This window comes from Tachypleus tridentatus, chromosome 10 (genome assembly GCF_004210375.1).
Source record: "Tachypleus tridentatus isolate NWPU-2018 chromosome 10, ASM421037v1, whole genome shotgun sequence".
Taxonomy (NCBI): Eukaryota; Metazoa; Arthropoda; class Merostomata; order Xiphosura; family Limulidae; genus Tachypleus; species Tachypleus tridentatus.
The window spans coordinates 63,170,641-63,314,819 of record NC_134834.1 but is presented as its reverse complement, the minus strand read 5'-3'; the positions used below and the strand labels follow the sequence as shown (position 1 = coordinate 63,314,819).

General features: G+C 32.4%; 1 protein-coding gene and 1 long non-coding RNA gene across 2 annotated transcripts; one reads left to right on the top strand and one right to left on the bottom strand.

Annotated features, from left to right (window-relative positions):
• The first annotated feature begins 41,525 nt into the window (after positions 1-41,525).
• LOC143228088 (RYamide receptor-like) lies at positions 41,526-101,060 on the top strand. The gene is made up of 4 exons (XM_076459417.1): positions 41,526-41,751; positions 83,327-84,206; positions 88,056-88,494; positions 100,270-101,060. The coding sequence occupies exons 2-3, from the start codon at positions 83,406-83,408 to the stop codon at positions 88,437-88,439; spliced, it is 1,185 nt and encodes a 394-aa protein (XP_076315532.1). The 5' UTR covers positions 41,526-41,751; positions 83,327-83,405; the 3' UTR covers positions 88,440-88,494; positions 100,270-101,060.
• An 18,092-nt stretch (positions 101,061-119,152) lies between these two features.
• LOC143228087 (uncharacterized) lies at positions 119,153-143,376 on the bottom strand. The gene is made up of 3 exons (XR_013015183.1): positions 143,265-143,376; positions 138,665-138,705; positions 119,153-119,553 (listed from the first exon to the last, which is right to left on the bottom strand). It is a non-coding gene; the product is annotated as an uncharacterized LOC143228087 (long non-coding RNA).
• Between the last annotated feature and the right edge of the window lie 803 nt (positions 143,377-144,179).

Below are 144,179 nucleotides of genomic sequence, written 5' to 3'. Positions count from 1 at the left end.
GTACGACTAGTTTATACCCTGTAATATCTCACAGAAATCGTGAAAAACTACAGTACAATAGTATGCATTCACTAGACGATAATAACATAAATCTTATACATTACCCCAGTTTTCCTTTTTTTGAGTATTTTCATTGTAAAAATTTTCTTTTTTATCGAACATTTTATACTATTTTAAGATTATTTCTGATTTTTTTAAGTCCACGGAACTTGTCATGTTATACCCTATATAAATATAGGTGTTTAAATAATACTGGTGTTCCGCCAAATTTATACATTATTATTCAGTAATCAAACTGTTCAGTAATAATATAAAACATTTATCTTCTTTCACTGAGATTAGATTATATACATAATCCTCGAAGTAGACGCTAATGTAGTTTTTGTTTCAGTGTACCCTTTGCTGTGTTTTACAGTTTTATCTATTGAAGGCTCAACAGTGAACCAAAGAACATATGAAACTCTTATGACAAGAATTACAGTTTCATTTTAACTTCAGAGAAAATATAGTAAATATTTAATATCATTACCGATCACTTTGACTACTACATTCATTGATTTGTGACATATAATCACTGATAATTTTAATGAGTTAAAAACTTAATAAATAGTACATACATACCATTATTATCAAAGACCTCGCTGGCTTTCTTTGGTGGTTATTCTTTTGTTGGACTTTAGTGGAAAATATCAAAACTAAATGCAATTATCACGTTGGTGAGGTATCAGATTGTATTTTATAACTTCCCCGGTTTATTTATTATGTCTTCTGATCTACTAACAATTCGAAGTTTTTATCTCTCTTTGCATTAGGTACAATCTTGTTTTCTGCGGCATGGAATAATTGTATTAAACGTTATTCCTAGCCCAGAAATGACTTACAGGAATTAATATCATATAATAATCCTCCTTTATCGACATACCATAATTAGATCATCTTCCTCTTCACTACATGCTACTGTCTCTTCTAAAGTTGCTATGATGCTAACGTTGACATACCATAATTAGATCATCTTTCACTTTACTACATGCTACTGTCTCTTCTAAAGTTGCTATTATGCTAACGTTGACATACCATAATTAGATCATCTTCCTCTTCACTACATGCTACTGTCTCTTCTAAAGTTGCTATTATGCTAACGTTGACATACCATAATTAGATCATCTTTCACTTTACTAAATGCTACTGTCTCTTCTAAAGCTGCTATCATGCCCTTATATGCCGAAGTTACATTTCAAGCAACACGCCATTCCCCCTTCCGATACAACTGTATCTAAAACTTCATATTCCGCTACACAATATTCCATGTCCCCTCCTATTAACCAACTCCTGTCAGTGGTTCCTATAAATATCAATTCTGCTTCACCTTTTTTCTGTATAAGGTGAACTCTGATTTCTGTAAGACACTAAATATTGTTCGAGCTGAGATCGACCAAATTATACGTGTGGCACGCTGCCCCAGTACACATTCTCTTAGAAGATACTCATATTAGATACAATATTAGCCAAAATGTTTGCATACTGCTCCTTATTGATGTTATTGTCTCCATACATGGAATAGTTATTAAGTAACTATCCGAGCAGTAACAGAGAAGGTAAGTTGTGATCGGCCAGACATGTTCGAGTTGTTATTCTGGTCTTTATAAGGTGTTCTAAACATTTGCTCTTCGAAACAGACATACATGTGTTTTGTTTTGTTTTTGTAAAAAAGTGCATGCCTTTAACATAATCTCTTTCGCAGCAGATCATCGCTTTGTTGAGACAGTTTCTCTGTACTTGGTGTAAAATCATGTCTCATCACGTGTCAGAAGTTACAGAGCTTCAAATTGTTTGACCTTCCAGAAATATTATGAAACAAATTCTGAAATATTATCGGACTACAGGAAATGTTGTTCCAGGAAATTGTAATTAGCAGATGCCGAAAACTACGTATATATAAGTGATCATATTTTTACAATTAAAGCATACAAAAGTATGCTTTTAAAGGATTCTGCGAAATATATGAGTGATATTTTATCACTTAACATGAAAATGAAAATGCACAAAGCTGATATAATAGCTAATCCTGAGTTTTAGTTAATATGACCAATCATTAATCATTTCAAACTCTTTAAGCTACTTATGAAGGATAAAGTAGTTCGTCTGCATATTGAAAGCTCACGTGTGTTCACAGAGTGAGCCAATGACAAGGTATATCATAACATGTTGGCAGTTTATTATATGGCTTGAAGGCATGAATATATCGAATAATGGAAAATGCGTATTAGTTGCGAGGATTGGTAGGATATTTATAACTTATAAGGATGTAGGTTGTAACTTTCTCAAATATTATATTATCGGAAATCCATTTCAAGTTAATTAACAGTATGTGTTAGAATAATGTTTACATTGTCAGGCGAGCTATAGTTTGGGAGGAAAATAAATGTTTTTTTTTTCCATAACAGTAAAAAAAGCATTTTATATACATCTCGATGAAGCATGTAAATATTATAGTAAGTAACTAGTACAATAAAGATGGTGTTTCTTTCGTATTACAAAAAAATTCCTTTCTCGTATTCCAACATTTACTTCTGTTTACTTAACTTTTTGGTGTCTAATTTTTACTTGGTTCAATCTATGTCAAATATGCACCGAAAAATTATTTGTTTACTCCAACTTAGCCATTTTGTTCTTTTAGTATTTCTAACATGAAAAAAACTTCACACGGTATGTATATTCAATAAAATTTTCAGAAACTGTGAGATTCAGGCATAGACGTAATTGTTGACCAGCAGTAGGGGAACAATGTTTTGGATTTCGCACAAGGCTAATCGTGAGCTATCTGCGCCAGACGCCCCTAATTTAGCAGTGTAAGACTAGAGGAAAGGCAGTTAGTCATCACCACCCACCGCCAACTCTTGAGCTACTCTTTTACCAACAAGCATGTTTGGTGCGATCGGGATTCGAACCCGTGACCCTCAGATTACGAGTCGAACGCCTTAGCCCACCTGGCCATACCGGGCCCGAAGTAGGGGAGCAAGTCACCAGCACTATCGACGACACACCTGTTTTTAACCGAACTGTTCAAGAGCACCTGAAGGTCTCCATTTTTAGACCTTCCCATATACAGTCAGGCACAACGCTATTTGGCGATAAACAATATTCGTTTATTTACTTTCGCCCCCCGCTAGTACAGCGGTATGCCTCCGGATTTACAACGCTAAAATCAGTGGTTCGATTCCCCTCGGTGGGCTGAGCAGATAGCCCTTTGAGGCTTTGCTATAAGAAAAACACACTTATTTACTTTCTAATAACCAACAATTCTACGTTGAGTTTCTTAAGTTAATTGAATGTTATTTGTTATTCACTTATTTCCGTTTGTAACCTTGTGAATCCTTTATTTTTTCCTCAAACACACATATATATAAATAATTTGTGACATATAAGGCGTGTGTGTCTTCATATGTACACAAGTACAATAAAAAATTAAATTTTATAAAGCCATATGGGGAACAAAATACGCGTAACCTAACTACAGATTAAAGAAAGTATTAATGCTACAGAATGTATTTAAACAAGACATTGAAGCTCCAAAACAATGAATTAAAAAGTCGCTACTTTTTTGGTAAATGTTCTCAAACGAAGTAAATTTAAAACAAGTAAAAGTTTTAAATTATTCAGTTTTGTAGTTTTGACTTTCTAATTTCGATATCTCTTGTAACATTAACACTTTCTATATTACTACAGCTAGCTACTAGGTTACATATGGCCTGGCATGGCCAAACGCGTTAGGCGTGTGACTCGTAATCCGAGGGTCGCGGGTTCGCGCCCGCGTCGCGCTAAACATGCTTGCCCTCCTAGCCGTGGGGGCGTTATAATGTGTGGTAAATCCCACTATTCTTTGGTAAAAGAGTAGCCGAAGTGTTGGCGGTGGGTGGTGATGACTAGCTGCCTTCCCTCTAGTCTTACATTGCTAAATTAGGGACGGCTAGCACAGATAGCCATCGAGGAGCTTTGTGCGAAATTCCGAAAACAAACAGGTTACATATATAGCGATCCTTACTTTTATTTATTCCTTACAACGCTAACAATCGAGTTCTGATACCCCTGGTGGGCAGAATACAAACAAGCTATTGTGTGTAGCTGTGTGCTTAATTACATCTAACCATCTTGTTTCATAAAATTATATATAGAAAAAGAATGTTTTATTATACTTTTTTTCTCTCTTTTTATTTGTTATAATTTTGTACACTAACAATACGAAGGGTGAGGCTCACGTATACCCGATTCGTTTTCTTACTCCTCAGGATATCTACTAACCTACCCTCGAATCTAGTTATATGCCCAAAGTAGTACATCATCCGTTTCATAAAAATATGTATATATATATATATATTCTAGGATACTTTTCAGTACAAGAAAGGAATCACTGAAACCACAGAGGAAATAATTCTATGAAAAAAAATAGAGCTATAAGGGTATACTTGTCTGGAAAAATCACTTACTGACTGAGGTGAAAATTCGTTGAAATTTTGAAATTTTGATTCACTCCATAAATTCGTATGTAGCGTTTAGGTGGATATATAAGTTTAATAAGCTTTCGTTCTGCTCAGCCAATACTGTGAAATAGTCATTGTTAATATTCAGGTAGTTTCAAACAGGAGATTTTATATGAGTGCCATTTTGTTTCATAATAATCCTTACTATTAAATACTACTGTACATAACAATATATAAATTCCACAGTCTGCATATGATTAATGCAATGAATACGTCTTTCTATAAATACTTAATGTTTGTGTTATTAACTTTGAAAGTTGTATTCGTGCTATAATTTTTGATAGGGAAATAAAAGTTCTATGCGGCTCAGATTTGTTCTTTGTTGTGTCTCCTTTATAAAACTAGACACAAAGGAAGTATTGATTATAAAGCACAGAACGTAAAGTGACACTTTTAGCGCGTGCTTCACAAGAATTTCAAACACGGAAGTGTTCAATCACTTTCGGATATCGATTTGTATCACTACACAAACAATAGATCCACTTTAAATACCTGAAATGTTTATTTCATAAATCAACCAAGAAATATTAACTTGAAACTTACAAGCGCTTGCAGGCCTGGCACGGCCAAGCGCGCAAGGCGTGCGACTCGTGATCCGAGGGTCGCGGGTTCGCGCCCGCGTCGCGCTAAACATGCTTGCCCTCCCAGCCGTGGGGGTGTATAATGTGACGGTCAATCCCACTATTCGTTGGTAAAAGAGTAGCCCAAGAGTTGGCGGTGGGTGGTGATGACTAGCTGCCTTCCCTCTAGTCTTACACTGCTAAATTAGGGACGGCTAGCACAGATAGCCCTCGAGTAGCTTTGTGCGAAATTCCAAAACAAACAAACAAAATACAAGCGCTTACAAGTTTATAATAGCGATTATTATGTATCATAAATAGATAAACAATTCTCAACAACACAGGTTCTTTTTTGATAGAGATATTGTCAAAGCAATTTCTTGTTGCTTTACTAAACCTTATATTTAAAAATCCATTATCTTTTATATATATTGCATGATCTGGTAGCTAGACCACTCGACTCGTAGTCGAAAGTGCTGTAAATATGAGCCGTGAGACAATTATAAGTGCAACGGCTAATCTCGTTATCCATTCTTAAAATGTAGCACCAGAGATGGTAGACTGGTAGTTTGCTATTCTTGATTGAGACAATAATGCGTATACAAGTGTGATAGATTTGTTTTATGTGGAAGATATGTAAAGGAATTCTCGTGTAATACACCACTTCTTTACGCACAATGGTTTAACATTACTTCGATCATCATAAGTGGCGTGTGAACATAAACTTGTCAAGTGAATATAAAAAAATGTCATTTCCTATTATTTCACAAGAATCATGAACCGGATTTCTCAAAGACATGAACAGAGTTTTGTTCAATTTATCTTTGGTAACAGTTGCACACGGCTACTGGAAAATTTGTATTTCCTCGGCCCTAGCAGACTCTCATCTTAAGAATAGGAGAGATTAATTATTTAATCCACTCATGAAGAGATCAAGTCACAAGAGAATTAACCTATTGTATAAAATGTATGGATATAATCAGTTGTATAAGCTGAAGTACGTAATTCCCAAACATTACACGCTTAATGATATTACAGATAAATTTGCATCGTTCCGTAAAATTTTGCAGTTCATTGATCTGGAATTGATAGAATATTTATCGTAATTTAAAGTTCAAATCGATTATCTAGATTAAATCCTTAGAATTAAGAGGTTTTATTATACATTCAGGTCCAATAAAATTTAATGGAAAAGTAAAGACTAGGCATTCTTTTTATAGTATACTAATTAAAAAATTATGAAAAGTTGGCTGGAATGAAGCGTTGTCACTTCGTGCACTCAGTTATGACTAAAACTTCTTTTTATTGACGTCTACGCATGTATAGATACGATGTGGCGAAGCAGTAACGTATATTCCTAATATAAATTTCTATATTAATATACTTACAAATCTGTAACAGTAAGATACATTTGCACATTCTTTTTCTAACACATTGCAAAGAATGTGAAGTAAAGTGATATAATAATTCTAACCTCCAAACTGAACGCATCTTATGTGCACGTGAGTGAAATGTGCAGGTTATTTCCGTAAAATACAGGTATAGCCATTCGTAGTTTTGAGCTCATGTCAAGAATAAAGGCAACAAGGCAGCAGCACCGTCTATTATACGAACTTTTTCTGATGTTTAAAACCAAAAAAAACATTGACTGTCACTTTTATAATACTCCCACAGTTGAAAGTGTAGATAGTTTATAATGGCGTTCGTCTCGGGCCGTGGATTCGTCACCGATCTGCAGTTCCAAATGTTGGAAACTAAATCAGCCGGCTAATTAATAGAATACGTAATTTGATATTCTTACAATATGTAATATCGTCTCAATCTGAAAGCAAGATATTATTCCGGTCAAAATTTACAAAAATACCATACTTCATGGCAGATGCATAGATCATTTTCTGCAATTAGTAAAATTTGATCTACCTGAAACTACTGTCTTTCGTACTGGCTTAGTATTAGATGCTTTGCTTGTTTTTGAATTTCACGCAAAGCTACACAAACGTTACCTGCGCTAGTCATCCCTACTGTAGCTTAGCACTTTAAGACTAGAGGGAAGGCTGCTAGTCGTCATCACCCAGGGTCAACTCTTGGGCTACTTTTTTTTAACCAACGAAGAGTGGGAATGACCATTACATTATAACGCTTCCATGGCTTGAAAGGGCACGCAGGTATGGTATGACTGGGATTCGAACCCGCGACCTTTAGATTACGCGTCGAATGCCTTAACCCACTTGGCCATCCTGGCCTGGTGTTGGATGCACATATTAAAGTAATCATAATACACCCAATGCTAATGAATTGGAATTAATAAAAAATAGTATTTTTTTATAGCCAGACAGAAAAGAATACGATCAGGCATTTGTATTGAATAAACGTGAAACTAGGTTTTGATAACGTCGAGAAACAAGGAAAACGTGCTAAGTCTCAGTACAGGAACACACATACATATATATATATACTAATACCAATATATTATTACCATAATTTCTAAAAAGCCAAAACAAAACACATTAAAATTAAAAATTAAATACGCTGGATTTTAAAGAAAAATCATAGGGTACAATTAAATGATACTAAATAAATAAATAAAATCATAAGGAAGGATTGCGTTAGAAACAACAAATCTCTGATTAATTATTTTAAAAATGCAGCATATATTGTTTAATTTCTTTTAAATGCAGTGTATTTTGATTAATGTGTTTTGTTTTGGCTTTTTAAAAATGTGGTTATAATATAATTAATCGGAGGTTGCGATTTGCTATTTTTAACGCAATCCTTCCTTATGATTTTATTTACTTATTTAACTTCATCAAGCCCTGCATGGACAGGTGGTTAAATCACTCGACTCATAATCTGAGGGTCGGGAGTTCGAATTCCCTTCACACCAAACACGGGGGTGTTATAACGTGACGGTCAATCCCACTACTTGTTGGTAAAAGAGTAGCCCAAGAGTTTGCGGTGGATGGTGATAACTAGTTGCCTTCCCTCTAGTCTTATATTGCTAAATTAGGAACAGCTAGCGCAGATAGCCCTTGTGTAGCTTTCAAAACAAATCAATTAAGTGTATTTATTTAAGTTCTTGTACACAGTTAAGTAAGTTTATTGTTGTATAAAGCTTTCGTCTTTGTCTGATATGTTGCATTTTCTTCATTGTTATTGGCTTTTTTTACAGATTTAGATACATATAATTATGGCAAGAAAGATGATAGACTATTGGTCTACAGTTCGGAAACTTAAACTGAAAAACGACATAAGAATGTGTTCAGTTTATGTCTTCAGTTAACAGAAATTGCTCATTTTAGTTTTTTGTGTCTCTGTTTCCTTTGTTTTAACAAAAGTGTCCAACTCTATTCGGAATTTTACTTTCTCTATATATATTTTAAGGATGAAAGCTTTATGTTGTTTTGTTGTTTTTTTTCTAAAGAAAATGTGTATATGGATTATTTTGTCAGTCATATCATATTGAGTTAATGTTTAAATGATTTTTTATTAACCACAGGAAGCAAAGTAATGCCGTTGTTGGAAACAAAAAAATTAAATCAATTTTTTTATCTCAAAACCAAGTATTCTCTTGTAAAAATTTCCCGTGAGTGTCGATGTATATTAATCACTTTAAAGAATGACCAAAGAACTGCGTTGAGAGTTAAACAATCATTTTAAACTCCAAAGGTTCGTGAATGAATATTGTAGCACGTGTAAATTCAAATATATTGTAAATACCAACACTTCTCTGGTAAACGGATTACCATAAGCTAACATACCTTATTTTCGAACGAAAGTAGGCTTAGTTCACGTTACTCTTACCGTACACTCATTTATCTTGTGCTTTGTTTCGGTGACGCGTCAATTCGTTAATCTCTCTTGCTACTGATAACGTCCGATTCAATTCTCTCATGCCATGAAATTATCCTTCATAGGAGATGATGAATAGGTTTTGAGATTTCGTGGGATTTTATACCCCATAGTTAACAAGCTTATTTGACATCCCTGAATAACACTATTTGATGACACGCGTACTATTTGGTATAATGAAATATTTAGTATTTTTATTATAAGACATAAAGTATGTTTTGGAAAGCAGCCTTCGACAGCAACAATAAGGTCTATATAAGTTACTGTAGTCTACGGTACCATTTTTAGTTTATAATACAATAATTGAACACCTTCTTAGATTAAGATATTAAAAAATAAAATGAGCATTTTTCATATTGTAATCCTTAAATAAATTCTCATACTGTTTAATAACTTTGGATGTAACTGATGGAGTTACTTTATTAATAACTTATTGTTTGTTATATGTACAACTGTCTAATTAAGTTTAGATAAATACAGTTTAGGTAGGATAAGAAATAGATTTTTGCATCAATGCATTGATTCTCTAAATGCAGAATACAGAAATATGGTATTCTGACTTACCATTAACAGCTTCTAAACTACATGAAAAAACTATAGATGCATTAAAATTCTATCATATGATACTTATATAAATCCTGGAACCGAAATACTGTAACAGCCTAGAGTTGATATATCATAACATTAAACAAACAAGGAAAACTATAGACGTAGTTAAAAGTAAGCGATATTTTTTAGATTTTACGAAAGGTTGATTTAAATACATTTCTTAGGCAAAAGAATACATTTTCTTACTTAATAACCTGAAACAAACTTTCTTAATGATAAAAGTCATAGTAATTTTGTATGTTTTGTGAATTAGAAATTATTTTACTTAAACTGAGTACTATCTTTCCTGGTTTTATAAGTACTTCATTTATTAATTTCATGTCCCCAAGTCGGACAACGGTAAGTTTATGGATTTACAATGCTAAAATCCGTGGTTGACCTAGCAGAAAGTCCATTGTCGCTTTGCTCTGTAATAAAGAAATAAACAAGCCTAAGTTTAATAATTATCGTACTCTCTACTTTCTTATATACTTTATTCCTTAGTAATTACCTTCGTGGAATCGCATTAGCTTCATACCTTGTTAATTGAACTGAATATACTTTTCTATTTTTGTAAGTACTACATGCTTGGTTAATAAGGCCTGTCTTCTTAGTTATCTGCAAAGATATTACGTATCTTTCTATTACAATTTAGGTGTTATGATTTCTTATAACTGATTACACTCTTTTGTAGTTACCCAGTCCTTGGTTTCCTAGTTTATTATTTTTCTTAACTGCCTGAGTATTAGCAGAATATAATAAATAAAGTTATCCCTATTTAGTTATCTGATTTTAGTAACTTGAATATTGTCTTCTTACCACTTTATTTTATTGTTAACTCATATACTGTTATTTTATAATACTTGCGATGAATATTATGTTTAATAGCCCGAGAGACGTCTCATTAGCTAACTCAGTGTAATATTTTTATCAGATTGGGCGTGGCACAATGATTAGCGTGCTCTCACAGTGACATTTTAGACATAACTCATATCCAACTATTTCTCTAATTTAAATTTTATAGTTAGAAACTTAAATAAAGTCTAAACAATTAGAGGCACAGGAAACCGTGCATACCAAATAAAATATAAACTCAATATTGACTTTAAAGAACTTGGAAACGTCTGTTAATGTTATACATAGGGTACTTTTATCATTTAAGCTGAAGGCTTCTGACACATGGTGTATTATCATCGCTGTACATGTGCTATTACCACAGATGGTTGAATTTCTGTACGTTTCTCAGGATATATGATAACTTGACTGCTTTTGATTTTATCTTGAAATGTCACTGTGTTCGTTCGTAATGAATTATTTATACATATACGTACATTCATATATTAGAAGTTACATTTGGGTTTTGAAATTTGAAACATCTAACATTCAAGCTATAATTTACCGTCTTGATTAGATTGGGAACACTGTTAGTCCTAATAAAATCGAGAAACAATAACAACTGATTAACTATTGTACATAGTGTTGTGCATATAGGATACATAGAAACTAGTAGTTATAGTACGTATTGTAATGAGTGGGGTATATACAAGTATAAAACCGACACAAAAGTAACGGATATACTTCCGTTAAATTAACTGTTTTTTTTAGAAACTCACAATTGTCAGCTTTAAAACTGCAAATTAGCGTTTACCCTCAGAAGCAACTGTGAAAAGGTTATTGCTTCTGTTGAAACACAATGCCATCCACGTGATATGAGTTTATTTAAAACTACCGTACAATAGTGTAGTTAAACTTGCAAAATTTGCATTCCACCCTCATAGTCTTATTATAGATTTATACATGTGTTATTAATATAAAGGAACCAAATATGATACGTTTATCATTTGAAGCATCTGTGGAACTATGTAAAGATTTAGCATTGGAATTTAGCACCTATTACAATAAGATCGTATGTATATGTATACATAAACATACACCTAATTATGTTTCTCATAAGAACGAACGCTTCAAAACAATCTGCTTGTTTGTAATTAATCATAAAACAATAGGACGAACTACCTTCTCTGCTTAAGTCACAGGTATCAAACACTAAATTCAACCTTTTTAAGCTTTGGAGTTTACTTCTGAGCCATTGGGGCATGTTGAAATTCAATAATCTGTATAAATGTGGTGTTCAAAAAGTGTAATAAATAAACTTGAATATTATATTTGAGGCTTATAACTTAAGGGTCCGCACAAAAAAGCTATTATGAATGTTTTACGCTTTCGGTAATATATAATTAGCTGTTATGTTATACCAGACTTATACAAGGATGAATAACTTTTATTAAGAAGCGATAAAAGTCCACAAAGTTATATAGAAAAAAGTTAATGACGTTTGCATTTATATGACCAGTTTTCTCCAGGCATAATCCTAATAATAACCTTGAGTGCAGGATAATGTAATAGTTTCCTTTTCAAATTTCGCAAGGTTTACCTAAGTAGTTTATTAATGAAAACTTATAGTTTAAATTATTTAAATTGGTATATTAAAATAAGTGAACTTGGAATTAAAATATGTTTTCGTTTTATATAATGAACTATAAAATATGGATCCAAGTAAAGAATTTTAGACGAAGTTTGGAAAGTCAACATTAGAACATAGCGTTACTTGGTGTTTTTAAGAACTTTTTTATTTTGTTGATTTTATTTTCCATTAGAAGCGGTTACCTCCATACAAGTAGCAATAGACAGAGTTTGGGTTAACGGGTTATGAATTTGAAAGGTATTATAATGATGGGCCCGGCATGGTCAAGCGTGTTAAGGCGTTCGACTCGTAATTCGAGGGTTGCAGGTTCAAATCCCGGTCGCACCAAACATGTTCGCCCTTTCAGCTGTGGGTGCGTTATAATGTGACGGTCAATCCCACTATTCGTTGGTAAAAGAGTAGCCCAAGAGTTGGTGGTGGGTGGTGATGACTAGCTGCCTTCCCTCTAGTCTTACACTGCTAAATTAGGGATGGCTAGAGCAGATAGTCCTCGAGTAGTTTTGCCCGAAATTCAAAACAAAAAAATATACTACATTTGAGCCCACGAAATGTCGTTGAGTACTTCCAGCGTTAGAAGAATGGCAGTCAGTCCCGCTTTCATTTATGAGTAGATGGGTTAATGATGGTTTCTTCGAGATGTTTATCCATCCTTTAGTCAACAAGTAAAATGTATGAACGACTTTCCCTGAATATTACAGCCTCTGACTGGTCCGACTTAACTATAATTTATAACATTCAAATTGAAAATACCAATGCAACAACAAATTAGTAAAAGAAAATTAATCTAATTTCGTACAACAACAATAATGTAAAAAAAACAACTATTGTTTTATAAGTATACCCAATGCTGTTTCTAAGAAGAACGCTTTAAAAAATACATTACTTATTTGTGATAAGCTAACAGTGAAACAATGAGGTACTGCATTGTGACCACCACGGGTATTGAAAAGTCTCTTGAAAAATACAAACGATATAAGAACCTAGTTAAGCTAGCCTATTTTTTACTTCAGTAATGAAAGTATATTTATAAATAGAAATAAACTGTTCTGATTTTTAAACATATTGAAAACTCCGTTTTGTTTCTACGATTTATTTTCTACATTAGTTTGGTTTAAGACTAATGAGACTCATGTTGTGGTATTCAGGAAAAATTAAGAGAACTAAATAAATCGATTTATTCACAATAATCATGATTAGAGATTAATAAGTATTAAGAACTATGAATATTTAAACACTAATCTAAACTGAGACGTTTTGGATTAAACTTACATTCTAGCTACAATTCATCGTCTCAATTAGATTTGGAAATACTGCTAGTCTTGATGAAATCGAAAAAGAATAATTTTTTGTTGACTAACTTATTTATTTTGTACTTTATTTTATTATATTCATCTCACTTCTTTATCTCAATTAAGAGGTCTCTGTTTATTAAATACATTTTTATATTATATTGAAAAATCTTTCAGTTATGACACTTTGGCTTCATTCAAATAACCAGTAATTCTACATTTATTGCATTGAAAAGAGTCCTTTTTTCCATAATTTCATAACGTTTTGGAACAACATGGTACCTATTGATCCATTTCATATGTTCCATCCTTAAAATTAAATTAACATAATTTTAACAAAATAAATCATCTCAAAGTCAACTCTTGTCATTCATATACATATTAAGCCATTTCATAAACTCACTTAAATTTACTGCCTCTACAACATCTTAAGACAATTCATTCCAAAGACTAACCACCTTGTTAGAAAAATAAAACTGTCTTTGCTGAAGTTGACCACTTGTCAAAATATATATTTGTGTCTCCTATCTCTACTATTCTCACTGTTAAATACGAAAACAAGATCAGACATCAACACTATCAGTTCCGTTTAGAATCTTAAACACCTAAATCAGATCCCCTATAACTGTTTTTTCAATAGAAAACATGTTCAGGGATATTGACCTTTTCTCGTATGGCAACCCCTCCATCTCAGGCACCATTCTAGTAATCCTTCTCTAAACCCTTTCCAACAATTCAATATATTTCCAAAAGTAAGGAGCCCAAGACTAAACATAATATTCCAAATGGGTCCTAACTAACCTAAAATTATAACCTCTTCAGACTTGTTGTTTTCAGGATTTCTGTAGATACAACATAAATTCTTATTTGCCATACCACTAGCAATAGCACACTGCTTGGATGGCGTTAAACTTATTCATTTTGTATAAAGATTCCTTTTCTTCTTAATAGTGTTAAGATTAATTGCATCCAAATTATTCTACAATTCAAATTATAATAACCACATGCGTTATCTTGCACTTATTATAATTAAATCCTATCAGCCATTTATTTGCTCAACTCACTAAATTATCTAAATCCTTTTTTTAATCAGTAGCATCCTTTTCATAGCTAGCAACACCCAAGCAAACTTAAGTAATATATTGACCATTCCTTCATCTATATTAGAGCAAAAACCTGATCTGAGCAAAGACCAAGCCCTGAGGTACTGTCCTTGTGACATTAATTCAATTTGACTGAACTCCATTTGTAACAACTATCTGCCTTCTTTCATTGAGCCACTTTTCTATCTAATTTGCTAACTTATCTTCCCCTCCTATACAGATAATTATTTTACAAGCCTTAAATGTAGCACCTTGTCAAATGCTTTCTGAAAATTCAGACACACCGAATCTTCACCTTTACTTTCATCTACATAAGCAGCAATCTTTTTAAAGCATGTCAAAAGATTTGCAAGACAAAATAGTTTCTTAGTAAAACCATGTTGACTATCCAATAAAATTCTAAACTTTGTTAAATGGCTTTGCAAGGTCATTTTAACAGACGTTCCAAACATTTTCTCACAACTGGTGTAAGATTAATGGATCTATAATTACTAGTACAATGTTTATTACCTCTCTTGAAATTAGAAGTTACATTAGCTAACTTCCAATCTTTTGGTATCTTTCAACTGTCCAAGGACTAAAAAAAATAACACGAAGTGTTTCAAAATCCAGTATTTAGCTTCAAAACTATTAAGGAAATATTGTCTGGGGACATATTGTTTTTCTTTAAATTTCCATTTTTCTTAACAATTTTAAAATTAGTGCTGTTGTTTTGAATTAAGCACAAAGCTGGACAATGGGCTATCTGTGCTCTACCCACCACGGGTTTTGAAACCTGATTTTTAGCGTGGAAAGCCCGCAGACATACCGATGAGCCACTGGGGAGCCAAATTAATGCAGTAATCTTCTTTGAATTCGTTTCCAATTATAGACCGTTCAAAATGTGGAATATTGGTTATATCTTCGTTAAAGTACTATCTTCTCTAGTTTCACAAGTATTATTTTCCTTAGTTTTTGTAAGTACTGTGTGTCAGTCATCTACGTAGTTATTAAGTGAAGGCACTGATAAATGCAAGTTGATCTTAAATTAGGAGCGAGTATGATTTATTAGTTATGGTGCAAACCCACAAATCACAGAATCTACTGTTCGCATCCCGTTGTGGTATAAAAGTGATAAAGGAAGAGACCAAGTCCCACAATCCAGTGAAAACAGCCAGAGAGTTTGCGATACGTTCCGTTAGGGAACTATCTTTCCTCTAAACACTATCAGATGAAAATTAAGAATGGGTAGCGAAGATGGCCGAATAACAAAACAAACACACTAACCTAAAGCTTAGCGCTTTTTATAGCTCTAAACTCAATTAATTACGTTAATATCAAGCAGTTAAATTGTAGTTATTTTTTAAAATAATTTTGTGTTAATGATGTATATCTTAACCATTTTGTAATATTATAGTGATATTTGCTTTATGTATTTGACATCTACATATAACTTAGAAAATATTTTAGAACTTGTGTGAATGTTGATTAGCTTTTATCCTAAACTTATTTTAACTAATTAAGTTCCATATAATTTTTAACCCTTACTAACTTCAGATTACTGATTGTAATCTGATGGTTGCGTATTGATATAGATTGTTTTGCAGATAATGTCTTAACGGTATTTGTTTGTTCTTAGTGTTATTGTATGTAGTAGTACGAAAAATAAATTGTTCACTCACGGTGACGTAACAATCTCTAACTTGCTAAAATTTAGTTGAATGGACAGCAACTTTCTGCTGTATGAATACAATATAGAGAAGGACGGCTCCAAATTCTTCCATTTTTATTCTGGTATTGCTGGCGCACAAAATATAACTAATGAAAAAGGAGAAAAACCTATATCAGAGATTATTTTAATCTAATCCTGCCGAAAATAATTTCTGTTAACACAGATTTTGAGGATTTCCTCTGATTTTAATTCTAGTAACATAATTATGTATCTCTAATTTCCGTTCTAAATAATCCACGACTTAGCTGGATATTTCTGTCAAATTTATGGTTACGTATAAACAACTAGGTGTCTCTAGTTCTAATTCTAAATCATCCAAGACTAGATACAGACAACAATTCAATGTATTTGACCTGTATTGAAACTAATTGTTACCGTTAAATTGATCAATCAGATTATACGTGTTTAGGTTAGGTTGCTTTAACCTGAAAAAATAGTTTCAATGTTGACATTTATCTTTTCAAAAACGAAGTAGATATTTCTCAGCTTATCTTCCACTTTCTTTACCATAGTTTATTTAACTAAGGTGGTATTTGGAAATGTAGATAAAATACTTATTTTATTCAACAATAAAATGTCTTTCCTTATATAGATTTCTAGACTATAAATATGAGTTATTCAGATATTATATTACCACATAGTAATTCTTGTTTTCGAACTTAGGTGTAGAAGTACAATTATGATGATGGTGTTGCATTACACCTACAATATTATAAAGGTAATTTTAATCTGTGAAACAAAACCATACATGCACGTTTGTATGTAACATAAAGCTATACAATGGGTTGTCCGCAAATATACCGTTGTGCCACTAGGGACCACAAGATATAATAAGGAAACATATTCTGTAGTGTTTCTTACAGTGACTTTAAAATTTCACTTAAATCTCACATTTATAACTGAGGTCTAAAACTAGGAAACAGTATCTGAAATCAGCCACGTCAGTTCATGAGAGAATAGAAATGCTATAGCATCAGTTTACCAATCAACTTTGCTTTCGTAAGCCGAACACGATAATAGGATAAGCAGTGCATCTTGAGATAAATGTACGAAGTGAGTTGTTTCTTATTATTGCAAAACATATTTATCTAACTCTTGGCATCCTTTATCCATTCTGCCACTTTTTAAACGTTTACCTTAAAAAAGCACTAAAAACCTAAGTTAACTCTATTTGTAAAGTCCGTGCTGTTATTTTCCTCGCTGTAATCACAACACCGCTAGTACGTGTACAGTATTATCAAAAGATTGGACGATGATCATTTGGTTTTGTAACATTAGCTAAATTGTTGTGTCATCTATCAACGTCATCACTTTTAACAAAAAGGAGTAAAAAACTCTGTCATCGACAGGAAGTACACATTAATAATAGGCTTACTAATAGTTCATAATATTTGTTGGAAACAGGTTAGTGAGTTACATTAAATAGGTATAGAGAAAGGCAGAGAGAAGCAGGCAGATAGCGTGAGATAGATAATTTCATACGAAAAACATGTTCTGAGGAAAATAGACAGAGATAGGGAAGTAGAAAGATATAAAAAGAAAGGTAAGAGATGAAGTGGAAAGAAAATACATTGAGTTGTAGAACATTATAAAGATAGAGACAAACAGCTTGTAGGTAATAATGAAGATAATTCGCTATTTCTTTCAGTAATAACAGTCTGTAGTGTGAAGTTATCTTTGTTTTCCTCATTCTCAAATTTAGGTCCTTAAGGACTATGCCAAGAATTACTTTACATGTAATTTAATTGTCTTTAAGTTGAAAATGGAAGTGGCTTAATGGTTAGCATGGGCATGCTAAGGATCCGACTATTCATGGTTCATGTCTCATTGTTAGTGAGACAAATTTGACATATTAGACTCATTGGTGCCTTATAAAGATGGTGCTTCAACTCCAACTATTCTGTTAGAAAAATGTAATTCAAATTCAAAAGTTACCAGTAGGTGCTGTTCACTAGACGTCTTTCATATATTATATCATTTCCAAAAATTAAATGTTGAACTTTCCTCATAAGAAAGTTCCTAAATAATAGAAAAATCGTTGTAGTTTAACAAACGCAGATATTTATGAACTATGTGGAATATATCTCAATATATTATGATAATAGGTTTCTTGGAGATAAACTATCAGTACATATAATTATGCTCAATTTATTTATATCAAGCGTTCACACAGAGAAAAACGCTTTAAACTTTTTAAAATCTGTTTTAAAGAACTGTTAATACTTTATATTGTATTTTTATAAAGACTGATGTGTGGTAATTTTAATAAAATGTCCGTTTATTAATATATACCATGAGAATAAAAATAATTAGTGTAAACTACGAAAATGCGGTACAGTCTATTAGGCTAAGATAATATCACATTTTTGTGCTTTCTTTCAGAGAAGCATGGTGACATAAATTAATTAATTATTCAGAGTGTTAATTAAACATATAAGTATTAATCCAAGAACAGTTTTATGCTCTTCATTAAGACTGAACACAGCCCTATGTAAATACTTTAATTATTGCGTGATGTGTTTCATACGTTTTAGCAGTGTTAGGGCATGATCACAAAACAGGTTTATCTTATCTTACTAAACACTTATGATGAAACTTGCACTTTTCTATAACTTGATGGCCACGTAAGTTGTTGAAGACATAATGTAGCCATATTATTACGACTTAAAAGGGCGAAACAACGGTATTTAATAGTGAAAAACTGTCTTTACTTACGCTTACAAAACCATATGCTTGTAATTTTGTTTAAAATGTATGATCTGAACCTCCAAAAATATTAAATTTAATGTTTTATGTATTCTCAGATTGCTATCATAACTAACACTGTGTTGAGTAACCCTGTATGGAGAAGGTAATTTAAAGCAAATAGTACACAGATATAATAACATAAATGTTCAGGTTAATAATTTAAGAAAACTATGTTTAAATTGTTAATTATGCTACGTGAAATAAATTTGCATATTAAATACCTTCATTAAAGCTTTTGACTGGCGCTAATGCCCTCATGTTTGTGTTCCGCTATTGTCTATTGGATAAAATACGAGTATACAATGTCTTGTTTAACATGTCGCATAAAGTACCATGTTTTAAACCATACTTTATACATTTTCTTATAAGAGTCGTTTTTCGTTCAAGTTTGTTAATGAAACTATAAAAAACTTTGTTTCTTGCAAATATTATTAAATGTATCATAAGTAACCCTTAACGTACACAGAATTAAAAGTTAATGATGTCTAATTGTTCGTTGTTAATTTTGAAGCGCAAAGCTACACAGTAGACAACTTACGTCGTGTCCACCGATGGTACTGAACATAAAATTTTAGCGTAATAAACTCTCAGGCTTACTGATAAACTATCACGAAAATAATTACTACTATTCAGACAACACAGTCATAGTGTTAATAATTTATGTTATTTGTTCTATAAATTACGTGAACGTTATTAAAGCTTTATCTCATTTCATTTTTTACAGCATTAAGCCTAATTTAATTTTTTTTCATATTGTTACGTATTATAATTTATTTGGGACGAGATTTCAATTTATTATGCTACGAATTACGATTTCAAATAGCCTAAAATTTTAATTTAATTTAAAAGTTAATGTCGATATGTATGAAATTTATGATATTTTCCAAGAAGATTAACACACACAATTTTCTTTCTGAACACAAATATATTCTAATATACAGACAACAATATAATTTATAATAATGGTTATTACAAATAGTTAATACAGATCACATTGAGTCTTCTATCTGGTCTGAAACTGAATATTTTATCGACGGTTCACGATAAGCGAATTAATTTCGAGTTTATATCGGTACAGATCACTTAACTGCTGGCTAGCTAGTTCTTCACCTAGAAACATATCTAATGTCTTTGTAGAAAAACTAAAGATTGAAGTTAACTATCTGAAGCTAAACTGTTTATAATGTTCGAAATTTACAAAGATTTCCGTTCAAATATCTGTAGTTTCTCGATTTATAAGCATTAATCACCATTATAGCTTCCGAGATTTATAGTATACCAGCTGTAGCAAACCAACAATATTAAACTGTCTCTTTGCGATCAGGTTTATACATTTTTATGGTGAGATTTTCGATAGCTCAGTTGAAAACAATATTTGAAGATACGCTAGTGCTTGTATAGATCATATATAGTTTACTCATACACTCGAGAATCTTCTACAAATTTAAAGAATTGGCAGTACTTTCGCAATACACATTTAACAATGCAAGTTACACGCATTTCAAAATATGTGTTAAACTGAAACAGATATAAAAATTAAAGTGAATATATAATAGTAAATCCGTTACATTATTATTCACAGCGCACAAAGTTCGCGATAGCAATTTATATAATTTTAGTAACTATTTTCAAGAGAAAACAAGTTTAATAATATTTACACTAGCTTTCATATAGGTCACCTAATGTCTCCAAAACTGTTTTCATATACAAAGATCAATGAATTTCGTGTCATCACACTACAGTGTGAAATTAAATTCTATCCCAATAAATAACTATCTCTTTGTGTGTCTCTACGTTTGGGTAAAAATAATATGGACAAATTCCTTAATCTTCTGAGAAAAAACAGTAAATAGTTCTACGCTATTTATTCAGATAATAAACAAACCCGGTGTTAATATTTAGCAAACATTTCACATGATCGGCACAGGCATCCATAGAAAATGTGCAAAATTACCACGTCTAACCAAATATTCTAAATAAAGACATCAACTATTTAGGACAAACGTGGTTTAAGATTCTATTTGTTTCTTTTTTCCTTTTGAAATTTGAATAAATCTACTAGTGAGCTATTTACGCAGGCCGCACCTAGGTTAGAACTGATAGACCAGAGTTACAACAGCTAGTCAAACCCACATCCCCTAACTTTTGGGCTACTCATTTACTAATAGAAAATGGGATTGACCATCACTTCAAAATAACTCCACGGGTGAAAGGACAAGCATGTTAGGTGATGGGATTCAAACTCGGGACCCATCGGTTGTTAGTCGAAGAGAACGTACCAACAGAGCGTGCCAGACCTGTTTAAATATTAGCAGTTTACTATTCAAAAAAGTGCTATTGCTAAATGTTCATTTGTGAGGAACATTATTTTTCTCCACTGGAATGAGCTTTATGAATCAAAACTTTTCACAGAACATTTAATTATTTCGATAAGAAATATCCATAACACATCATGCAGGCTATTCCAGTCCAGTCGCGGTAGGTATTCAGGTTTAATAAACCAGGAGTTTATTTCCTCTACCCCTTTATTAACTTGTTGATCTAATTTTAAAGATTGTCGTAGTTAAAGGTTTTGGAATGAAGTATGATTTCCGTGGAATTTTAATTATGATTTGATGACTTCCTGTGGTAAGGGGTGAGGAAAGGCCCGAAAGAAGACAGGAATACAGGCAGAGGCGTCGCTACGTTCTTAAAAAAAACTCGAAGGTAGGCCTAATATATCTTAAAACTATTTTTTTTTATCCAGATCATTAGAGATTTGTCAAAAAAAGTGTATGATAAAGTTTGAACCAATCACGTCTGCTGTATCCAATGACGCGTTTAATTAAATTTGAAGATTATCAGATTGTATAGGACACAGAACTGGTCCGTACACCATTTATTTATTTTCAACAAGGGATATAAGATAGTGTTTTAAAAGAAAACGTTTTAAGTTATTAATTAAAAATAAAGCTTTGAACAATTCAACTTTAGTATAATGTTTATTTCTAATCATAATATGCCAAATTAAAAGAAAATGTCCATGTTTCTTAAACGTATTATTTGTTCTGATCTAAAGTATCACATGCTATATTCAGAATATTTTCACAAAGTAAATTTTAATTAATGGTGATATGAAAATGAAAACTATACCAGCTTGGAATCTTACGTGGTATTGGCATATTGGCTTGATCACATGAAAGTGTGTCTAATAAAATGTGGGCCCGTCATGGTCAGGTGGGTTCAGGCGTTCGACTCGTAATCTGAGGGTCACGCGTTCGAATCCCCGTCGCACCAAACATGCTCACCCTTTCAGCCATGGGGGCGTTATAATTTGACGGTCATTTCTGCTATTCGTTGGTAAAAGAGTGGCCCAAGAGTTGGCAGTAGATGGTGATGACTATCTGCCTTCCCTCTGGTCTTACACTGCTAAATTAGGGACGGCTAGCGCAGATAGCCCTCGTGTAGCTTTGCGCGAAATTCAAAAAACAAACAAACAATAAAATGTGAGAAGTGTCATATGATTGGTGGCTGTGACAGAAAAAAAGTTACGAATGACTAAAGGAGAAAAGAACAAAATCGACCTTCGGAGTAAAGAAACGAATTTCTTTAAAAGTTTCTTAACTAAAATAGATACACGTAATATTCACATGTATGAAGAACATTTTACAAGAAAACGAAATATGACTGATACCAGGTAATTTTAATACAATCTTAAAAATGATTAGTCTGGGACCCTTCAAACACTAATTATATTCTTTTTTTTTAAAGAATTACCAATATATTATTGTCAATCAGTTGGGGTTTCTAATTTATAAACAAATTACTTTTTCTTGGGGTTATCTAAAGAATGAGAGCTTATTAGACAGCTGGGCTTCCACAGAGCTCGAGTATAGATTCATGAAGAATATGTTATGATATTTTGAAGTGCAAACACAACTCGTGAGTATACCATCAGTCATGTCACACAGGATCCTGCTGAAAGACTGTCCTCGTGATAAATTACTTTAGCTACTTATAGATTCACTGTTGGCAGTTAGTGTCACCATAGTGAAATGAGTTTCTGTAATGCAGATATAGCTCAGTTTTCCCGTTTAATAAAATATGATAATTTAGCCAATAAACTTTTGTTACCAACTTTTATTTTGGGAAGTATGTTTAAAATGGGATAAAGACAACCACCTATTTATCTATCAGAAGAAGTGACTAAATATGTAAAATGTTGTATTTTATAAGTGTAGTGGAACAAAGTATGAGGTTTTAAACATCAAAAATTCACATCTATGGTAGTTTTGTATCCTTGTCTTTTAATTCTCGTGTTACGCTGTACATATCCCTTGTTTCTATTAGAAATGAGCTTTACACGTATTACTCTGTTGATGTATAAAATGCCTAATTGTTTGTTTGTTTATTTAATTTGTATTTCGCGCAAAGCCACTCGAGAGCTATCTGCGCTAGCCGTCCCTAAGTTAGCAGTGTAAGACTAGAGGGAAGGCAGCTAGTCATCACCACCCACCGCCCACTCTTGGGCTTCTATTTTACCAACAAATAGTGGGATTGACCGTCACATTATGACACATCCACGGCTGAAAGGGCGAGCATGTTTGGTGTGCCCGGGATTCGAACCAGCGACCCTCAGATTATGAGTCGAGTGCCTTACCCACTTACCATGCCGGGCCACTTATAAAACGGAAAAAGATGAAAAATATAATGTTTAAGTAAAAGAAAAACAAAATATGGCACAAGTGGGAAAGTGGTTGATTTAATGGCTCGTATACTGTTTGTCAGTTCCTGGTTCATGAAGTTTCATGGATTTTCAAATGTTACACTTTGCTCGACATGAAAGAAATATAGTTTTCTCTTTTTCTCTGTTGTAAACTCACAAATTAAAAATGATTTATACAGTTAATATTATCAATCTTACACAACTCAAACATTTTATATAATGAATTGTAACGATCCTGTTCAAAATATTCTCAAAATGAGTTTATTTATTACTTCAGTGATATTAAAAATAAGAACTTAGCAGAACTCTATAATGCTTTACTGTCTTGAAATGACATTAATATTACATTCTCATGCATTTTGCAATATTAACGTGAATAGAGTAACTATTATCATATTTACAAATACCTCTGTGTCTAGGAGTTATCAAATGTATTTATTTTAATGAACTTGAATGGTACCTTATATGACACATGAGCTAATTGGCTATCCCAAGACTCCTAAGATTTAATCATAACCACCTTTAATTTAGAACTGCTGACAAGAGGGAATTAAGATAGCCAGTCTCAATTCTTTGCTCACTTAGCAACTACTTTTATCCGAATTAACAGTATTAAGTGCTACAGTTTTAACAAGCTCGCAGCAACAAGTATAAAGTACACTCAGCTACATATCAAAATTCGAAACTCCAACCATCTGATCTGCAATCTCACATTCTAACCCTCAAGCCACACCCTAGCTAAGGGTAGTGTAAAACTATTATTACACTTTTATGTATATTTATACAAATAAATAAGTATATTATTATATTTTTATTTAATTTAGTATACTTATGTTTACCTCCAAGACTATACAGCTGTCTATCTGGCTGTCGGTTTGTGTACTAAATCCACTTAGCTTTTAGTTTATCGAGTTGCTTAGAGAGTTGTCGGTTTATCCAGTTGTGTAATTAGTTATAAATAATGTTAAGTACATTATATAAAACTATGTTTGATATTTAAATTAGCAACACACATGACAGACATAGCTAATATAAAGTCAATGTAAAATGACATGTGTCAGATTTAAATTTTAACAATGTTTGACGTTATGTAGGTAGTGTGAAGTCATCAAAAATGAATCGCTTTTGGAAAACGTATGTAACGGTCCTTTTCAATGCAGAATGTTTATATACTCATATCGTAAAGATGAGTTGAGGATAGAACAAAGAAATATGGATCAACGTAAGGATTTAAGACCATTCAGAAATAGACCTACAACAGGTCATACCCCAATCGCAGTATGCAGCATTTTTAACATGTGAGAACATTCGAAAATAAGGGGCAGTATATGATGACAAATGTTGTTCACGTTTCTTAGATAACAGGACACAAAAAAGCTAGAAAATGTAAATAGTAATCAGGCTATTCAAAGGAGACAAAACGGGTATTTTGTTGGACGCAGCAGCGTCTGTAGATTTCTGTGCGACTGGACTATTGAACTGGTTTCTGGGAAACCATCATCTCCTTCACTTGATAACTTACGGAAAGAAGTTGTGAAGAGGGCTGTGCTTAGCAGAAGGCCGCTTTTCGATGAAACTCTTTACAATGGAACTAAGCCTGATATCTATTGTCAAGATGCATTGTTGTTAGATAAAGCGTAAAAGGACATGGCGACATAGAATGTAACAACTTAACAAGGTTCTAAGATTATTTTAATGTAACGTTTTCAACCTGTGTACTTGCATATATCCCGGTCTATCCTTTTAGCAAGCTAACAGTTTATCATTTTAACAATATGTCTATGTACAAGGTATGATCAAAAATCACTAAGACTTCATTTTTATTCAGAAGAATAATGTACATACATCAGTATTATATGCTATCCCCTTCAAAGTGATCTCCCACAGCTGATACACACTTGTTCCAACGTTTCTGCTATTTTCGGAAGCAGTTCTGGAAGTCTTCAACGGTTATATGACTAAATTCTGTTTTAACATTATTATGGATGGTTCAAATGTCATAAATCTCTGTCCTTTTAATTTAATTTTGATTTTTGGAAATAGAAATAAACACACATAGAGCAAGATCGGGAGAATACGTGGGATGTTGTATCACAGGAATATTTTTTATCTGTCATAAATTCTTGAACAAACACAGTATTGTGTGTGAAGGAGTGTTGTCATGATGAAGACGTATGCAGTTTTTCAGTTAAAATTGCCTGACACGATTTAAAAAAATGTCCAATTCATCAGCAATTTCACGGATAGTTATTTATCCATCACTTCGAATTTCTTCTTTCACTTTAGCAACCGTTTCAAAACTGGACGATGTCGACAATCGCCCAGAACGTGGGTCACCTTTGACCGATCCCAAGCCACCTTGGAAGCGTTTTATCCACTGATAAACAACAGCCTTACTTGAGCAGCCATTACCAAAGACAGTTCTTAACATTTCGAAGATTTCTGTTCGTTCTTTAACATTTTTCACACATAACTTGATACAAACACGTTGTTCTTCTTTCCTGTTCATTATTATTACGACAGGGACAAGAGATACGTCTGTCTTTGAAGTCGTTTTTCACAACACGGGTATAAGGTCTTGAAAATGGCTTGTTCGTGGGGTAGATCATTATTTGTACGTTGTACACATCTCATTGAAGCTCAGTGCCTCTGTGCTGGCATCTGTAACAGAAGCAATCTTAGAACGCTTCAAGATTTGATAGTCATATCGGTGGATGTTTGTTTTTTTCTGGCACATAGTTCTTTTCATATACTTTAGTACATTGAGAAACAGCTTACTCAACATAAAACTGAATGTCCATGTGTATCTGTATATATATATGAAAACAAAACGGACATGAGAGTAATTCAGAATGAGCTGAATACTTTTATATGAATGTAAAGGCATATAACAACAACAGCAGTACTGAGTTTTAAAGGAGAGGTTGTAACTCTGTAAATGCCGCTCTTACCAGTACCATTTCATTGTAGTTTATGTTCTATTTTTAGTATTGGATCTATTTTTGATACAATTATGTCTGTGTATGTGTTGAGTGTAGTGTTTCATACTTTTACATATTTCATATATAAAACATGGTAGGCTGCTTTTGTCTCTCTTACATTATTATTTTTGCAACACAAGAACAAGCTTTCTTTTATTTCTTCTTCAATGCAATAACTTTCATAATACAGAACATTAACAGCAAGAATAAAAAAAAAATATTTTTTCCTAAGTGAAAAATCTCGATCCTTCCGTCAGCTGAAGATTCTTTTATCTTGAATTTGTGATGAATTGGCCAAAGTTTATATGGGCATTTTCTGTCTCCTATTTATATGCATGTTGCAAAATCTAATCTTAGTGTGGTGTGGACAAGTATATGCATATGCACTTCAAATAACCTGCTAAAAACATCATAATTAAAACGACGCAAATTGTTTCTTGTTATTTGATTGTATTGTGGCGCCACCTATTATATATAATATTTTAAAAGTATTTAGACGAAGAACATTTTGAAATACACTTTTAACATCAGTGTTATTTTGAACTTTCCTTTCATCAGGTGTACAGCGTTACCTAGTAGTTAACGTACCGATTTATAGATTGTGGACTTGATATTCCAGTTAATACACATACAAAAAAGTGTGAAGTTTTGAAATACAATTGTTTTGACATACAAGTTTACGGTTTAAGGCAGTTTTCTAGGGACGACACTGTTAGGGACAAAAGTCTGTTTTGGGAATATTTTCTACTGTTGTAAGGTATGCTGCCCCAATACAATTAGGCAGAGATAAAGTACTGCTGTGTCGGAATTATTAGATTAGTTAATTGTGTCTGTATTCGTAATTTATGAGGTGATGTTCTCAAAACGTACATTGAATGGAAATAAATGAGATGTACTTTTGAGCCATAAGTTCAGTTTCTGCATAGTCTATGAACTAAATTAAAATGAGATATAATCTATCAATGTGCCTCACATGATAAATAGGAGACTATTAAATTAAATTAAATATGTAAAACAGCCGATCAAGTGAGATTTTTAGTCTATTATTCACTTTCAAATATCTCTTTATAGGCCAAGAAGTAGTCCTTTTTGTTCTCTCGAGATGTGAAAGTTTGTGTAAACATTCATTTACTATCTACGTGTCGGGTGTTGACGTGTAACTAAACGCTGTGAAACGGCGTCCTTCCTATGGTCAACAAGAGGACACATTAAAGTACTTTCTACATTAATATGATAGGTCGAAACAGGTTCCTTTTGCGACAGGGTAAATAAATCTGATCACCACTACGGATATTCAAACAAGCTATTCCTTGTCTAAAGTTCGGCACTTGAAGCTATTGAAGGAACACACAAGAAGTGTAATAAGTGTCTGTGAAATAATCATATTTATTTCTTGATTAGCTAATAGTATCTTCATTAAATACTTGGTGGCAGTAGTGGGATGTGAATACATCTATATTAAAGAATAACACGCACAGCAGTTTACAAATTAAGACCAAAACTGCGTTGTCAGACGAAGGGCATAAGGCCTTCTAAGGCAAGAAGCCGCTTGCAATAGAACTCTGCACGAAGATCCACCCAGTCTTCGAATTTCATGTGGTATCTCCCCAATCGACAACGACTACAGCTAAACAAAGGCATCGTCTAGTATTCATTTGTTTTATTATAGTAAGTCTATTAAAGACATTAATCGTTATTTTCAAAAGGTGTTTTAAACATGATTCGATGCGAATTAAGTACACTGTTTTGTAGGGATGTAGAAATAAATGGTTATTGTAATATACAGGTGATCTGAAAGAAAATATTAATAGGGTTACTGCAGAGTGATATGTTTGTTTGCAATTGTTATGCAACAAGTTGTATAGCGTAAAAAATTGCAGTCTGATAAGAAAAAATACCAATAACTGGATTAATGCAAGCTCAACTGATACAATTAGTTGCGAATAAAAAAATATTAAGCAGAGAAACTCAATATCAGTTTCTGTGTAGTTTATGAACTAATTTGAAACGAGTTATCCTTAATCAATGTGCCTGTCATTAAGTGTAATAAGTGTCTGTGAAATAATCATATTAATGTCTTGATTAGCTAATTGTATCTTCATTAAATACTTAGTGGCAGTAGTGGCATGTGAATACATCTATATTAAAGAATAACACGCAGAGAAACTCAATATCAGTTTCTGTATAGTTTATGAACTAATTTGAAATATCTAAAATTAAGCACAGATAGATAGGACAACACAGCAGTGTTGTTGGATGTTAATGTTTGTAATTGAATCACAATAATAGTTAAAATAACTGAATAGCAAAGGAATTAGATTAGAGTTAACTGAAACCTAAACTTCAAAACAAGATAACCCTAGATCATTCATGAAAGCTTTTGAAAATATTTGTCACATGAAATAATGGATAGTTCAATCTTGGCCCTCCAGGTTGATAAAATTTTGTTTAAATACTGCTTAAAAGACCTACATAGATGAAGATATGACTAAACTAAAAATATCGTACTAATAGAATATTTCTTGAAGACGAGAAACCCACTTGTAATAAAAATATATCTCAGAACAGCTGGTATGCGTATTAACACTTTTATTGATAAGCAGAGAATAACCTTTCGACTTTTCTAGGTCATCTTCAAATTAACAAAGAGAGAGTTTGCATCTGACCGTTGCCGGGCACATTTCTTCAGTACAAGAATGAAAACAGGTACCGGACTGTAGGAGACGTTGCAGTTGAATGTTAGATTATTGAATAGTATAGGTATAAAGGTCTTCCTTTATATTGGTTTAAATTTGGTTTTAGTTGCTGTATAAGTAAGGCTTTTTTGATTTTACGTTTGTTTATATTTGTTTCCCTACTCGCTATCTGGGTGTTTTCTATGGTTATGTTGTGTTTATTTGATTTTCAGTGCTCAAAAACGAGTGAAGGTGTTTTTGATCTTTGAATCTAGTTTCTATTTTTCTGCTTGTTTCTCCAATATAGAAGTCGTGGCAATTGTTGTATTGTATTTTATAAATGATGTTGGCGCTGCGTTTGTCAGTGTAGTTTTTACAAAATATGGACTTTAGTTTTGCACTTGAATAAATGTGGTGTTTACTGGACTGTTGTGTTTTAATTTTTTTCCAAATATTTGTTGTGTTTTCGCTGACTTCGGAAACATATGGTATGCAGCAGTGCAAAGTTTTGTAGTTTTTTATTGTCGGTTTAGGTGTGTGCATATAATGTTGTCCATGATTTTTGGAGGAAACGTTTTCACAGGAAAGAAAACTAAAAATAACCTCACACAAAAAGATATTAATTCTATAAACAACTTAAAACAAGACAACAACATTAAAATACTAAGAGCAGATAAAGGCAATGCAATAGTTATAATGAACACAAGTGAATACATTCAAAAAATGAACAAAATCTTATAAGATGCAAGGAAATTTAAACTAATAAACACAAATTCAACAAAAACACATGAAAAATAGTTAACAATATATACTACTACAAATGGAGAAACTAACACAATCTCAGAAAACATTTATTCTTATCTACGAAAGACCGACTCACGCACACCACAACTGTACGACATCCCCAAACTTTACAAATCAAATTGTCAACTACGACCCATAATATCGACCTATGAATCATTTATCTACAACTTAGATAAATATATAGCGTGGGCATTTTCTAAATATGTAACATCAGCCGGATCCTTTTGCAAAGACTCTTTTAACTTTAAATATATTCTTTATCAACTAAACCATAAAGCCTTAATGGCCAGTTTTGATGTAATCTTCCTCTTTACAGAAGTCCCAACAACTGAAGCCTGCAAGATAGCTTTAGAACTTTATATCCAAGACCCCAACCCATTGATACACATCCCCAGCAACCAATTAGCAACTCTTATAGAATTCACTACCACCAAAACTAACTTTATTTTCAATAACCAAAACCACCTACAAATAAATGGCCTAAGTATGGGGAATCCCGTGTCACCAGTTCTAGCCAACATTTTTATGACACAGATTGAATCTCAAGCGATCAATTCAACCTTACACCCACCACTATACTGGTACAGCCATGTTGATGACACAATTGCTGGATTTACGCATACAGAACACATACTTAATTCTTTCAATCACGTCAATTGTATCCGAAATTTTTAAAAAACTAACCAAATAGCATTTCTTAACCTCAAGATCGCTAGAACCGATACAGAATTCGAAACAGAAATCCAAAGAAAAATCACCCATACTGGATTATATATTCCCTGGGACTTAGCATACGAAACAAAACAAAAACTCAACATATTAATAAACCAATTAAACACAGCCACAAAACTATGTTCACCTGATAAAATTAATGATGAAATCAACAAAATAAAACAACACTTCGTTATCATCAACAAATTTCCTCAAAAAATCGTGGAAAAAATTATACGCACACACCTTCACCAACAACAATAAATCCCAAGATTCAACAAACAACAATACCTTACATTGCTGCACACCATATGTTCTTGACTTCAGCAAAATAATAATCAACATTTGGAAAAAACTCATAGCAAAACATAACATTTCAGTAAACACCAAATTTATTCAAAAACCAGGTACAAAACTAAAGTCCATACTATGTAAAAACTACATTGACAAACACAACACCAACGTAATTTATAAAATACAATGCAACAACACCCATGACTTCTATATTGGAGAAACAAACCGAAAATTGGAAACAAGATTCAAGGACACACACACACACACACACATAAAAACGCGTTCACACGTTTTTGAACACTGCAAATCAAATAAACACAACATAACCATAGAAAACACGCAAATAGTAAGTAGGGCAACAAGCATAAACAAAAGCAAAATCAAAGTAGTCCTACTTATACAACAATTAAAACCAAAATTAAGCCAATATAAAGGAACACCTTTATACCTATACTAATTAATAACCTAACATCCAACTGCAACGCCCTCTACATCCCGTACCTGTCAATACTTTCTTCCCTAAGACATGTGCCCAGTAAGGGTAAGTGGCAAACTCTCTCGTTGTTAACCTTAAGATGTCCTAGAAAGGTCGAAACGTTGTTTTCTGCTTATCAATAAAAGTGTTAATACCCATATAAGCCGTTCTGAGACACATTAATAGAATATTTGTTGTAGATAATTCCAAATACATTTAGTGTATGACTTTTTCATAGGTTACCATCTTCAGTAAATGAAACCACTACTTTGGCATATCAGTATTTTTGTACCAATAATTGTTAATTGCAAAGAGAGGAGAAAAATTACCAAAATTAAAATAATATAAAAGTGTTCAAAAAGCTGAAAAAACCGCAGAAATGTACAGAAATATTTTCACGATATCAGAGTTAAACCACAAGTGTAAGATGATAAGGATATCAGGATAAAAGAGCTCTATTTTATTGTTAATACTGTAATGAAGGATGGCGCTTCAAATGCTATTCGATTGTTTTTATAAAAATAAAAATTTGAGTGTACTAAGCGTATAGTGTGGTAAGATAGTGATGGTGCGTGACATTATCAAAAGCTGAGTACGTCCACTCAAGATGATTAATAGGGAAAAATGATAAAATAGTAGGCTCAATTTAGAGATGGAAGTGCCATTAATTAAAGTGTGTCTAGGAGCAGAAACCGCCCAAGACATGTCCAAAGAAAGGGTAGTAAATAGACATGGGTGAAATGTTGCTATACAAAATAATGTTAGCTTTAATGGATAGCAATACACACAAGTAAATCAGGTGAATATTTGCAATGTTGTATTATATGATGTGAATGAACAGACATAACATGAATCTGACTAAGATATATAATTATAAGAAAAAGATTGGTGAGAATAAGTTGATGACTTTTATTAAGTCATATTAGCTTCTTGAAAGGTCGTTTGAATACAATCAACAAGAAATCTACTTGATTAGATAAAGTACAATAAGACAAAAGTGCATTCTTTAAGAATAATGCAGGCTACAGAGCGGGCATTACTCAAAGAAGTGACATCAATTGGAACCGCTGCAACATAATAATGCAACGAATCATTATCTCACGATGAACTACTTTAAGGGTCATATAGTAATTTCAAACATTAGAGAGAAAATATAAGACATTTTTATCAGTCACATGCCTGTATTTGTTTAAAACCTTACCGAACCGGACAGATAACAGATGGAAAAAATGACATACAAATTACAGGTTATAGATTTTAACCATTATCAGTTATACATGAGCCACATAAGTAGCTATCAACTGGTCTAGTAGCTCCATGTTTCCCTACAATTGATGTCTTCCTTACAATCTGACACTGAAGAAAGTGCAGTCGTTGACAAATCCATTGTCATGCTTAAATGACTCGTGTTTCCATAAGAGAGGCAACTCCTCTCTCTTTTAATGACTGGATTATGGAAAATGGCTGATGTGAAGAATTTAAAAACCTCTATCTTTTACCCACAGTACAGTAGTTTAATAGGAAGGTTCAATAAACCTTAACAGTATGTTGGCAGTCCTGAGTCAAGATAACCCTAATGCATGAAATGGATTAATACCCAATGCGTTACTTGCATGTAGGCTGTCCTTGACTTTTAACAAGGCTCGCATCATTTAATACTCCTTGAAATATGTGTAACATGACCCTTAAACTTTATCAGACTTACAGGAATGTCTAGATAAACTGAGCCCACGTGTAATCGAGTGTATGATGGAGACTAAAAATTAGCTCAGAACACGGTAAAACATTGCTAACAAGAACAATCGTGATATTTAGGACAAACTACTTTCTGACAGAAAATAATTAAAACTCATAGCTCCTCACCGATTCTTACTTCTCCTGAATCTGCATGCTGATTATGGTAAAAACCAATTTATCAGATAAGAGCATAGCTGATGATGAGCATCCAGTCATAGCTCCAAATATAAAACTACTTATATAAAAATAACTAACTAATGTCGAGCAAAACTGGATTACCAGTGTGTTGCGACGCTTAAACAATGTTTGTTTGTTTTTATATTTCGCGCAAAGCTACTCGAGAGCTATCGGCGCTAGCCGTGCCTAATTTAGCAGTGTAAAATTAGAAAAAAGGCAGCTAGTCATCACCACTCACCACTAACTCTTGGGCTTCTATTTTACCAACAAATAGTGGAATTGACCGTCACATTATAGGGCCCCCACGGCTGAAAGGGTGAGCATGTTTGGTGCGACTGGGATTCGATCTCATCCGTGATGTCAATGTATTTATTCAATGTGAATCCAAAATCCAAAATGTCTCAATTTTAAGTTTCTATTAATTACTAAAAAAAATTGAGTTTGGTGAATGAATGTTTTCTTTAAATTAAATTATTGTAAAATATACACAATTTTTTATATACAGAAGGTATCCTGTTGGTTCCATATCGTGCTGTTAATACGATATTACGCATTTTGAAATGTATTTTTAATAGAATTCTAGCACCATTTACAAATTGCCTCTGGAGTACAAGTAAACAAATCTCTTAACATAGTTTCTGAAACCCTGCGCAACTCCAGTAATACGTTATGAGTTTAATTTTCCTAGTTCCACATTTTCACAACTTTTTCTATTGTACACTACATTATTTGAAAGTTATTAAGATTTCAGGAACTATGGTTTGGTCCTGACCGTGGCCTGGGGAACGTTGGATCATTTTCTTAATGTTAATATTTTGAATGATGCTAAAAACAACAACTGAGGATTCGAAATAGAAAAGGCTTTACTATATAATAATATTTCTCCACCAAACATTTGTATTCTTCCTCTCTGAAAAATAAAAATAAACCACCATGGATAGGTAGATGGATGATGGATGGGTAGTTAGATAGCTAGATTAATTTATTACATACTATTGTTTCAAGCAATAAAACGACCAAGAAAAAGCAATAATAATTCTAGGGAAATCCTTAGCTTCTTTGTTAACGTACTAAATTTGTTCTCCTATCTTGTCATAAATACCTGTGAAAGCACTATTTGTTTTTGTTTTAATAATAAGGAACATGTATAATCATAGGTGGAGTTCCATTATTTTCGTTAGTGTCAAATAAGAGAAATGTCCCTTCTGGGGCTGAGTTATGAGCAGATGATAAGACCACACCCATAATATTGTTTAAACTTTAATCATTTATAAAAGATATAACGGCAGATTTCATGCCACTTGCTCGTTATTCGGACCAATTAATGTGATTGAACTATTACACACTGTTTACGTTAAATGTTTATTTAATATGTTTTTGGTTTAAAAAATGAATTCTAACCTTCGAAGTGATGATAATCATTTAACCTGCAGATAATTATTCATTAACCAGCATTCTTATGAAACGTGCAGGTTTAATGATATCTTAGTAGGATTTTTAATGACAACGTTTTATAATGAAAGTAAGGATTCTCATGTTCCTTAAAGGTGCTTCGTTAGAAAGCATTTACGAATAAAATAAATTTCACTTTTTACAGCTTTTTAGTTATTCGCAAAGATTTGGAATACTTGTATTAATTTCAGTAATTTTTATAGTGTTATGCACTAAAAAAACCATTAAATCAATTAGCTGAGATATCAATGTCCAGCTTTGAATATGTCGCCGAGTTATCCTGCCGGACTGAGAATCCAAGGATCTGTGGTTAGCGGTTCTCGCCGATTTAGAAACAAAAATAAACACGCATAAAAACACATTATGCATCGCATTTTAGGACCATGGAGTGATAGTCAATACCATATTTGGTCTGACAACAACAGTTACGAGTTGGTGGTGGGTGGCGTACACTATCTACCCCACTCTATTGTGTCACACCAAAGCTGGGGACCGCTAACGCAGATAATCTTCGTATAACTTTGTGAGTAACTAAACAAACAACCAAACCAGTTTGGAGTGTGAAGGTTCGTTCGTCCATAATGTCGCTTATTGTGAATTAAAAAACAAATCATATTGCTTTATTTTTATGTTTTATGAAATTGGGTAGGAAAAAATATGATAAAAGTGTAATCTTTGTGTTATTTCGGATAATAACCAATCTTCATAGAAAGACTAAAATGAAAGATGTCAACAGATAATTCACAAACAGTTAATTCCATTTGTAATCTTTGTTCGTTATCAGCTACACGTTTTCAAAGAATGAGCAACAATACTGTTAGTTATTGATTCTTTCTGATGATGTTTTCTTCCTTCGAGAAAGAGATTAATTTAGCTAGTGAGTCAGATCAAAGGAGAGTAGACACATTTTTATATATTTCACATCATTAGCAACTGGTGAAAAAATATATACAAATCTGATATACACTAATCACGTTTGTCGTTCAAACCCTCGTATCTAGTATTAGAGGAAAAAAGTATTAAACATCGCTTTACGATATTACATTTTATTTTACAAATGCTAATTAATTATTCTTCTTCATGGATGGCAGAAGTTAACGATATTGTCCAGGGATAACAAATAAAGAATGATAATTGCTAAGTATGACAAAATACGGAACAATACTCAAAAGGAACGAAGAGAGACAAAGTTAACTAAAATAAATTCTCACGAACTTTATATTTCAGGACAGTTTAAAATGATGTCTTCAAGCAAACATATTATTGAGTTGGATAAATGTGTATGTGGTTTCAACAATAAATTCTTAGATTAATTATAACAATGAAACATATACGTAATCAATAACCCCTGAAAATAGAAGATCGATAATCAATAACTCTTGAAAATAGATCCTTCAATAAGCAATAACTCTTGAAAGTAGTAGGTGAGTCAGTAATTAATGGACTTGAAAACATGGATTCCTAAATAATGAAGTTTGAAAGCTTAGATTAGGTAATAAATACATCTTAAAAATAGAACCTTTGTTAATCAATGACTCTTGGTAAAAGAGAGGCCAATTATAAATGATCCTTGAAAACAAGAGAATATAAGATCAGTGTTTCTTGAAAGTAGAGGATTATTCTAAAAATCTAAATTTTGTTTGTTCTATATAAGTTATTTTCCTCAGTTTTCTTTGTTTAAATACTAAATAGTCGTTTGTCTTTCAATAGTTATTAATCTTTGATGATTCCCTAACTTAGTACTTTTCAAAAATATAAATTGATAATAAAATTTTACAGTTTTTTTATTAAGTCCTTTCAGTATACATTTGGAATTTCTGTTAAACTTGTAGATTAATATTCTTTTTAGATTTCTTGATACAGATTGCGAAGTACCAATTAAGCGATATGAAGGATATTAAAAGATACTGATTAAAGGTTCAGTGCAAAATCTTTCTTCATTATGCTCATTTTCACCCTGTCAGTTGAATAAGAACTGAGTGCCCTGATCATCAAACCATGTCAGACCTTAAATAGAATGAAAACTCTTAAGCAAAAATTTCAGGCTTTAGAATGTGGGACGGAATTACTGTTATTTATTTATTTTAATAACGATGTTAATGAAACATGTTCTCTCTTTCAGCGGTGGGGGAGTTATAATGTTACGGTGAATCCAACTATTCGTTAGTAAATGAGTACCCCAATAGTTAGCAGTAGGTAGTGATGACTAGCTGCCTTTCCTTTAGTCTTACACTGCCAAATTAGGGACGGCTAGCGCAGATATCCCTCGTGTAGTTTTGTGCGAAATTCAAAACCAGACCTAAATGGACAATCTATATGTTGAAGTCACATATCTTGAATATAAAATAATTTTAACACATTTTTTTTATAATTAGGAATTATGCGCGCATTCGTGAATCATATAAAAACTTACAAAATCGTTTTACTTTTCATTTTCTACGGCGGCGTTTTTGTTTATTATTATTTTCAATTTGCGTGTGATGCTGTGCAGAAAAAGCACACCATAAAAGAAAAATTATGTTTCTAGGCAGTGAATGATTTCTCAAATTGTATATCATAGCTGCAGCCGTAATTGTGTTGATTTAGATTTTGTGACTCAGTTATATGAGCAAATTTATGACACATTCCAACACATTGCTTGCAACAACTGAGATTTAGTTAGAAACGTCAACTAAAATCAGTAACTTATTTGGTTTATCTTTAACCTTTTTTTTTTTATAATTTCGCGCAAAGCCATCCGAGGGCTATCTGCGCAATTCTTAACCTACTCATAGTTATAACTTAAGAAGATTGTTTAGAAAAGTGTTACTCGTTAATGACATACGGATATTACATATACAATAGGTATGAAAATACTCTTAAACACGTGCAATTTGTACGGTAATTATACTTTACATAATAATCTTAGAAACAATATTTAAAAAAAAAAAGACTTTCAGTTGGTTGTCTCTTTGTAAAGTCGCACTTTTAGGACCATATTTACCTACACATACACCCTTGCTTCTGATTACTAGAGATTACTTCCAGAGGCTTAGCAGTAACAATATCCAAACTGTTTACTAGGGTCACAACACTCCTGTTTACCATGAACTGATATTACACTAAAACATACTTTATTTTGTTCCTCATTAAAGAAGTAATAATTTTTTTTCTTTTCAGTTCACTTTCTTTTCTTCTGAGAAACGTTTTCAAAATCTCTTTTTTCAGAAGTAATTTTCCTTTTGTACCAGCTCACGTGCTCTGATACGATGGTGCATTTATCAAATGATCGTAAACTCTCCTTAAGAAACAATAAACTTTAATTACAAAATATGAAGAAAACCTAAACAAATTTCTGGTCACTTTGCTGCAGCTATCATGCTTACATGGGCCCGGCCTGGTCAAGCGTGTTAAGGCGTTCGACTCGTAATCCGAAGGTCGCAGGTTCGAATCCCGGTGGCACAAAACATGCTCGCCCTTTTAGCCGTGGAGGCGTTATAATGTGACGGTCAATCTCACTATTAGTTGGTAAAAGAGCAGCCCAAGAGTTGGTTGTGGGTGGTGATGACTAGCTGCCTTTCCTCTAGTCTTACACTGCTAAATTAGGGACGGCTAGCGCAGATAGCCCTCGAGTAGCTTTGAAATCAATTCAAAACAAAACAATCATGCTTAAGAGACGTTTTTCTTCCTTTTTAATTGTGGGCATTACTGATGTTTAACCACAGTCTTGCTATATTTATTATTATTTTCTAACAAACATCTTACAGTCAGAGCAAATTTTAATCGCTGTGACACTTGAGTTAAATATCATTTAAAAATGCATGCGTTACTCAATTGCTATTACTTCTCGTTCTGTTTGTATTGTTGTGTGCATTAAACTGCCTTGCGTTGAAGAAATCCAACAAGTGTTTTTTAATATTTTTTTACGTAGGTTGAAAGGCTTAGTAAAGTTATAGTTCTTACCAAACTCTTTTCCTCATTTTAAAAATCTACACCTTTATGAACAGCTTTGTTGATAGCTCTACACTTTTATACGAATTATGACAGCATTTAAGTAAAAGGTTTGATATTCAAAAGTAGATATATTAATGTAGAAAGTATATTATTCTTTTTTCTACAGGGAACTGTATTTATTTATACGGAAAAAGTATTTTGTGACCAACTAAAAGTTAGTTCAATGTTATATCCTTTTTTACAAGACGGTTATGACTATATGTTACTTGAATCTGTTGCTTTTTTATGTACACATTTTCTTATTCAAATATATTTATCGTATGTATAATACACACTATATTTTGATGTACCTTCATTTTGAGAAACATCAAAACTACGTGTTTATGACATAGCTGTTAGCTGTTGGAACAGTTTAAACTATTCCTCTCTGACTCTTTTGGTTTTTATTCCTCTTTTTTATTTCAATTTGTTTAGTAACTAAATATGTGGTCATGTCTAAGAAAAAGCTATGAGAAGCTGTTGCTGATTTACTAACAAGATTTGAACAAATAGTCTGTTGATGTAAGAAACAACCCTTTGAAGATATTGAAGTTCTGGAGATAAGAACAAACGGATAGGCTATTTACGTTACTCTTTGTGGGTTGTAACAAACATCTAATAATGAGCATCATAAAAATATTTCTGATCCAATTATTATCAAATCAGATTGAAACTTTCTACAGATCACAGATGAACAGTGGTTATGGTTTTCTAAAAATAAAAAATATATATTAAATTAATTTCTTGTCGAACAGTAACGAAAAAAAGATTGTATGTGCTAGCGATTAAAAATGCCATGGCTCAACTAACATTTTCATACAAAGGAAATATAAAATATAATAATGATTTTTTGTAAAGGTATCGCGCCATTGGATACCGTTGGCGTAAAAGGATAATAGGAAACATAGACTTGACAATAAGATATATTTGTTGTAGTTTCTTCAAACACATAACATGTAGCCATATTGTACTAGTTACGATTCGTTCTCGGTGCAGAAACTAAAGTTTATACTTCTTTCAAAGTTATTTCAGCCTTGAATACATTTTGTTTTGTTTTTTCTTACGATAAACGTCAATTGAATGGTGTAAAACATTTTGATTCATTAACAATTTAAATAACATTTATTTCATCTGTAGTGAAAAGTACTGTAAAAAACTCAAGCAGTGTATATGAATATCTTTTTATGATATTACATATTAATAAAAAGCAAGCGTCTAAATACAAACCACATTCAACTTATGGCCGAAAAACCTAGTCATATCACACTCTTAAGCTCTGTCAATTGTCTTTTTCCAGGACCTGCTGATCCATTAACTTACCTTTAACTCTGACTATGTGGACTTACTAATTCACCTTCAATTTTGATTTTGATCTTCTTTGAAGAAAAAAAATCGAACATTGTTTTTTCTTTCGCGTGCGCGATTAATTATCTAAACGACAGAGACACCAGTAGTGTTTCGTTTAAGTATTAGTCAACACTTAAGTCGAAGGCTACTACTAAACATGCACAAGTTCAAAAAACGTAGTCGGAAGAATTGCTGGTTTCTGTATACAATTTTCACATCTATTATAATCTATATATAATTATATATAAAATTATATAATTTTTTGATGCAATCATTTTGTAATACTGGATTTTTCAATCATTTAATTTTGTAAGTGTGTGATATGGGTCTGTACGTTTTTAGTGTGAGGAATACTAGGGTTATTTTTCATCAAGATCGTTTGTATTCAAACATATGTAAAAGCAGAAATACTTGGGTTATTTTTCATTAAAATCGTTCGTATTCAAACGTACGTACAAGCGGAAACATTGGGGTTATTTCTCATTAAGATCGTTCCTACTTAAACATATGTAGAAGCAGGCGATATAAGCTCTGTCGAATAACCAATTAGCCACCAAGAAGATTCTTCTTCTGTTGACAGTTATCACGAATTATCTGTTTACTGTTTACAGAATATCAGCTTTGAGCTAATGAGAACGTAAATTCCTTTTTCTTACCAGATCAACTATTTCACGCCGAACCTTTGCAAGCTATGACATAGCAACACAAAGACACTACATACACCATATTCCATTTTTTAAACGTTAAGTTTTATTGAAGGCAAAATAGTTATATAAAATATTTAAGTTAATATATTTTCATTAAACTTCGTAACTATAGCGTGCGTTTTAGCTTATTTACTGATCAAAATTGGTCGTATCCTTTTACAAGTAAACAAAACCAAGTCACTATAGTAATGCCTTTTGGTGGAACTATTGAAAATAGGATCTTGGAAATTTATTACGCCAGCAGAAGTAACGCTACGCGGGACAATGATAACGCCTACTAATTAGTTACACTGAGTCATTAAATAAATAAAAACGAGATTAAAATATTAATTACTCCGATATTGGATGTAAATAAAGGTTGTTAAAACGATTTACATTTTGAAATGAAAATCAAATAGCGAAGAATTATCTCATATGCTATTTATTAACCCACGTATTTTCACTTAACTCCATGATTTTATCGTAACGATCATACTTGACATTGGGATAACTTTCTTGCAGTTGTTTTATCTTTCCATCCTTCAGTACAGATAGACATGCGCAGCTGAATCTGCCTTTACATTATAGCTGTTCACAGGTCGGTGGATTTCGTAGACTAACACTACGTGGCTCGAGCGACCGCTGTAAGCCTCCAAACGAGAGAGCGGTTAAAGAAAAGCTCCTAATTTTTATGTGTATATACATATATATATATATGTTATATATTTCAATTTTATGTATTGATTCTTCAAGACTAAATATTTACATATATATAGTTTTAACAAGCTAGTTCGTTTTACATTTTAAGTTATTTGCCAGGTTGTCAAGTTGCGTGGTCTCCAAATCGTCCTTGCAATTCCTTGGGTAAGCAACAAACCATCAAAATTATTTACAAACTTTTCATTTCTCTGTAAAGTTTAGAAGTTGGTGGAATAGTCGGTAGCAATTGTTGTATTCGTTTTACAATGTTATTGTAATCGAAAATGACTGAGTTTCAAATATTTATTCTCTGTTTTGATCTTTCTATATATAATATCAATTAATAATACTGATACGAAACTTCTCCGTAGACTGGTCATAGTTAAAGCTGCAACTTTTATGAGAACAGCATTAGTTATGCAAAATAGAATAAATCCACTTGAAATGCATTACATACAACGTTGTAAATTGCGGGAAATCGGCCATTTGAAGTTTAATGTTATGTTCAACATCAGTTTATCTCTACAATATTTATCTTATATGGAATACGAAAAGTGACTAGCTATAAACACGTCAATATGACGAAACTGCTTTGAAAAAATAAGAAGTAATTGATTTTGATTAATATATTTATTCTATACTAAAATATGAAACGCTTGGGGTTTACGACAGAAACTCGGCTCTCTGTAAGACTATGGCCCGGCATGGCCAGGTGGTTGAAGCACTCGACTCGTAATTCGAGGGTCGCGTGTTTGAATTCCCATCACACCAAACATGCTCGCCCTTTCAGCCGTAGGGGCGTTATGATGGTACGATCAATCCCACTATTCGTTAGTAAAAGGCGGTGGATGGTGCTGACTAGCTGGCTTCCTTCTAGTCTTACACTGCTAATTTAGGGAAGGCTAGCACAAATAGCTCTTGTGTAGTTTCGCGCGAAATTCAAAACAAACCATACCAAACTGTAGGAATATATATTAATTTTACTGATACGTATTTTGTTATGTACATTCTCAAGCTTCTAATTTATATATTTTTGGTTTTTAAATTTATTTACTCAAATTCTGCGCTTTAGTCACAACTGTTTATTGTTCTCAGTCTCCCTAAGAACGCCCCTGGGTCCGGCATGGAAAGGTGGTTATAGCACTCGACTCGTAATTTGATGGTCGCAATTCGAATCCCCATCACACCAAACATGCTTACCATTTCAATCGTATGGGCTTTATAATGAGACGGTCAATCCCACTATTCTTCGGTAAAAGATCGCCCAGGAGTTAGCGGTGGGTGGTGATGACTAGCTGCCTTACTTCTAGCCTTACACTCCAAAATTGGGGTACAGCTAGAGCAGATAGCCCGAAATTCAAAAACCAAAAACGCCCCCAGTGGCACAGTGGTATGCCTGCGGACTTATACTACCAAGAACCGGGTTTCGATACCCGTGATGAGCAGAGCCCAGATAGCTCTTTTTATAGCTTTGTGCTCAATTTCAAATAATCACTCAATCAATTTCGCTAAAAACATACAGTATTTATTTTCTGATACCAGAAATTGTTCTTAATTCTGAACAAAACAATTCTGTTGGAATAGAAACATTATAGTTTGACAACTTTAAGTAGTGAAATTTTCTTTTCTTTATAACGAAAGACACTTTCGATAAAACTACGACAAACAGAGGTCTCCAAGTTCAGAGTCATAGATTTTTCACTAGCATCAACGAGTGGTCTTAATATGACGAAACGATTCAAAGAAAGTGATTTTTATTTATAAACAAGCAAAAAAAACTTTCACATTTACTTGAGCCAGATAGGATCTATTGATTAGCTTACTAGGCTGTGGATCGCATGATTTTCGAGTTATGAAAGTGACACTTAGTCCTGTTTTTCTGTGCAAAGTGTTATTGACTTTGGTCTAATAATAGGAAACGGCTATGACTGAATCTTAAACCTATGTATCATATAGGTCGCTATTTAGCCTGTAAATGGCAATTTCTTATATATTTATAAACAAAACACTAAATAAAGTAAACTGAAATAACGTAATCGACGTTGATATATATGTATACATGTCTGTGTGTCAAGTGAAATAGGCGGAAGAGAAATAGTGGAATTCTATAAAACCGTGAAATAACAAAACATATATTTATACACATACACACAAGAATTGAAGCATCCATCTAGATTACATTCCGACACAAGCACAATACATAATCATACAAATATTGTGTCTCTCTGTGGCACAACAATTTGTCTGAGGAGCTTTGAGGCGAGAATTCGGGTTCCGATACCCGTGATGGGTAGAGTACAGTTAGCCCATTGTGTATTTTTGTGCTAAACTACAAAGAAATAAAACCAATAACATTGAATAATGTACTAAATACTATTGAGCCAAATCAGTGTTATAACAACTGAATTATTTACTTTTCATGCAAATGAATTGTGCACTAATAAGAATTTTAAACCAAATAACTGGTGTATGAAGATAGTTGTAACACAGCTGTTAACTTGTGATTTTATTGTTTTACTGTTTAGTCCTTTTGAGGGTTTTTCATCCTTCATGCGGTCTGACATGGCCAGGTGATTAGGGCACTCGACTCGTAAGTTGAGGGTTGCGAATTCGAATCTCGTGACACCAAACACGCTAACTCTTTCAGCCTTGGGAGCATTGTTATGCTATGGTCACGCCCATTATTAAAGACTAGAGATAAGAGAGCTAGTCATTACCACCCACCGGCAACTTTTAGGATATTCTTTTGCCAGCGAATAATAGGATTGACCGTCACATTATAATGCCACCACGGCTGAAAGGGCGAGCTTGTTTGGTGTGACGGGAATTCGAAACTGCGACCTTCATATTACGAATGGAGCGCTTTAACCACATGATCATACCGGCCTTCTTCTTCTGTTGACAATTTTCAACAATATATTGTTACACGTTACAGGAATCAGGGACAATATACCTAAAATATTCTCATTGTGTTAACGATTGTGAACAATTCGCTATTACACGCCACATGATAAAAGGAATAATACATCTAAAAATTTTTCTTCTGTTTACTATAGTCACGAATTTAGGTTACACGTCACAGGAAACTGGAGATAATAACCTAAAATATTCTTCCGATTGTGATGATGGTGGATATATTTTGCTAGATATTAATTACACTGTACTGGAGATATTCCACCTGAACACTATTTTTCCGATGTTGTTTGTAAAGAATCTCTTGCTATCTGTTATATAGAGTCTGGGATAAAAACCCGACACCATCATTCAGATGATGCTCATCATAAATTCTTTGCTACGTGTTACAAAATGCCTTCAGATGATGATAGCGGATTGTCTTCATGACAAGTCATAAGTCTTGAAATATACTAATGAACACAAAGAGGATTTTTTAAAGGTTCACTCATTTTTTAAAGTATTCAACTGTAGTAAGTAATTCTATTGAATTTCGTTGAATACATCAACACGTATATATATATCTGATGTGCTTATTTCATTTAAGTTTGTCATGCAAAACTACTGAAAGGCTAATTGAGCATAGCTGTCCTTAATTTTAAACTCATAGGCTAGAGAAACGGCAGCTAGTCAATACACCCACCGCCAACTCTTGAGCTGCTCTTATCTGACCGGAAAGTTGGAGTTGAGAGTCACTCTTTCAAAATGCGAAGCGCATTCCTGCGGGAATAGTACACATATCATTTAATCTCAACACCTCTAAACAACATTATTGAAGCTGGTGAGTAACAAAGTGTATTTGTCAGGATTCCATAAAATGAAAGTTTTTCATATCAAATGTTATATGAACAGCCACTTTCACTTATCAGTTTTTGTTGTTATTTTTATGTAATATTTAAGTGTTTCCAAACGATGCAAAATACGTTTCAACACGCTTTTTTTAAAAAATTGAAGTAAAGGGTTTCGATTCTTATGAAACCTTCCACGTGGCTGCAATGCATAAAGATAAAATCTTTACTGCAACTACTTAAAGTTTGTAAACTACGCATGTCTACAGGGTTCACAACTCGAAATATTCAACTGATATTTTTTGCAAAAGACTAAAACTAACTAAAATATTCCAGTTGTCAGTTTGTAAATGTACCTTTGATTTCATGTTAATGAGGTTGTGTTTCTGAAAAAAATTGAATGTTGCAAACTTTGTATTTCTTTGTTTAAACTTAAGAACAAAGCTACATAAGGGGCTATCGAAACCCCATTTTAGCTTTGTGAGTCCGCAGACATACCAGTGTGTCACTGAGGATCGCAATATTTGTATGATTATCTTATAGACGTAAGTATAAATTAAACCATTAAACAACGCTAAAAATACAAGAAATAAAGATGGGGATGAACCGAATATATAGCGACTATTTAATGGCTAAAAGTTATCTTATCACAGGAGAAAAAAACAATTTTTAAGCTCCTTTTACCTCATAAAGTGCTTATGACATATCTTAACGGTCCAGTTAACAAGACGAAATGAGGTAACCTATAGTTAAGACTGCTTTAGTCTTTGTTCTGGTGAACTTAATGTAGTTCAGGGTTTATTTTTCTTCGATTTACTCAGCACAGAACATTTATTATTGGCTGTTTATGTTACAAAGAAAATACGAAAAGACAGCTTTTAATGTAATTAATTACATGGTTAGAAAGTGGAAGATACGACTGGACTCTATAACACAGTGAAAGGATGTATACTTTCTCATCTTTTTTCTCAAAAAGAATAAAAATAGCCCTTTTTAACACAGCTTTTCACCTGGACGGTTTTAAGACTACAATATAGTATTACTAATAAAACCGTCATTTGTTTGATTAGTGTATAGAATTAAAAAGATGATTTTTAGGCAAGAACAGTCAATCGTAACACATTTCTGTTACAAAGACTTCAGTTAGCTTAAAATTAAGTTAAACAATTTATATGTTATGATTGAGTTTAACATAAATGTATATAGACACAAATATTTGTATACAGAAGGTACCTGGCAGTGCTGGGCTTTAAAAGTAATGATATATGTATAAATATATGAGTGTGGGCCTTCTCCTTCCATTATTATGAGTCGCAGCGCACCAATTAAACATCATGTGCAAAGGAACCATTACTAAGTGCGTAAATAAATGTCACAATCATTAGACATCAGGTTTACGTGTTTTATTGGCGACCATGTTGAACTTTCATTCGAAGCATTAAGACGGTAAATGTGTAATGATTGTCAAACTGCAATCTTTTATCCCAGAGTGATTGTCGGATGAACAGCAATAGAAACCAGATGCATCTTAGACATTTAGTTTATCTATCTTGTAGTAAAAAAAAATGCTTGCAATGACAAAATTGTTAGGGCGCTTAACTCGCAACTTCAGGGTCCCGAGCTCGAATTCCCATCACACCAAAATGCTCGCCTTTTCAGCTGTGAAGTAATCATAATAAGACGATCAATCCCACTATACATTAGTAAAAGAGTAGTCTCAGAGTTGGCGGTGGGTGATGATTACTAGCTCTCTTTCCTTTAGTGTTTTACCTCTGAATTAAGAACGGCTAGTGCAAATAGCTCTCGTGTAGTTTTGAGTGAAATTTGACCTCAAGGAAATGTTAACATTTTAATCATTAGAGAGGTCAATTTCAGTACTTACTTCCAGGATACAAACGATATCCTGAGAGAACAAAATATATCATACTTAGTAATAAATAAGGTTAAATATAAGAAGGCAAATATCATCTACAAATCATATAAAACTCACCACCGACCGCTCATAAACAACATACACTGATGCAAAACAAAGATATATAACGTAGAAGAAAATGGTGTGCTATATATTTCGTGGTACTTATTGCTTCATTTATCAATGGTAGGGCTATGTAGCAGCTACAGTGTTTGAATCTCGCCCGAGACGTGTGTTGCCTGTGGCAACGATCACAACATTACAAATTGCTCACGCTCACACGAAAATCTACTTGCTGCAAATGCTAGGAAAATTGATGAATCAATTTCAAAAGCTACAGCAGGTATAAAAAACATTGAAAACAAATTACTTCAGAAAAAAATAATAAAGCTTTACATAAAAATAAAAACATAATACACAATAATAACACACAAATTTCACCTTAAAGCAACACAAAATTTCAACCTTCATTTACTCCAAGTGAATAAAATCACACATGATGTTTCAGTGAATACCAACTTTTGAAACACTATAGAAGAAACTAAGTTTCATGAAACTGTAACAAAAAAGGCCTAAGTAATTAATGTTATCAACTGGATAACAAAGTGAATAATGCATAGCAGGTGAATTTTATATAAGATTTTACTTGCATTTCTCTTATTTGTTTATTCTAAGTATTAATATAAAACGTAAATATATATAAATTCAAAATAAGTATCAAAATGCTTTGGTTGAGATAAGATCTTTTATAGCTCGTGTTCCATTTTATCTAAAAGAGACAAAGTCCTTTTAATAAAATCTATTTATGGACTTTACACAATTGTTATATGATCAAATTATTTTTATTTAACAGTTATACTAATGATATACGCAAAAACTAATAAACATTTTTGTTTATAAAAGAAAGTTTGAACATTACTTCTGGTATTGTTTATTTTCTAATTACCATATTGTGTTACATATTTTTTCTGAATTTTTATTTGTAGAAAATAAAGATAAAAATGTTGTTTCCTTTTTAAATAAATAATTGTAATTATTTTAACAAAATATTCAAGTTCTATGATGTTTTAGCTTCAATTTGTATATACTTAAATGATAAATTATGGAGATATTCTAGTTCATTTTTTTCTCACATATAAAGTTTATAGAACATATTATATATATATATATTTATAATTATTAAGAATGGATTTGGTAAATTTCTAATTAAAATCATTTCAGTAATATTAAACTTTTAAAACAGTAATTTTACTAATTTCCCTAATTTGTATATCTTAATATTTCATTCATTTCACTAAATATAATAATTTATATTATAAGTATAAGTTAAATCTGTTGAATATTTTCTATCTATATATTTAAAAATATGTATTCACTTTATGTCTTTACAACTCTTTAAACCAAACAACATATTTTTATTTAGACCAATTTTGTAATATTTCCTAATTCAATACCTAACCAACTAAAATGTGGTTATTAAAAATATCTCAGTTTCTTCTAAAATAATTATAGTATCATCTAGATTTTGAGAAATAACAATATTAATATTACTTATTTCTAATCCTTGTATTTTCAAATTATTTTTTACAATTATTTCTAGCAGGATCACTTTGTCCACATCGCCTTTTCATTTTGAAAACACCACATAAAAACCGTTTATATAATAGTAGATTCTATAATATTATGAAAAAAACATTTATCGATTACTTAATTAACTTTTTAAAGCCAAATACAAATATGAATTTATTTCTAAAGTTTCAAAATGGCATATGAAAGCCTTTCAAATATGTTATAATAGTAAGAATCATGATATGTATTTTTTCTTTCATTCAGTAAAGTTATAAAAATATAAAGCTTTAACATTTTCTCCAACATACCATTTTTATCTTTATAAACCAATAATGATGCAAGGTTTTATCCTTTTATCTGTACTTCCTGAAATTCACTGCTATGGAATATTTGATCAAGTATTTGGCTCCAGTCCTACAAAATGTTTCTTGATTTAGCTTCTTTTGGAATTATAACACCTCCTTTTGTATTTTAAATAGTTGTCCAAATTCATACGTGCCATTTTGTGTGTTCAATGTATCATTATTCTGCCAAAATAATTTTATAAATTTAAGTGTAAAGTCATCATATGTTGTTAATTTTCCATTTCAAACTTTTAAAACCATACATATCTCCTTCAGTAAAATGTCTTCTTAGTTTTCTACATTTTTACCAAAAGTAACAAAATATTTTATACCTTTATATAATTTTTAAATCAATATTCACTAAATTGTCAAATACAATTTAAATATTTAACTAAACTATTTTGAAAAATATTTTGTAATTTTATTCTATTCAATTTTTTTAATTCTTATTTGTTGTGATATTCATAATTTTATGGTTTATATACACTGCTGGTCAAAATCTTAATTCCAATGGACATAAAGAAAAAATATGCATTTTGCGTTGTTTGATTCAACCACTTATTTGAGTAGAGCTTCGAAAGATGAAAATAAGAAAAGGAAAAATAAAAATAAAAAACGTTTAAACATTTAATAGGGAAAATGTGAACACTATGAAATTAGCGTAAATACTAGATGGTCAAAAGTTTAAGACCACACCAAAAAGAAGTCCTAAACAGGGTAGGAAATGCCCAACAAGAGGTCTCAGTAGTGAGTTGCACGGCCGTCACTGCAAATAACTGCAAACATTCTGTTTGGTATGGTCGATATAAGCGTTTGCAGAAGGCTGGCTGGAATGTTATTCCAAGTGGTGAAGATGACTTCACGAAGATCATGCACCGTTTGGAAATGAAGTCCATTTCTATAGACTTCCCTTGCCATCCACCCTCAAACATTTTCAATGGGGTTCAGTTCAGGCAAACACGCTGGATGGTTCAAAAGAATTACGTTATTCGCCATACAGAGGTCCTTTATCTTGCGGGCGTTGTGGATTGCAGCGTTGTTCAGCTGAAAGATCCAGTCATTTCCACACAAGCGAGGGCCTTCAGTCAATAAGAATACTCTCTCCAACATTCCAATGTAACCAGTTGCTGTTTGACGCCCCTGTATAATCTAAAGCTCCATTCTTCCATGGATCTGGAGAAAGCACTCCAGATCATGGTGGAACCTCCTTCACTGTGTCGTGTATAAACTTTCTCTGGTGGGATATCCTTATCGTGCCAGTAACGTTGAAAGCCATCTGAACCATTCAGGTTAAAATGTTTCTCATCAGAGAACAAAACCTTCTTCCAATTTTCTACGTCCCATGTTTGGTGCTTCTCAGCAAAGTTTAACTGAGCTGTTTCGTGGTGTGTAATGAGGCATGGCCTTTGAAGACGTTTACGGTTTTTAAAGCCTTTCTCTCGTAGATGCCCTCTTAATGTTCTTGAACTGCATTCTGCGTCCGTAATCTGGTTCGACGATCGGCTGGTGTTTTGCCAGACAACCCGTCGAATCCTCCTGTTCATTGCCGGCGAAAATGTCTTGGGCCGACCACTTGAAATTCTCGTTCCGTATCACTCAGGGTTTTAAAAAAATTGTAACAGCAGTTTTACTACGCCCAAACTCACCAGCGATGGCACGTTGAAAGAGACCTTGCTTTTGCAGCTCGACAATTCTGCCACGTTCAAACTCTGTCAACTTTTTAGCCTTTGCTATGTGTTTACCCAATGTAACAGAGGAAAAGTCAGTGGGAGATGTTGACAACGCTAATGCTTGAACACAAATGACTAAATTTCGTTACATGTTTACCGATTAACGCTTCGTTTCAGTATGGTTTTAAATTTTTACCAGCTATTATTTAGGTTAATTTCATTGTGTTCACATTTTCCCCATTGAATGCTAAAAAAGTAATGTAATATAATATACATAATATCGTTATTTATGTAATTTTCTTTTTATGAAGTTAATGTATAAGCAGCAGACTTTTGTCCAACTTCGACCCATTTTGGCATAGAACTAGTCATTGACCAAACTTTCTTTTTCTTATGTTTTTCCTATTGATGCTATTCCTTCATACATTTATAACAATTGTTTGTCTAATAATTGCACTAAAGTCGTTATTTTATTTTCTAAGTGCTGCTTTATTTTTTGCTTTTAACAGCGTTCAAGTAAAATACCATGAACATTAATTTCTCTTAATAATGTATCAAGAAGTAATTGAGAATTGTATAACACTCAGTTATCTCTTTTATTGTATTTCTATATCCCTTTAAAAATTATCATGGTTTAAATAAAAGGTTACTAAATTTCTAAGTTAATATTCTGTGAACAAACGTATTAAACTGAAGTTTCAAAATAACTGAGGAGTTGATCATTGCAGTTACTGGTATCATAATTCAATAAGATTTTATCAATGTAAAATATCACTTCCTTTAAGTTGAACACTCAAAATTGATCATTTCACATAAAACTTCTCTATGAATTATTTGTAATACTTTGTTTATAATAATAAGCCCTTCGCATTCAAATATCTTTCTCTATCTAAATCTTAAACTTTTACAAAGTTCCAATTTACATAAATAAATGTAATAGATTATTAAGTTCTAATATAATTTGATAAACATAATAATAAAACTAGGATCAGTCCTATTTAGTCCATAAATATTTACTAATGAAAAACATTCATTATTTATAAAATAATCCAGTGCAGTAATATTATATTATAAATACCTTGCGAGTTTTGAGTTTTAAATTCAAAGTTTATATTAAGATATGTTGCTGCTCAACTGTTACTAATGCCACTGTTTATAATACATACAAAAAAAATCATTTATTTCTTATTGTGGAATAAAAGTTTCCAGGAAAATTTGCTTTTTGTAGACAATAGATATATTAAGAGTTATTTTAGTCTGTTTATTTCCTCGCACTAAATCTTCCGATTTACAACACTAAAATCAGGGATCCGATTTCTCTCGATGAGCACAGCAGATAACCCGATGTGGCTTTGCTGTAAGAATCACACACACATATACAATAATTACTACAATATACTCACCTCAACCTTTATTTATGTTTCTCTATTTTAAACTTTTCTTATTTTATTCAATTACCGTATTTCATGAAAGAAGTAAAAATGACATAAACAACAATAACAAAAACAAGATAAACACTTACTAAGACCATCTAGTACCCAGTCCTAATAAAACAATGCTTATGAGTTTCATTTCATTTACAAGTTTTAATATGTTATATCAAAAATAAAATACCTTCCCTGATAGCAAAACAGAAATTTAATTACTGACTTTTCTTTCTGAGTTTCAATTTATTTTTATACACAAACTATATTTATATTGTGATTTTTTTCCTAAAATTGCAAAATCAAAAACTTATTAATATTATTATGTCATACACTATCTCTTGTTTTTATGTCGTTTTTTTCACTTCAGTTGTCAACATAACGAGTTTATATAACTCTATTTCATAAGTCAACGATGTTTCTCAATTTCCATAAACATCGTAATATTTATAATAATGATTCTTTTCTTATGCATATCCATTTTTTTTAGTTTGAAGGTTTATTTAGCTGGTCCTGAAGGTTTCGCTATAAATTCCGAGAAGAGATGAATTAGAATACACTTTTTTTTTTTACATTTCAAAATCGCATTAACTTTAATCAAAAAAGTAACTATAGTTTGTGGTTGCTTGTTTTTTAAAACTTGGATAACCTCTTTACCGCATGAAACGTCATAGTATCTACTTTTTTTCATAATCAATATTATGATTTTCTTCAAACAGTTTTCTTACATCCAGTACAATATTATTAGTATTAAGTTTATTCTTATTTGGTAAAGTTCCACTTACAAAACTGTTGTCATTTCTTTTTCATAATTCTTTATTGATATCTTAAATTTCTGATTCATATAAATTTGTTAGGTGTGTAATGTCTGTCTCTTTTTTTTGTACAGCTCTCCAATTTTTTTTAGATTTTTCGAAACAAGAAAAGAATTTCAATTCTTATAGTTCATTATCAATTCTTAGTAATGCTTTCATAATGTCAATTAGGCTCATATTCTCAACTTACTCTGTTTTAGTAGTCAGGACAGATATCACTTACAGTTGTTTCTGGTTTTGTTGAAACCACCACCAAAGTGGATTGAATGTAGACAATTTTTTGAACTGCCGGCTAGTATGTTTAATTTTTTTACGTATAAAAATATTATTATTATCTTCCAATTCTTCTTGTTTTAAGTTAGTTCTGCTTGTAATTTAGTTTTTAATTAATTGTATAATTTTAGATGTTAAAATATATTAGAACTAATTCCTGATCTCTTTAAATGTTCTTTTGGCAGCGTACTTTTTACTTTGATATGAAAATTCAGGTTGGGCTTTCTTTTAAAACACACTGTTATATCAATTCAATAAATATGTCTTCAAGTATAATACCATAAGAGTAAACCGTATACACAAATGTTCTCCGAAAAATATAGAATGACTTTATAAACCTGGTCTTTCAATACGATTTGCTCATAGACTTTCTTAATCTAAATATTATAATTCATGCTGCTCTCACCAAATCTAATATAGTCTCGACAATCGGTATGTAATGCCCTTTACAAATTCATATCGATATAGATTTTTTTAATTAAATACTTACCTACTCTAAGTATTCCATCGTCATAGGTATTAAAAATACAGTCTCTCGGTGTACCAACACTAACAAAAATTGCAAACACCCACTTGATTTCCTAGAAACCTATAGGACACTTCAACTCACGTTTGCTACGCACGTGATTACAGCAATATTCTAGATTTATGATTATGTGTATCCACTGAAGCATCGTATTTTTTTTTCTTTCCTTGGACTTGATGATAAAATTGATCATCTACCAAGTTGGAGGAACTTTAACATATATCTACACTTTCTCAACTTCGACAAGGTTAACTAAACTGATTATGATTCTTTTTCAGAAACTATGTTACAACCAAATATAATCATTAGAGCTGATGATTCTTCACGCATAGACGATAAACGTTACATATTAATTGTGATTATTCTTAAATCGGCGCATACAAGTATCCCATAACACTATTGACATTGAAACTACAGCATTTAATAATTTAATCCAACCATAATAACCACTATCAAAGAATTTAGAAAACTAACCAGCTAAATATATATGTATGAATAAAAAACAGAAATCACAAAATAATTAAACAAGCTAAGAAATAGAAATAATATTATTAAAGTGAAATGACTGGAACGATTTCTATTCATAATTAGATTCAACAGTCACATCTCTGAGAACCACCAACAACGATAGACAAATAGTGACTTAAACAATGCAATGTACCCAACTTTCATTTCTTCGTAAATTCTTCACTTCTTATCAAGTGTATGGCAAAGTATTGCATTAACCTTGAGCTGCATCTTACATCATGATCTAAGAAAGATGTATAAATTGAATGTGACGCTGCTTGGTCAGCTCAACACTAACCTAAACCACGATTATTTAAACAGTTTTATGTATTTGTGTTTTGTTAGATGAGGGGAGATCCATGAGAGTTGATCCATCTAATTTAATGAAAATTAATTAAGCCAGTTCTTCACAACCATTTGTGACACGAGACAGATAGACAGATGAACAGAAAGTTGATTTTTCCAAATCATTATTGACCAAAGTCGATGTTTGGCTTGCTGAGACGGTTTTCACCAAACCTGAAATGTAACCTTAGGGCTCCTTGGGAGTAACAGTGGAGTAGACGTTTAGATATAACACCTTTTGTCTTCACGATGCATAACATCCGTGTGTAACTGGCAAAAACTGAACCAACTGTCACCAAACCTGATTCGTACCCGTAAGGCCTCGGAAAATGATATAGGAGGGATAGTGCTCGCATCGAATCCCTATGTCATCACACCACAAATGTCTCTGTCTGTTACTTGTGTGTTCAACAACAACAACATCTAGTGCTTTGCTTCTCAAATTGAGGCGTTGATCTAAAAGGAGGTTTCGAAGCTATTGTACGACGGGTACAATATCATAAAAATAATGTGATAAAAGTACAGTAGTTTGTTATAGTTTGTGTGGGTGAGTGGGTAGCAGGAAACTAGTTGCAGCCTGATTGTTTAAAGGGGAAGTCCGTCCAGTAAAAATATGTAATACATCCTGATCTCATACGTGTGTGTGTATATATATATGTATTCGGATAGGTATAGACAGTATATTTATTTTATAGCCGATATCAGACAAAACACTGAAGAATAACATATATATTATTATTATTATTCGACCTTTACACATTCTTATCAAAAGTTTACGTCTGAGTACCGAATACATTTAAGTTAGCCTCCAAATTTCTTCTAGCGGCTCAGCGGTAAGTCTGAAAACTTATGACACTAAAATCCATTTTTCGACACCCACGGTGTGCACATCACTGTATAGATAGCTCGTTGTGTAGATTTGTGCTTAACAACAAATAAATAAATAAATCCAGTTTTGTTTTGCTATAAAACAAAGTTGCAAAATAAAGTGATCGACGTTCAAGATTTCTCATTTCGAATTTGCGAATACGATATTTGAGCATTTTTTTTCTATTGGGTGAACTTATGCGTTGTAAATACGATTATTTCCATCAAATATTACGTTTATTTGGCTGTTTTTTCTTTGTTTTTATTTTTGCTTTAAAGTATTCTAGACATTATTTAATCAAATTTAACGTATTTCTTTTCCAGAAACAAAGTGAACGGTGGACTTGAAATTAAAATGATTTTTTTAATGTTCAACTTTCGGCTCTTCCACAAGTTTTAAAAAATGAAATCATGTATGAATATGTTACATAAAAAAATGTTTCGTCCATACACAGAAAAACCACACACTCCTACAGAACTGGTAAAATAAAAGCATAACCATTTTACATTAATCTCGATTCATATAGTAAGAGGAGAATCTGTGATCATTGCATAATGCTAAGCGTCCATAAATTGCTGAAACATTGTTTAATTAAATATAATAGATATTGCACCAGATAAACTGTTGCAGTTTCCGGGCATGTGAAAGACTGACATCTGAAAATTTTCCACGTTCTTATAGACAGAAATATGTGAAAGATGTTGTCTATAAGACTGAGATGTCGATATGGCACCGTTACGTGCCTGAATAAACAATGCAATTGCGACGATAACTTCAGATATACTTACAAGTACGTGGGTGGAGATTGATTACTGCTTGGCCATTTTCCGATCTACAGCATCACTGAGCATGTAGATGGCTGAGATTTCAGCAAAAGCGCAATTTTTCTATTTTATGTAGTGCTCATTCTATTCAATTGATAAGGCTGTTCAATAATTAACGGTCCCCTAGTAAAACTACACTTGATTATTTTAATTTAAACAGTAGATACGATTAATGTCAGCATCATATGCTAAAACGACAACATATTCTGTCACTACCAAGGTAACTAAGACTACAGGTATGTTTATCAGCTCCAACCTATATAATCAACATTATCAGTGTCACTATCATATATTTCTAAAGTACAGAAGCTAAGAAATAAAAAGAGTCTGTAATCTTTATAGAGGAAACGCTGGAATAAATTGTTTGTTTTTTTCTTTACTGAGGTAAGTTATTTATTACTAACAATCGTATTCCACAACTAATTATTTCTATCTACGTCAACCAGGTGGTTGATGTATTCTTATACATTCTTCAAACGTAAATTCTTAAAAAAATGAATAATGTCTAAATATAATAATCCTGTTTCATTCTCAATGTCGTTACTTATTAATAGTTTCTATATATTTTATCTATTTTATCTGAAGGCTAAAAGTACAAAACCCCATGTTCTAAGCCCTTTTGAAAGGTGGGCCTTTTTAATCAGAGAAAAATTTTGATGAAGGAGAACTTATCGAAAGCACTCGGATTATAAAATTTTATATTTTATCTTAAATAGATTTTTTAACCTACGTGTTTTCTTAACATCATGAAATAGTCTAAAATCTAAATATTCAAAAGTTTTAAATATTTAAAACCTACAGTTTTACCTCTGATTAGTCCTGACAGTTTTCTCTGTTTAAAACCTGTAGTTTTATCAGTTGATAGTTATAAAACTTATTAATATTTTTATTCGTAAGTGCTAAAAGTCGTAAAACTATTCTTATATATGTATCACTAAAACAGTTTTTCGTCAGTTATTCTAAAAATTTTCATTTGTTAGTCTTTACGTTAAAGGTCCTAAAAACACTTTTATGTGTTTAATGTAAATAGTTTTATTTATCAATAGAACTAACAATTTTTATCAATTAAATTCCAAAATTTTTTATCAGTTCAGTTCTTGTAATTGTACCTGTTAGCACAAAAACAGTTTTTATTAGTTGATCTTGTCTGTTAAAATTAATTATATAATAGTTCTGGTTTGTTCTGGTATTTTCAGCCAATAATGCTGATGTATTCTACAAGTTCCTACCTAATAATAATATTAATATTTATTTTAGCCCTAATTCATCTTATCTGCTTAGTGTTAATAAAGTTTTTATTTATTTTAAATGGTAATATAAGTTCTTATTTGTACAATCCTATATTTCTTATCTTATAATGTAAGTATTTGCTATCTATTTAATTTCAAAAGTTTTCATTTGCAAGTTAACACTAGAATCTCTATCTGCATAGTGCATAATTGGCAAATAAAAGCAATTCAAGAGTTCACAGTAGTGAATGTTGACTATGTGCCTACATTCCACTTTATCATTCAAAACTAGGGACGGTTAATGTAGATAGCGCTCCAGTAGCTTTGTACGAAATTCAAAATTACCAACATACAAACAGGCAATATTATCGGCTAAGGTTTTCCTTTATTCTAAACTAAAGCTACTTGTACGTATAATTTTAGTTACCACCATGAGATATTTTGAAAATTGTATATAATTTTCTACAATACATTTGATCTTAAAAGAACATATAAACGTGTTTAGGAGTTTCAGTATTTTATGTAAATAACAACACGACATTTATTTGCTCGCAATGATTATTCACCAAACACCTAGAAAAGAGGTTGAACTTATTTGTTTGTTTAAGCGCGAAATGTACATATTGGTTCATCTGCGTTGTTCTAGCTTCGAAATTTAGCCTTATAATAGCTTAATCTATACACACTGAGCCACCTTGGAATTAAAAGAACAACAATAAGTTGCTCGAAAACAATGGAAAGTTATATGTTACATGAACAGCGAGAAAACTCTAATGAAACTCATCTTCACAAAGGTGAAACACATCTTTTAAGATGTAGAAAGTTATATCGTACCATTTTAAGATAAACATTTGTTGAAAGCATACCTCAGATCAAAAGTGTGCAACAAAACTAACCATTCAACGCTAATTCTTTTTTTTAATCCTTGGTATCCTATGCATGTGTTGTTTTGTGAGAAAACAAGAACATGAAACTATGCTCAGTTTAGTGTTCATAAAGATGGAACAGTTCCTTCAAAATGACTTGTTTTAGACATGCCATTCCTAATTTTGACTGATTGCCCAGAGGTAATGCAAAGAGTCAACAACACCCCCAGCCAATTTTTGAGTAACTGTTATCTAATAGTGGGATTTGACCATCATTCTTATAATGCACTCACAATTCCAAGGACTTGAACATGTCTGATCTATCATAAGTTTGAAAAATAAACTTGTTTTAAACATTAAAATGCTCGTATTATTTTATTATCTATTAATAGTCGTTTGAAAAGAAAATGATTTCCTGGAACTTAAATATTAGACACGAGTTCATTTCTTCATCTTCATGTTGCTCATTGGTGAATTGAAATTGACTTTTTAAAATCATAAAATTCTCCTTTAATTGCTGTTTTCGTAATTCCTGAATACATTTGTATATATATCTTACAGTATTGGCTTAATACATAAAGGTACATAGTTTGTTATAACCAACAACAATCCAAAACAAAAATAAATAAAAATAAAAACGCTGCCCCAATTTAAAGGACACGAGTGTACAAGCAGTCACTTCCAAAACCTATAGTACACTTTGTATCTCACATTATAGTTTTTACCTGGAATCCTTTAAATTAGTGATGTGTTTTATTTATTTTTGTTTAAGTTTGTTGTTTCTTTTAACAAAGTAATATAATTAGTCAGAGGTTTGGATTTGCTGTTTTTAACGCAATTTTTTTATTTTATTTCAATTTAATTTACTTAACTCTATCAGTATTAATTATCTCTGAAAAATAAGGTACATACTCGTATATTATTCAGCATTACTTTGAAAAACATATAGAGGTATGTTATATTAGAAAGATTTTGAAGTCACATCCAGTCGTGACAGTCCACTTGTGTTATATCCGACATACCATGTATCTTTACAATAGTTCTGCAGCGTGGTTTCCATTACAAGAGACTCCGTCGTAAAGCTGGCATGTCTGAAGTACAACCCTTCTCTCTGAGTGTTTTCCGTAAGTCATATAGTTTACAAAAACGATAGTTTCCCAGTGCCCTTTTCAATGGTTCGACAGCACAGAAATTCACAGGCGATTTATGAAGTAGCAGCTTAGAGTATACAACAGCTGGTCAGATATGTCTTAGAAACAAATTGTGTACAGGTGACTTGGATCGCTTTTCTAGACGCACTTTGCTTATTATGGCTGGAGTACGACTTATCATAGATTACTTTCTGAATGGTCCCGAGATCCCAAGTTGATCTACATTATTCTGTTTTCCTGTGCCATAACGTACACCTGAAACAACCTTCTTGGAAATACTAATCAACGATTTGAACACATCTTTGTGATCTGACTATGCGAACATTTCGTGTTGGAAAGGGCTGTTACAAACCATTTCCAAACGTAATAATTTTTAGTGATATCCCACTACCTACGTAGCTTCAATAGGTATTATAATGTAATTTTATATATGATGTTTTACTGCAACTCTATTCGGTTATGGTTGTCAATTCAGTTGTTGACTTGCACACCCAAAATTGTTTTAGTATAATTTAATCAACTTTCTACACAATAAACATTCACACTGAAATGGGCAGCAACTGCCTATTGTAGAAAAAATACAATGTTTTTCATCTTCAGAGACCCTAAGACTAAAAACATTTTAATTTTTGTTACATTCAACTTTATAGCATGATTAATAATTCATTATAAAATTAATAATATTTAATACTTTTGTTTGTTTTCTCTTTATGTTTTATTTGTATAAATAATATAATTTATATTTAGAAACTGTCTCATGGCTATTCATCGATATATAGCACCATCTGTTGGGTTGAGTTGGAGTTAAAAAGTATTTAAGTACGTGTATGATGTGTTTACCATTTTAAAACAATCAGTCTGGTAAAGTGGAGAAATTTTGTAACGATTGTTGAAATGATTGTAGTAAATGAAAAGGCTGTTGCGTTAGGAACTGTAGAATTGTCATGTTGGAAATGTTAGCTTGTTATTTGTATATATCCGTATAATGTATTGCATCTAATACTTTAATTAGTCGATTTTTCGTTAGGAATTCGATAAGGTGGTTTGTCGACACGTGAATGATGTGGAATCCTTGTCGACCCTTACTCTTAAGTACTACCATACTTAAAATAGAAAAAGAAAAACTAAATACTCATCTTCTACGTTCCGCTATAAACGTAACAAAAAATGTAGTGTATGTAACCTCTCAATGTTTTTGTTCTTGTATCTATAAAACACCGAAACGGTTTAGGAGTTTTATGAAATCTGCTTTTAAATACCCATAAAAAATGTAATTAATTTCTAACTTTACTTAAATTTGCAACAAGTATTGGAATACAACTTGTATTATCAAACTTTTTTCATCAGTAAACACAAAAGAAGAATTTTTAAGATGGCTTTGAACAGACCTCAAGCATTAATTTTATGACATATTAAGATTTTATTCAGTTGCTCCAACATTACACTTTCCTCCTCCCTAAATGATATTTTAAGTAAAGCTTGTATAACTAAGACACATAAATAGATATATTGTATGCTAATACTGAGTAATAAGTGCTACAAAAACGTATATGTAACTGCAAATTTTCAGAAACCGAGATCTGGTTATTAGTGATATATGAGGCCCAAAAATATCCTCTTTTCTCAAGCACTCTATACAGGTTTGGTTATTACAGGGTTTGTATAGTTGAAATTAAGAATATAATAGGAGCCAGTTTAGTTGATGTTTATTTCAGGGTGTAATCTTAAAAATTAATTGACGTTGAAACTGTAAAAAAAAATGTAAAGTTACTTTTTAACCCACCACGTATATCGCTCGATTTCTTCAAAATACGAATAACTTCACGAATATAAGGCGTTAAGCCAAATCACATAACTCAATCTTGACATAAAATTCACTAATGATAAACATTATAATGTTGTTGTATTTTTTTATCCATCACAAGAGTATTTTTAAGTTAAGAACTCTCACATTCCGAATATCACTACGTCAATCATGTTTTCCTTCTCGATCTATAGGGTTGACGACCATGTTTATTCGTTGCTACCTGCAACACCTCTCCTAGTTGAATCTTTCCATCCGTAATCCATTTTCTACCGTCATCGCTGCAAGAAAGCACTTTGCCTCTCCATCTTTTTTCCTTTGCTTTTACCCATCAGAATCCCCGGCAGCCTTCCCTCAAAACTAAATACATATCCAAAGTAATGTGCCTAAATATGTTCAGCATTTGTCATTCTGGCTTTGCTCGATATATGTATTAAAAACTCATACTTTTAGAAGAAAAGACTGTGTCTGTGGGCTCTACTGTTCGTTGTTTGAGCTCAAGAATCAAATATCATGTGTAAAAATACAGTATGTAATCAGTCAGTCATTCTACGTTATTATTTCTATGACTGTAACATTGATACTACTTCCAATTACGTCAAAGTTTTCAAAAAGTGCTGACAACAAAAATATTCGACACTAAAGAGAGGCTGTGGATGCGCACCGTGCACACTGAATTAATTGTAAAAAGTACGCTAAATTCCTCTGATTCTTCTTCTATGATATTTTACCTTGAATGTTTTCATTTAAAAAGCACTGTCACAATTACAGTAACATCGCATGCTTAACCTTACTTCTAGTACACTGTTGGACGTGGCTCACTAACTGGCTATCGTGATCTGTCTGTAAGTCCGAAGACTACTGTGACCATCCGTTGTTGCAAAAATCACGTTTTACACTTTGAGACGGAGGGCACACCATAACAATGACGGTCAAATCCTATTAGTTGGGTAAAAAGGAGTAACCCAAGTGTTGGCAGTGGGTGTTGTTTAAAAGCTGAGTTTACATACTAGAGAAAACGTAGTGTTCTCGAGCACCTTTGCTCGAAATTTAACAAACGAACAGTTTTATTGATTTGGTACACAAACAATATTGGTAGCTCTATGTGGATTTCACCAGGTATTTGGTCTAACGTGTCGAATTGTTGATTCGACTGTCCAGAGCGCATGTTCTGTTGTTAGAGTAGCTAGTCCTTCTACAGCTTTGCATGAGCATCTAAAACAGAAGAACACTGTTACATTCAATAAATTCCACACTTGTAGGAGAAAATTAGTCTTTGTTGCTTATAACTCTCCTGATAGCGTGATGCATTTTCATACATACATAGATCATATACAAGAGAACAGTTTTAAATTTTGTAGTTTGGTAGCGAACATTTCACGTCTGTATTGACATCTGATTAAAATTTCACATATGCACAGAAATTTTCTACGTATATACGTCCTGCAGAATAACTCCTATGTTTAAAGTTAAAATTATAAAATATTTAAGTAAAGGTTATGCAACGTTTTGAGCAAACATAACCTTTAAAAAATTAATATTTTGTATTTTTTTCTGTGCTACCGACCTCGTTTAAAATAATAATGGTTTTATGACATCCTTTAAAAGAAAAAAATATATTATTTTATTTTGTCTTTTAGTGTATGAATTGACATTATTTTAAAACATATTGTTTGTTTGTCTTGTGTAAGCACAAAGTTACGCAATAGGCTACTTGTACCCTGCTCACAACAGGTATCGAAACCATTCTGTAGAGTTATAAGTCTTCAGAAACACCACCGTATCATTATGGATGGGATATTTTTTATTTCAAAAACGAACATTTTGCTCGCACTTTTCAATGGATTGTTATACAAAATCACCACTTTATGTGCGTGCCATTTTACAGATTTAGAAATATGTGTTCTCGTTAATCACTTAGTGGGCAAAGTGGACTCTACGGAATTTAAACATATTTTAACTGCTCTCTTTAGTGAGAAGTTTTCTTTCTGTAAATAGAAATAGCAGGTTTGGTCTGACGGAGATTCGAACCCGTGACTCTCAGATTATGAGTCCAATGCTTTAACCACATGATCATACCGAGCCTCTATTTCAATCCAGTAAGATGAAATATGAATCAACAAATACGACCTCTTGCTAAGAAGATTAAATATATTGGGTTGAGGAATAATTCGTGAGCGTTTTTTCAAGTTAAAAAAATATATTCATAAATTTAACGCTTTCGCAAAATATTTCATGTCATTTGGTAAATAATTTTTTGCTCTAATAGATGGTGCGTTTGATTTTTATATGTCTTTAAATTTTGCTTTCATTTTCAGCTCATTAAATGGAATGTCAAGTGGACAAAATCGAGCATTTTCGACACCATCTGCTTTCCGCATTTAATTTCTTGCAATTTCGTTTAAAACAATGCATACTATATACCTAGGTATTACATGAAATAAAGTATCATAATAAATGTTTTGGGTGTAATGTGTTCATGCATTGAAGTATTGTATAGTCTTGCATTGAATGCTTGAATGAAATTATTTAAAAACGCTCACGAACTATTCCTCAACCTAATATATTAGTTGAACCACAAGCATGTACTTTTAACAGTTTATCTTATTTACTTAAACTCATTTTTCGCTCTTCTACATCAGTTATTGTTGTTTGAAGTTAAGTACAAAGCTACACAGCGGGCTGTCTGTGTTCTGCCCATTACAGGTATAAAAACTCAGTTTCTAGCGTTGTAAGTCCTCAGACGTATGGCTGTGCTACTGGGGGACCATTCTAGAAATTCACCATAAAAGAAATTACAGACTTCCAATCCCAGACATCCAGTTAATGTACATCACAATGATTGTAAATCACATACTATAAAGGCAATAACTGCTGGGTTAGCCTAACATTCTGTGCAAAACATTCAGTATGTATTCGAATGGAAAAGGTCAAATTTCAAAATATTTTATAAGACAGCGTCATCGTATAACTAAAAGTGAGGAATGATTACATGGTGTCGTCTTCCCGCAAATGAACCTCTGAAACTAGAAACTAGAAATAGTAATTTGTCAGTCAGGAAAGAGTCATTGGAAAGTTATATCTGTCATCATCAAAAGGTAAACCAATAACATTTTGTGATACCACGTGGATAAAACAAATATTTAGGAATATGTTTTGAGGATATTCAGATATCATTTTCAAATCAGCTAATTTTTCATTAAAGATATAATGGTAATTTATTGTATATTAAGGTATTGTGCAGTATATATAAACATGGAATTAGTTTTACACATGATAGACCTCAGATGCTTACGTTAGCTTTCTGTCTGGATAAGTGTAGTTCAATCATAATAAAGTTATTCGATATTAAGCCACTAGTTATATAGATAATATAAATAACGAGCCATTGGAGGTGTGACGACAAAATACTGTGATTTCTGCAGTAGTTTTTGTAACAATATGTTAGAATTCTTAATGATGTGTTTTTTATCGTTTAACAATTCATTTCAATGTTTATTGATAAGTTATTATTATACCTGTTCACTTTTCGCGGAACAGAAACGATATGTTTTAAGAGTTAATTCATTATTTCTATGGCCTAGATTTAAATAATTTCCAAAATGAAATGAATTGTATAGACAACTTGATGTTGTTATAATCCTGCTTTCAGACAAGACCTGGGTACTGGCATAGTGGTATATCTGTGAGCTTGCAACGCTCGTAACGGGGTTTCGATACCAGTAGTTAGCAGAGCACAGATTGCCCATTGTGAAGCCTTGTGCTTAATTACAAATGAACAAATCTTTCAGACAAAAATATTTAAACACCACTCAAAAATAATTATTGTGATATTATCAGTTTTATAAAAACCTTATTTTATTTGATTTATTTCGTTATGTATAACAAAATAAGACGTTTATATGAATACTGACAATATCATGTGTGTAAACACAAACTTGAAACATCTACTTAAAGAAGCTCCACTTCGTACAATAATAGTAGTCTGTTTTCACTTTTTCAGGCATTTATTCTTGATTGTTGTTGCTTTTCTAGTTTGTTTGTCTGGTTTGAACCTCCCGCAAACCTACACAGGGGAAATCCCTAGCCGTCCCTAACTTAGTAGTGTAAGACTGGAGGGAAGGCCGCTAGTCATTACCACCCACCGCCAACTCTTGATATACTCTTTTACCAACGAATAGTGGGATTGACCATCACATTACAACGCTCCACACGGCTGAAATGGCGAGCATGTTTGGTGTGACGGGGTTTCGAAACCGCGACCCTCAGATTACGAATCGAGTATCTTAACCACCTGGCCATGCCGGGCTGTTTTTCTAGAATTTTGGGTTTTCAAATTAATAGTTAGAACTCCAAACCATTCATTATTTTATTACTCAGTTTTGATTCAAAATATTGTTCATTTTTACATTATCATTTTTATTGTGACTCAACTGAGAAGTAAAAATAAAACTTGAAAACAATATACAGATAGCTTCATTCGAGTGACTTATAGACACTCCATTAAAAAATTATGACATCAGGGTCATTTCTATACTCTTTATAATAGCCTTTTAAAATGTAACAAGAATAAAATATTTATGAAACGTATTTTCTTTCAATGATAATCCGTATATAGAAATCATATATCTCTAACGTCTTTACAGCACATTTATACACTAAAAATATAAATACACTTTTCTTAAACCAAATCTCCAAAACGAAAATATTGGCATTTGACGATTATATTTATCTTAAATTAATCAGTTTCCAGAGTGGGTTATTTAATGCGATGATGGCCTCGAATACTTTACCATGAAAGAATGAAAAACGATAATAAATAAAATTATTTCTGACGAGAATAGAAAGCATTATGAGAGAAAGACATGCCTAATTAGATAAGTGTAGACGCTGATGACATGCGGTAAAAGTCTTAACTCTAAATAATAAAATGCGACATTAACTATATATAATTTATCCGATTATCTTTAACTGCTTAAAGAGAACATTTGATATCATATTTATAGAGGAAAACACGCTCATGTTTTTAAAAACTAAAAACACGATCATCTTCTCTTTAAGTGCCTTAAAATAGTTTTTTCACAACCTTGCACGATGAATTCTGTGGTATATTTCTGAGACTTGAAATTAATTAACAAAGGCATTATATTTTCCTTGTAAAAACATTGTACAGTGATAATGAACATACCTCTATATTTATAATGACCATACCATACCTTAACATGAGCTTAGGGAACGACAAACATAAGTTTTGTTCAGGTATGAAACTGCAAACAGTACATTCTGTTTCATAAGTATATCATACTGCTAATATAGATCGTATGTATCACAAGCTAACACTGTTTTTACTTATTTTGTTTCTCTCTCCCGTGTTGGGAGTAGCCCAGTTTTTAATTCAATCGAATGCGAGCATCATTGTCTCAAAATCGCTCTCGGCTCTTTGGGGCCGTGGATACATTATAAAAGTGACAGTGAGGTTTCACTATTTCGATTAGAGTATATATCAGAAAGTTGCCAATAGAAGTTGTTTACTGGCTTTCTTCACTTTGCCTATCACTTGTAGCTTTACATAAATAACTGAAACAAGCAAACAAACTCTATCTTTTATTGAAAAACTGGGCCTGGTTATCTGAATAGGTTTACAATTTTAAAATCGGGGGATTTATTCCTCTCGGCTGACACAGCAACTATCCCAAAATGTTATAAGAAAAGACCCATACGTTTTTGAAAAATCTTATACTATAAGTTTATACTATAAACTCATAAAATTATATCCCTCAGATATAAACTTATCTGTTTGTTATCAGCCCGTGGTTTTGAAACGAAACTGTATTTTCTAAGCTGGCGCACTATTCTAAATTTGAATTATCTGGTTAGTTATATTTCAAATTTAATTCTAAAACACTGTGAAACTCTGCATCAAATACTTACATTTATTAATATGATTTCAATGGTGTTTTCAAAATTTAAAATAACAATATAGGTTTCTGGGGTTTGAAAGAGCGTCTTGTTATATTCTTGTACTTCTCTTATGTTAACAATGTTGCTTGTTATTTACATGGACATAAACTCATAATTTTATATAAACAGCCAAGTGCTATCTGAAGGAAAAGAGGAAAATAGATTGTTATTAAGCTATAGGTTTATCGGTTTTATTATATATTTTTAAGTAAAATTTTGTATATGTATATATACAAATCAATCATGTTTTCCATTTAGATCAACAATATAAAATTAGGCTTCAAATAAAACATACTATCTGCTTTTTCATATTCAATAATCGAATGAAACATGAACTTGCCGCTTGTGTAACCCAAATTAATAATTGATATGAATTTGGCGAGATATATTTCTTTAATATCTAACACGTTAAACTTTAGTAATTCCACAGTATTTCTTGTTTTGCAAATAATAAGTGGTAGTTAAATAAAATTAATGGTTTCCATCATTTTATCACTGAATTATTTCAAGTATTTGATATGATTTAGACCCAAATCGATGCATCTTTCTTCATGATGTTTATGGATAATTCATGGTATCGAACTCCCTGCGTTATACTTTTGAAATATTTCTGGATCTGGTGCATTAAGCTACGACTTTAATCTTGCGAGATGTTTAGGTCAGATGTACCATAATTATCATTATACAGTTTAATTGCACAAGAAGCGTAAAGCTAGCTATCTCACACATATTAGAAATAATAACTTGCTTTCATTTCGCTTATGAACTGTTCTATGAAATTGTGATTCTGAGGCGAAAAAGTACGTGTAGAAAGGCAAAGTAAGTTGTAGTTATAATTCCATAATTGAACTGAGAGCTTTCAAGAAGTTAAACTTTCTTCAACTGGGGAGAAGTAAAGTGATAACCAAATAGCAAAATAGGCACTTATAAAAACGCTCTTAGAATATTATATAAAATACATTCACAGTAGCTGGCGACACAAAGTGTTTCCATGCTAGCAATTGAAAATGAGTTGTATTGGTCAGTATGTTGTAAGCCTGTTAATTTTAATTATCAGTTTCTCATGCTGAGTAAAAGCCTCATGTTTGCTATTGCTGTTTGCTCCGTATAATGAAGCTGCTTTTAAGCGAAACATGATCGTTTAATCTACACAATGAAGAGAAATAATCATCCGAATAGACGAGTTCGTTTACTACAGCCTATTGATCTGCTGTTTCCCTTTTCTCATTTAGCAGGTTCGTGAATTTCTAATCTCAAGCAATTCAAAGTGCTAACAAAACGAACTCGCGGAACCAGTACTCTCTGTCGGAAATAATGTTTCAGACACTATTTGTTCCTGTGCGTACAAAAGACATTTCCTCGTATTCCTTCAAAGTGAAAATAATATGTTACTATGCGATTAACGAAGGAATTCAGAAACTTTAACAGATTATCATGACGTTTCTAATGACAACTCACACATCGCAACAGACGATACGTGTGAAGACTTCTTAAACATTTAATTTTGGATCTCTTGTTAGTCAAGAATTTGTGCATATGACTCAGTTCGAACTGGTAAAGGTTGTTAGAGTAAGACTGTTTTATCGACCTTATTATCAAGGCTTACCATTCCCCTCAACAGTCGGTTAATGTTTATTACTGAAATATCTTGCTGACTGCAGTTAATTATTTAAACTTTCTCGGAAATATGTAAGTTTACGAGTATAAGTAAGGAGCTTAATTTAGATAGTTTATATCTTTAGTCAGTAGTTAATTTTAGCGATAATTATAAAACTTATTTCTTAATGTCTAGAACTATTGCTCGTCATGTGAAAACTCATTGTTATATGTATTAGTTTTTTAATAGTTTTGCGTCAAAATATTATATAATCTTCATCTTATCCTTCGTATATTTGTTAAAAAGCTTTATAAAAATTGAAAGTTCATTAATTTAAACTTCTTAGTTATCTACAAATATATTTTGTCGATACATGTATTAATTTTTCCTTTGAAATATTTGTTTCTGTTGCAAAATATATAGACGCTCAATGATAAAACTTATACTCGTGAATATTACATTTCAATGTATTACAGGTAAAAGAATACAATATTATACGTGAAATCCATATCAATGATCCTCCTCTGATTCAAAGAAATAAATAATACTATAAAGCTCACAATGAAATCGGTCAGGTGTAGCCAAGTGGCTAACGTGTCCAAACTGTGAATTAAAGGGTTCTGAATATGGATGCGCTTTACGATTGTCGGTAAATTCCACTTTCTGATCAGAAAGAGATTTTCTAACTAGTTCACTTCCGTCTCGTTTATTAGTTCAAAATTCACAAAAAGATTAGGAGCATATAACCCTATGTGTGGCTTTGCACGAATTTTCTGAAACAAATAAACATTTTGGAACAATTTACTTTTTACCAGAAAATCACTAAACTAACAATATGTAGATATCATATCAACATTTCATAGCAGTAAGATAAAACATACTAAGTATCCATTACTAAAGCTCAGCCTAATTACCAGGTTTATACGCATAAGTTAATATCATTATTACAACTGATTTTCTAAAATAATAATATATTTTTGTTTCTAAGCTATTTTTTCTCAACTCAAAGTTTGATAAACGCCGATTTTGAAAGTTAGCAAATGAAACTTCATATTTTTAAATAACTAAATATTTTTATCATAAGACAGTTATGGCAAATATTTCAATAACAGAAGTAATTTATAGTCACGCTTCAGTATATAAGATAATTTTTGCATCTATAACAAGACAGACACTCTTCTATTTATCTTAGCGATTTATTAACTTCTCAGTAAGAAACGTAGACATTTATTTCAAGCATTGGTTTGTATCCAACACTAATTATAGCAATTAACATTGTTAATGTTACTCGATAATGTTGGAGCATTGAGTAAGAAACACATGAATTTTAAAGAACTACACGCTTCTAAGAATATATGTGGTGTGTATGACCATAAAGAAGAAAGACAGCTTCACCTCACAGCCTCTCATCACCTTGAAGGATTAAAAAATCAGATAAATAGACCACGCATATAAAAGAGAAATAAATAAATATAATTGATGTTAATATATACAATGTGGAGAAGATATAATATGCTCTAAGAAGAAAGATTCTGAAAATAGGGTCTGTAGATGCACCGTCTTATCAGGTTTAATTTTTATTCCAAGATGGACTTGTTATAACACTGTTACATAAAGCAAAAGCAGTTTCGGTTTTATTTGTTAAAATAAAGTTGTGCACTTCAGTTATTATTAATGTGCTAAAGTCCAGGAATGTTTTTTTTTTAGTTTATCAACAAATTAGTTGAAAAAGTTGTCTACAGAATTACTAACATAAACACATTAAAAATTTAACTATTAACCTGTGTTGTTCATATGAAATTATCAAACTAAATAAAAAACAATTAAATTCAGATTTATTAATAGTTCACTAAACTGTTATAAGATCGTGTTACTAAATACTGTAGTAGGTTACGTTATAATGTTCATGATTTACACTTCAAAAACTTTAAATAATTTCAATAAATGCTATTTTGACACCCACGTTTGATTTTATAATTCTCTATATAAGACTTTATTTCAAGAACATGGTTAGAGTTTTAAATCTATTCGCTAATTCATTTATGATAGAGCCAATTAGAATTCTCAATTTCGAAATCTTATTATTTAAAATGTAAAAAAGGGTTATCGTTTTTCTTTACGTATATTCAATTTACTGTTTTTAAATGTCAGCTTATAAATAGATTGTAACCTTTCCTATGGGTGTATATGTTATGTTAATGTTGTCAAAATTAAATGAAAGTTTGTTTACATCCATATGAAAATACCTATGTGATTTAATTAGCTCAAATACGAGAAGGTTTATGTTAAAATAAAGCCACAATGGACTAATTTTTGAGACTACCGCAGGGAACTGAACACTAGATGATAAAGTTGTAACTCTACAAACTTACCGTTCTCTGACTGAGAGACAAATAATTTAGGAAAGCGATTTAATATTGGATAATAATTTACATTCCATATTTCCGTATGTGTTTAGTGTTTACTAAAATTAGTTTTGTATGTACTGTACATGGATACAAATATATTTTATATATAAACACATTCAAACAGATATAATACACAAGTATTAATGACGTTGTACCCTGCAGGTACTTTTGATTTTGTTTAGTTTTCATAATACTCACTAATTCAGAATTCTGATTATAAGAAAAAGGACTGGTTTCACATTTTGTGTAACGTTCTCACTGTGCAACTGTTCAAGGTATAAGTATCTCTTGATGATACATGCGTTTTCTACAGCAGCTACTTAGCCAAGGGTAATGACAGTATAACTGATATCACCGAGATGATCCAAGCAATTTTAAGAATTTCAATAATGAAATGTTCACATCTGCGTTACCATAACAACTATAGCTGGGTGAATGCAGATAAGTTGAATATACACTAGGTTATTAAATCTCAGAATTTCTAAGTTTTCAACAGGTGGACAATTTATGCTACTTCGTGACAAAGAAGTTATTAGAAAAGTGAACATAGAATAGACAATAACGTTTAGTATGAAATAATAAGAAATTCACGGCTAAACAAAAAAAGAAAGACACGGAATTTAACGTAGATATTTTCATAAGAAGCTTTAATTTGTTAAAATATTTGTTGATTATTTTAAAATAGTAAGTTTTTTTATGAATAACATTAGTATGAAATAGAAATTAATGATACGTGTTATTGTTTTGCTAGACCTTGAGGTTTGTAGCATTAATTTTTTTTTTCTAGGAGAAAGATCCACGCAAAACTTGAAATTAAAAGCCATTCTTCGATTATATAATTTAAGTTTATGAATGTCTATATGTGTCTGAGCGTTCTTCTTTCTTTGCATTACTTTAAAGATACCAGTAGAAATCAATATCTGGAGTTAGAAACAATATTGTGAAAATCTCTTCAGCTTAGCTGAAACCCATTGTTTCAACAACAAGTTCAGTTTCTTAAAGAAACACTTTGGCGGCTCACTAGAAAACATAAATATCTACTACAGAAATATCAAGAAACTGTATAACTTCGCTTGTGATCATAGAAAGGTTGACACGTCTTCGACGTTCACAAGATTTTCTACTGGTTTGTAAGTGCTTTGAAAATTCTGGACTCTCTCCAGAATTTCTTACTTGATCCGTAAGATTTATTACGACGTTCTTTAGGGAAGAAATTTTAGTACAACTAGCTGAAGGAATATAAAGCGATACACAGATATGTAGAGAGAGAAGTGAATTTATAAAAAGATGTGAAAGAATTGTAATCTCCTAGGTTATTGAATGTATTTGTCATTCATCTTTTCTTCTTTCCCTATATATGTACATATATATATCAATTTAGATAGAAATATGCTATATTCATCATTAATACATGTCTGTAGACTCACAACGTTATAAACTGGATTTAGGTTCCCCTGGTGGACAGAACACAGACAGTTCTTTAGGTAGCTTTGTGCTAAATTCTAATCAAATCATTAATATGTGATATAAAATGCAAAATATGTTTTGAAAACATTATGTTTACTTCTAATGCATCATTTGAGATTATTTTTTATTTATAAAATATAAGAAAAAATCAGCTAAAGCTTCATTGTAGAAGCTAGTTTCCTTTTTCTTCCGAATGTGTAATACCAGGAAAATGGAAATCATATGAGAAATAAAATCCTGGTTTATTTTTTTTAACTTTTTACGGACAGACAAGGAAGTCTTTAAAATTATTCATCATATGTTTGGTTGTACTAATTCATTTTGGTAAACTCTATCTGTAAAACGTGGAAATGTTAGTCTTATAGAAGAAAATATGAATGATCTCTGAGTGTGTTGAGTATTTTATATTTGGAGAGACCAGTAAAACATTTACGGCCGAATTAATATTTTTTATTACAACAGTATTTCTCCAAATACAGAATGTTGATGAAAATACAAAAGAATTCTAACTGCAGACACCAAAATCTTTATAAAGTAGCTTGTATTGGGCCTAACATATATTAAGCCTTTATTGCGGCCTATATTCAATAAAGAGATAAATTAACACTATAATTTGTTTACTTCTTGCTTTAGTTTAATTAGAACTTACTGTACTTAATGTTATCAATAAGTTAACTTATAATGTTGTTCTATGACCTAACCTTTTATCTTTTTGAAACGTCAATAAGTTCTTAATGTGTTATTGTACAAATGTCGACTGAAGTATATTTATATCTCTTCATTTACAGCCATTGAAATGAAGTGACTGTAAGGTGATTCAGATTGTAAGGTGTGTATACATTTTCAGGAAAAACAAAAACTAACTGTCATTATAATAAACACATCTTCCTAACTATTATCAGAGCTGTTGCAAATAAATACTTTCATCATGTAAGCAGAATGTTAGTCAAAAGGAACAAAACACTCCCTAGCAGTTTCTTCTGTTAAGATTTAGTGTAATGACGTAAATTAATGTTGCAATCAAAGAAATATATTGTCAGAATATCATTTAGTTAAGAAAAGGTTCAAAGATATAGTAAATATGTGTCATTACAAGGATATTTTCCCCTTTTATTTATGTCAAAATGTGTTTGGTATAATCGTCAGTACACAGGATTGGAGAAAGGTTATACAATTTCTTTACAATATTAATACAAGCTAAACTTACCGACAGCTGCTAAACTCACTTTTATTTTTGTTACATGAAATGAAACTAAGAGCTTATGCCATTTCTATAATTTAAATTACTTTTAATTCTGCAAAAATTTCCTTTTCTACAATAACTTTGAGGAACTAAAGTGTATAAAACATACTTTAATGCGACGCAATAAAGCGTGGAAGGAAATTATAGAACTCACGTTAGTGTCTGAAATATCATCTCAAAAACTAAACGGCAGACAAGCAGTCCAAATAAAACCATTCAATAAAATATAAAGAATGGAATTGAAAATCGTTGCAACAAAAACAGGTTATTTTATTCCACCATTGACTCTTGACGTGTCATAATGGTTAGTATGCCGGTCAGTGGCTACAATGGTCCAAGGTTCGAGGTGTAACATATTTGCTGTTGTACATTTATTGCTGTGCCTATGCTTATTTCTGTATAGTTTGTTGGTTTGTTTTCTTTTGGACAATTACAATCAGTGTGCTGCATGCCTAGGAAACTATAAGTGTGATTTACGCCTATTAATAGGAAAACTACAGAATTTGACGAGGAACGTTTATAGATTTCGAACATTACAAACCGTTCAACTTCAGTGAATTACTTTGGACGTTAATATTTCTAGGAGAATATTAAACATCTTTGCCGGAAGGAGTCGGCTTATATCTGGTGTAAGGCTATCAAAAAAAAGACATCGTTGGCTTCGGCGAAGTGTAACAAAATGGACTTGAAATTAATTTGCTCGTCGTGGACCTGAATCGTCAATAAAAGTTTCAGTTCTAGACCAGATATAAAACTTAGTATTGTGTGCAAGCCATGTAGGACTCTTGTACATAAGCCATCGCTTGTAGTGACTATTAGAAATAACCGTTATTATAAGGGCCCGACATGGCCAGGTGGGTTAAGGCATTCGATTCGTAATCTGGGGGTCGCCGATTCGAATCCCGTCGCACCAAACATGCTTGCTATTTCAGCCGGCGGTCGTTATAATGTGGCGGTCAATCCCACTATTTGTTGGTAAAAGAGTAGCCCAAGAGTTAGCAATGGGTGGTGATGATTAGCTGCCTTCCTCTAGTTTTACACTGCTAAATTAGGGACGGTTAGCGCAGATAGCTCTTGTGTAGCTTTGTGCGAAATTAAAAAAACAAACAAACCGTTATTATAAATATTTTTCATTTGTTCGTATATCAAAATATATTTGCGCGTATCAATCGTATTGGCAAATAACATAAAGTTAACACATATTAACATTTCATTAACTACGAAATTCAAATTGCCGTTTATTTGAAATAGTAATGCATAACGTACGTAACATAAATCGGAGACTGGTCCTAGATACATTATATCCAATGCGTAAAATAATAAATTGGGGGTTTGTGTCAGAGCTCTGAATCAGAGACAAAATTTGAAATAAATTAAAGTTCAAATCATATCACGATTTGTATCTATCAGCGCCAACAAGATTTGATTATGTCTGACTATCTAAGTTTCTTGAATCACCCTATCTTGAACAACTAGAAAAATATAACAAAGTAAAGTGGTTGAAATTGCCAAAATTTTAGAACTAGGTGGTAAAAAAATGAGAAAACTGAGCTGAAACGTTTTTTTTTTAAGTGTTAGTCGATCATGATTTGTTGTCTGAGGAGGCATTAGTTGAATACTTCAATGTTTCCACTAGCCTGTCAGAGCTGATTGATAAGGATATGTTAGAAATTCTGTTAAAGTCAAACAAATCGAGCTTGAAGAAACCCGCACCGAAGCGAAAAAAGAAAATAAACATCTGAAGGCTGAACAAACCAGAATCAAAGCCGAAGAAGAAATTAGGCTGAAAGAAATGGAAATTAGACTCAATTCCGATCGACCAAGACAAAATGAGAACTTTGAACTCAATCGATATATTAATGTATTATTATTTAATAAAAATGAACTTGATAAATATTTACAACATTTTGAGAAAGTTGCCCAAACCATGGAATGGCCCACCGAAAAATAGTCATTGTTATCACAGACTGTTTTGACTGGTATAACAGAAGAAGCGTATGCTGCTTCTCCGTGTAAGATTGCCCCAATAACGATAAGAAGCTATCCTCAAAACATACGAATTAGCAATGGAAGATTATTGCCAACGTTTCGAGATTATTGCAAGCAAGATAGCCAACCTTAAATGGAATTTGCTTATAAAGAGAGGTTTCTTTTATCGATGCTGTAATTCTATGCATACTGAGAACAGTTTTGACAAATTAAAACAACTGTGTTACATTGAGGAATTTAAACGCTGCACAAGTGACGACCTCAAAACTTATTTGGATGAAAAGAAAGTTAAAATGCTACAGGAAGTAGTGGCTCTTTCCGATGATTACATTTTAATTCATAAAACCAATTATCATAAAAAAAACTTCTTGTCATCTCAGCAAAAACCAGTATCTGTTCAATGCACTAAAGTTGAGGATTTTTATGAAAAAAAAATATCCAGCTTTTATGGCTCGAGCTCTTCAGACAATCATGACAAAATTTTATCAAAACCTATTTGTTGTTTTTTTTTAAAGAAAAACTGGTCATGTTATATTTGATTGTTGGAGTTTGAAAAAAGAGGCAATATCCAGCGTGTTTTTGACCACTTATGAACTTAGCTTCACCAGATCATCCAATGTTGTTTATTTGGTTACTGATGAAAAGGCTAATGTAGTTATGGAGGAATTAGGCCTTTTGTATCTGTTGGTTTTTGTGTCTTTGACAAATAACACTGGTAACCCATACCAATACGTATTTTACGTGATACAAAGCGGTACAATCATTGTTGTTAAAATATATATTGCCCTTAAATTCGAATTCTGTTATTGCTCAGAATATTGAGAGTGTCTTTGTTAATGTTGATTTTCATAATATTTAGTTAACATCAGATCTAATTTCAGGACAAGTTGTGGTTGGAGTAAGACTTACTCTGCCAATGAAGGGTATACCATTATTGTTAGTAAACGATTTGGCTGAGGGAAAAGTTGTTGCCGAGTTCAAAATGGTTAGTGATCCGATCACTGTTTCCTCTAAAAATGATGTTCTTAAGGAGAGGCCAGAAGTGTTTCCCTTGTGTGCTCTGACTTGAGTTTAGGCTAAGAAATTAAGCCAAAAAGAAATGATAAACACTTGTTCAAAGGACGATATTATAGATTTGTCACAGACAAACATTTTTAAGGCCCAACATGGATCTTGTGAATAACTGTTCTCTGACAAGTCTTTGATGAGTGGCAATAACAGACATGATAGATCTGAAACACATGAGGAAATTATGTTTGCTGGAAGTAAACTAATCAATGAGGAAGAAAAAGGATCCACAGATCTCTTCACAATCTAAAGATACACTCACAAAAAGTTCCAAAAGGTTACTTTTCAAAAACTGTGTACTGACGAGAAAATGGAGACTACAAAATAAACCAGTTTAGAGGACTGTGCTGTATTTTATCAAATTGTTGTTCCTAAAAGTACATAGTTCTGAAATAGTGAAAGTTGCCCATGAACTTCGAATTGAAGGTCACCTAGGTATCAACAAGACATGTAACAAAACTGAGACATTTATTTTGGCTAAACAATATAGCAAGATGTTTGCTAGTTTTGTAAAACTTGTCATACATGCCAATTACATGGAAAACCTAATGAGGAAATTTCTGTTACTCACTTAAAACCTATACCAACTTTCAAAGAAAACCTCAGTCGTGTGATTATTGACTGTATTAAGCTAAACAGATAAAAATTATGTTTAAACACTTTAATGTGCTAAGTAATTTTATTATCGTAGGGGTATTTATATAAATTGTGTTATATATTCTCATGACTTTTGAAATTGTATAATCCTTTGACAACGTATTGTATTTAATAAATTGTTATTAATGTGTGTGTGTATATATATATATATATATGTTTTTTGTCAGTCAAATTTGTCTAATGCCAATTTTTATACTCTAAGGAGGGAGGTGTAATGGATTTACTATTGTATATTTATTTTAGTGCCTGCGCTTGTCTCTGTACAGATTTTTTTGCATGTGACGTATATTCCTGAATGTGAATTTCGCTAGTCCTGCCTGTTCTAGAAATTTGTATAACCTTCTTGTACATAAGCATCAACAATGCACTAGGTGTGTATGTAATACTAGTAACTGACAGTATTGTTACAAGCGAACTTTAGTGAATATTCTAGAGTCTTGCGTGATTGATATATAAAAACTGATGCGCCGAGAGACAAGATATTACTATTATTGAACAGCTACAGTGAGTGTGCTGTATGCCTAAGAAACTATAACTGTGGTTTACGCCTATTAATAGGAAAACTACAAAATTTGACCAGGAACGTTTATAGATTTCGAACATTACAAACCGTTCAACTTCAGTGAATTACCTTTGATATTAATATTTCTACAAGAACATTAAACATCTTCGCTGGAAAGAATCGGCTTATATCTGGTGAAAGGCTATCCAAAAAAAGACATCGTCAGTTTCAGCGAGTTGTAAAAAAAATCAACTCAGAATTAATTTCCTCATCGTGGACCTGGATCATCGATAAAATTTTCAGTTCTATACCGAATATTAAACTTCGTTTTGTCTCTAAGCTTATAGAACTTTTATATATATAAACCACCACTGGTAATAACTATTAGTAATAACCGTTATTATAAATTATATTTTTGTTTGTTTGTATTCTTAGATATATTTGCGTTAGAAAAGAAATTGTGTGTATCAATCTTTTTAGCAAATAACACAAACGTAATACATATTGGCACTTAATTAACTGCTAAATTCAAATTTCCGGTTGTTTAGTGTTATAAAATCACCATATAAATTATTTATATTGCAAAAACCTGTTTGTATTTTAGAAATAACCTATGAGCCCGAGGATTTCTCAGGGCGGTAAGAAGCGATAAGAGCAGTCAGACCATGGCTGTGTATAGCTACAACTTATGTATTAAATCTTAATTAACAGAACATTTACCAGAACATCAGGTTTAAATTATACACTACTTAGGGTATAATATAAAACACAGCCATTATCTGAGCTAACCATTTTGCATATTATCTTGATTCCATATCTGGAAGAATTATTTTACTGAATTTCAAAGTTTTCTCTATATTTCAAGATATCATCAACCTAAAAGTTTTGTTAAAACCCTACATATTAAAGTATAGTGCGTGAATTTATTTTTATTTCTAAAAAAGAATTAAACTCAGCCCCACATGATATTTATCCATTTTTAAGTATAGCATCGACTCCCACGTTATGATACACGAACATAATTAGTATTTTAACATTTTGAAAGGGAATGTTATTGACAGTTTTCAAAAATGAGTTCATTTTGAATAGCGTTTTGTATACTATACACTGGTGAAACTTTTAAATGATAAAACGACACTTTTATCATCATGTATTTCTGCCGAAGCAGACAGTTGTTTACACCTTAATTGCAAATAAGGTTTTCCTGTTACAAGTTTTTTTTTTAATTTCGTGCAAAGCTTCTCGAGGGCTATCTGCGCTAGCTGTCCCTAATTGTACAGTGTAAGACTAGAGGGAAGGCAGCTAGTCATCACCACCCACCGCTAACTCTTGGGCTACTCTTTTACCAACGAATAGGGGTATTGACCATCACATTATAACGCCCCCACGGCTGAAAGCGCGATCATGTTTGGCACGACGGGGGATGCGAACCCGAGACTCTCAAATTACGAGTCGCACGCCTTAACCCACCTGGCCATGCCGGACTTACAAATTTTTAAAACATGCTACAAAGACCTTGGTTTTCTCTTGCATTAGTTTGTTTTTCGCGACAAACACTTCAAATATTGTTGTTTCTCTGAAGAAAAGAATCAGTTTGCGTGCAACACATTATACAGTGGGATAAAAACACCGTTTCTAAAATGATTTTTAAGTGTTTTTTTTTTAATTTCGCATATACTATAATTTGTAAAAACGTCTATAAGATGGCGTTTGATATTGTTTCCATGATGAAAAATTACGCAGTGAGCGATCTGTATTCTAAACACCACGGGGAAGTTAACCCTAGATTTTACCAGCGGCCTACAGAGGCAATTATCACAGCAAAAGATTATTTGGTTAGTTATTTAGAAAGAGTATTCCAATAGTGTATGTAAATATATATATGTTTTACGAAACTTAACATCAGGAATTTTTGTATATTAATTTAACCTCTGCATTTATACCATTTAAAAGTAATTCGAAAGTACTAAAATATGTTAGTTCAACATTTATAACACAAAACTATATAAGGTCCGGCGGGTTAAGGCGTGCGACTTGTAATCTAAGGGTCGCATGTTCGCATCCCCGTTGCACAAAACATGCTCGCCTTTTCAGCCGTGGGCGTTATAATGTGATGGCCAATCCCATTATTCGTTGGTAAAAGAGTAACCCAAGAGTTGGTGGTGGGTGGTGATGACTAGCTGCTTTCCCTCTAGTCTTACACAGCGCAGATAGCTCTCGTGTAGCTTTGCGCGAAGTTCAAAAACAAACAAAACTATATTGTTTTATTTTCTCAGTCTCAAGCTTGTAACGTGTAAAATTAATTTATAATTTATTTATTGTTATATTCAGAAATATATTTTTACGGTCTAGAAAGCACCTTTATTCCGTCTTGTATGACACCCGTAAGATACTCATGGTAATTCTGTCGTTTAACAGTGTCATCTCACTGGAAACGTTTCGCAGTAGGTGCTTATGCTATGGTTACTAAAACCTTTAAAGCATAAACCCAGTCTGCTTAACACGATATTTTTAAAGTCAGCTTAAAATTGACATGGTCGACACAAAGCATTTTTAGATGTTTGTACCAAATAACGTATAATAAGTGACTTTATCATAGAACTTACAAGAATTCAAGATATAAATAACATAGTAAGGATAGCAAAAACGAGTCAATAAGAAAGGAGATAAAAATTTCCACTGTGCTCACGTTTTAAAATATATGTTTTTGTACAGGATTAATCCATATAGATGCGTATATTTTTTAAGTTTAACATGTGAAAAAGTACCCATAATTTTAGATCTTTATTTTGAATGTTCAAAAATTACATTAGTATTTTATTAAATGTTAATTTTGGAAATATACTGTGCATTACGTTTTGAATATTGTCTAACAACACGTTATAAATATGTTGTAGAAAAACAATTTTGCGTATTGTATGATATTCTGTAAAATGTAGTTTAATACATATTTTGAAATTTATACAATGAAATATGTTGTAGAGTACGTTATGTAGCGTGCTTTTATGTATGTTTTATTGCACACTATTAAGTGTTTGGAAAGTATGTTTAAAGTATATTTTGAACGATACTGTTTAGCTTGTTGTACAGTATACTATGGAAAATCGTTTGAAAAACGGTGAACATTATGGTGAAATCAAAGCAACACTTTCGGTGTTTAGAAAATAAGAACCATAAAGAACACTGTATGTCTCTTCATCCAAATAAGCTTTATGGAACATCATAAAACAGTTATAATAAAATGTAGTTTAGTAGGTTAAAAGAAAGCCAAGAATAACTACTTTAGTTTACACCTTAAAAATATGATCGTCATGGCTCAACAGTCAAGTCCAACTAGCTGTCAGGCTTAAATAAACTTGTATTGGATTTTTACACTGAAATAAGAGTAAGCCACAATAATTAAACAAAGAGGAACATTGTAGTTCATTTAAGTTTTTAAAATGCTTTTAAGGACTTTTATATAAATACCCTAAGATGGAAAGGCATTTAGCCCTAACATTAAACCAGTTTGATGCTATAATGTCTCTAGTCTTTGCGTTTATGTCAAACTTCACTCCCATACAATAAGATAAGGTAGGTTGTAAATAAATGTGAAAAACTGCCTTTGGATGTAAATTGGAGGTGGAAAAATTACATTGGAATCACTGATAGTTGAGAAGATTCGTTTTTAGGGGTAAAATGGCAACAACATATTTCATTACAAACTCAATGTGAAATTCTTGTTTGATTATATGAGACTCGTTTGTTTCAATGAACAATAAAATATATCAGCAAGGATGTTAAATCTTTTATGGAACCAAAAAAAATAATTTATACCTTAATATGTGTGTTTGCTTCGTTAATCACCTATTAAACTGTATTTTCTGAACACAAATACACTTAAAAGTGAACTAAAATAAAAATAAAATACGATTTCTAAGCTTTCACATCAATAATTGTGTTTTTCTTAATGAGGTACAGTTATGTCTAAGATATATAGTTTAAAATATTCACCAACAGAAGTTAAAATGAATATAAAATATGAGTTTAATGCAATATTTAATATTAAACATTAAATATGAGAGGATATTACAATTATACTTCTCATAAAAAGTTTGTGTTAGATTTATTACATTTTAAACATAACACGTTTTAACTTCTCTCGATGCTTTTAAAAATATTGTAGGTCTAATGATAAGTGTAATTATTATTCGCCAGCTTGTTAAAGACGTATACCATACGGAGTTATTAATTTTTCCAGTTTGGTACTTTGATATTTACAATGTTTTTAATAACAATTCTAATACAGCCTCTTGAGGGCCAGCCACCTTAAGAACTTGAATAATTGCAGAACAAGAAAAACAATCATAAATCTTCAAATTATCGAAAACTTTGGTAAATAAAATACCTTTTACTATAAAGGGAAATTGTTTTTACTTTTTAAAAAATTAAAGGATGAAGCTGCAAACATTCTATCCCGAGTACTTTGTTTATCAGAGAAAACCTTTCATTATGAGGAATTGGGTTTCAAATACCGCGTCTCTAAATTTTCACTTCTTCAGATAAGTTGAAACATATTTATTTAATGTCATACTTGGCTGATAAAAGTGTAAAAAGACATTTTTCTTGAAAGTCTTATAAAAATTTAGTGAAAAATATGACGTCATAGCTATACTCCTCTTTCTTATACAAAGTTGAATTATAGTTTGTTATAGTTCAGTCTTACTCTTAAACAGATTCTGCTTATACAAACGCTGGATTAAAGTTCCTTACGTTTAAACCTCAGAACAACACTCGTTCTACTTATACAAAGATTTAATTGTGGTCTTTTTTGTTCTTGATTACCAATAGAGTGTCTCAAAAGTAAGTTTTTGTTTTCGTCATTTTCCTGGTATTTCATTTATTTCTACTTGTCGTTTACAAAACAACCTTAAATGTTTTGTACTGTTAGGTAGACATTGTGTGAAACAGCGTGTATATTAATAATTGTGATATTTTACAGGTGGCGCAAAATGCCCTTTCAATATAAACCTATGAAAAAGAACCTTTGATCAGCTATCCAATATCAAATCACCACCAAAATGGCGGAAATTATTAACGACTCGATATTTGGACAATGGGAAACGACAGTATTCACTGGACTTAACATTTCTGTGGATCTTATACCTGAATCTAAGATGGATAACAATACGAACTCTCCTACTTCTGCATACGGAAGTCTTGTCCCTATAGGTGTTCAGGTTCTCATGTATATTATGTACATAGCGATATCCCTAGCAGCTGTAGGTGGGAACGGGATTGTTTGTTATATTGTGCTCTCTGACCCGCGGATGCGGACTGTGACCAACTTTTTCATTGTTAACCTTGCTGTCGGGGACATTTTAATGGCTGTTCTGTGCATTCCTTTCACCTTTGTGGTCAATCTTATTCTTGGACAGTGGCCATTCGGTGCTGTTTTCTGTGTGATTTTCACTTATGCTCAAGCCGTGTCTGTATTTGTTAGTGCTTACACGTTAATAACAATTAGCATAGATAGATACATTGCTATCATTAAGCCCTTACGGCCAAGAATGACTAAGTTGCAGGCTAAGCTACTGATTCTTGCAGTGTGGCTGGTGGCGCTGCTAACACCCCTACCGACAGCCATTGTTTCCAAGCTAGTTCCACAGAACGACACTGAGGGTTATCGTTGCACTGAAGATTGGAGTACACCCATGCAGAGATATTACTACAGCATGGCCCTTATGCTTCTACAGTATTTCCTTCCTTTGATTGTACTTATATTTACCTACACCAAGATCGCTATAGTCGTGTGGGGAAAACAAACTCCAGGCGAAGCCGAAAACACTCGTGATCAACGATTGGCTGCGTCGAAACGAAAGGTGAGTAACGTATTAGAAATAGATATTAATTAATATCCTCTTTAAATATTTAAGGTGTGGAATCATTTTGTGTACTGTTATATTTCTACTTTAACTCCATATAAAGCTTTGTTTTATTTCGAAAACGAAAAATAAATATAACTAGGGAGTGTATGAAAGACTGTGCTTATTAAAAGTCTCTCTTTTATATAAAAATGGAACACTTCCAGTTGACAATTTATACCAAGTTATATTTAGTATGGTTTATGCTATCTTTGATCTTTATGCATAGTTATAAACTAATATTAATTAATTTTCAACAAGCAGTTTACTGCATTCTACAAAAAGAAAATATAATGAAACTAAAGTTGTTTTTTCAATGGTAGAACCTTTGGTGGTTAATTAATCTACTGTATGACTGATTTTGTTTTTTTTTAGAATTTCATCTACTTTGCTTTGACAGAATTTTAATCAAATTAAAAGTCCATTTTATAAAAACCAAATTATATATTTTTACTTAAATAAATATTGTATTATAGCTTTCGTTTTAAAGCTTTCTTTAGAGTTCAAACGTAGTTAATTAAAGAGAAAAATTATTTAATATAATTACCTTCTCTTGACTGGTTAAAGACTAAATTCAGCTTTATTAAAATATATATTATAATAAGTCATGTTTTATTATTATTATCTGTCTGATTGAAAATAAATTATTTTTGCTAACTGCATTTAGTATTATTTAAACAATTTTCTCTTTACATCATATAATTTTGTTTTTTTACAAATTAGAACTAAATGGGCTAAAATTTGTCAGTGGCTCATGAACAAAATTTTATAATTTTTTTTTGAAAACCGAAAATAAAAATTTCAATTTTCTTATACGATTGAAAATTAAATCAAATCGCGTGTTAAAAATTACAGAATATATTTTCAAGACAACATATTCCATATATGAAAAACTAAATATTAAGTTTACGATAGACCCAGTGACAGGAATTCCGATAAGGTAAAAAATAAGTTTTTATATATAGATGCATAGATAAACATATGAAGATAACGAAACATTTATGTTAAATTTGATATTTAAATGGAAGATTACGTAGCATAACGGAACTAATGTTACTGTGGAGGCGTTTTTTGCTGTTTTTTTCAAAATTTCAAACGAAGCTAGGTCAAAAACCAGTTGTGCTGCACATATAAGACAAACAAATAAAATTGGAAATATAAACTATAATATTGGAATTTTAAAATTTTTCTGCAGAAATAGGGCCCACGTGTCAATAGAAATACATCGTTTATCACATTGTATTTTTAATCGCAAGTCTCAAGTGTAAAATGATTTCGCTAAAACTTAACAATTAAGAACAGATGTTTGTGTTAACTCTGCATCTGTTCCAACTCTTCATGTACAACTCATAATTTGCATCCAGTTGTAAGACGGAATATTCTATTAACGAAACAGAAGTACAATGATAATATTGTGAATTAGAACAGATTATAAGTAGAGAACTAGGAAGAGTAAATGGTCTTATATCATAGAGATAGCTTTTAAATATAATAAACTATCTTTATTTGGTAATAATATCTTTTCAGAAGGATATATTTTGATTTTAAGAAAATCACATGGCAGATCTGTATTGTTAATTTTACAATTCAAATAAGGTTGAACCGACCAATTACATTGAAATCTAAGAACTACACAGTCGAAATACAACTGAATTCAAAGCCCGCGCGACAGAATAAGACCTATAAAACGTATTCTGGTGGAAGACAGACCTTCAGACGTTGGACCACTCCACAATGTACATCTGTGATCAATACTTACAGTTCTCATACGAGCGACACTTTAAACTTAAATTGTGTATGTGTCCTATATCATAACTACTTAAAGTGTCACTCTTCATCATTAGCTACTTATAGGAACCTAGACGATATCATCTCTAAAGGTTCTCAAACTTCCATATCATGTAACATTATTCATGTGTTGTACAACATAACTACTTTTAAAGACTTTAAATGGACTGAAACTTGTTATTTACTTTATGTAACGCTTTCTGAAAAATACGTGGAATTGTGTCTTGATATCAGTAATATTAACTAAATACATTTGAATAACTTGTATCAGATATTTAGTAATAACTACAATTTTTAAATAAAATTCTAAACTCTACACTTATGTTATTAATGTCTTATCTCTCGCTGCTAAAAAATAATACGTTAACAAAAGTTCCCAAACAAAGACATAAAGCGAGACCTTACATAAAAAGGCTAGAAAGATTAGGAAAGTTCGAAATCAGTTTCAATTATAAAGGTACATTAGAATATCTTCATTAGCAAAACACTTCCCATTAGAATATGACTTTTTTAGCTATAAAGACACTACTTTAGCAAGCAGTACAGTTACTGACTCATAGGATGTGGTATTATTACAAAGTTTAAACTACATTGTTATACGAAATGTCAGTCTTTACAAAAGAAATATTGTTCACGTAAACTAATAAAATAAGTTTAACTAATTGAAGTTTTAAGTATTACTGTTTTTATTGTCTTAATCACATAATGGTAAATGTTTCAATATAATGCGCAAAAATATTACATAAGCTCTGACATGACAAGCTGCTTAAGATTTCGTAGCCATAATTTAACGAGGTCTTTAAAGTAATACACTTCTCGCGTAAATATTTTACTTTTCCTATTTACGTAGGAGTTTTAATTTAATATTATCATCCAATAAAATATTAACACGTTTAATTGATTCAAATGTTCTATATTATTCGTAATAATTCAAAGCCTAGAGTAACCTACAATTTGTTTGTATACGTGTTAACCATATGCTCGAGATTTCAGAGCAGAAGAACCAGGTTTGAATCCGTGGAATATCGTAAAATATTCCTCGTACTTTAAGCTTTAGGTATATTATAAGCGTGTTATCAATCCCTTAACTTGAATGATGGATTGGAGGGTATTGCTGACTGGTTTCCTACCCTTTGATCAGTGTTTCAAAACTTGGGACAGTGGCCACTACTAAGAAAATTATCTATAGAAGTAAGACTAGCGTATGAATGGGAATAGATCGTTTGTCACATCGTGCCTTTAACTGCGAGTACCACGTGTAAAGTTATTCAGTTAAAACTTGATATTAAGAAGTTAATACAATTAAACTACAGCTTACAGTGTATAGCCTGTTTTAGGTTGGGATTTTCTATTAACGAAACAGGAATACAATGAAAGAAAATTATGAATTAAATAGATTATAAACAGTAGCTTTGTCATAAGTACAAAATGCAAGTATAGCTATGTAGAATATAGTTTCCTTCATAACTGTTAATAACGGTGTTAAACAAAGGTAATGTGTTAAGAAACTTACATTGTTTTACTTACATATATTAAACGTTGCAAACCTTTTATTTTGTAGCAAGTTTGGATCTAGTCACTGTTTGAAAATGTTCTCATTATTTCTTTTTTATTTCTCTGCTCCTATTCTTCAGTTGCAACACATTTCAGTATCAACATAGTGTCATATTGTTGTTTTTTGGCTGTCTTTTTGTCACTTACTAGTTTTCTAACTGAAGCATTTTGCAAGCGTTGAAGATATTTTAGTTTCAAATATATAATAAATATTTTAATTTCTCACTTTACGAAATTCTGAAATAACAGGGAGTTTCATCTAACTAATGAATTTATATAAAAGTCTAATAGCAATACTATGTTTCTTTTTCTTAGTCATGAGAATTAAATTCCAGTTTTCAACTTAAAACTGCAATTAATGTTTGTTACACGATAGAAAACTTTAGATCCTTGAATCTATAAGGATTAAATTTCAAATCTTTCCAGCGGTTTCTTCTACTTTTTCTTCACACTTTTCTATTCCAGATGATAAAAATGATGATCACGTGTGTCACAGCCTTTACCCTGTGTTGGCTACCCCTAAACACCCTGCTAGTTGCCGGAGACCATAACCCAAGCATCTATTACTTCCCACATATCGAATACATTTGGTTTGCTTGTCATTGGCTAGCAATGAGCCATGCCTGCTGCAACCCTTTCATCTATTGCTGGATGAACTCCAAATACAGGGCAGGTTTTGTTCGTGTTTTCCACTTCATTTGTTGTATGCCCCTGCGACAACATCCTGATAACCCTCTTCACTCCTTCGTTATATCAACTGACTACAGACAGTCGCAAAGCACTAGGCGTGGTCAAGCATTTCCAAATAATGGTCGTTGCAGAGCGCACCCTAGAAAGGTGCATGTCTAAGTGAAGTAACTCTTCAGTGCACCATCTGCAACATCTGTTTACACGACTGGCATGTGTAAGTAAAGTAATTCATTGTGTATGTGTGTGTGTGTGTTTGACTATCCTTTCTTTTCCATTATGTTAAACTGTAAAACCTATGAGAAAACACTATTAATAGTGACAATGTTTAACAGACGAACAATTCCCTGTCTATGACGCAATGAATAAATAAATCTTAATCTAATTAGTTTATGTTTTCCTTCACATCGTCCTGTTATCACTTCTTGAAACTCATAAAACATTGTTTGATCTATAACATTTTTTGCCAGTTCGTACATTTTGAGAGAAATAGAATTTGGCTGTAAAGCAAATTTTGTACAGGTTAAAGTGCTTGAGATTATTTATATCATACGAGAATAATTCGAGCTATTGATATCAATGAATTGAATTAGTGTGGAAAAACAACAACAACATCCCAAAAAACATGATGGTTCTTTTAAAACATCAGGGTTACTTTGTACAGGAAATATACCCAAAAAAGGTATCGTAAATATTTTTAGTCTATTTAACATCAACTTAGCGTATACGATAGTATTCTCTCTTGCCAACTGATATAGAAATGATAGAAAGAATGAAAATAATATAATTATTGTGTACTACTTTAATGTTCTGCAGAATAACGCTTACTACAGATATGCCTCTTTTTCAACCGTACTCCAATTTTTTACATTATTTGAGTGGTAGCGTTTGAGAAGTAAAGTTATCAAAAAAGAAAGAAAAAGTCAGTATTATTTATTTTCTGAAAGCAGAAACTTATCACAGGGTAACACCCACCTACGCACCCACCCACACATATATATATTTATATATATGCGTGGATGTAACGTAAGATGGTATATGTATAGAAGTATAAAAATAATATACTTTACGTATGTATACGCACTTATATATAGTTCTATGGCTTCACGACTTGTAACTAGCTTTTAATCACATGAAATAACGATTAAAATCCTAATACTTTACATAGGTGAGCTGTATTAAAGAGAATTAGATCAATATCTGAGTGTTTATATTCAGTTGAACATAATGTAACCATACATGCATTTCCAACGAGAAGAACCCTAATTACGACTCGCAGTTTATTCAGACCATGTAACCAAATACATAGTATTATACAATCCAGTATTAAATGTTTCTGTAAGTTACTGCAACTGACCACGGACATTCTTTAAACTTACACAATATCATATTTCACTATATTTTACGGTAACTCTCATAATTCGTAACTGCCAGGGCCGCTTTGTGATTGTTAGAAACCGTTTTATGTAACTTCATTGTAAAATTCGAAAAAAGTGTCTAGTTGTGTAAAACTATGAATATTTCAATATTGAATACTTGAAATATCGTAAAAAATGCCTTCATTGTTTATGTGTAAGGTTTATTGAAGTCATGTGACTGGCCAGTTTACCACAGCACTCCATGTATTTACCCTATAAATGCAGAACACCTCTTTGATTTTACTAATAATGGATATCTATCTAGCAGAAACATCATTACAAAATACAGTTTCTTTAACCGTCTTCTCAAAAATGAATTAGTTGGCAAGGCCTGAAAATTATGGCAATTGTAAGAGAATTAATTTTTTACTAGGAAAAAAAACGAAACCTGCCAATCGCTGGAGGCAGTTAAAAAACGATAATTAGTTGAACTTGTAAATGCAACAGTCGTCAGATTGTGGTGTAACTGATTCATTTCTTCAATACGGGTAAAGACAAGTACAGATACAAACAGGATAACACAACATCAGTGATCTTTGGAGAACAAACTGTCAACTATAAATAACCGTAAGCGTGTGCCACAGGGTGGTAAGATTTTCTGAAAATGCAAACAAACATACAAAAGTTTGTTTTTGAATTTCGCACAAAGCTACTCGAGGGCTATCTGTCCCTAATTTTACAGTGTAAGACTAGAGGGAAGGCAACCACTTCATCACCACCCACCGCCAACTCTTGGGCTACTCTTTTACCAGCGAATAGTGGGATTGGCCGTTACATTATAATGCCCCCATAGCTGGGAGGGCTAGCATGTTTGGCGCGACGGGGATGCGAACCGGTGACCCTCAGATTATGAGACGCACGCCTTAACACGCTTGGCCATGCCGGGCCCACACACAAAAGACATTCTGCCCTGCGTTATTTCGACAATAGAGGTGTGAAGAACGTTCTCGTGGCAGGTGTGTGGGACTTTAGTCCTTCAGACAAGCGAATAGAAAATAGTACACTTAAACACAGATGCAAATCATGTCCAACACATAATTCTGCATTTCCGCCATGATGAACAGCAACCTCTACAAGACGATAATAACAAACTTCACCTCGTTAATACTGTTCAAAATGGGTTTGGAGAGCGTAAGATTATGTCATTTTAAATCCAATGCCAAATAATTCATCAGATATTAATTGCATTTAACATATATTATTAAAGAACACCTTATGGCTATTATTTATACACTCTATGCTTGACAACTTGAAACATTTTGTGTACTAACTGCCACAGTATGTCCTGGTTATTATTGCAGTGAAAATAGCACAAATAAAACACTAAGTGAGGACCTTAATAACGCATGGTACAAAGAAGTATAAAAGACAAAATCTCAAGTATTAATAACAAATAAAGCTTAATATTTTGAGAAACAAAACAAAATATGTGTATCTGTTTTGTTGTTGGTAAAAAAACTGAAACATGTATAGAACATTTTTAAATGTTACGCATCAGAGTTACCTATTTAATACAAGTAGTATTATGCATACCCAAACAACAGCTCGTGTATCAGTTTTATTATTAATAGCTGTTATTGAAAAATTATATTCGAAGTACGTTAATAACATGAACCAAAATATATATACACTGCTGGCCAAAATCTTAAGGCCAATGAACATAAAGAAAAATATACATTTTGCGTTGTTAGACTCAACCACTTACTGGAGTAGAGCTTCGAAAGATAAAAATAGAAAAAGGGAAAATAAAAATAAAAAACCTTTTAGCATTTAATAGGGAAAATGTGAACACTATGAAATTAGCTTAACATACTAGCTGGTCAAAAGCTTAAGACCATACCAAAAAGAAGTCCTAAAGAGGGTAGGAAATGCCCAACAAGAGGTCTCAGTAGTGAGTTGCACGCAAAATGCATATTTTTTTTTTTTTATGTTCATTGGCCTTAAGATTTTGGCCAGCAATGTATATCAATAACACCATATGTGGATTTTTATATAGATTCACTGTTTCTATTAAAACTTTGCAAACTTTAATAACTAACTTAGTATGAAGTACACATTAGCACTGATTGAAAATCAATCAAAGGAACTCATACACTGAAAATTAATAAAAAGTTGGAAAAGAACATTAAATGAGGATTAATTTTAACAAAAAACAATTTTTCAAGATTTGTAATTATTAATAATTTTCAAATAAAATAGAAGTTTGTAAATACAGTAACATTTACGTTCCTTTTCTGATAAATTCGTGTGTTTAAAATAAAACAAGCAAATTAATTACGAAACCAAGTTAAGCCCAAGAAGAATGACTCACACATATTTTCAGTAATTAAGTGACATATCTTTAGGCTAAGCTTAATACTACGAACTAAAAATAATATATCGCAAAATGTTTTCACACAGTTGGATTTTATTTCTTTTTCGGTCTGGCATGGCCAAGTGGTTAAGGCACTCGACTCGTAATGTGAGAGTCGCTGATTCGAATCCCCGTCACACCAAACATACTCGCCCTTTCAGCCGTGAAGGCGTTATAATGTGACGGTCAATCACACTATTCGTTGGTAAAAGAGTAGTCCAAGAGCTGGTGGTGGATGGTGATGACTGGCTGCCTTCCCTCTAGTCTTACACTGCTAAATTATGGATGGCTAGTGCAGATAGCCCTCGTGTTGCTTTGCACAAAATTCAAAACAAAACAAACCATTTCTATCTCTTTTCATATTTTTTATGAAGATAGACCATTTACATGAATATCTTAGTGTCTGTTTCGACATAGTTTTAAGAATTGAACAAAATCATAAAGGACAAACATGACCTAATAGCCTTAGTGTGTGTTAGATTGTAAATCAATGACTTCACTGTTCGGTTTCGTTGCCGAAGAAAAAATGAATAAAATAAATCGTTGACTGTACATTGGAGCCGTGGTTGCCGTATAATAATGACTGTCAAATCCCACTATTTAGGTACACAAGAATAGCTCAATAATCGGTAGTAGGTGCTGCTCTCTGACTCTTCTATAGTGTATTAGCACAAAATGTGGACGCACACGAAGATATGAAACTAGTGAACATTTAATACTCTCTGACAAAGAACAAAATTGACATTGCTACACATAACAACACTAAACAGTGGACTTCTTGAACTCCTGTATGATTTTCTTAAATTACTTTCATTTCTTAATAATAATAAACAAGTTTTGTAGCTCATCATTTAGTTGTGTTTGTCTTTCGTTTGCCGATTCTTCCGCTTGTAAAACAGTAAGTCTACGGTGGATTAGCAGATAGCCCAATTTGGCTTTGCTGTAAGAAAAACACACACACTCGTTTGCCGAATTGAATCTTTCATTTTCTACAGATGAAACGTGCAACGTCAAAAATCATGTGTTTTTAAATGTAATATAAGAATATCATTCATTGTACGCGGATCCGAATAAAAACCTAGTTTAGCCTATTTAGAGAAGTAGTAGTTGCCAAGGTTACTATATTAATAGTCAATACTGAATTGGACATTATTATATTTCTGTCAGTAACAACAAATTGTCGTTTGTTTTGTGCACGAAAGAGATGAAAAATTGTAATTTCAGGACACTGAACACACCAATAGAGTAATTCAACAGATATTAGGATGTCATTTAGCACAAAAGTCATATCTGTCTAGTGTAGCCAGGAATCAAACTTGAATTCCTTCTTAAGAAATGAAATACTAGCTTCAAATATTAATTCTCTATGTCTATAACATCACATTACATTTATTTACAGAATATATCTAAGACTTCCAAGTGTTTTGCCTTTCTATAAGTTATCCTCTTATGATTAATTAGAAAATCATTTTTCCAAGCATATATTTTTGCCGTTTTATTATGAATTTTAATAAATTTAAGAAACATTGTAGGAAACATTATGAATATTTATTTATGTAAACAAATTTGATAAATTAATCGGAAAAACTAATAATAAAAAAATTAGATATAATATTTACACAAGATATGCTGTTCTCAAAACAACATTGAATTCAATGATAAGTTAATGACATATGTTTAGTAAGCTAGCTTTATTAATGTATTATAAACATAATCAATGAAATACATTTACATGAACTTACGCGACCATCCTTTGGTAAGTTGTTTTTTTCATTTTTCTGGTATGGTATGGAAGTTCGAGCACTCGACTCATGATCTGAACGTCGCAGGTTCGAATCTCCTTTCTGAACATGCTTGTCATTTCACCTGTGAGGACATTATAATATGACGATCAATCCCATTATTTGATAAAGAAGTAGCCCAAGAGTTGGCGGTGGGTGGTGTTGACTGCTAAAACGAGTGACGGTTAGCGCAGATGGGTCTCGAACGGCTTTGCGCAAAATTCAAACCAAACCATTCATGTTTACCCTCTGAGCTAGTTTTCGCGAGGTTTTAATTTGTATGGGTGCTTTACTATGTATGCTTTAAAGTTTAAAATAGGCGAACAACGTCCAGGTCTTTATGTGCTAACAAAAGTAAAAAAAAAACATTTCGCACGCTTATTTGTTTTTTGTTTGCTAGTTGTCAATAGCTTTCCTTATTTTTCAACAAATAGACTGAAGAGAAGGCAGCCAGTAAACAGCATTTGTCCTTGACTCATGGGGTACTTTCATAAAGATTTGTTTTAGGTCGTAAACCATGAATCCATAGAATCACTATAAAATACAAACCTCACCTTAGTTACAACATAGTAAGGTTTTTGACAAAACAAACTCTGTAACATTTTTTCTGTAATGCTAACTATAGTAGTTTTCAAATTTTGTAAGCAGCTTTTTACAGCCTCAAAAGTTACGTTTTAAAAAACAGTTAGTGAAATCAGTATCTCCTGCAATATGTCATACAAATTTTATAAGATAAAAAATCGTATAGTTGTTAACCCTATAATTAAAACTTAACAAAATTTTTCTAAACTATCTACCGGGTCTCTAACAATAAATAAATTAAACACAAAAGTTAAAGAAGAATCCCACTATTTGAAATCAATTATACATAGAAAATGAGTAGTTTCAGTTGTTTCTTCTTTGAGTGTTTAAATGCACAATAAAATCCAATATATGAACCACATCAGTAGCGACTAGTATTAAAAACCAGTTGTTAATTTTGTTTAAAACACTTGCCTAATCATTTATTACACCATTAGACTTGACCTTAGGCGTGCCTCAGGTGGTAGCTAAACAATAATTATTTCATTGTTAAACAATAGTAAAGGTATTGTAATGCAAGTGTATATATGAGGGTTTTAAGATATATTTTCTCATATGTATTTAGAATATCAGGAGGTACCTTAGCAGACCAGGTATAGCCTAGTACATGGCGTGCCAAACTGTTTACGATTCGAATCGCGATTTACAAAAATTCCAACTCCACACTTTGGAGCTATGTGTACGATATAGGAGCAGTAAGAAAATTTTATTTCTTTATTAGGGTAATCCAAGAGTTGACGATGGGTAGTGTTTACCAGTGATTTCCCCTTTAGGTATTCAGTTCAACATACACCCTTGTCCAAATTAATTGAAACAAATGGTCATTTTACAATATTTTCAGCATGGCGTCCGGTGTAGGCTCGCTGGACCCGCTGATTTTCTTTAATAGTCATTTTGTTTTCACACAGACGGCATCATTAGCTGTGTTTTGCAGTACGGTCGATCTATTTTTGGGATATATGACGAAATTTTGAGGAATATTACGTCATTGGGAATTGCGTTAGAAGGGCAAGGAGACCAGTCAAAGAAAACTTCTTACCAACTCAGTGAAGAGAAAACGGTATCAATGGGGTCTGAAATACAAGAACTAGACGATAGAACAATGGAGGAAAGTGTTATTCAGTGACGAGACTTATTTCTTCGTACAGGGTCAAAGACATTTGCATGCTTGCAGATCTCCATGTGAGAAACTTCGAGAATCTCACATCAATCAGTTCCTAAAACATCCCTTGAAGAAGATGTTTTGGGGTTTTCTCAGCTACTATGGCATCGGAGGCTTACATATTGCAAATGGTATGATGCGAGGACCACAGTACATTGAAGTTTTGCAGAGAAGAGTCGTTTCAGAATTGAAAAGAGATTTCCAGATGGATCTGGCATTTTTCAGCAAGATCTGGCTCCGTGCCACACATCGAAACTTGTAAAGAATTTTATGACTACAACGCGAATAATGGTGCTGGACTGGCCTGGAAACTCTCCGAACTTAAATCCTATTGAAAATATTTGGGCGATTTGTAAAGAAAGACTTCGGAAAAAAGACTGTAATACGAAAAATAAGCTAATTGAGGCCATAATTGAGGTGTGGTACCGCGATCCAAAAATTAGTAAATTTGCAGTCAACTCGTGGACTCGATACCAAAGCGGATTAATGAGCTTCTGAAAAATAAAGGCGGTCATATCATGTATTAATTTGTGAGTAATTTTTGGATTACTCTGCAGAAAATTGAAAAAGTCGTAATTTTCTGTCTTGTTTTAATTAATTTGCACAAGGGTGTAAGTGACTGCTGGTGCAGATGGTCCTTTTGTACATTTGCGTAATTTTCGAGAAACAGGTGGAGATAAGAAGGTGGGATGACTCACGTCAACGAAACGGCCAAATCTGAATATTATTAGCCATGACACTGCCACTTGTTATGAATGATATGTAACTAAAAGTAAAGCATGCAAAAAGTAAATATGATGTAGGAATGACAAGATCAGAAAGTGCAGAAATAAGACAAGGATGAATACACAAAACCATATAATTCCACTATATAAGTAGTCAAGTATATTCAAGAATAACTTTTATCTACAACTAAATGTTGAATTCATGTCACTTGCATGAATTCAGGTTTAATGCCTCTCGCTAGTACATCCCTAAAATCAGGGGTACGATTACCCTCCATGAGCTCAGAAGATAGCCCGATGTGACTTTGCTATAAGAAAACACACAAACACACATTCAGGTTTAATTAAAAACACTTAAACTGAATGTTACTGCTATCTGGCAACCAGGAATGAAAATATTATTTAGTAAACCTGGAAATGATATCTGCTTATAACCTGAACTCACTGTTAAGTTGTACTTTTCCGTTTTTTATTAATTTCCTATAGAAATATATGTGGTAGAATGTCAGGCTAATGTTAATGTTATATGAGCTGCGGAACACTCAATAATGGCAATTATGTTTTCAAATAAGTTGAAAACTTAACTTCAACAGCTATTTGTTAGTATCATAAAATAATAGATTGAATACAGTGACCAGTATTTTCTTGTTTTGGTTTTGTTTGAATTTTGCGCAAAGCTATATGAGGGCTATCTGCGTTAGCCATCCCTAATTTAGCAGTGTAAGACTAGAGGGAAGACGGCTACTCATCACCACCCACCGCCAACTCTTGGGCTACTCTTTTATTAACGAATAGGGAGATTGTCCGTCACATTATAACGCTCCCACGATTGAAAGAGCGAACATGTTTGGTGTGACGAGGAATCGAACCTGCGACCCTCGTAATCACGAGACGAGTGCCTTAATCACCTGGCCATGCCAAGCCCTATTTTATAAGTCTACCTCAGCATACTATGCGTGCTTTGTTTGTTTGTTTTCTTTTTAATTTCGCACAAAGCCACTCGAGGGCTATCTGTGCTAAAAGTCCCTAAGTTAGCAGTGTAAGACTAGAGGGAAGGCAGCTAGTCATCACCACCAACCGCCAACTCTTGGGCTACTCTTTTACCAACGAATAGTGGGATTGACCGTAACTTTATAACGCCCCCATGGCTGAGAGGGCAAGCATGTTTGGCGCAAACGGGATGCGAACCCGCGACCCTCAGCTTACGAGTCGCACGCCTTAATACGCTTGGCCATGCCGGGCCATTACCGTGCTAAGTGATTAGTATAAAATACATAATTCCTTGTAATCTAGCGAAATGAACGAAAAAACACTTTTAAAACAAATTATTATTAGAAAGACCAGTTACAATATTTTGTGGATTCTTTTCACTCCTACAAAGCCTTTGCATTGATAACACTATGTAACAAAATTTTTACTTTTTTTTTGTTCCTGAGCAGAAAGTGTTATTTCCCAATTGCTTATGCCTAAAGTAAATGGAAAAAAAAAACTATTTTTCTCTTCAAACTTTGCTTTTGTGACCTGAGTAATGAAATTTTCAAATTAATCCATTTTCCAGAACATTCCAGGTAGATTCAGTGCTGGGTAGCTGATAGATAATTTTTCTCGAGCTTACAGGAGTTTTCAAGAACTTTTTAGAATATTGTAGAACCTACACGAATTTTAAAGAATTTTCTGGTATGGTGTAGGACTTAGCAGAGTTTTCAAGAATCTTTTAGAATTTTCTAGAACATTCCATAGTAATATATATACAGGGGTTCACCACTCACCACTTTATTTTAGTTCCAGCTGCCTAAGTGAACACATAAACCTATCTGAGTTTATCACATATGGCATCAAGAAGATGCAAGCATTCTCCAGATGCATTCTTCTATGTATGTAGCCAATTTATCGAGACAAGAGCGAAAACGTACTCTGTCACAGCATCTGCTAAAATGTGTAAAGCCAACAAGGCATATTTCGACATGCCTGTCGGGGATCAAGACAAACCCTGGGCACCTCATTTTACCTGTAAGCACTGCAAAAAACTCTAGAAGGTGAGACAGATAATTTTTGCTTGCTTGAATAGTAATATTTTATATTATACAAATTTGAGACCTTTTAAAATTTAAATATATATTTTTAAATTTCCAATAGTATAGAAAAAAATATCACATATAAAATATTTTTCATGAACCTCTTACACATTAGTTGTGGATGAAATAAATTTATTTTTCATAATAACAATTTTTTTTTTGCTCATTTGCAGGATGGTACAGAGGGGAAAAGAGAACCATAAAGTTCGCTATTCCAAGAATTTGGCGTGAACCCACTGACCACTCAAGCAATTGTTACTTTTGCACGGTGGACGCTTCCAAATGTTGTGCTGGTAAGAATGGATCTGCTATCATGTATCCGGACCTTTCATCATCCATCGCCTCAGTGCCATACTGCCCAGAACTCCCTGTTCCCACTCCGCCAGAGAGAAAGCAGCCATCCTCAGAAGAGAGCAACAAATCAGAAGAGGATGTAGACAAATAAATATCCTGGAGTGCACGAATTCCCCAAGAAGCTCAGTAGGAAGGGACAGAAAGCTTGGGGAAGCTCTCTCGCAGTGATTCGGGGCTTCTTGGGCAACCAAAAGCCGAAAATTATTTGGAAATTGTTGAGGCTCTGGCAAAAAACTACGGCAAAATGGGATGCAGAATGTCCCTGAAAGTCCATATTTTTGACATTCATCTTGATAAATTTAAGGAAAACATGGGAGCACACTCAGAGGAGCGCTTCCACCAAGATATACTGGGCTTTGAACACCGCTACCAAGGAGCGTATAACGAAAATAATGATGGGTGACTATATTTAAGAGTTAATACGTGAAAAGGATTTACATTACAGTCGCAAATCTCAAAAAACCACTCACTTCTAAACATTTTTGTTCATTTTTGTATAACTTTAGTATAAATACATGTAAATCTTGATTCACATGTTGGTTTATTCAGAACTTATGTAAATAAAAATGTTCAAATTTGCCCGTTTTTACATAGAAAATAGGTTAATTTCTAAATTTCATTATCCAGGTCACAAAACAATGTTTGAAGGAAATAATAACCATTTTATGTGCTTTTACAACATAAGCAATTAAGAAATAACACATACTATCCATGAAAAAAATTTGTGTTACATAGTGTTATTAATTTTGAAAAAAACAACGTTCTTTTTATAATTTTATATAAGGATTATTTGCATGATCCGGTACATAAACATGTCAGAAGATGAGAACAAACATGTGATTTAATATTTTTATTTTTCAGCAACTTTGATCTAAGGTAATCACATAGAATCTTTAACGGTTACACAAGAGAATCTTATTTTGTTGATCTCAAGAAAAATGGAATTATAGAAAGCTGATTACCTTGTAAAATTTAATGAATGTTCTTGTTAAACCTAATTTGATCATCCTACGTATATAGTTCTTTTTTCATGGATGTCTGAAACGCAGTATTTGATAAGAGTGTTCTCCAACTCAATTAAATATTATATATTGCCTTGGGAACATCGTTACAAGGTTACAATATGTCAGTAAGGTTTAATATGCTATTTATCTTCTGATCAAAAATTAATATGAAAAACAGTAGAGTAGATTATATAGGTGGTGGTGAGAAGTGATGAGAAAGGTGTTTATGATCATATACCTGTAAAAAGTAATGTTTCTTGTCTCCTTTGAAATGGGCTTTTGTAAATAAGTATGAACTCTCTGGTGTCGCGTGCTTAAACAATCGATGACGTATAAATAAGGAAATGCACATATTTATTTTTATGGTGTTGAATGATAAACTCTTAAATTTAATTTAAAATAAAATTAGTTTACATTTTGTTTGCAAGTTGTGATTTTCAAACTTTTATTCTTCAAATTATAGATGTCAATTTTAAAAAAAATGATGATAACTGTGATAACATTCTTCATTTTCTGTTCCTTTTTAACATATTAATAGTGACTGTGAATCATGATCCATCGATCTGGTACCTTGAGTACAGCAATGAGCCACATCTCCTACAATCCTGTCATCTGCTATGAGATGAATTCCAAGTTTCGAACGTGGTTCAGACAAATTTATCTTCACTTACCGTGTATTCAGAGACACGATGATGAAAAAAGCAACTTAAAACAGGGAGCCACGCATCTGTACAGATAGCTTTAGAGAAACAGAATTCGATTTAACATTTTCTTCTACACACCGAATTTTTTGTAATAAAATAAACAAGATTAGAATGGAAAGGACTCCAAAACGTCGCAGTTCCCGTTCTGAAAACCAGCTGAATGAATGCCGTTTGTAATAAAGAGTGTTAAACTATTTCGTAAAAAGTTAGTTATCGATCAACAATACCATAACACACTTTCAAATTACTTGTTTGTTTCATCTCCGTTCCTGATGCCTGCGCAAAATTTCTTTCTAATGGTTGCAGGAACTGTAGTCTGATTTTTATTTAAAATGATATTTATTGGTGGTTCCTCTAATCATAACCGGGACGGAAATGGGAATATAAATTTATGATTTGTCTATTAATAGTTGAAAGTTCACATTCACGATAACATGAATTACGAGATATGAAACTGAAAAATACTTTTCTCCCCTATTGCCATATTGATAACAAACCTCTTCTCTATCAAAATATCCCTTTGTTGTTAAGTTTTAATAAATATCAATATGTCCTTATTCTTTGTTTAGTATCATGCTAAATAACTTGTGTAAACTGTCTTCAATCGATATGATCTTCATTTCAATAGTCCCGCCATGGCCAAATGCCTTAACCATTTGGCCGTTAAAAGGGCGACTATGTTTGGTGAGGGGTTTAAATGTGATTGTCAATCCTGCTATCCTCGTCTATGTTCATAATTTCATTAGTTATAGTAATTTCCTAAACCTAAATGATTTTCTTATTGGTTCCGTTGTTTTGGCTTATAACATACAAATTCATTCTCAACATAGAGAAATCAAGTAAGGTATTATTCAAAATATTTATTTGAAACTACATTATATTAAGACATATCGAATCTGGCATTTGAGGTGAGGGGGACACTGAGAAAAATTTATTATGTTTCACCTATATTCTTATTCTGATGACAAAGATAACTCTAACATTTAATAATATTGAAAACAAAGTTAGTTAAAATGTCATTAATGAAGGAGAGATATGTTAAATTTTGGTGCAATAAAAGAGTAAACAATATATGTAACCCCTCTAGTGATAGCTTAGAAATACTGCAATATTCTTAAAGCATGTTAAAAACTTACCCAAGATCAATTTGTAGCGCAATTAAGTAATGATAAATTAAGTAAAATAATTTATAACATTGCTGAGAGGTAAAGGTTTTCATACGTTAAGTTGCGTTGTGATGATTTTAAAATGTTCAGATAAATTCCACCATTATTTAAGTTACCTTTTAAAAGAGTGTGTTTTCTTATAGCAAAGCTTTACCTGGCTATCTGCTGAGCCCACCGAGGAAAATTGAACCCCTGATTTTACCGTTGTAAGTACGTAGACATACTGCTATACTAACGGGGTCCCTTTTGAAAGAAACAGCATCGTTCATTCCCAACGTGAATCAACCTAGAACGGTCAATATCATGCAATAATATTGCAGCTGTCAACGGCCTGTATCAAAGTAATATAAATGAACCTGTAAAGTTGAAGATATAGAGAATGGTTCTTTTGTAGGCAATGCTATTTTTATGACGAACTCGAGATTGTTAGTTCTTCCAAGGAAACCTTCGCTAACGAAATAGATTTGGTTCTATCATGATGCAACAGATATAATCTTTGATTTTTTATACACAAAACTCCTTCATTGATGAAGTTTTGTGTGTTTTTTTTAGTTTATGAATTTCGCGCAAAGCTACACCCGGGCTATCTGCGCTAGCCGTCCCTAATTTAGCTGAAAGAAGACAGCTAGTCATCACCACCCACCGCCAACTCTTGGGCTACTCTTTTACCAACGAATAGTGGGGTTGACCGCAACATTATGACGCTCCCACGACTGTAAGGGCGAGCTTGTTTGGTGTGACGGGGATTCAAACCTGCGACTCTCAGATTACAAATATAGTGCTTTAATCACCTGTCCATGACGGGCCTCACTGATGAAGGCTCAGATTAAAGTTTTTTTTAGAAACAACTCTATCCCAGTCATTAAGACCTGCTTTTTCTTTGTATAATTATACTTCAATAGTTAGTTAGGACGGGCTTTTAGTTTAAGTAGGTATAATAATTATTTTTTTTAACTATAATCATAATTATTTTCTATATTCATAATTTTTCAGCGATAAGAGAAACAAAGTGCATATTTTAGAAATAATATTTCAACCATGACATGGTCGGTTCTTCTAAGCCTTTTGTTTAAGAAAGGGTTTTAGAGTAATTGATAGTTATAAGTTCAGCGGCTTATATTTTCTGTGAGACTGCTAACAAAGCCGCACATGAAAGAACCACAAGAAAAGCCATGCTGCTGGTTATCTAGTTATTTCATTAACTTGTTTTTTTATCGGAGACTCAACTTACTCAATTATTTTTATTCTGGGTATTAGTTAGATCTCTTCTTAATCCTAGCTGGGAAACATTTTACGATAACAATGAAAAACATAAAAGAAAATCAGCTTTTATTTCCTTTTACTTATTTATTTGTTTACCTTTTCCCTCGCCCGACATGGTCAGGTGGGTTAAAGCGTTCGACTCCTACTCGGAGAGTCGCGGGTTCTAATCCTCGTCGCACCAAACATGCTCACCCTTTCAGCCGTCGGGGCATTATAATGTGATGGTCAATCCCACTATTCGTTGATAAAAGAATAGTCCAAGAGTTGGGGGTAGGTGGTGATGACTAGCTGCCTTCCCTCTAGTCTTACACTGCTAAATTAAGGACGGTTAGCGCAGGTAGTCCGCGTGTAGCTGTGCGCGAAATTCGAAAAACAAAATAAACCTTTTATCTACTGGAGAATAATATGAGATAAGAAAATAACAAGATTAATTCTACTTCATCATTTAACTGTACCACGTGTTGTTGTTTTGTTAAACCAAAAGGTTAACATTATGTGTATGAATTTCATTCAAGTACTCGTACTTTTCTGAATATTTTGTATTAGAAATAAAGCAAACAAATTCTGTTTTTATAATACCAGCATTCAATGTACCAAGAAATGCAAGTTACAAGTTGTTTTACATCTCTGTTACAAAATAGATTACTCTTCAAATAAATTGTAGCTGTCATTGTTCTTCATAGCGGTTCTTTACAATCAAAAGGTGTATTTAAATAATTGATAAATATTGTTGTCAACTAGAGCCATGATTTAGCTTTGAATTTGGAGAACTGAGATATTGGTTAAGATATGGGTGGACTACAGCATACCTCTGCAGTTTAACTTCTAATTACGTTTTAAGAGTTGACAGTTAATCCGTTAGTGTAATTGCTGGGTGTTATAGTACATAATTTGAAAATCAGGTTCCCTTATTTTTCCCATAAATGCACATACGGTTGTGGGTAAGGTTTCTTAAACTTGAGATTTCCTTCAGTCAAGTTCGATTTCAAATACTTGAGTTGAAAACATTTAATACGAAACTTTATAAAACTAATATGTTTTTGCTTAAAACTTGCCAAAAATGGAGATACAGATGTTTTACAATTTTAACATGTGAAATTATACGTAATTTTTTGTATGTTATTCAAGAAGTACCGAAGCAAAATAATATAAAAAAAGAAATTGAAACACAAACTTATCTTTAATAATATCCACCGACCATTTTAACATGACATCGAGAGTGTGAAGTTGTGTAGTTTCATCTCTACCAAAACAAAGTAGCAAAACCAAAGCTTAATGAAAGTGCCAATCGAAAAAAAAAAACAAAAAAAACTCTGAAGCAATATAATATCTAAACGAAAGCCAGATCACAGCTGTGACTGGTTTGCAAGAAAAACTTCAATTGTTTCTTTTATGCCTGGGTACACAGGAAATAATATGACAGCTTCTTTCTTCTTAGCTTATCTTTTTCATTCATAACTCGTAACATTGTTTTTTTTTTAAATGTTCAATTTTCAATAAAATATATTAATATGAGAATTTTGTATTAGCTTATTTTTGTCTCAAGTATTAAGATTTGCAAATATCTATTAGTTTGATATTCCCTGAAAAACACCCACGGCCTCTTTCGGAAAAAAAAAAAAGTGATTATGGTCTCCTTGTGTTTCCAGTTAGCTTTAGAACTCATTTTATATATTTAACTCCGTCTTGTGGTATCACCGTCATTAAACTAGTTGTGCTGCATAGAACAGAAAACGTTGACTTTATTTTTCAAACAGTCATTATATATTTTCGTATTAATTTATGTGAGTTCGAATGTTATCTTCTTATACTTGACACAAGGATCCTGTACTGAATAAATATTCATCCTTAAATTGTAAAAATCGAAAACGTAATCCGGACTGCAAAAATATACACGAAAATATTGATATAACTTATGAATTGATATATTCTTCCTTAGATGTTTAAGCTTGACTCGAATTTCAAAAGTAATATGAAGGTGTATTCAATTGTGATATTTTTATCTGTTACTGAGTGTTGTTATTCTTACAAAATGGTTTCAGAATACCGTCAGATTTTAGTCAGTTACGATTGCTGAAGTGTTCTTTTTTTCATAAATAAGATTTTAACGGAAATAATTATGTACCTGACAAAACTTTATATGTCATGCTTTTAACTCTTGAAATAATTGTATAACTTTCAACTGTTCCGTTGTAGCTACCCTAAAACGTTTTGTTTTTGTTTTTTTAGAAAATAAGGTGACTTCAGCTTTCTCGTGTGTCTTTCTTCATTATCATCTTATTAATTGTGTGCATATAATAAATTTTTTTTCAGACTTTGGCTGTTGACTGTCTAAATTGTTTTAAGGTTTCCAGGGCCACATTCTAAACTTAATAAACATTTGTTTTCGGTTATTTGATCCTAAGTTTTGACTTCTCTGTTGTGTATTACTGTGAAAACATCTGTATGAGAGATAGCTGTATATATAACTGTGTATGAGAGCGATAGACTAAGTGTATATTCTTCTGCATAAGGACAGAGCGTAAAATATGCTTGGGAAGGCTTAGCCCCTTCAAATAAGCAAACATCCACTGAATACTTGTTATGAACAAACAAACCTCCCCAAATAAAACTTCCCATACAGAGCATTATTTTCACCAACTCAAGAATATTATACAGCATATGTGATTGAATAGCCTAACCAAACAAATGACTCACATCTCGTCTATGTTGTGTGTGTGTGTGTGTAGGTGTGCGTTTTTGTTTGTGCTTAATGTATCCTAATTCTATCAAGCTAAAAAAATCTTGAAATTACATTGATACTTATTTATATTGAAATGTGCTTGATATCTAAAAAAGAATGATTATGTATATATATATATATATTTTAAAAAGTTGAAATTGTGAGCAAGTATTTGTCATGTGAAGTAGTAACGTAAACATGGGTCATTGTAGACCATTGTATACTGTATTCACCGTATAGTAATTAACTTTACCTCTGGTTGTGCGTTTTCAATAATTTGTTTTGTTTTCCTTTAGATTGTTACATTAATTTACCAAAGGTAGTATAGTTTAGAAATTCTTACAAAAGTCAATGGGAATTTCAAAATGTTGTTTCTCGCCTATATTACCCACAGTGCTGTAGAAAATTAATTATATTTATTATACATGAAAAATTAAAGCTCATTCTGTTATTTACTTTGAGAATTTTTGGCTTTTGCAGATCCCAGCAGATAACAAGCATTCTTATTTTCGTTGTATAATCTTACACTTATAGTTGTTTTGTACTAAGATGTCATAATTGTTTCAAATACATGTATGTTTATAAATGTCAATAAAGCTAAAGTTCTGAAGCCTGTTTTGGTACTGAATGTTTCAACTGACGAGATTCAATCAAAACAGATTAACAGTTGTAGAACTCTCTCACGTATAAATAATAGAATAAACCTTTAAAATATACGTTGCGTGAAATACTGCTTGATATTTTATCAAATGTATCTACTTATTAATACTGGATTTATTTAAATAACGAGCAATTGTGCAATTGTACAAGTAACTGAAAAATAATAATTAATGTTTACGCCTAACATTTAGATTAAAATCACGTAAGCTAAAAACACTTTCTTTTCTCACATTTCAGATTCGAAACCAGAGATGTAGAAAGATCATTTTATATCTATCTTTCATCTTTTATAAGTTTAATCTCCCAAAAAACTCTCTTTCAGTAACAAACCTCATTAGCTAGGAGGTACATTAGAGAAAAACGTTTTTTTTATTCTATCTTGAAGGCTGACGGACTCCAAGAGACTACACTACGCCTTTTCTCCGGCTAAGAGAAAACATCAGTAAAAAAAAAACAGTTGTATGAAGAATGGTTATATTGAAAAAACAAGTAACGATAGATATTATTTAGTAAGTTCCAGGAGATGTGTAGATAAGACTAACAAATCATAGATGGTCATATAAAGACTTAGTCAGTGCAGAGAACGAATGAAATATCTAAATTTCAGATGATTCTTGAAAACATTAGGGAAGTTAAAGATATTGTATAACTTGTTATTGGAGAGTTGACATTTGGACCTTTCACTTGAAGCTGCTTATTAAAAATGACATCCAACTATTTGACTGTATCAGACAGTTGAATGGTAACTTTAGGTGGAATAATATTAAGCAGAAACCGATTGTGACAACAAAGGTATTTACGACATTTTGGATCAAAGAAGATTGCATTTTTGAAAGCATTAAGGGTAAGCCATCAAACACAGCAGTAGACACAGATGCTGTTAGAGTTAATCTGAAGGACTTGGTTAAGCTATCAAACACAGCAGTAGACAGAGATGCTGTTAGAATTAATCTGAAGGACTTGGTTAAGCCACCAAACACTGCAGTAGACACGGATGCTGTTAGAATTAATCTGAAGGACTTTGTTAAGCCATCAAACACAGCAGTAGACAGAGATGCTGTTAGAATTAATCTGAAGGACTTGGTTAAGCCACCAAACACTGCAGTAGACACGGATGCTGTTAGAATTAATCTGAAGGACTTGGTTAAGCCACCAAACACTGCAGTAGACACGGATGCTGTTAGAATTAATCTGAAGGACTTTGTTAAGCCATCAAACACAGCAGTAGACAGAGATGCTGTTAGAATTAATCTGAAGGACTTGGTTAAGCCACCAAACACTGCAGTAGACACGGATGCTGTTAGAATTAATCTGAAGGACATTGTTAAGCCATCAAACACAGCAGTAGACAGAGATGCTGTTAGAATTAATCTGAAGGACTTGGTTAAGCCACCAAACACTGCAGTAGACACGGATGCTGTTAGAATTAATCTGAAGGACATTGTTAAGCCATCAAACACAGCAGTAGACAGAGATGCTGTTAGAATTAATCTGAAGGACTTGGTTAAGCCACCAAACACTGCAGTAGACACGGATGCTGTTAGAATTAATCTGAAGGACTTGGTTAAGCCACCAAACAGTGCAGTAGACACGGATGTTGTTAGAATTAATCTGTAGAACTTTGTGAAGAGTAACTACCATTCAATCAAGATATCGTTTAAGGTAAAAAAGAAACTCAAGTTCTGTCATATCCTCTAAGAAGAAAATATTAAAAATATGGAAGTACTGAATGACCGGGAACGCTATGCGTGGTGTGAAGTATTGGGAAAAGTATTGTCAATGGATATAGATGCACAACAACTACCATGTGATGATCAGATCAGTAAAGCACATAATAAAGACATATTTTGTAGTTTATACATCAAATTCTGTTCCCAAACTAAGTCTAAAACGTAAAAAAAAAAATCATACAAGTAGGTCTGTCGGTTTAATATTGTCAAAAAAGTGTGTCAGACAATGAAAGAAACTGGTCTAGAGTTCAGAAATCTATATGGAAAATGACCTGAATGCTTGGCAGAAAATTATGGTCAGAGATGAAAACGTAAAGATATCATGTAATTATTTGTTTAAGAGTCTTGCTGAAAGTTTCATAAAAGCTGATTAAATTATATGGAATAATAGCAGTAGATGGCTTGTCAGGCTTCACAAAGAAGAGATTTCTCACAGGAACATTCTTAAGATACATGTAAGTGACATTTTGAAGAATAAAAGTTGTATTATGTGGATTATTATTCAAAACAAGTTGTGTATCATAAACATGACAAGGTCATTTACATGAATCCTCTAAAGAATTTGCTGTCAAGGGAAGAAATCCTGAAATAAAACAAACTGAGAGCGAAAATATTTATCAGTTTGTACAGTTTGGAGGATTACGCTAAGTTGGTTGAAACAGCTGTTTACAGTAGGAGGCAAAAATAAAAAATACAAGCAATCTCTTCTCAACCATGTTGTGGTACTATATTAGAAGTGAGAACAGAAACGATATTTTTGGTACAATGAAAGATAAAATCTTTATTACATATTTCAGACGACTAGTTTCAGTAACACAGTTATCATCATCAGAACTATAGATGTTATGCTGGTAATGCTAGTTTAAGTCAGCATAATTTGAAGGACCTATACAAAAATGCAGCATTCAGGGACTTCTAAGAAATGTGTGCATGATGTATAGAAAGATGCGTCCGTGTTAAAGTGGTGGTAATGAATAAATTAAGAAGAAGAAAACTAATATACATCAGTATTGAAGATGAAGGATGGTCAGTGGTGTAGTCATCAAAAGAAAAGAAAGAAACATTAACTGATGACATAACAATTGATGAAACAGTGGACGAGATGTTACAGTAGCATAGGTTGGTGGAGGACAAATAATAACACAAGAAACTGCAGGTTGAAAAGAATGTAATAAAAAACTCATTAGGAAAAAGGCAAAATAATGTTGATATTTTAGTGTCTGTACTAAGCCTAGAAAAGGGTTTAAAGTTAGGAATACTGAGCAACAAACTCTGTAAATACATAATTTTCTAACGATTTCTCAAGGCCGGCAAGGCAGATTGATTCTAGGTTCATAGGCAGAGTATTTTTAACATCCAAACAGCGCAAGCAAACAACCTAAACCAAATTAATAATCAATATAAGAAAGTAAAAGTAGTAAAATAACCGAAATAGTTTGCTTTGTCAATATAATCCACAAAGTCATTTGTATATAAGTCTACCAAAAGTGCCCCCTATCCAGTGGCACAACAGTATGTCAGCAGACTTACAAAGCCAGTAACCAGGTGGAAAGAGCACAGATAGCTCATTTTGTAGCTTTTGCTAAATTACTAACAAACAATTCTGCCAAAAGTGGGGGGTGATGATTTTAATTCTATTACATTCTACTTGAACAATGAATCAAGTTTATTGCTAAACAAAAAAGAACCACAGGTGATAAGTTTTATCATATTCAGTCTAATTATTATGTAGTATGGATTGTGTAACTTGTATGCACAATTACCAACTATTTCAAAATAAATAACCTTAAAGAAAAGTTATGAATATAGAGATTACCAGATGTGTCTTGGTTGAAGATTAGCTGTAGAAGAAGGAATCACATTATATATGGCAAATGAATAAAATTTGCGCGAATTCGTGTATATTTACAGCTCTTTTTTTAAAAAAAAGTTATAGCGCAAAGGGCTATCTGTGTTAATACTCCACAGCTATCGAAATGCAGTTATTAGTAGTATAAGTCCGCGGACGTACTACTGTGTCACTTGGGGCCAATCATAATAAGCAACGTTATCAAGTCTTCTTCTAAAGCGCTTAAAATATAACACCATGACGAATAAACATTATTATTAACTTCCGGTCAAAGCAAGCTATCTACTTAGATAGAAAAAAAATTATCCAACCTACTTAAATATATTGTCATTGTATTTTTACTTACAAAAATTAGAATACATTATTAAATTAGGTTATCCTTTAATCCATAAGCTAAAATTTCAAAAAACGTTATAGCTATTTATCAACACAGAACCTCTCCTTTAACCAGAGGCGACTTGGTGTCAGGGATAGGACGTAAAAAATCCGAAAACTACCAGATTTTAGTAAAACCTATACAGGACGTAGCATACAATTTTTAAGTGAAACAAACATTGACAAAATATTAGCTGGCCACACCATCAGTAGAAACCCCGTGGCTAATGATATTACTTGTGTAAGCAATGGTCCGCTATGTGAGCCTTTTCTTCTTCACCGGCTTTCAGACTAGAACCCAACAGACCATCAGCAAATAGCTCAAAGCCCCGCAAACTGTGAACAAAACGTTGATGTCATCATCAATCAGTTTCATTCCATCACTTGTCTGCATGTGCAAGATTCCGAAATGTTTGATTTGGAACCTGCGGAGCTGTATGGATACAATCATGACGAATGTTATAACAACCCTTACTGAGGCACATCTATCTATCATGATCAAAGGTGCTGTGATGACACTTACAGATGAGATAAGTGCTGATCAGGACAGTGGTGATAAGAATAGTTGCCTTCCATCAAGTTGAAGATCAAAAATAAGGCCTCCAACCTCAAATAGAAAATGCAAAAAAGTTCATATAATTTAACTTGAATATTTAAAAAAGAGAATAAATTTACACGAGTGATCGCTGCTGCTCACAACTCCCAATTGAGTTTACCATAATATGGATTGAATATTTGGATACAGTTGATTCAGAACTTCCCAAAAGTATATGAGCATTTCGAAAGAAAAATTATCAGGTATTTTTTTTGGCTCTCCACCCAAAAACACTACTTCATCTTTGGTTAAGAGAGAGGCCCTGCATTAAATTATTAGTGGTAGTTTTCGTGCTATTTTAACAGTTACAAATAGTTAAACTGATCTTAACATTTCAGGTGTTAATTCAAATTACCATGCTTATAAATCCACTGACAGTGATCTGGAGCACGAACATCTACTTTGATTTCAAATATCAGAGAAAATAGCGTCGTTAACAGGTAAATTTAAACGTCACATTTTTAACTGGAAAAGAATCGGTTTCGGCAAGAACAAAAATTAGAAGTCAGCTTTTTGTTTAGAAATAGAAAAGTATTCCAGAAATGTAATATTCTGGGATAATTTAATGTTGGTAATAAGATAGCAAATAAATCATAACATGAAGAATGATAACGTAAATAATTAGCACAGAATTCGTAAAACTATTTGATAGCATCTATAAATCACATTAACAAATCAACCCATGCTTAAAAAAACAAAACGATTCACATTTTAACCATAGAAGAAAAAGTTAGAAAGGTTAAAAACATTTTGTCTAAGAAAAATTACACAATTAACAATGAAGTTTTCAATTTCCCAGAGCAAAATGACAGTTAAACGTTTTTGTGGTATGTTTGTAACGCGGAAGATTCTGAAAATTTGTCATGAAACAAGCACAACCTTTGAGCTTCTTTAGGTTATTCTACTGATCAATGTTAATTTTACCAAACGATCTATTTGTTTGTTTGAAGTTGAGCACAAAGCTAAGCAATGAGTTATCTGTGCTCTAACCACCAGTAGGAAGGATAACTTAAGCGATATATTAAATCCATTTAAAACGTTGACTCTGTACTATTGCTATATCACAAATACTAATATCTTTATGTTAAATAAAATCATCTAAATAATTCTCCTTCATTCTGCTTTTGAAAAATCTGTAAAGCAAATGAAATATAAAATACCTGAAGAAATAAATTATTAATGGATTTTCTGAGCGGCCCCTAGTGGCACAGTGGTATGTCTGCGAACTCAAACCGCTAGAAATCGGGTTTCGTATCTATGGTGGACAGAACACAGATAGCCCATTGTGTAACGTAATGGTAAATTTCAACCAATGTAACAAACATTTTCATTCATCCTCCTACAGGCCAACCAAGCATCTTCAATATTAACTCTAATGATGTTGTAATAGCTCTTGCACTGCTTAATCCATTATTTAATGGATACAAATATGTTTAGTTGTTCAAAATCGAATACATGTTCTCTCTTTATATAGGTTGATAATTTTGTTTTTCTGACATTTGGTCTGACTTCGTATTGACTCCTTTCTACGTAGTAACGTACAGAGAGCTGTAACATTTTAAAATCACTGCTCAGTATCTCATTTTCATATATATTGGTTAACATAATTAAAAAACATAGCTAAAAAATAGTCTTGATTTCACTGTTGGGATAAAATGATCATGCAATAAACATTTTTTTAAAAATAAAGTAGACCGTAAATAATCATTTTTATAATGAGCTCACGAGAATCAGGGCTTCAGTGAGCAAAAATTTATCAAAGGAATTGCATATTTTATTCTTATTTTCATGCAAATTGTAGTTAAAACTGCGTATGGCTTCATGAAGTTCAAACATTTTATTACGTTAGTTTTTCCGATACAGCGAAACATTACTTTTTTACCTAATTTTAGCAATATATTTACATTATAACTATCCATACTAATTTTGCATTCTGTAAAAGTAGTAGCAATATATTCTGAGCCTTCATAACAGATAATGTATTTAGTAAAATTACTTCAACATTCGTGACCTCAAATAAGTTATAGAATATAAGAGCAAAATAAACGCTATTCAGGAAGTACCTTTTGGACAAAAATCTCAGATTTATATTACAAAAGCTACGTAGAAATTGATGTCTCTTTTTAGTACGTACTTTAGGTATTTTTTCCGCTCTTTCTCATCCTACATTTTTATTACTTCTCAAAAAACTGTAACAGCATTGAAAGTGAAAGAATATTGGAAAACATAGAACGCGTGACATGCTTTTTTTTCCAACATAAATACAAACAAAAAAAATGGATCGGAATGGATTCCTGACGCACTGTCAACACAAAAACGGAAACACAGTGGCAGCGAAACTTCGGATAAAACTAGTTAGTAATAAGTACAGAGTTAAATATAGAAAATAGTTGTGTATTAATAATTTGATTTAAATTATCGTATAGGCTACAAGTCATGATAACACTGATATCCGATCCCACAACTTTATCCTAAATATTTCACATCCATCATTAACCTCTGTTGTCGACTGTTACCTTATATTTTTGGATGAAAATGAGACTGGAGCTGATTCCAAGTTTATTCGAAATGAATATAAGCCTGTCATCTGGCTATATGGTGAAATGCGACTTATCTCTAAAAATAGCACGTTCCATCATTTAAACATGTCGTGACTCTATTCCAAGTTAACTCTTTTCTGTGTCTTTTTATTAAAGAAGTGCATTTGGAGTTTAACACACCAACCGGCCTCATAAATTCTATTTTTGACTATCTGTGGGACCATTCAGAAGCGGCTGCGATCATTAGATTCAGCACCGCAACAGGAATCCTGCTATTGTAGCGAGAATGATTCAACATACAGTAGTCGTCTACTTACGTTGTGAATTATGGTATGGTTAGTTTAGGTGTCCGAGCAACAGCAACATGCTATAGAAGGGATTATACAACCTGCTAATGATTTTGGAGCGTTTGAATCCAATTGTAAAAAGTCTGCTTTAGGTTCTAACCATAGTTCATAAATAATTTACCTGCAATTAATGAACTTTCAACAAACTTGAGTGAAATCTTACACCCTTGTGCAAATTAATTGAAACAAATGGTCATTTCACAATAGTTTCAGCATGGCGGCCGGTGTAGGCTCGCTGGATCCGCTGATTTCCTTTAATAGTCATTTTTTTCACACAGACGGCGTCATTAGCTGTGTTTTGTAGTACGGTCAATCTATTTTTGGTATATATGATTGATATTTTGAGGAATATTACGTCATTCGAAATTGCTTTAGTTTTTCTCAAAAATGAGGCTATTTGTTTTACTGCTAATCAGTCGTCTTTCAGCCGTCATACACAATGGACGTGACTCCTAGAAAGCGTACAAAGATTGTGACACTGCACGAGCACACCGGCATGACTTACAGGGAAATCGCAGACGTTGTTGGTGTTAGCCTGTCGACCGTCAGCCGAGTGATCAAGGCAAAGGTGAGTATCGGATCTATCAGTCCGAAACCTAAAAAAAGATGTGGCCGAAAAAGGAAAACAACGCCAAGAGACGACGCGTACGTGGCTAGGGAGAGTAAAAAATACATGGAAGACAAGTGACGCCATGAAAAGAGATTTGGGGGTCAAAGAAATAAAAGTCAGCTCTTCAACGGTTCGTCGTAGGCTTATTGATGTCAGTAGAAGGGCAAGGATACCAGTCAAAAACAACTTTTATCAACTCAGTGAAGAAAAAAACGGTATCAATGGTGTCTAAAATACAAGAACTGGACGCAAGAACAGTGGAGAAAGGTGTTTTTCTGTGACGAGACTCATTTCTTCGTACAGGGTCAAAGAGGTCTGCATGCTCGCAGATCTCCAGGTGAGAAACTTCGAGAATATCACATCAGTCAGTTCGTAAAACCTCTCTTGAAGAAGTTGTTTTGGGGCTTTTTCAGCTACTATGGCGTCGGAGGCTTACATATCGTAGAAGGTATGATGCGCGGACCATAGTACATCGAAGTTTTGCAGAGAAGAGTCGTTCCAGAATTGAAAAAGTGATGTCCAGATTGATCTGGCATTTTTCAGTAAGATCTGGCTCCATGACACACATCGAAATTTATGAAGAATTTTATGACTACAACGCAAATAAATGTGCTGGACTGGCCTGGAAACTATCCGGACTTAAATCCTATTGAAAATCTTTGGGCGATTTGTAAAGAAAGACTTCGGAGAAAAGACTTTACTACGAAAGATGAGCTAATTGAGGCCATAATTGAGGTGTGGTACCGCGATCCAAAAATTAGTAAATTTGCAGTCAAGTCGAGGACTCGATGCCAAAGCGGATTAATGATCTTCTGTAAAATTAGGGCGGTCATATGTATTAATTTGTGAGTAATTTTTGGATTCTTAGGAATAAAACGCAAAAATATTGAAAAAATCGTAATTTTCCGTCTTGTTTCAATTAATTTGCACAAGAGAGAGAGGCGGAATAATCAACCAATTATTTGTTTTCCTGATCACGTGATTAGTTATAAAAAGTTTGATTTGATTCTGACTAAACTGGAAAAGAAGATGAATTACTTTACTCTATTGTGCTAGTTTTGTATTTTCATAATTATACTATTATCCTTTCACTGGCAACCCTCTAGTGGCTCAGCTATAAGTCTAATAGCGCCAGAAATCGGATTTCGATAACAGCGGTGGGTAGAAAACTCATTGTATTGTGTTGCACTTGGCAACAAAGTAAACAATCCTCTTATTGTTTAGTAAAGTACATATATGAATTTCTCCTAAAAGTATTTTTTATATTTATTAGTTTCTAGATTCATACGTTTATTACATGTATGAATTCTCGTAAGTGAATTTCTATGTATTATTTAACGATTTTCACACACTTCTATATCGTGCACGTGACCATAGTTACACTATTGTAGTCAAATACGCTACAAACCTTCATTCAGTTGAGCTTGAACAAAATTGAAGCTTGCTTACAAAATAAAAATAAAATAAATGTTTGTTTTTCTCTAATAGTACTAAATAAATCATATAATTTTTCCCACGACCACAAATCGGAATTAATAAACTAGGGAAACTCAGTGATATATATTTATATTTATGCATAGGTGAAAATGCATACAACATAGAGCACAGGCAGACAGCGTCTTGAATTAGTTAAGAAACTTGAACCTGGACTTATTTGATATCTTATTACTGAGAGCACAACCTAATAATAACGATATTTGTTTAACAGCTTTTATGACTTTACTGTATTTCGTAGTTTGATCGGGAATTGAATTGAAAAACTAACTAAAATATAGGTTTGTTTACCAACACTTTGAACTCCATAGTCGTCTGATGGATACCTCACCTCGTTGGTTCTTAACAGGTAAATAAAGTTGGCATCAGGCGATGAGATTGTAGGAAACGATTTGAATGAAATAAAAAAGCGAGTTAAAACAGACGAAATCTGTTGATTGTTTAATAAGCCTGTTACGATGAGTGAATTAGTTTGTTAATTAGTGAGTTTTATTGTCATTTTGTCTCTTACTTCAATTTCGTAAGTGAAGCGTTTGTATTTTGATGATGAAACAAAGACACAATAAGTGCGTGACTGTTTATCGTTATCTGTGAGCTTAGAGCTTCTGCTACTTTATGAAATCGTGCAAATGTAGAAGACGTTATCGAATAAACAAAGCGCTTTCGTTACCATTACTTTGCCTGAACTATGCGTTACTTTTTGACTGAATAGCTTAAAAGAGCTTGCCTTTAATAGAAACCATTACAACAATATACTTCTTGGTATAACATTCTTTGTCCCTTAGAAAGCATACGCCAGTTTGTTGTTTAAACTATCTAGAAGCTATTCAGCTATGGAGCAAAGTAGACATATCAAGTAAAGTGCACAAGTTCCCTCACTCAATGACACAGCGGTATGTCTACGGACTTGCACCGCTAGAAACCGAGTTTTGATACCTGTCGTGAGCAGAGCTTTGTGCACAATTCTAAACAAATAAACAAAAGTGCACAAACTTCCTGATATATCAAGACATTAATGAAGTCATTTTTAACATCAAATGCTTTTCAGAGATTGCGTGTTTTTCAGAGTATGCATACTGAACTTGAAAATAGGCAGGATAAAAATGAAACATTATCCATCATGTTATCATTTTTCCCTCTGAATGTTGCATGGTTACCCATAATACCACTTATGAGTCAGAAAGCTTGATTTATTTCTTGTAAGTAGTATTTATATCGAGATGTATTCATGTATTTTTAAAGATACGATTAAATACATTTCAAAACTAGAATGGCCGTGATCATGTCAAAATGCACAGTGCCATCTTAGATCTATAAAATCGACATTATGTTAAAAACTCAATGCTTTCAAGAATTAAACAGTACGTTTTTCACTGTCTTAGGCTTCAAAGGCATTTACGTTTTCCATATCTTGGAAATTTTTATTTTCTAAGTTGATATTGAAAAATACTTTTTTGTTTGCTCGTTTCTGAATTTTCGCTCTAGACTAAAGTGCTGTTTGCGCTTAGCCATTAGTAATTTTGAACCCATAAGCTAAAGAGAAGGCAACCGATTAACAGTACTCACATCTAATATCTTTTCTGACAGCAAAGTTGGATTCGGACGTAATTTTCAAAATATACTTACGTCCCCAAGGAAACGGGAAGCGATCTATAAACCTTTACATTTTTAGTTTGAAGTTGCTAACCATTAGGCCACGCACTGCATAATTTTAATAAAGCTTAAGGTGCAGTTGATTAATGTTAGCAGTCGTAAAGATTTATCATTCACAGAAAAAAGCGATTGTTATAAACTCCTTTATTGACTAGAGACCTGTTTACAGTTATTTTTTTTCATTTCAAGTTATGACGATTATACTGCGACTCTGAAAATCAAAGATATTCTAATAAGCCAAAACCTATTAAATATTATTGTTGGAGTTTTTAGAACACAAAAGAATTTTACTTTATTGCATAGTTCGTATTACTCAAATATTTGGTACAATTACGTTCCTTGCCATCACAGCAACCACTGTAGAGAAATGACCAAGGAGAAAGCACTCGTTTCTATCCATAATATATGGGAAACTCTAAAAGTAATTAGTGGGGTTAAATATGATATTGATATAATTTTTGTGCATGTGTGTCTCTCGTGTGTTATCAGAAACCTGTAACCAATCATTATGATAAAAAAAAGTTCAGAAAACGATGTCTATAGGATTAATCACAAATGAACGTTTACTGCTTATCAGACATTTTGTAGCTTTCCTAACCAAAGGTGTTAAGAAATATCGATTTTGTTCTATCCAATAAAAAATTAATTATATGATTCCAACCTAATTCTTTAGTTCCACTTAAACGTCTCGAAACGAATATGAAAGCTGAAGAATTATCACTAAGAGGGCAAGTGTCTAAATATCTGAAAATGTTTCATTCGTTAGTCAACCTGCCTAAATTTTAAATACTCCATTAACAAATTTCACAGTTCTTATTTAAGTGTATATCTTTAATTTTTCATTACAAAAACAATGATAAAATCGGGGGTTCGATTCCTCTTGGTGAACTCAACAGATGTGGCTTTGCTCTACGAAAACACACACAAACGTGAAAAAAAATTACTCAAAATATTCGAGGTATCATTTCATAGTCACGTGTTTGCATAAGTGATGGCCAGGTGGTTAGGGCTATTGATTCGTAATCTGAGGGTCGCGAGTTCGAATCCCCGTCACATCAAACCTGCTAGTTCTTTCAGCAGTGAGAGCATTATAAGGTTATGGCCAATCCCAATATTCGTTGATAAAAGAGTATCCCAAGTCTTGGTGGTAGGTGGTGATGACTAACTGCATCCCTCTAGTTTTACATTGCCAAGTTAGGGACGGCTTGTGCAGATAGACCACGTGTAGCTTTGCGCCAAATTCCAAACAAACAAACAAGCATAACTCATACTTTTGGGTTAGATACCAAAAACACCACTAGCAGCGAAGGTACCCAACTGATGACCTGGCGCAACGTTCATAAAATATTTTTATATATTTTCTTTCACCCGTATTAAGTGTATTAATTATTAATTTTATAGCTTAATTAAAAAAAAACATCATATGGTTTGTGTTTTTTAATCAATCTGAATTAAAATGTCTTGCCATTAAATCTCTTTATGAAATTATTTATTAATCATACCCACATGTTCAACTTGGCTCTCCTTGAACTGTCTTGTTTGTTTGTATGACTAAGGACGAACAAACAAGCTAAAATCGTACTTTTTGAATAAATCGTTTTATTGCCAGTTAGGATCATTATATATATATATATATTTTAAATCTATGTAACGTATACCAAGCATAATTCATTGAAGTAAAACAAGACAGTCCAAATCAAAACATATGCTCAAGGTATCGAGTACGAATGAGAAACAATATGAGTATCTTTCTCTAACAATGTCGCAGTAATCAATACAAAAAAAATACTAAATAGAAGCTGTTGATTAACACATAATTCATTATATATTTGAATAGAAATAATTCTCTATTTTACACAATAACAATAACTGAAGATTAAAAGCTCTGCAGTCTTTTCTTCTTCAATCTCATTTAGTTTTGGTGTCGGCCGATCAGTAATTTATGTTAACCAAGACGTTTTACACTCAGGTAGTTGATCCTGACAGAAACTCTAAAGGATAAGCATGTTCAGTGACGGTAATTTGAACCCATGACTCTCAGACGTCGATTCGACCGTCCTGATCATCAGACGAACATCAAAACCAAAGCAATCGGAAGAAGTGAATACGCATTACTGTAAAAGTGTTTTAGTAATTCGTTTACAAATACTGGTACATTCATTATAAAATAAATTAACTCTCAAGTAACCTACTTTTTCTTAGAAACTGCTCACCACAGCTGTGGCTCACATACTGCAAAAATGATCAATTTTTCTCAACTTCCGCAGCTCTTTACACTGATTCTTATAACCAAAAAATAGATAATTTTCTATGGAAATGGACTCAAGAAATTCATCAGTAATTAGTAAAATTAACTGCTATTTTGATGGAATTTTTATTTATAATTTCTTTCCTTGTGAGTAGTGTGATGCTATGAAACACGTAAGTATCAAATAATGGACCAGCAAATAATTTGATGCATAAAATAATTTTAAAAATGTATTTAAAATTCGTTGTGATCTATACCTCATTGGTAATTTTAGAGTTAAGATAATCGATATACCATCTGCCCTACATACGTCTTTAAATACGTGAATTAAAGTTGTTATTAAAAATAAATGAGTAATATTCTTTGAGGCAAAATCCGCGTTACTCTTTGAAGTATATTGTTCCATTTGCCTCATAAATGTTAATAGAATTTAAAGATTAACGCTAAAACTTCATGGAATAGGTAAATATATGCACAAAGTAAAATATTTTCAGTACATAAATCATAATATTGTTTTGAAGACTATTACTAAATGTATGATGAAGATTTGGGTAACACTAATAATTATCACTGAAAAAAAAACTAACAAATCCCACCGCACACTTCTCTACTGTTCTCAGGAGGTTAACTGCTACTTTAATAAGCTTCGACTGCCATATAATAGAACCAAAATCCATATTTAAAATAGTCGTCAAGCCGAGCAGTTATAACCGTTTTTTGTTGTTTTTTCATGAAGTCGAATACAAAAGCAATAACAAAGGTCAAAGAGAAAAGTATATTTTCACATTATTACGTGTTTGAAGTACTGTAAGAGAAGCTACACTCGTAAAGTATGAATAACACTCAAAATCATCACGATAGAACTATGAAATATTAAACTGCAATATTTTTAAGTATAAACACTTAATGTGTGAATTTTCACATATAGTTAATAACAAAATCACCCATTTCCATGTCTCTAAGAAACTATACAGTTCTGTTCTCGTCTGTACAGAACAGTTTTTAAGACTGGTAATACCTTTTGGTTCTTAATTATGTTAGTCAAAGTAACTCCCACTTTTGTTTTCATAATTACATTGCTGTGTTACTATTTTTAACAGTTTTGTTATTGGATTACTAATATAACAGAACATATTAAAACCATACATTTTCACTTAAAACAGAAAAAAATTACAAAACTTTTGACATACCTGTATCTTTATTCACAAGCACATAGACAGATATACTAATCTTTGATTGTTAATAGGGAAGTGATCATTGTAATAATGAAACATATTCAGTCAATGTTTTCTCGTTATTTTCAAACGGCATTTTATGAACTACTTATACGCTGTATTTTTTTAAACAGAAAAACGATTATTGGAAAAGTTGATAAGTGTAAACTGTTTGAATGTTCAATATATAAATGACGTTGTTTAATTTTATGAAGTAAACGTAAGCATGTTTATAATAAACTCTTTTATATATATACAAATCTGATGCATTACTGGTACATAATGAAAACACCGTGGGGTACGTGACTGTCAGCACCACTGAAGTTACAATTATCAGACATATGATAAATGACTATTTCAAATTTTTTTATCGTTCAGAATTTAAGACTTAAAAGTGTGTTAGCAAAATTCGTGCCACATGTTTGAAAAAATGAGTTACATTACAGACAAATACATGTTAGTAATAGTATGTTGAAAAAACAACAACATTTAATAAATCATATTTTAGCATCTTCCGGTAAGTTAGCTATTTTCACTAAAAAATATAAATTTTGTTGCTTACTTTACAGTAGACAGATTTTGTCAGTAATTTAATTGATCGATTTATCATGGTGTTTTATACGGTGCTTTTATTATAGCACAGGGTGTAAGAATGTTTTTTAATCTCAAATACTTTCGTATATTCAAATGTCTACGTTTGCCTATAATACAGTACTATCACAATAATTGTGAGTCACAATTTCTTAAAAGAAAATTAATAAACACATTTTCTCATAGGGCATGTCGAGTAAATGCCCTATGTTTACTTACTTTCATGGCTCTAAAGTTCAGCTCAAAACTGCTGATGATACAATAGCAATTTTAGCATACAGATATAACAAGTGCGTGATAAAGTTGAGGATGGATATCACGACATATTTGATCAGAAAACTTAGAACAGTGTTGGTCAGTCAGAATATAAAAGTTCTAAAAGCTTACCCTCTTTAGACTATTGCAGTTGTTATTGTACTTTGTGTATTTAAAACACATATTTCCTTTCAGTGCATGTTCCCTACCATATACAGAACAGAACTGCTTTTATTCCATTAGATGTCATTTTTATCCCCTTTAAGGGATTTTCTAAACTAACATAATCTAAACTTTAACACTTGCTTGCATAAAATCTCAGCATATACACACACACTAAAAATATCACCCATTCGCGGTTAGTATAGTAATAACCCTAGCAACATTTTCTTAGCCAGCATTTTCATCAATTTTGATCGTTTCAATATATATATAGCTCCTAGGGCTCCTTATAAACGTTACTCGCAAAAAAGATGGAAACATTCTCCTTTCAATGAATAGCTTTTTATTTAAAGTAGTTACTTTTACTTTTATATATCTTATTTGAAAAGGAATGGAGATGCATAAGGGGTTATTGTATTTAATGTTTACGTCCAGTGCGCATCTTTCAACCATTAGGCCTTTTTGAACAATGGAGAACAGAAATCCAAGTAAGTGCACTTCACCTTTAAGGCGATTTATATTTTCTCGGTAAGATAAAACATCTATATATATATATGTGTGTGTTTCTCTATACACGTTTACACTAGATGTACTTGTTTAGAAACACGTTTTAATGTGCAGCTGTATATTTAAAAATTAAAAGTGTTGTGGTTCGGCCTCGCTAACGGGTCATAGATTTAACACAACGATCATAATTATTGCTTAGATAAGAATTACAGACGGGACAACACGGCAACGATCACTCACAAGAGCTGTTAACTGTAAAATATACAACACATTTTGTGTAGAAAACTTAAACATATTAAAACAACGTGGCAAGTTGTTAAATAAACATAGTGATATATCTTTGTAGGCATTCTTACGTTCTTTTTTAAAGTTTCAATGTGTTCGACTATAAATGTGTCCTTCTTTCTAATACACCTCATAGGCTAGTTCTTAGTAAAACCTAAAAATATTAGATTCCCCTTTTTTAGATAACTGTAAAAATTGTTTAATAAGAAACTAGCAGATTACCATACCGAAAAGTAATAAAATAATTAATTACGTGCAGAAGAGTAACTCATGTATACGTAGTAATATTCATTAATTTATTAAGTAATTGGTAATTATGCCATTTCTAAGAATCAAATTTATGCCTGATATATTTCTTTTTATCAATCATTCTCTAATCTTAAGGTTATGTGAAAGTTTGAGTTATTTATTAACTGAAGTCCAATAGACTGATTTAAAAATTAAAAATCAATAAACCACCTGATTTATCTTAATATGGTAATAATCATCTAGTAAACGTGCATATTAACCAAATAAAATTTATTGTAGTGTAACTGATTATTTTAAATTATTAAAATTGTGCTACATCTAAGATTAATACTACGTTGTGTAAAAAATAACATAAAACACATAAGTCAATCATTACTCGGTTTAAGTCACATTTGTATGCAGTTTTATTTTATTTGATATGTATGATATGACTTGAATTATATAGCTAATTACAAAAATATTTTCCAAATTTTAACAAAGTAATGTAGTATATCAATATTAAGTCATACTTATATGTAATGATATCAATTACTCTTACTTCACAACTGCAGCAAATGAAATATTTTTGATACTGATGCAAGTATAATGTGGAAATCTTTTTTTTAGATAAATGGGCACCATGTATCGTGCATGTTAAACCTTATGGAATTTTCATGTACTTTCACCACGTACTCCAACATAATTTAGAGTAATGTTGTTTCACTGCAACTCTAGAATACACAAAAACTCAAGCTGTATGTCTTTTTATGATTAATAAATATTTTTGGACTAAATCGCGAGTTCTTCCCTTACATTAGTGAGAGTACTAGAAAAAGAATATTCAAAATGAAGAACAGAATGGCTTACGGTTCACTAATGTTATAAATTTACGAATATAAATTATTGTAAGACCTGAGAAAGTATGGTTGAACTAAAGATGCGTAACCAATATCTATATTTCAACTATGTTGCTGTTATTGATTTTTAACTCAAAACTACGCAATGGGCTACCTGAGTTTTTGCATTCAATATGTAATCGAACCCTGAATTTTAACGTTAAATCATCTTCAATTGAAATTTCATGAACTGGAAAAAATAAATCGTTTTAAATGTTTTATTTTCATTCTTCATATATAAATATATAGACGTGAAAACATAAGAAACAACCATACTTTATAGGCAAGATATGAGAGCTGGCTCATTGTTTAGCATTTCAAACTTGAGATCAGGAGGCTCAAGGTTCAAGTCGTTAATTGTCGTTTAATTCGTTTCACACTTTTATCCATCGAAGCGTCGTAACTATGACAATCAAAGCAATTAAACAGCTACTGATTTTTCCAACATAATAACTTGATGTATTTAAATGAAAAAATATAAATATAAGAAGCTGGATAATAAATAAAAACGATAAAATTAGCTGTTCTTTCTTTTAGCTCGACGACGACTTAAAAGCAAAAAAAAAGAATAGAACACGTCAAAGCATAAATACAATTAACAAATAAGTAATGTCAAGTAACTAACAGACCCGGATGTGTCATTCAGTCATTTTCCATGATGAACAATACATTCTGAATGAGGAAATTAGCACTGAAAACTAAAATAACGCTCTCTGACGGCAAAAGTTAGTGATTCGTTTTCATCGGCTCATCATGTTTCCAATGTGCTGATAATTATGCTCTTCAAATTTTAACCTCTATAAGTTGTACCATTTCTTAGTTATACCCCTGTAAAGTGCTCAAAAGAATTTTGTACCTACCAAAATTATTTCTCATTCGTCTTGTCTTAACAAATTTATCACTTTGTGAAGTCTCTTGCCAGTATTTCAATATATTTCACATTACTTGATACCAAATTATGTTCGCTTGCATCGTTAAATTTTACAAGAATATCAATATTATATTCTTAATATACCTACACACTAACATATAATGTTATACCATTTAATTTAAGGAACAGAATAACAGCATACTAATTATACACATAACAGTTAATTTTCCCCATTTTTAGCAATACGAGCAATGTTATTAAGTTCTTTTATATTAACACTGTAAAGGATGTCCCAAAATGAACTCATCATAAATGAAATATGTTCAATAAAATATGTATTATTTGAGATAACAATAAAATAAAAAAACAAAGTATCATTCAAAGAATTGTTAGTTATTACAGTTATTTTATTTAATTAATAAACTTCTACGTATGTTCTATTATTAGTTATAATCGGCCTAATTCTGCGTTCCAATTCTCAGAACACATTTTCCACCACATCTGCAAGGATAGATGAGACAGCATCACTAATACGAAGTCTCACTTCCTCAAGGGTCCTTGTTTTTTTTATGGCAGACTTTTGTTTTTAAAAACCCCAAAGTTAAAAAGTTCAAAGGGATGAGTTCTGGAGAACTTTTTGGTAGATTAATCTTACTTAAAAATAGGTTGTTTTTTTCTGAAATCTTCAATAAAATACGTTTGTAAACAATAATAATACAAGTTTTCAGAATATTTCGTTTTGAACTTTATTGTTATCTCAAATAATTAAATTCATTTAACTTTTTTTTGGTATGTTAATTTTGGAACACCTTTTATATTTACCCTTAAGGTTTTAAAGTAACTACGATGTAACATCCACTATATACTTCCAGTGAAATAAATATTTAATCTCAACAAAAATATAAAACTTGTTTCGACTGAAGAGGTGTGTGTTAGAATGACGGCGACCCACTAATAGAAAGGCACCATCCATTTGACTCTAACCGTCTCAAAAATATTACGGATTTATAATATAATATGGAGTCATCGCCATTGATCTTTTGATTTTTCCTAATTTTAAGAATGTTTTAGGCTATCGTTTAATCTGAGAAGAGATGCATCCCGATTATTCATCAGGGCAAATTTTATCGTTTTCACTACAAGCTGTGCTATATTGATATTTGTTTATTCAGGTAAACTTGATGTGTCCAAATGTTTTATGTGCTCGGACTATAAATTTGTTAATTCATGTTTGCGACACGTTGCCGAAAAAGCAGCGTACTGATACCACACTTCTGGAAACATGGGTGCGATACAAGTAGTAAAACAAAGTGGTATGGACATAATTCTACTTAAAATGAATGTATGAGAACATTTTCTCCATGTTAATAATTTAAAGAGACAAGACTAGCCGATGAGTGCTGTTGACTAACTGTCTTCTCTCTAGTTTATCTATTTAAATTTAAGGAGAGTTAGCGCAGGTAATTCACAAGTAGCTTTGCGCGAATATTCCGAAACAAATTAACATCTTAGGGAAGGCTAGGCCTACTGAAGGTTATTATTCATAAAAAGAGTTCAACTCATAAACATTTTCACTGGTGGGGGTGTCCTATAAAATTATACACTTCTAAAGATGTGAATCTTCAGTATTGGGAATGTTTAAACGTACGACTATGCTTATTAGGTAGAGTTCTAATTATTAAACATCACCCAACTTAAACAATAACTGAATTCAAATTGCAAATATAAATATAAATAAATAAACGAATTCCAATTTTTAAAAGACGTCAAATACAAATACATAAAAATCTGTTCTTTAGGGTAACTCACGTTCAAAAACCCCACAAAGAACTCTATACATCCAAGATTCAAGTAACAACCTCAGAGTGATCTTTCTGAGATCAACGAACAAACTTATAATCCTTCAGTTTCTGTAACCCTGGTTGTAAGAAAACGTTACTTCTAATTATATTGCCAAGATAGAACAATTGTAATATATGTTAATATAAACAACAGCTTCAACTCAACTATCTAGTATTGTTATTACGAGTTTGTTTCTCTATTACACAAATCTACGAGAATTAAGCTTTTTCAGCCTGTTTGCCATTTTTACATTCATTTTCTGAGATACGACTAATAAATATTTACGAAAGTATAAACCATACGAAAAGTTCGATGGATATATCAATTTCTATATATTTTTTATCCAGTTTGACTCTAAGAAGAGTTATTATTATACTAGCTGCAGAACCTCTTGTGATTATTTTAACATTATATTTTCATATGAGTACATTGTAATTAATTGTGAATGATTCCATGGTTTGACTCAAATTACTCCATAAAAAGCAATAATAATTACAAAATCACACCCTGCTTTTTAGAAGTCGCAGACATATTATAAGGATGACAGTCAAACGTCTCTATTCGATTAGACTAGCCCAAAAGTTGTATATTTTTTCACTTAAACATTATGTCGTAAACTAATAACATACCAGTTGGATGGAAGTTATGTGAATTCATAATTAATTAAAGGTTATCTCAGGACATAGAAAGCTGCTTACCTTATATGTAATAGTAAAAAAAAGTCCATAAAACTGCAAAACACAAAGTATGAAATCGCAAGTTTGCAAACATCTTCGCATGGACCCAATAACCCTTGAAGCTTTATTTGGTGACATTCTATCCACAAGTGACGGGGTAGTTATAAAAAAAACACTCATGAAAAGGCAAAATAAAAATTTTCTATAAACTGCCTACGGAGATATAATGAGTCTTCATATTAATTTGGGTGAAAATATATCCACACACAGGGAAATAGTTACCTGAACATACAATAGATAATAGACAGTACTATTGTATTTATATAGATATAAAAACGAAACCCGAAAATGTATGTCAGAGAATAAATTTAACTCACTTACTTACTCTGTCAAAGATTCCTGTTGAAAATGGGTTTTCTTTCAATTTCGCGCAAAGATCCACGAGCGCTATCTGCGCTAGCCGTCCCTAATTTAGCAGTCTAAGAATAGAGGGAATGCAGCTTGTCATCACCACCCACTGCCAACTCTTAGGCTATTCTATTAGCAACGAATAGTGGAGTTGACCGTAACATTATAACGCCCCCACGGCTGAAAGGGCGAGCATGTTTGGTGCGACCAGGAGTCGAACGCCTTAACCCTTCTGGCCATGTCGGGCCATATGTTTTAACGAACAAGCAAAGTTATAAACAATCCTATACATGTTTTCAAGGGACATAGTATGTCAACTAAGAACTCTTACATTTATGAACTTGCAATAACTGTTTACTTCCTGTAATTATGTTTAAATTTTACAAGTCTGATGTTTTGTATTTAGACATTTTGTAATTTAATTGTAACTGAATTAATTCTAGGATCGTTTAACGTTATTACACTTATCCATCTCATACAAAAACAAAAGGGCCAAGCATGGTCAAGTGGTTAGGGTGCTCAATTCGTAATCTTAAGGTCGCTGATACGAATTCCCGTCACACGAAACACGTTCGCTCTTTCAGTCGTGGGGGCGTTATAACGTACAATCAATCCCACTATTCGTTCATAAAAAAGTAGCATAAGAGTTGGCTGTGGGTGGTGATGACTAGCAGCCTTCCCTCTAGTCTTATACTGCTAAATTAGAGACGGCTAGTGCAGATATCCCTCCTGTAAATGTGCGCGAAATTCAAAAACGAATAAAAGTAAAATAAATGGGTAAATATACTCTTATTTACACCTCAAATATTGTTAGCGTAAATTACAAGTAAAATCCGTTATTGATTTATAAAATACCTTCAAAATGTTTAGCAACTTTCCAAAGTGAATGCGAGTTTTAAGAAAACAACGATTTGTTTTAACTTTCTGCTAAGTCATAAGTTTCAGTGATAATCTAATATTCCATTGGTCGTTTATCACAGTTTTCACTTCATTTCCTCCAACCTCTAGTGGATAATGAAGATTAATCGTCCAGCTTCGAATGTCTGCCTTTTTTTTATCTGAGAAACCGAATATATGTAAAATGAATGTTCTCAAGTAGAATTCTACTTCCTTACCACCTATATTCTTACAAACTTATGACAAAACCTTAAGAACTTTGAAACGAGACACCCTTTGATCAAGCCGTAACTATATTCGTTTTAAGCGCCAAGCATTTCGTTTACAGTCTGATGTATTATTGAAAAGAACATGTGTATAATTTGAGTGGACGATTGACTATATATGTGAAAACGGCTCGTTTGGGTTGAGAAAATCTTTTACGTAGAGGAGCGAACAACGTTTCGATCTTCTTCGGTCATTGTCAGGTTCACAAAGAAAGGAAGAGGTAAATGATCGAAAGCTGACCACATGTTTGAAACGGGTTGTGTAACTGAGTGTCGGAATGCAGAGGGCGTGGTTAGATGTTTGAATGTATAATTTTATTTTATTTATTTTATTATTGTTATTTATTATATTATTTTTAATATAGGTATAAAGGTGTTCCTTTTTATTGGTTTATTTTGGGCATCCTCAAACCTCATAAACCAGATTGTCCATTACAAACTAATAATGTCCACATATCAATCGTTTAATTACAATCTTAGTAAATACATAGCATGGGCATTCTCCAAATATGTAACATCAGCTTGCTCATTCATCAAAGATTTTTTAATTTCAAGTCTAATCTTAATCAACTTAATCATAAAGCCTTAATAGCCAGTTTCGATGTTATATCCCTCTCTACAGAAGTTCCAACCGTTGAAGCCTGCAAGATAGCCTTAGAACTCTATATCCCAGACCCTAACCCATCTATGAACATTCCCAGCAACCAATTAACAACCCTCATAGAATTCACCATGATGAAGACAAACTTCATGTTCAACAATCACAAATGGCCTTAGCATGGGCAACCCAGTATAACCAGTTCTAGCCAATATTTTTATGACACAGGTTGAAACACAAGCAATTAACACAACATTACATCCACCACTATATTGGTACAGATATGTGATGACACGGTTGCGAGATTCACATCTACAGGACACACACTTAATTTTTTCAATCACGTTAACGCTATACATTCCAACATCATCTTCACATGTGAACAAGAAGTAAGCAATGAAATATCATTTCTTAACCTTAAAATTACAAGAACAGATACACAATTTAAAATAGAAATCCACCAAAAAATCACGGATACTGGACTATACATTACTTGGGACCCAACACATGAAACAAAACAAAAACTCAACATACAAAGAAACCAAATAAACACAGCCATAAAACTATGTTCACCAGATAAAATTAACGACGAATTAGATAAAATAAAACAATACTTCAACAACATCAATAAGTTTCCTCCACAAACCGTAGAAAACATTACACGCACACACCTAGACAAAAAGCAAAATCAATCAACAAAAGTAAGTATACCTCACGATTTAAAAAATCACCAAACCATATACTGCTGCATATTACATATTCTCAACATCAGCAGAAAAATAACCAACATTTGGCAAAAATTGGTAACAAAATATGACATTCCAGTTCATACCGAATTTATTTAAAAACCAGGCGCAAAAATGAAGTCTATACTATGTAAAACCTATTTGTTTGTTTTTTGTTTTTGAAATTTCGCACAAAGCTACTCGAGGGCTATCTGTGCTAGCCGTCCCTAATTTAGCAGTGTAAAACTAGAGGGAAGGGCTACTCTTTTACCAACAAATAGTGGGATTGACCGTAACTTTATAACGCCCCCACGGCTGAGAGGGCAAGCATGTTTGGCGCGACTGGGATGCGAACCCTCGCCCTTCGAGATTACGAGTCGCACGCCTTAACACGCTTGGCCATGCCAGGCCAATGTAAAACCTACACTGAGAAACACCACAGCAACATTATTTATAAAATACAATGTGATAACTTCCACGACTTCTATATTGAAGAAACAAGTAGAAAAATGGAAACCAGATTCAATGAACATAAAAAGTCACCTTCAAACGTTTTCGAACACTGAAAGTCAAATAAACACAACATAACCATAGAAAACACTCGAATACTAATCAGTGATGCCGAGAAACTTTACTTGTAAAAAAATATATGTGTAAAAACGGCTCGTTTGGTAAAACATTTCTCAACCCAAACGAGCTGTTTTTACATATATATTTTTAATCAATTACTAAATAAAGAAACAAACATAAGCAAACGCAAAATTAAAGAAGTCTTACTTATACAACAACTCAAGCCCAAAATAATCCAATACAAAGGAACACCTTTCTACCTATATTAAAAATAAGTGTTCATGGTTGGTTTATCTCCAATCGAGAAGTCATTAAAGGTTCAGTTCAATTGTGATTGAAGAGAACAGGACGTATTCTGGTCGAAGCTGAAGCTTATTTTACTTTAGTTAACACTGATGTATGTATATCAGATAAACTATGTCTTCGAAAATCAGATCTATGAATCTATTAGATTACAACTGAAAACGAAGTCTTGTGCAAAAGGAATTATTTGTGGCTGATTTAAAAGACATTAATGACATGTTTTACTTTGATAAACTTCATTGTGTTCAAACCACGTCCTAAAATGATGTTACGTGATCCCTCACCCATCTATCCTCTGTATGTCGTTTATTAAATCTAAAGAGTACATGTAGCAAAAGAAAATTGTTTGATACTTTATGGTCAAAGGGCATAATAAGTACATGAATAGGGAATTACAACCACGCTGTTACAAGGAAGGATCTATGAAAAAGATGATATTTAAGATGGGTTAACCAGAACCTGAGCAGACAAAGCAGAACATTAGTAGTCTTCAGAATGATCCTGCTAGCGCGTACTTTAGAATTCACGAAATAGTCTTGAGATGTACTTAGAGAAATAATCTTAAAGTTTACATACTGGTAAATCTAAGTAAAAACACAGTACAGGCATTGTTGTTGAATAATCGAACAACAGACTTTGAAAGATTCAATCATGACTATAAGGGAAGCACTCAAGGAATTAGATTTATCAGTTCCGCTTGCGTTGGAAGAGTTCCGAAACGTAAATCGCTTTCACAGCACTTTAAAATATTAAAGAAGTAAGTCACATTTCTAACAACCAGCAAAAAAAAGAAAAAAAAGAATTGTATTCAGGAGCAATATTCAATCAAGTTTTTTCCAATCCATGTGCAGAATGCATTTTTTCATATGCACCAGTATCGAGAGAACGTGCGCATGTGCACTACTATAATTTTATGGAGGGGGTATTTTTAGACCATCGACACTACTGGAGCATTAAGCCATTTTGAAATGCTACCAGTTGATTATTTGGACTTTAAGCCCGTCAACATGTTGTGACTCTTTACCTTTACTTGGGATATGCGTGGCTAGAATAATAAAGTGTGCAGCATTTGATTGGTAAATGAAATAAAGTTCATTTTAGGTATCCACTCGATTAAAATTTAAAATCTAACCTATCTTAGCATTCATAAAATTAAAAAAACCATAAAATACTTCGATCTGATAGGAAAAAACGCACACATTCACCTAAATACTATACCGGTAGAGTTTACAGATGAGTAAGCGGTGTAAGTAATGAAAAGATCCTACATTGTAATTTTTTTAGGTTTTTAATCCCTGATCTTAACATAAATAGTTGGTTTGTAATTAACTATTATTGGAAATTCAAAAAATTTTAAAATTAACTTTCTTTCTTTGTATTTTTCTGAGATAAGAAACTAACAGCATCAGTGATGAAAAATGTTAATCTTAATCAACGTTTAAATAAATTTTGTTCAAGAATATCTTTCCAAATAGAACAACATGCAGAATTTAAAAATTTGAGATGAAGAAGTAATGTCCCAGCTGCTTCTTGCTATAATACATCTGAAAATTGTTAGAAAACATAGGCCGATGTTAACATACGGGAAGGAAGATAACTCTATTATATAGTTTGCAATTCTGGTTTGGTTTGTTTTGAATTTCGCGCAAAGCAACACGAGGACTATCTGCACTAGCTGTCTCTAATTTAGCTTCGCAAGACTGGAGGGAAGGCAACTTGTCATCACCACCCACCGCTAACTCTTAGGCTACCCTTTTACCAACAAATAGTGGGATTTACCGTCACTTTATAACGTCCCCACGGTTGAAAAAGCGAGCATCTTTGGTGTGACGTAGATTCAAATACGCGACTCTCAGATTGTGAGTCAAGTGCCTTAACCACCATGACCATGCTGCCCTGTTGCAATTTTGAATAAGACCATTAGGAAAATACTTCTCGTGCGTGTTAAATCTTAATGTGTATTCAGAAGACTTCTAATATTTAGATACATCATAAAGGCCCAGCATGGCCAGGTGGATTAAAGCGTTCGACTCGTAATCTAAAATTCGCGGGTTTGAATCCCGGTCGCACCAAACATGATCGCCCTTTCAGCCGTGGGAGCGTTATAATGTGCGGTCAACTCCACTATTCGTTGCTAATAGAATAGCCTAAGAGTTGGCAGTGGGTAGTGATGACAAGCTGCATTCCCTCTATTCTTACACTGCTAAATTGGGGACAGCTAGCGCAGATAGTCTTCGTGTAGCTTCGCGCGAAATTAAAATAAAAACAAAATATCATATGTTAAGCACAATTAATAATCTCATTTCAACTTGAAGTAACTTCGAATCATGAACTAGAAGTTTAAGGAACTACTATATTCTTTGTTGCTATAAAGATTATGAAATAATAAAAGTTAAACAAATAGTTGAACAACGGAATAAACTGCGCCTTTAAGTATTTCCTGTCAAAATTATTTGACTTCTCGGATCAGTATTTTAATACAAAAATCTATTAAGTGAATGTGGAACAGGAATTATAATCACACGAGATTTTTTCTTAATCTGCTAATATTATAATTTTGTAGTCTTTCACACACAACAAAAATTGTTAACTGATATGTTCTTACCAATGTAAAAAATAAAAATCGCAGATAATAGTGCTTGGGTATAAAGTCATGAACCTACTTTCATTTAAATAATGGGATGAACTTATTGTTTTCAACTTGCTTATGTCCTAAGGCAGTTTTTCCAAGGTGCTGGTTTTGCTCCCTAGTGGGCATACTTTTGACGGGAAAATTCAAAAATAACGACTAAAGAAACGTAACAATTGGAAACAACAATAACCTAACAAAATAATCACTTTACTTCCAAAACTTTTTTTCTTTGCTCTTGCAAAGCATTTTTCATTTAAAATAAATTACTACTGAAAGGAAAACAAAATTTTGAGTGTGCTGTTATCAGTTGCGAAAATTATTTTAATGTACAAGGGGGATAGGCAGAAGAGACACTTTTCTGAGTTGTTGGAACGTCGCTATTGAAAGGCTTAAGAGAAGCCTGAACTTTTTACAAATACTTATATGAACTTATTGTAAATAGAAAACAGAAAACATGCAACCACACAGCTATCAGTTATTGTTTGTTTCTTTAGAACTAAGCACAATAACTTAATGGACTATCTATGCTTAGTTCACCACGGGTATCGAAGCCCGTTTTTTGTGGTGTGAGTCCGCAGAAATACCGCTGTGCTATTAGGGAGCAGCTATCAATTAATAACACCCACATTAGTTACATTTAGTTTTATGTCGGTATCGCTTACAAAAAATAAGAACTAAAGAAACCTCTTATTACAATCATTATATAACACGAGGACCATTTTAGTATCTTTTCATTAGGAGTACCTAATGTAAATGTATGATCTACAAATTAGAAAAGCGAAACTAAAACCAACTTATTTTACTATTGTTTCATAGACAAACAGTTTGTTGAACCACTTCATTCAACTGAAAAATGGTTCTTAGAAGATATCTAAACTTTTGCTTTTTACTAGAGTCATAGCTTCAGGTTTTTTGTTTTAGTTGTTGTTGCTTGTCAGAAGGATGGTTCATGTAAGCTTGCCATTTAAACCTTATAATCACTAGACCTCTCTCTGGTGGCAGAATTTATTCGTATATCAGATTTCACATTATTATTATTATTTTACTTTCATGTCAATATCGGTACATAATATACAATTAAAATGTACAACTTAACTATTACTTTGTAATGTGACCATCATTATATCCTTAAAAAATTCTCAACTGAAGCAAACACAATTATTGATTGTATTTACACTTTTCTTGGCACTCTAGCGTCTTGAAACTGTAGTTTGTGATATTGTACATTATCTTATAAACTGTTTAATTGAATTATAATGCCCTTCAGAAGTGTTTATTAGTTTTAAGTTGTAGTGCAACAGTTATCACAAACAACTTGTATTCATTATACTATCCTCTGTATTAATATAACGTAAACGAATAAACCAGGCGAAGAATGATTCTACCAGATTCACTTTAAATATCACAAAAGTAATAAAGTATATTTTCGTGAAAATGTACGAGTTTATTGCTACATCTAAACGTTATAAACATTAAGTTTTGATCTGATATTCAGTCTGGTATAAAGCACGAAACTGAACTTAAATATATTGTTTTACATAATACTAAAACTGCAATAAATATTAAATAATACTTAAATGTATTATTTTACATAATACTAAAAGTACGATAAACAGTACTCAAATGTCACAAGATAACATGGCAAGTTACTGTATCATAAAGATATATAATTTATGGTATGGTTTCAGTCTACAAAAAAGTTAACTCATAACAAAGTTAATGCCTCAAAAACAGGATTATTTGTAACAACATTATTGTCACAAGGAAAAAGAAGGTAACTTATCATAATAACTTATATCACATAAAAGGAGAAATATATTATGAAGATTTTTGTCACAAAAAAACAGCGTTACTTATGATAAGTTTTCATGTTACAATAAAACTGAAAAGTTAATAAAAGGTTCTATATCTCTAAAAATAGGATATTTCACAAAACGAAGTTTATGTTACAATAAAGGAAGTATGTTATAATAAGATTTGATGTTTAAGAAAATAAGGCACTTGAAAGTAAATGCTTATGTTACAAGGAAATACGGTAATGTATAGCAGGATTCTACGCTATATGAAAATAAAATAATTAATAACACATTTGTTTTCAAACAAAACACAGTAATTTATAGTAGGAATCATTTCGCACACAAAAGACAGGCAATTTCTAAGAAAATTTTTTATCACAAGAAAACGTAGGATTTTAAGACAGGATTGTATGGCACAAAAATGTATAATTTATTTTTAGGTGCTGTATTACAAAGAAATAGGTTTCAATGCCACAATACGAAAGAACAACTGGTAATAGGTTTCTATGTTACATGCAAAAACACACTACTTCTTAATATGCTTTCTTGTTTAAAAAAAATACGTCCAAATTCAAGATAAATCTTCCCTTGAAAAGAAAACAGGATACTTTATGATAATATTCCTAGTTATTAAAAAATCAGCTTCTTATACGTTCTCGTGTCCCAAGAATCCATGGCAATTTAGAACATATTATTAGAAATGATGTAATCTGTGACAAGGTTTCGAGTTTGGAATGAAACAGATAAGTTCCATGTCACAGGAAAACACATTTCAGCATCACAGCGAAACAAAACTGTCCTTAATAGGTATCCATATTATATCGAAATCGAAATACTTACTTTTCATGCTACAAAGAAACTGTAATAAATGCAACAGGTTTTCTTAATATTGTTAATTTTCTACACTTAAAGTCCTACATTTCTTGAGCCATGAACACATTCAACACTTGCAGGTGTAAGGGCGTTATAACTGGCTTTTGTTTTCTTTGCCGTTTAACCTAAATCTACGAAATAGACTATCTGTGATCTGCCTACTGCGGATATTGAAACACTAGTTGAACGTTTATAAGTTTAAATATTTACCGCTGAGTCACTGGTAAGTATAATTGTGACAGTCAGTCACACTATTTATTTAAGAGTAGCCATAAATAGAAATGGCTGTCTGAATCCTGTATAATTTCTAATCATACCGTTTACTCACCGTATCACATGAGCTGCTGCTAAAGTTAAAAAATTCAAAAATGATATAACATCTACAATAAAACATGTTACTTCCATGCCCACCAGTGAGTTAGCGTTAAGTCCCCAGGTTTAAATAGCTGAACATCAGGTGTCGAGCACCGAGAGTCTATAGTGTAGCTTCGCACAATAACAACCAAATTGCTGAAATATTACAGTCAACAAAAACAGTAGGCCTAATAGTAGATTTATTTGGCATTTGCTCATCAACAATTTAATATTCAATAATCAACTTTCTAAATCCGTTTCTCTCAGGACTTAAAGGTATATTCTCACCATTTTCCTTTAGTATTTCGTCAGTATTAAATTCCTAATAATTATTTTCCTGTTGTATTTTCACAAATAACCATTCTCCTGTTGTATTTTTATTACATAGTAATATTTATTGTGATTTTTTTCAATCTTATAGTTGTTTTAATTTTATTTCCATAATGATATTAATGTTTTAATAACTGAGAATATTTTATTTCCCTCGATTGCGAAGTTTTCTAATGATTTGATAAAACAACAAATATATTAAAAATTAAGCGACTTGATATTTTATTTTTGGCATATTTTTCTTTAAAAAATGTAATAAAAGAGTTTGTATATACCTATATTCTCAGTTTCATTAAATACAGAAACCCATTTGAAATTAAAAATTTTAAATAATTTATGTAGTAATACATTTCTTTCTTTACGTCAAGTATATAAGTCCAGATATTGAATTATAGTTTAAATATATACTTTTAGTATTTTATGTTTATGATCTTAATCAAATTTTTTATTAATACCATAGAAACTTATCGTGATATATTTAAAGACACAAACCTTAAGTTTTATTAAAAAGTAAACTTGACCAACTGACTTCACTTATTTTTAAATTTTCAGAACATGTAGCGAAGACTGCATTATTATTTTTATCCAGAAGGTTTTATATCTAACTGAATTTGCTTAAAATGCTGAAAACACCCAAACTTAATGCATAACAAATATTAATACCAAAGACACCAGTATGGATTATACACATGTTTCTCAATAGGTGGTGCCACTATTTAGATATTCTTGTGGCATATTCAGCAGGAAGTTTCAAAATATTTTCAATGAAATTGTTTTCAATAAAAAGTACCAAACATAGCAAAGCACTTGCTGAAAAATTAAAGTATGATAATTTACTACAATAGAAATGAAAAACGTGCTGTGTGTGTGTGTCTCAAAATGCATCACTGTCCTTATTAATGTATGACACTGATATTTAACTAATTACTAATTGCATTCAAATAAAAAAGATGAAATAATTCGAAGTTACAGACTATAATGAGAAGTTGTGTATTATATTGATTTTCTATTACTGAAATTCATTCTACTCTTCATCAGAGCTATATATGTGTGTGTTTATGTTTATGATATTTTTTAAAATAAAGAAACAAGTAAACTTTCAGTAAGCAGCTTAATTAAGCATTAACGTTACTTGTTATTTGTAGTAGTAACTAAGGAGTACATATATATTTGTTTTGTTAATCTCTTTCATGGTCATTATTCCTGATTAGATCCGTTACGGCTATTAAAATTATTAGTTGTTTTCTTTCATGTAGTAGTTCTACATTAAATAAAAACAATGATTTATCACTGATTTATTTCCTTAATTGCTGTGTGCAAATGCTGTTGAAATTATATTTTTAATCTCTGTTGTGTTTCTTTCCTTAATTTTCCATTTCGTTGTGTTTTAATAATTAATCTGGACAACTGTCAAGAGCTTATATAATATTTTAGTGTGTGAAGAAATGTTTTTTTTTCAAGAAACGTTTGTCAAGCTTCAATAATTACAAATATAAAGTACTGTCTCGTTTCTTCCACTTTTTTTTACTGACTAGTCATCAAAACTATACTCGTCTGAGGGTAGTTTGGGGTGTTGAAAAACACAATGACTTTAAGATAATCATTCTCTCTCATCTTGTTAACTTATAAGTAATGATATATGCTAAAGTTGATATAAGTTCTTATATGCAGAAAAAATACAAGTTAACTAATCCTACCCGAGTATCTGAAAGATGTACTTCTCATCCACGTGGACCACCTTTAAGAAAAGTGTGGTAAACATATTTTAATTCAGCTTATTTCACAGAATTATTCTTCCTTGCTCACGACTAAATAAGATTACTGTTACTGAGTCAACGAGGATTGTCGATAAAACAAAAGAAAAACGGAAAATAAATTGAAATTAGGCTTTCCATCCCTATGGGATTTTACACTAAAAAAAACAAAGCAACCTCTTTTAAGAAAATGATTAATTAAATTTGTATTTTGAAACTCTCAAAACTGGATGGATCTTCATTTTTCCAAGAACAAATTAACCTTATTTTTAATGTTGAATACGAAAGCCAAATCTCCCAGCACTCAGCTCGAAAATTATAATTAGAGTTAGCGCAACAGGTTTGATGTAAACTTAGTGTTCTGCTTAGCCAAACCGCCTCTGTAAGTATAGATTTATAATACACTCATTTTATAAACATAAGATTGCAAAGTGAATGACATCACTTCGAGTTTATGTATTCAATAAACACTCTAATTATTGATTGCAATAAGTTTTCCTCATTAGTTCATTATTACTTTCTTTTTTTTACTAATGTTTCGTACATATTTACGTTCCCATTATTTCACCACATAAAACGATTTTTTTTTTCAAGAAACAGCATGAAACTTTTAATTTGACATCATAAAATATGTTATCAACATATAGTTGGAACATAACTTTCATGGTACTCTTCCCTGTCCTATTGTTGTATACTTAAACAGCATTCTAGCAAAACTGAGGTTTCATGCTCCTGTTGGGATATAAAACATCTAGTCAAATGTAGAACACACATATATGCACTTCATGGCCAAAGGTATGTAGATACCCCTTCTAATTAGTGGGTTCGGCTATTTCAGCCACACCCATTGCTAACAGGTGCATAAAATCAAGCATACAACCATGCAATCTACATAGACAAACAATGGGTCGTACTGAAGAGCTCAATGACTTTCAACGTGGTACTGTCATAGGATGTCACCTTTCCAACAAGTCAGTTCGTCAAATTTCTGCCCTACAAGAGCTGTTCCGGTCAACTGTAAGTGCTGTTATTGTGAAGTGGAAACGTTTAGGAGTAAAAATAGTTCAGCCACGAAGCGGTAGGCCACACAAGCTCACAGAACGGGACCGCCGAATGATAAAGCGCATAGAGCGAGCGTAATAATCGTCTGTCCACAGTTGCAACCCTAACTACCGAGTTACAAACTGCCTCTGGAAACAGAGTCAGCACAAAAACTTATTTCATTCAACATCTCAGAAACTTCTTAAAACACTCATTGTTAAATGAGTTCATTTATCGGATTAGTTCACCTGTCAATAACATCTCGAATCAAAAAGTAGCTTAAAACTGAATAACAAACTACATGCACGCGGTTAAGTTAATAACTGGTGTCAGACGCTTGATGGCGGCTTTTTTCAACTTTTATTATTTTTGTACACTGCTGGCCAAAATTTTAAGGCCAATGAACATAAAGAAAAATAGGCAATTTGCGTTGTTAGACTTAACCACTTGTTTGAGTAGAGCTTCGAAAGATGGAAATAAGAAAAGGGAAAATAAAAATAAATAAACTTTTATAGCATTTAATAGGAAAAGTGTGAACACTACGAAATTAGCCTAAATACTAGCTGGACAAAAGTTTAAGACTATACCAAAAAGAAGTTCTAAACAGGGTAGGAAATGCCTACTCAGTAGTGAGTTGCACGGCTGTCATTGCGAATAACTTCAAACATTTGCTTTGACATGTTCGATATACGCCTTTGCAGAAGACTGGCTGGAATGTTATTCCAAGTGGTGAAAATGGTTTCATGAAGATCATGCACCGTTTGGAATTGACGTCTATTTCTATAGATTTCCCTTGCCATCCACCCCCAAACGTTTTCAATGGGGCTCAGTTCGGGCGAACACGCTGGATGGTTCAAAACAATCACCTTATTCGCCATACAAAGGTCCTTCGTCCCGCGGGCATTGTAGATTGCAGCGTCGCCCAGCTGAAAGATTCAGTCATTTCCACACAAGTGAGGACCTTCAGTCAATAAGGATGCTTTCTCCAACATGCTAATGTAACAAGCTGCTTTTCGACGCTCCTGTAAAACTTGAAGCTCTATTGTTCCATGGAAGGAGAAAGCACTCCAAATCATGATGGAACCTCCTCCACTGTGTCGTGTAAAAAATGTTTCCGGTGGGATATCCTTATCGTGCCAGTAACGTTGGAAGCCATCTGGACCATCCAGGTTAAAATGTTTCTCATCAGAAAACAAAACCTTCTTCCAATTTTCTACGTCCCATGTTTGGTGCTTCTCAGCAAAGTTTAACTGAGCTGTTTCGTGGTGTGGAATGAGACATGGCCTTTGAAGACGTTTACGGTTTTTAAAGCCTTTCTCTCGTAGATGCCCTCTTATTGTTCTTGAGCTGCATTCTGCGTCCGTAATCTGGTTCGACGATCGGCTGGCGTCTTGCCGAACAACTCGTCGAATCATCCTGTTCAACGTCGGCGAAATTTTCTTGGGCCGACCACTTGAAATTCTCGTTCCGTATCCCTCAGGGTCTTTTAAAAAATTTGCAACAGCAGTTTTATTACACCCAATCTCACCAGCAATGGCACGTTGAGAGAGACCTTGCTTTTGCAGCTCGACAATACTGCCACATTCAAATTCTGTCAACCTTTTAGCCTTTGCCACGTTTTTACTCAATGTAACACAGGAGATATCAGTAGGAAACGTTGACAACACTAATGACTAAATTTCGTTACGTGTTTACCGATTAACGCTTCGTTTCAGTATGGTCTTAAACATTTGACCAGCTAGCACTTAGGCTAATTTCATATTGTTCACATTTTTTCTATTAAATGCTAAAAAAGTTCTTTATTTTTATTTTTCCTTTTCTTATTTTCATCTTTCGAAGCTCTATTCAAATAAGTGGTTGAGTCTAACAATGCAAAATGCATATTTGTTCTTTATGTTCATTGGCCTTAAGATTTTGGTCAGCAGTGTATCAGAACAGTGTTTTTGGTAAAAACCTTCTTTCATTAAACAAGTCTTAATATTTCAAAGAAAAACTCGGTAAAATTATATTTCCCACAAAAAGAAAACAAAGAATTTAAATAAGAAAATGACTCTATTAGTTTTTTAACTGTTTGCCAAGATGACTTTTGTTATCAATAGAAACACACACTAGAAAGGAAAAATGTCTGAATTAAGCTTTTGTACAGGGACAAAAAGTTATTTTCCATGTACCGATTTGTTTCGCAAGCCCAATGTAACCCCTAATAATAATTTGATTCAACTTGCAACAATCATATAAAGATGTAACAAAAATACATGAAAAACATTGGTATAATTAAGGCTATGGAATAAGACATTATGAGCACTGGACGTCACGATTCTTTTTTCGATTCTTATTTTAATATTAAGGTAAAATTACTAAATACGCAAGGATCACTTTTAGTCATTTGTATATTTTCGAGCGATCATGTTTAATTTTCAATATTCCTCAAATATGTTGGTGAAAATGGATCTGGTTCTCAAATTTGACATCATTCGATTGATGTTCTTGGTTTGTTCTTTAGCACAAAGTACACAATGCAATAATCTATGTTCTCTCAACCACTGATATTTAAAAATGTTTTTTCATATTTTAAGCATTCAAACTCACCAATGAGCCATTGATACCCCAACTGATACTGTAACCCCCATGAACATTTAAAAATCATACGCAAAAGTTTATAAAAGATACCATCATTTAGTAAACTATAACGTCGAGATACTTCTGCTCTAGTTTTATACTTTTTACTAAGAAGTGGCATGCCAAACAACGGATTTATCTACTTTGTCACCTCAAAGTAAGTCGTTAACCTAAGATACCAATATATAATCAAGTTACGGACTCACAATCATGAAAAAAATCACGTATTACTTCATATCCGTTACGTTTTATTAGAAAATAATTTGATGTTTCCTCTAATATTGTTATATTCCTTGCATATTTATATGCTTTAGAACAGTGTGTTTTCTTGTATAGCAGACACACACTGTGCTATTTGCTGTGTCCACCGTGGGAATCGAGTCTCCTGATTTTAGCATTATAAATTTGAAAACTAATCGCTGTCCCACCGAGAGGGGTTTTAGTTGAAAATGTATCTCAGAACGACTGGTATTTGTATTAAAACTTTTACTAATAAAGTGAGAACAACGTTTCGACTTCCATAAGTTATCTTTGGGATAACAGAGAGAGGGTTTGCAAACTCAGGTGGGTTTCTCATCATCAAGGTTTTAATACAGAAGTGAGTGTGCACGTATTCTAACTCTCCTACAAAACATAGTGAATGGCTGTGATTTTATTCTCGTTTTAACCCTTGCGGACATGCTCTGTCTTGAACAGCTTAACAGTCTTGTTCCAATGCCTTATTTTTAGTGTTTTCTCCCATGACTTGACCATCGAATACATACACGTTATACCAATACATGTTCCTAGCTATGTAGGCGTTATCGTGAATATCGAAACTCTATACATAAATTATTATTACGAGTGAAACAAGCAACTGATAGAAATTGTTCGACCCACGTACCGTTTTATAACTTTGGTCTCATGCCCACTAGCCTCCCAGTCTTATCTCTTCCTAGAACTACTCAAACGCCCTGTCACATCTTTGCCAACCTTTCCGAGCAGTAAGCTGGCGCCTAATGTGGAATATTAAGCAGTCATCTGTAAAGACTTTTTCTTTCATCAGGAAATAACTACAAAACTTTACACTGCTACATACCATATATTCCCAATATCAGCGAAAACATAACAAACATTTGGAAAAAAAACTCATACTAAAACACAATATTCCAGTAAACATCAAATATATTCAAAAGTCAGGTATAAAACTAAAAATCCATATTATGTAAAATCTACACTGATAAATTCAACGTCAACATTATTTATAAAATATAATGCAGCAAGTACCATAACTTCTATATTGGACAAACAAGCAGATGAATGGAAACCAGGTTCAAAGAACACAAAAACACTTTCACACGTTTTTGAACTCTGCAACTCAAATAAACATAACATAACCATAGAAAACACCCAGATACTAAGTAAGGAAACAAATATAAATAAACGCCAAATACGAAATAAGTTTCTGACTATATCAGCTCCCGTCAGCCCAGCTAGATTGATTATAGTACATATTATCCAGAACAGATTTGTATTTCTTTAAGTGTGTGTGTAACAACATGATATATGTTTCGTTTATATACAAACAAAACGCTGTTGTAATCACAACAGAGTGAAGTCCTCAGAAAGATATTTCTGAGTTTCAAATTCACATTATTTTCCATTCTTTAATTTTTACAGTCACCAGCTATCTTTGCGTATATTTGCTCAAGTCTTTAGTAAATAAGTTTGACTGGTAATTACTTAAGTCTAAGAAAGGATAGACATCTATGACTTAGTTGATGTATTGTCAATTAATAATATACGTAACCATTAATAG

Bases quoted from the DNA above. Each gene is read 5' to 3' on its own strand.
- LOC143228088 (XM_076459417.1), top strand. From the start codon at position 83,406: ATGGCGGAAATTATTAACGACTCGATATTTGGACAATGGGAAACGACA. The intron at 84,207-88,055 runs GTGAGTAACGTA...TTTCTATTCCAG, and splicing joins TGGCTGCGTCGAAACGAAAG to ATGATAAAAATGATGATCAC.